Source organism: Plectropomus leopardus, chromosome 3 (assembly GCF_008729295.1).
Source record: "Plectropomus leopardus isolate mb chromosome 3, YSFRI_Pleo_2.0, whole genome shotgun sequence".
In the NCBI taxonomy this organism is placed as follows: domain Eukaryota; kingdom Metazoa; phylum Chordata; class Actinopteri; order Perciformes; family Serranidae; genus Plectropomus; species Plectropomus leopardus.
In genome coordinates this window covers 25,276,800-25,420,978 of record NC_056465.1, presented here as the reverse complement: position 1 = coordinate 25,420,978, position 144,179 = coordinate 25,276,800, and the positions used below count along the sequence as shown (strand labels likewise).

Genomic DNA, 144,179 nt, shown 5'->3' with positions numbered 1-144,179 from the left:
GGCGTGTGTTTGGCACGCTATTTTATGCTGTTTTAAGTGTTTTTTTCAGCTGTTGTTTTTGGGACATGCCATATTTTGACATTTTTTGCCTTACTATAGCCTTGCCTTTTTGGTCATTTTTTCAACATGCTTTTTATGTGTTGTTTTTGGCCGTTTTTGCAACATTCTATGCTATGCGTGTCTCTGGCACGCTATTTTTGCTGTTTTGAGGTGTTTTCAGCTGTTTTTGGGACATGTCATATTTTGACATTTTTGCCTTACTATAGCCTTGCTTTTTTGGTCATTTTTTCAACATGCTATTATTTTATGGTGTTTTTGGACGTTTTTTGCAACATTCTATGCTATGGCGTGTGTCTCTTGGCACGCTATTTTATGCTGTTTTGAGGTGTTTTCAGCTGTTTTTGGGACATGCCATATTTTGACATTTTTGCCTTACTATAGCCTTGCCTTTTTGGTCATTTTTTCAACATGCATTTTATGGTGTTTTTGGACGTTTTTTTGCAACATTCTATGCTATGGCGTGTCTTGGCACGCTATTTTTTATATGCTGTTTAAGGTGTTTTCAGCTGTTTTTGGGACATGTCATATTTTGACATTTTTGCCTTACTATAGCCTTGCCTTTTTGGTCATTTTTTTCAACATGCATTATTTTATGGTTTTTTTGGCCGTTTTTGCAACATTCTATGCTATGGCGTGTCTTGGCACGCTATTTTATGCTGTTTTTGAGTTTTTTCAGCTGTTTTTGGGACATGTCATATTTTGACATTTTTGCCTTACTATAGCCTTGCCTTTTTGGTCATTTTTTCAACATGCATTATTTTTTGGTGTTTTTGGACGTTTTTGCAACATTCTATGCTATGGGTGTGTCTTGGCGCACGCTATTTTATGCTGTTTTTGAGGTGTTTTTCAGCTGTTTTTGGGACATGTCATATTTTGACATTTTTTGCCTTACTATAGCCTTGCCTTTTTTTTTGGTCATTTTTTCAACATGCTTTTTTTTGTGGTTTTTTGGCCGTTTTTGCAACATTCTATGCTATGGCGTGTTCTTTCACGCTATTTTATGCTGTTTTGAGTGTGTTTTCAGCTGTTTTTGGGGGACATGCCATATTTTGACATTTTTGCCTTACTATAGCCTTGCCTTTTTGGTCATTTTTTCAACATGCATTTTTTTGGTTTTTTTGGCCGTTTTTTTGCAACATTCTATGCTATGGCGTGTTTTTGGCACGCTATTTTATGCTGTTTTGAGTGTGTTTTCAGCTGTTTTTGGGACATGCCATATTTTGACATTTTTGCCTTACTATAGCCTTGCCTTTTTGGTCATTTTTTCAACATGCATTTTTTTTGTGGTTTTTGGCCGTTTTTTTTTGCAACATTCTATGCTATGGCGTGTCTTGGCACGCTATTTTATGCTGTTTTGAGGTGTTTTTCAGCTGTTTTTTTGGGACATGCCATATTTTGACATTTTTGCCTTACTATAGCCTTGCCTTTTTGGTCATTTTTTTTCAACATGCATTATTATGTGTTTTTTGGACGTTTTTGCAACATTGTAGCTATATGGCGTGTCTTGGCACGCTATTTTATGCTGTTTTGAGGTGTTTTTTCAGCTGTTTTTGGGACATGCCATTTTTTGACATTTTTGCCTTACTATAGCCTTGCCTTTTTGGTCATTTTTTTTCAACATGCATTTTTATGGTGTTTTTGGCCGTTTTTTTGCAACATTTCTATGCTATGGCGTGTCTGGCACGCTATTTTATGCTGTTTTGAGGTGTTTTCAGCTGTTTTTTGGGACATGCCATATTTTGACATTTTTGCCTTACTATAGCCTTGCCTTTTGGTCATTTTTTCAACATGCATTTTATGTGTGTTTTTGGCCGTTTTTTTGCAACATTGTATGCTATGCTATGGCGCATGTCTTGGCACGCTATTTTATGCTGTTTTGAAGTGTTTTCAGCTGTTTTTGGGACATGCCACATATTTTTGACATTTTTTTTGCCTTACTATAGCCTTGCCTTTTTGGTCATTTTTTCAACATGCTTTTTTATGGTGTTTTTGACGTTTTTTTTTGCAACATTTCTATGCTATGGCGTTATTGTTGCTTGCACGCTATTTTATGCTGTTTTGAGGTGTTTTCAGCTGTTTTTGGGACATGTCATATTTTGACATTTTTTGCCTTACTATAGCCTTGCCTTTTTGGTCATTTTTTCAACATGCATTATTTTTGGTGTTTTTGGCCGTTTTTTGCAACATTTCTATGCTATGGCGTGTGTCTTGGCACGCTATTTTATGCTGTTTTGAGGTGTTTTCAGCTGTTTTTGGGACATGCCATATTTTGACATTTTTGCCTTACTATAGCCTTGCCTTTTTGGTCATTTTTTCAACATTTTTTTATGTGTGTTTTTGGGCCGTTTTTGCAAATTCTATGCTATGGCGTGTCTCTTGGCACGCTATTTTATGCTGTTTTTGAGGTGTTTTCAGCTGTTTTTGGGACATGCCATATTTTTGACATTTTTGCCTTACTATAGCCTTGCCTTTTTGGTCATTTTTTTTACAACATGCTTTTTTTGTGTGTTTTTGGCCGTTTTTGCAACATTGTATGCTATGGCGTGTCTTGGCACGCTATTTTATGCTGTTTTTGAGGTGTTTTCAGCTGTTTTTTGGGACATGCCATATTTTGACATTTTTTGCCTTACTATAGCCTTGCCTTTTTGGTCATTTTTTTCAACATGCATTTTATGGTGTTTTTGGACGTTTTTGCAAAACATTCTATGCTATATGTGTTCTTGGCACGCTATTTTATGCTGTTTTGAGGTGTTTTCAGCTGTTTTTGGGACATGCCATATTTTGACATTTTTGCCTTACTATAGCCTTGCCTTTTTGGTCATTTTTTTCAACATGCATTTTTTATGGTGTTTTTGGCCGTTTTTTTGCAACATTTCTATGCTATGGCGTGTCTTGGCACGCTATTTTATGCTGTTTTGAGGTGTTTTCAGCTGTTTTTGGGACATGCCATATTTTGACATTTTTGCCTTACTATAGCCTTTGCCTTTTTGGTCATTTTTTTTCAACAACATGCATTTTTTGGTGTTTTTTGGCCGTTTTTGCAACATTCTATGCTATGGCGTGTCTTGGCACGCTATTTTATGCTGTTTTGAAGGTGTTTTCAGCTGTTTTTTGGGACATGTGCCATATTTTGACATTTTTGCCTTACTATAGCCTTGCCTTTTTTGGTCATTTTTTCAACATGCATTTTTGGTGTTTTTGGCCGTTTTTTTTGCAACATTTCTATGCTATGGCGTGTCTCTTGGCGCACGCTATTTTATGCTGTTTTAAGGTGTTTTTCAGCTGTTTTTTTGGGACATGTCATATTTTGACATTTTTGCCTTACTATAGCCTTGCCTTTTTGGTCATTTTTTCAACATGCTTTATTTTATGGTGTTTTTGGCCGTTTTTGCAACATTGTATGCTATATGTGTCTTGGCACGCTATTTTATGCTGTTTTAAGGTGTTTTCAGCTGTTTTTGGGACATGCCATATTTTGACATTTTTGCCTTACTATAGCCTTGCCTTTTTGGTCATTTTTTTCAACATGCTTTTTTATGGTGTTTTTGGACGTTTTTTGCAACATTGTATGCTATGCGTGTCTTGGCACGCTATTTATGCTGTTTTGAGTGTTTTTCAGCTGTTTTTGGGACATGCCATATTTTGACATTTTTGCCATACTATAGCCTTGCCTTTTTGGTCATTTTTTCAACATGCATTTTTTATGGTGTTTTTTGGCCGTTTTTTTTGTTTTTGCAACATTTCTATGCTATGGCGTGTCTTGGCACGCTATTTTATGCTGTTTTGAGGTGTTTTCAGCTGTTTTTGGGACATGTCATATTTTGACATTTTTGCCTTACTATAGCCTTGCCTTTTTGGTCATTTTTTTCAACATGCATTATTTTGGTGTTTTTGGACGTTTTTGCAAAACCTTCTATGCTATGGCGTGTCTCTTGGCACGCTATTTTATGCTGTTTGAAGTGTTTTCAGCTGTTTTTGGGACATGCCATATTTTGACATTTTTTTTAGCCTTACTATAGCCTTGCCTTTTTTTTGGTCATTTTTTCAACATGCTTTATTATGGTGTTTTTGGCCGTTTTTTTTGCAAATTTTTCTATGCTATGGCGTGTCTTTGGCACGCTATTTTATGCTGTTTTAAGGTGTTTTCAGCTGTTTTTGGGACATGCCATATTTTGACATTTTTGCCTTACTATAGCCTTGCCTTTTTGGTCATTTTTTCAACATGCTTTTTTTATGTGTTTTTTTGGCGTTTTTGCAACATTCTATGCTGCTATGGCGTGTCTTGGCACGCTATTTATGCTGTTTTAAGGTGTTTTCAGAGGTGTTTTTTTTTGGGACATGTCATATTTTGACATTTTTGCCTTACTATAGCCTTGCCTTTTTGGTCATTTTTTCAACATGCTTTTTATGGTGTTTTTGGGCCGTTTTTGCAACATTCTATGCTATGGCGTGTCTTGGCACGCTATTTTATGCTGTTTTGAGGTGTTTTCAGCTGTTTTTGGGACATGCCATATTTTGACATTTTTTGCCTTACTATAGCCTTGCCTTTTTTTTTGGTCATTTTTTCAACATGCTTTTTTATGGTGTTTTTTTTTGTTTTTTGCAACATTTCTATGCTATGGCGTGTCTTGGCACGCTATTTTATGCTGTTTTGAGGTGTTTTCAGCTGTTTTTGGGACATGTCATATTTTGACATTTTTGCCATACTATAGCCTTGCCTTTTTGGTCATTTTTTCAACATTTTTTTTGGTGTTTTTGGGCCGTTTTTGCAAATTCATATGCTATGCTATGGCGTGTCTTGGCACGCTATTTTATGCTGTTTTAAGGTGTTTTCAGCTGTTTTTTGGGACATGCCATATTTTGACATTTTTGCCTTACTATAGCCTTGCCTTTTTGGTCATTTTTTCAACATGCTTTTTATGTGGTTTTTGGCCGTTTTTTGCAACATTTCTATGCTATGGCGTGTCTTGGCACGCTATTTTATGCTGTTTTTAAGGTGTTTTCAGCTGTTTTTGGGACATGTCATATTTTGACATTTTTGCCTTACTATAGCCTTGCCTTTTTGGTCATCATTTTTTCAACATGCTTTTTTTATGGTGTTTTTGGGCCGTTTTTGCAACATTGTATGCTATGGCGTGTCTTGGCACGCTATTTTATGCTGTTTTAAGTGTTTTTCAGCTGTTTTTGGGACATGTCATATTTTGACATTTTTGCCTTACTATAGCCTTGCTTTTTGGTCATTTTTTCAACATGCATTATTTTTGTGTTTTTTTGGACGTTTTTGCAACATTTCTATGCTATGGTGTGTCTTGGCACGCTATTTTATGCTGTTTTGAGGTGTGTTTTCAGCTGTTTTTGGGACATGTGCCATATTTTGACATTTTTGCCTTACTATAGCCTTGCCTTTTTGGTCATTTTTTCAACATGCTATTTTATGGTTTTTTTGCCGTTTTTGCAACATTCTATGCTATGGCGTGTTTTGGCACGCTATTTTATGCTGTTTTAAGGTGTTTTCAGCTGTTTTTTGGGACATGTCATATTTTGACATTTTTGCCTTACTATAGCCTTGCCTTTTTGGTCATTTTTTCAACATGCATTTTTGGTGTTTTTGGCCACGTTTTTGCAACATTCTATGCTATGGCGTGTCTCTTGGCACGCTATTTTATGCTGTTTTGAGTGTTTTCAGCTGTTTTTTTTGGGACATGCCATATTTTGACATTTTTGCCTTACTATAGCCTTGCCTTTTTGGTCATTTTTTCAACATGCATTTTTATGGTGTTTTTTGCCGTTTTTGCAAACATTCTATGCTATGGCGTGTCTTGGCACGCTATTTTATGCTGTTTTAAGGTGTTTTCAGCTGTTTTTGGGACATGCCATATTTTGACATTTTTGCCTTACTATAGCCTTGCCTTTTTGGTCATTTTTTCAACATGCATTTTTATGGTGTTTTTGGCCGTTTTTGCAACATTCTATGCTATGGCGTGTCTTGGCACGCTATTTTATGCTGTTTTAAGGTGTTTTCAGCTGTTTTTGGGACATGCCATATTTTGACATTTTTGCCTTACTATAGCCTTGCCTTTTGGTCATTTTTTCAACATGCATTATTTTGTGTGTTTTTGGCGTTTTTTGCAACATTCTTCAATGCTATGGCGTGTCTTTGGCACGCTATTTTATGCTGTTTTGAGTGTGTTTTCAGCTGTTTTTTTTGGGACATGCCATATTTTGACATTTTTGCCTTACTATAGCCTTGCCTTTTTGGTCATTTTTTTTCAACATGCTTTTTTTGTGTTTTTGCCACGTTTTTGCAAAATTCTATGCTATGGCGTGTCTTGCACACTATTTTATGCTGTTTTGAGGTGTTTTCAGCTGTTTTTTGGGACATGCCATATTTTGACATTTTTTGCCTTACTATAGCCTTGCTTTTTTTTTGGTCATTTTTTCAACATGCATTATTTTGTGGTTTTTTGGACGTTTTTTGCAAAATTTGTATGCTATGGTGTCTTGGCACGCTATGGCTATTTTATGCTGTTTTGAGGTGTTTTCAGCTGTTTTTTTGGGACATGCCATATTTTGACATTTTTTGCCTTACTATAGCCTTGCCTTTTTGGTCATTTTTTCAACATGCATTTTTTGGTGTTTTTTGGCATTTTTGCACCGTTCTTTGCTATGCTATGGCGTGTCTTGGCACGCTATTTTATGCTGTTTCAAAAAGGTGTTTTCAGCTGTTTTTGGGACATGCCATATTTTGACATTTTTTTGCCTTACTATAGCCTTGCTTTTTGGTCATTTTTTCAACATGCTATTATTATTGTGTTTTTGGACGTTTTTGCAACATTCTATGCTATGGCGTGTCTTTGGCACGCTATTTTATGCTGTTTAAGGTGTTTTCAGCTGTTTTTGGGACATGTCATATTTTGACATTTTTGCCTTACTATAGCCTTGCCTTTTTGGTCATTTTTTCAACATGCTATTATTATGTGTTTTTGGACGTTTTTGCACCGTTTTTGCAACATTGTATGCTAGCGTCTTGGCACGCTATTTTATGCTGTTTTGAGGTGTTTTCAGCTGTTTTTGGGACATGCCATATTTTGACATTTTTGCCTTACTATAGCCTTGCCTTTTTGGTCATTCATTTTTTCAACATGCTTTTTTATTATGTGTTTTTTGCGTTTTTGCAACATTGTATGCTATGGCGTGTCTTGGCACGTATTTTATGCTGTTTCAAAAAGGTGTTTTTCAGCTGTTTTTTGGACATGCCATATTTTTGACATTTTTTGCCTTACTATAGCCTTGCCTTTTTGGTCATTTTTTCAACATGCTTATTTTGGGTTTTTGGTGTTTTTTTTTTGCAACATTGCTATGCTATGGCGTGTCTTGGCACGCTATTTTATGCTGTTTTAAGGTGTTTTCAGCTGTTTTTGGGACATGCCATATTTTGACATTTTCAGCCATACTATAGCCTTGCCTTTTTTGGTCATTTTTTCAACATGCTTTTTTATGGTGTTTTGGACGTTTTTGAACATTGTATGCTATATGCTATGTCTTGGCACGCTATTTTATGCTGTTTTAAGGTGTTTTTAGCTGTTTTTGGGACGTGCCATATTTTTGACATTTTTGCCTTACTATAGCCTTGCCTTTTTGGTCATTTTTTCAACATGCATTCATTATTTTGTGTTTTGCAAAAACGTTTTTGCAACATTGTCTATGCTATGGCTGTGTTGGCACGCTACCAAAAATGCTGTTTTGAGTTGTTTTTAGCTGTTTTTGGGACATGCCATTTTTGACATTTTTAGCCTTACTATACTTGCTTTTCAGTCATTTTTTCAAAACATGCATAAAATAGTTTTTGGACGTTTTTGCAACATAGTATGCTATGGTGTGTCTTCCAAAAACGCTATTTCATGCTGTTTTGAGTTGAAAAGGCCTGTTTAAGGACATGCCATATTTTGACATTTTTAGCCTTAAAATAGCCTTGCCTCAAAACAGCATAAAAATTTTGCCGAGACACGCCATTAGCATGCAAAAAAATGTTTTAACTTTTCAACATGCTTTATTATGTGGTTTTTGGTCGTTTTTGCAACATTGTATGCTATGGCGTATTTTGGCACGCTATTTTATGCTGTTTTAAGGTGTTTTCAGTTGGTTTTGGGACGTGCCATTTTCTTTTACATTTTTAGCCTACAATAGAAAAACAATAGAATGTTGCAAAAATGTCCAAAAGCACCATAATAAAGCCTGTTGAAAAAATGACCGAAAGGCAAGGCTATAGTAAGGCTAAAAATGTCAAAATATGGCACGTCCCAAAAACAGCTGAAAACACCTTAAAAGATCATGAATTAGTGTGCCAAGATACGCCATAGCATGCAGTGTTGCAAAAACATCCAAAACCAGCATAATAATGCATCTCCAAAAAATGACGGAAAAGGCAAGGTTATAGTAAGGCTAAAAATGTCATAATATGGCATGTCCCCAAAACAGCTTAAATCACCTTAAAAGAGCATAAAATAGCGTACCAAGACATGCTATTGCATGCAATGTTGCAAAAACGTCCAAAAAGCACATAAAAAAGCATGTTGAAAAAATTACCGAAAAGGCAAGGCTAAAAATGTCAGAATACGGCACGTTCCAAAAACAGCTTAAATCACCTTAAAAGAACATAAAATAGCGTGCTAAGACATGGCATAGCATGCAATGTTGCAAACACTTTACAAACCACCATAATAAAACCATGTTGAAAAACTGACCAAAAAGGCAAGGCTATAGTAAGGCTAAAAATGTCAAAATATGGCACGTCCCAAAAACAGCTAAAAACAACTCAAAACAGCATGAAATAGCGTGCCAAGACAGAGCATAGCAGACAATGTTGCAAAAACGTGCAAAAAACACATAATAAAGCATGTTGAAAAAATGACCAAAAAGGCAAGGCTATAGTAAGGCTAAAAATGTCAAAATATGGCACGTCCCAAAAAAAACTGAAAACACCTTAAAACAGCATAAAACAGCGTGCCAAGATAGGCTATAGTATAGAACGTTGCAAAAACGTCCAAAAATACCATAATAATGCATGTCCAAAAATTGACGGAAAAGGCAAGGCTATAGTAAGGCTAAAAATGTCAAAATATGACAGTTCCCAAAAACAGCTTAAATCACCTTACAGGAGCATGAAATAGCGTGCCAAGATACGCCATATTATAGAATGTTGCAAAAACATCCAAAAACCACATAATAAAGCGTGTTGAAAAATTAACCAAAAAGGCAAGGCTATAGTAAGGTTAAAAATGTCAAAATATGGCATGTCCCAAAAACAGCTTAAAACAACTCAAAACAGCATTAAATAGCATGCAAGGATACGCCATAGTATAGAACGTTGCAAAAACGTCCAAAAATACCATAATAATGCATATCCAAAAAATGACGGAAAAGGCAAGGCTATAGTAAGGCTAAAAATGTCAAAATATGGCACGTCCAGAAAAACAGCTTAAAAAACCTTAAAACAGCATAAACTAGCTGGCCAAGACAGGCCATAGTATACAACGTTGCAAAAACATCCAAAAATACCATAATAATGCATTTCCAAAAAATGACGGAAAAAGGCAAGGCTAAAGTAAGGCTAAAAATGTCAAAATATGGCACATCCTAAAAACAGCTTAAATCACCTTAAAAGAGCATTAAATAGCTTGTCAAGACATGCCATAGCATGCAATGTTGCAAACACGTCCCAAACCACCATGATAAAGCATGCCCAAATAATGACTGAAAAGGCAAGGCTATAGTAAGGCTGCAAATGTCAAAATATGGCACGTCCCAAAAACAACTGAAAACACCTTAAAACAGTATAAAATACAGTGCCAAGATATGCCATAGCATACAATGTTGCAAAAACGTCCAAAATCGACATAATAAAGCATGTTGAAAAAAATGACCAAAAAGGCAAGGCTATAGTAAGGCAAAAAATGTCAAAATATGGCACGTCCCAAAAACGACTGAAAGCACCTTAAAACAGCATAAACTAGCGTGCCAAGACAGGCCATAGTATAGAACGTTGCAAAAACGTCCCAAAATACCATAATAATGCATTTCCAAAAAATAACGAAAAAGGCAAGGCTATAGTAAGGCTAAAAATTTCAAAATATGACAGTTCCCAAAAACAGCTTAAAACAACTCAAAACAGCATAAAATAGCGTGCCAAGACACACCATAGTATAGAATGTTGCAAAAACGTCCAAAAACCACAAAATAAAGCATGTTGAAAAAATGACTGAAAAGGCAAGGCTATAGTAAGGCTGAAAATGTCAAAATATGACAGTTCCCAAAAACAGCTTAAAACAACTCAAAACAGCATAAAATAGCACGCCAAGACATGCCACAGTATAGAATGTTGCAAAAACATCCAAAAATACCATACTAATGCATTTCCAAAAAATGACTGAAAAGGCAAGGCTAAAGTAAGGCTAAAAATGTGAAAACAAGACAGTTCCCCAAAACGGCTTAAATCCCCTTAAAGGAGCATAAAATAGCGTGCCAAGATACGCCATATTATAGAACGTTGCAAAAACGTCCAAAAACCACATTATAAAGCATGTTGAAAAAATTAACGAAAAGGCAAGGCTATAGTAAGGCTAAAAATGTCAAAACATAGCACGTCCCAAAAACAACTGAAAACAACTCAAAACAGCATAAAATAGCGTGCCAAGCTACACGATAGCAGACAATGTTGCAAAAACGTCCAAAAAACCACATAATAAAGCATCTTGAAAAAATGACCAAAAAGGCAAGGCTATAGTAAGGCTAAAAACGTCCAAATATGGCACGTCCCAAAAACAACTGAAAACACCTTAAAAACAGCATAAAATAGCGTGCCAAGACACACCATAGCATACAATGTTGCAAAAACGTCCAAAAATACCATAATAATGCATGTCCAAAAAAATGACCAAAAAGGCAAGGCTACAGTAAGGCTAAAAATGTCAAGATATGGAATGTCCCAAAAAATGGCTTAAAAACAACTTAAAACAGCATGAAATAGCGTGCCAAGCTACGCCATAGCAGACAATGTTGCAAAAACGTCCAAAAAACCACATATAAAGCATGTTGAAAAAATGACCAAAAAGGCAAGGCTATAGTAAGGCTAAAAATGTCAAAATATGGCACGTCCCAAAAACAACTGAACTGAAAACAACTTAAAACAGCATGAAATAGCGTGCCAAGCTACACCATAGCATACAATGTTGCACAAAACTCAAAAAAACACCAGAATAAAACATCCAAAAAATGACCGAAAAGGCAAGGCTATAGTAAGGCTGCAAATGTCAAAATATGGCATGTCCCAAAAATAACTGAAAACACCTTAAAACAGCATAAAATAGCGTGCCAAGATACGCCATAGCATACAATGTTGCAAAAACATCCAAAAGCCACAAAATAAAGCATGTTGAAAAAATGACCAAAAAGGCAAGGCTATAGTAAGGCTAAAAATGTCAAAATATGGCATGTCCCAAAAACAGCTTAAATCACCTTAAAAGAGCATAAAATAGTGTGCCAAGACATGCCATAGCAGACAATGTTGCAAAAACATACAAAAACCACATAATAAAGAATGTTGAAAAAATGACCAAAAAGGCAAGGCTATAGTAAGGCTAAAAATGTCAAAATATGACAGTTCCCAAAAACAGCTTAAATCACCTTACAGGAGCATAAAATAGCGTGCCATATTATAGAATGTTGCAAAAACGTCCAAAAACCACATAATAAAGCGTGTTGAAAAAATTAACGAAAAGGCAAGGCTATAGTAAGGCTAAAAATGGCAAAATATGGCACGTCCCAAAAACAGCTTAAAACAACTCAAAACAGCATTAAATAGCATGCAAGGATACGCCATAGTATAGAATGTTGCAAAAACGTCCAAAAATACCATAATAATACATATCCAAAAAATGACGGAAAAGGCAAGGCTATAGTAAGGCTAAAAATGTCAAAATATGGCATGTCCCAAAAACAGCTTAAATCACCTTAAAAGAGCATAAAATAGTGTGCCAAGACATGCCATAGCAGACAATGTTGCAAAAACATACAAAAACCACATAATAAAGAATGTTGAAAAAATGACCAAAAAGGCAAGGCTATAGTAAGGCTAAAAATGTCAAAATATGACAGTTCCCAAAAACAGCTTAAAACAACTCAAAACAGCATAAAATAGCGTGCCAAGATACGCCATAGTATAGAACGTTGCAAAAACGTCCAAAAACCACATAATAAAGCATGTTGAAAAAATGACCAAAAAGGCAAGGCTATAGTAAGGCTAAAAATTTCAAAATATGGCATGTCCCAAAAACAGCTAAAAACAACTCAAAACAGCATTAAATAGCGTGCCAAGACACACCATAGCATACAATGTTGCAAACACGTCCCAAACCACCATGATAAAGCATGCCCAAATAATGACTGAAAAGGCAAGGCTATAGTAAGGCTAAAAATGTCAAAATATGACAGTTCCAAAAAACAGCTTAAATCACCTTAAAAGAGCATAAAATAGCATGCAGAGACACGCCATAGTATAGAATGTTGCAAAAACATCCAAAACCCCCCATAATAATGCATGTTGAAAAAACTGACCGAAAAGGCAAGGCTATAGTAAGGCTAAATGTGAAAATATGACACACCCCATAGCAGCTGAAAACCACATAAAATAACAAATGACTGAAAAGGCAAGGATATGGTAAGGCTAAAAATGTCAAAATATGAAATGTACCAAAAACACCTGAAAAACACCCCAAAAAAAGCATAACATAAAGTGCCCAGACACCCAATAGCAAAAAATGTTGAAAAACAAAAACACAATTATATATAGGATGTTGAAAAAATGAGATGAAATGCCATTCCATAGTATGGCAAATAATGTACAAAAATGTACAAAAAAAACAGCCAAAAAACACATAAAACCACCTAAAATAACATGCTGAGACATGACATAGTATAGCATGTTGGGAAAAAAGGCCAAAAACACCATAATATAGCATATTGAAAAAAACGACTGAAAACGTCATGCCATCACATGGCTAAAAATGTCAAAATATAACCTGTCCAAAAAACAGCTGAAAACTACATGAAATAGCATGTCAAGACACGTCATAGTCTCGAATGTCAAAAAAAAAAAATACCAAAAACATCCTCGTAAAATACTTGATTTCAGATGTCAAAGCAAAACAGAGCCGTATCTGATACAGTAAAATCTTTACTTCACCAGCAACCAAAAACTAATAAATTACGTAATTTCTATTTCACATTCATTCAAAGTGCAAGCCTTCTGTAAATCAAACCTGACACATTTTGGACAAGCTGTGTCTTGCCTAAAGTAAATCTTAAACTTTTTGCCAGGAGTGAAGTTGGCACATTAAAAAAAAAAGAGAGAAAGAGAGAGAGAGAGAGAGATGACCTTCACCTCTGATTAAGATCCTCAAACGTCTCCGTCTTCAGTATTAGCTGTCAAACAATTACAGAATAAAATGGCTTCATTTATCCACGTCCAGAACCATCTGATAAACTCTTTGTCCTTACCCTTTCCTTAATGAACAGAGTGATAATAATTTTCCAGGAACCATAGGAATAGGTTATAAAAAGTCCATCATTACTGTTTTTACTGCATCATGCTGTTAAATGAGAACCGGAGCCACTTCGAGCTCACTCACTGTCTCTGAAACTCTGCATCTTAAGGATTTAAATTTTTCCAGTTGTCAAGTCTTTTGTTCCAGATGAGGCAGACCCGTCCTTCATCATCACCAGGTATTCTCGTCCTCCCAGTTCAGATCATCTCCATCTCCCCAGCCATCTGTTTCAGTCTTTGAGAGGGAGAAAACAATTGTAAATCAAAACAGAAATCACTTTGATACAAATCTGTGAATTCAGGGAATCTTTTTTTCACACCTTACTGCCTGTTCAATCATTAGGAACACAGAACAAAGGACTTTTTAAAGACAGATTAGTGTGAGATTGCGTATCTACGATCGTAGGTATACTACACTATGACGTTTTTGGCAACACACTATATTTTTGGCGACATACTATTCCATGATGTTTCTGGGTCATATTGATGACAAACTATACTATGACATTTTTGGGGTTTTTTGAGGACTAACTATACTATGATGTTTCTGGGCCATTTTTCAAGACGTGCTATACTGTGAAGTTTTCGGGTCATTTTGGACGACACGGTTATGTTATGAAAATATTGTACATATAGCATCAATCTTAAATCATATCTATTTTTTAGGTGGCCAGAGTACATCTTGTTGCTGCCCCCTCTGGAGCACTACACTGCTAAACTTCTGTGATTCTCCAAACTGGGGCGTGCCGGCAATCATCTACTGTAAGAAATTCACTGACTGTAAATATGTGCCTCATACAACCCCACGTCACAAAATCAATACCAACTATTAAATGTATATAAATCTACAGCTCTGGATCTAATCTTTAAAGTCAGTTAAGTATTAAGTATATAAGTAAAGTATTTCATCCTACTTTAATCCTGGACATCTGATTTAAGCAAAATTCCCGAAAAATAACAGAAAAAAAAAAAAAATCACCCAACACACCATCACACACACTCACCTCAGTCAGGTTGGCAACTGCGAACTTGGCAGTGAGTGTTACAGTATCGATGGATGAGTCAGCCTGCAGGGGTTTAGGATTTTCTGAGGGGGCTGCAGACAGTCCAGCATCGCTCACACTGCTCTCGTCCAGTGGCAGCAGAGCTGAAGAGGACAGTTTGATGTCCGGCACCATGTCTGCAAAAAAATCCAGCTCTGGATCTGGCTCTTCCTTTTTCTTCACCCTAATGGTGAACTCCTCTCCCAGACCTCCTCTCCCACCGTTCTTTTGTGGCACTATAGGTTTGGGTTTGGGGTTTAACGGGCTGTGTGATTTCTCTGAGTCTCTGTCTTCTCGAGCCCAGCCATCGTCCCATGAGGAAGTGGTCTTGCTCTGGGCTGATTGCTGTAGTGTTGAGGTCAGTTTGAGGGGTTTGGAGGAACCCAGTCTCAGTGCTTCAGGAGCGTGTTTTACAGGTGAAGTGGCGCCCCCTCTTGGTGGTGTAAGTATAACCGGGTCTGATAAAGGAGCTGTGGGGGAGAGATCTGAGGTAGGTTCAGTGTCCTCAAAGTCGTCCCACGGCTCCTCTTCCATGTTCGGGTGCAAGACTGACAGTCTGCTGCTGACCGGATCTTCTCTCTCTGAGGCCTGAATGTGGATCTGGACAGACTGTCCACCTCTGTTCTCACCCTCTTCAGGGTCACTCCAGTCAGGCCAGTCTTCCACTGGACCCTCTAGTCTGTCCGCCTGCTCAGGGCTGTATGACAGTGGCTCCATCGCACTGTCTGGACGAAAGCCGTTCAAAGGTAGAGACATCTGTCTGCTAACATCTGAAACATGTCAAAAAGACAGACGGAGATTGAGACACAGGACATCAACCTGAGAATTTGTATTATTTGTATGGGTGAGTTATACCTAATTTTGCTGGCAGAGGGTAACTTCTTGGAGTCTCTTTACTACCTGGTAAGTTACCCATGTGGCCCAGGACCAGGCTTTCAGTCCCTGACGGTCTGGGGAACAAATTCAAGACTTTTGAAGGCTGGGCCATCTGCGGGTGGGAGCCTCCGACTATATGGACAGGTGAAGCTAAAGAATGAAAATATGAAGAAAGATTAGTGTTGACCAAATGTTACTTTTTTCACCAATCCACAAAGAGTTTAGCCAAACTTACAGTTTCAAATCATTATTTTATACGCCTTTATATGCCTAGTTTAAACTGATACACTTCAGAAAACCGGTTTCTTAAACTCTGCGGCCAACGAGTATTTGGCAAACACAAAAGTTGTGATGAAAGATGATCCCAATGCCCCGTGCTACTTTACGCCTTAACAGCTCATCAAATGTACTGCTGCATGAGTTCCTCCTATAGTCAGTCGTTCCAGTTTGCCCCTCCCTGTACTGGTTTTACTTGTCCTACAATCATATACTCCTGAATTCTTCTAGGCCTGAGCTCAGAATGAACACATAAACGTAAAAAGCGGCACAAGAGGAGCCTTAACACTCTAAATTTTGTCATACTTAAATCAATCTACAAAACATCCGTATAAACTTGCTCTCTGCTACAACTTAAGGATGTTTTTTTTTTACTACTGCCAACGACAAAATGTCCAAATGTGAGTTTGTGAATGTTGATTATAAAAATAATAAATCACGATAGTATGTATGCTTTCTTTGTCTGTATTTTGAATAAATTAATAACAGAAACTATTGTTTTACTGTTGTATGTCTAGTCAAAGCATTTATCTTCCGAATATGTACTGTAAACGTTTGTTACTGTATTTACTACAGCAGCAAAAGGTATATCTGCATCTACTAATAGTACTGAAACATTTCAAACCATAACCAGCCCAATCAATAAACACAGCTGTTTGAAATACAGAGGAATAGCCTCAAAAGTAAAAATAAACTTATGTCTGTTTATGTTCTTTTTCATATTTAACATTCAGGACAGGAAACACAGAGCATGTGGCTCTGACCGAGCGTGGCTCAAAAACCAAAGCTGAGTCATGAACACAACTGATAGCACGCTGTGTTTTCTGCAGAAAACACAATCTCAATCATGTTCATTTCTGAAGCAGCCATTCTAAAGGTGCACACACAAGCCTTTGCCACCTTTGTCTAAACAAACAAAACCCCCAAAACGAACCCTGCATAGATATTTAAATGTCTGTCTACACAGTTGTATATAGCTGCTTTCATTGTAACTTTCATTATTGGGTCAGTGTTACTTACTTTCAGGGGTGACCTCTGTAGACCTCGTGAAGTTGGGTGTGGTGCGTTTAAAGACCTTGGTCCTCTCTCCACCAACCACCACCTGAGCCCCCAGCAATGGCACCAACACCGCCAGACTCTGCAGCGTCATGGCAACCAGGGAATCATTGGTGTCTCTCATTCCTAACAAAACCTGCAGCCAAGAACAAAAAAAACGTTACCAGGAGAGAATTACACAACGACCGTTACATCTACCTTTAAATATAACCATAGACTACATATAAAGATGGACAACATGACAGTTCCCCCAAATCGTAACTATTCAGTCTTGATTGCCCCCTGGTGTCTGTCTGCAGCACAGGTCATAAAGCCCGCCCCTGAGTGAATAGGCCAAACTAAAACCTCACTAAATTAATTTTTCCCAAAGACGTTTTTTTGTCTCTGAAGATCGTTCTCATCACCCTGATGTTTGTTCAAGTGTTTGTTTTCATATGTTCTGTTTCAGTTAGTTATTCAACTCTACAAAAAGGCAATTTTCCACCATGATTTACAGCTGTGTGTGCCAATCCGTGCGCTCGCATTTAATGGAGCTGCTTGCGATTGGTCAGACTGGTGTTTTGGCGAGATCTCCCTCACTGCGATATCGCTACTGCGCAAACTCTGGCTCTCAATGACATCACCAGTGCAAGATGGCAGTACCGGTTTAATGGATATTTTAGCCTCAATTAAGCATAGCAGGGGTGAGTGGGGGCGTGTCGTCTATCTTTATATACAGTCTATGAATGTGACAAACACATCTTACATTGCCAGCATACTTATACATCATTACCAATATTCAGATACCAAAGCAACAGTCTGACATCCGAGCTAGATGTTAGCCGCTGCTTCCGCTCTTTATGCTAAGCTAAGCTGCTTCTGGCTTTATGTCCATAAGTAACACTCAGTCGTGAGAATGGGGCTGCATTTACTCGCAACAAAAAAAGCAAAGAAGTACAGAAGTAAATTTATCGTCAGCTCGTCACCTGAGGTAGGATCTGGTTTTTGAGTTCATCGTGGGAGAAGAACTCAGCGTAGATGTGGATGTGAGCCAGCAACACGATCCGGATGTGCTCCTCGTTGACCTTGAAGAGCCTGAGAAGCTGGGGAATCACATGTTTACGGTAAAGGGGCACAGACAGCAGGCATTCTTCATCGTTACCACCACCACCACTGGAATCTGTCCACACAGACGAGAAATTAAAAAGGGTGCATGAGCAACAATACAGTTTCACACAAAAATGACGCCTGACAACTGCACAATGCTTTTTTTTTCTCTTTAGTGGGGAATTAAAATATCTGAGTTATTATTAGCAGTAAAAGAAACAGTAAAATGCCATCATACCCTTCTTTGGCCGTAGAAGATGAGGCAGGAAGCTTTTGACAGCCATGGGTTCTGCAAAAACAAGAGAGTTGAGGAGTTTGGGCACAAGACGTGAAGCTATCAGCTCTTCAGGGAGACTCTGGACCCGGTCTAGAAGAAACCTACAAACAAAACACAACAGCATGTTAATGAGGTCCTTAGGAAAACAGGGGAAAAATATTCACAATATTTAATCAAGGAACCGCATGTAAAACACTATTTTAACTACTTATTGTACATTACACAAAAGCAATACAATTCTAAGACTATATAGGACTAAAAATCAGATAACAGTAACAAAACAATATAGGACATTTATCGGATTGTTTCGTTTTGCAAGAACAGAGTGCCCTAGCTACAAAAGATCATACTAAATTTAAAAAAGACCATTTGTAAAATCAAGACCATATTCTCACTTAAAGAATTCATTCTTTTCGTCTTCCATCTTCAAGGTCAAGCTCTTCAAAAAAGTCCTCACTTCCAGGAAGTCATTCCTATTCAAACAAAAATATGCAATGTTTGACAAAAAAAATCGTTTTCAATGTGAACTGATAAGAGCGAAAGCAAACACAACCACACTAACCTGAAGAAGTCGTGAGTCAGCAGGGAGCTGAGCGCAGGTCGAGACAAGGGGTCAGAGTTCAGCAGGCCCGCCTGCAGGGTCTTCTCCAGGCTGTCAGACAGCTCCTGTGACACTGGAAACAACAGGAGAAGATGTCAGAGAAAATAGCTGCATTAAATGATCAAATTTGATAAGATGCAACATTGAGGTTGGGGCCTTTTTTGCCTCCCAGTGTCCACAGAGATCGAGCCATTCCCCTCATAGAGACTCCGAGCCATCGCTCTACTCACCCTGGCCATTCAGGAGAGTGATGAGGGTTTCCACCATCATTCCAAAAGAGTAACAGTCCCGAGAGTGAGCATTATTATCTGGAAGCATTTTAAAGCCCTCAACCTGCCGGGAACATTTTTAATGAGAACTTGAGAAATAAAAGACGAAGTCTTCCATATTTTTTTGAATCACATCTTTTAATCTTCTTACCTGCTCTTCTGGAGGAATGCAGCTGGCCTCTCTCACATTCTGAATGCTTGCCAGAAACTGAGAAGTGGAAGCAAGAATCAAAAATGAAACATGAAACTGATCACTAAGTGAGTCTTCATGTCTGAACGAGATGCTTTTAAATATTTGAAGAGCCAAAAAGCTACATGCATAGACCGCATTTTGGATTTATTCCACCAATTATTCGATTCCTCACCTCAGGCGTTGCCTCAGAGAACTTGCAGACAGTCTCCATCCCTCCCAGTTTCCAATGACCATCCTCGCTGACAAACACAGATGATATGCAGACATTGTTGTGGCTCGATTTGCCCTGGTGGTTGATTAAGAAAAATTAGAAACAAAAGATGGAAAAAAACACAAATCATGAAAACATGGCTGCTACCAGCATAACTGTATGACTCGTTTTTTAAAACTTAACTATTGTTATTATCTTTAATATTTATATCTTTAATATTATATAATATTCTACTGTTTCTTATTAGTTATTCTTTAAAATTTGTTTCACTGTTGTTAACTTTTCTTCTATTTTTTTTCTCTGACTGTAAAGTTATTAATGATCCAGCAGGTGGGAAGCAAGAGGGTGGGTCAGAACTTGACTATGATGTATAATTTCCAAGCTGTATTTGTTTTTCTGTGACATATTTGAAAAATAAAAAAGACTTTGATCAAAAAAAACATACGTTTCTTACAGACAGATACCAAATGGCCACCAGCTACTGTAAAACATACGACACCACGATAATGATGCTTTCTGACCTCACTGCTTTTCTTTGCTTCGTTCATTAATAACTTGCATTAAGATGATTGTGCAGAAGCCACTTGTCAGTCCTCTGTGCTTCTCTTTGCTCACCCTCTCATGCAGAAACACGAGTGCCTGCAATAGGTCATAGATGCCTGAGCAGATTTCCTCTGGGGAGAGGCTGTCCAGCAGCAGCTCCAGGGGCTGAACTCGCTCCGTCACCAGGTGGATGCCACCATCCTGCACTGAGCAGGACAGGAAGCGCAGCAGACATGGGTGCCTCAAGGTCTTCAGGTGCTGCAGGATATTAAAATACCTCTTTATTTCCTACAAAAGGTTAATGAAATGCAGCTGATGGAAAAATCCATAAGTATGAATTAATTATGCAACCTGAGTGCCAGAACCACAAATAAGCAATTAGGCACACATAACTGGCAATGGAAAAAACTAAAGATATAATTTGGTGATATTGCTGTGTAATGTCATATGGATGCTAGCAAATTTGTTGATAGGTCTTATAAGTGAGCAGAAGGACTGCACAAACTATACTGCAGTCCAGTTTTCCAACAGCTGAGCTACATCATTTGAACACGATTTTATATACACATCTACACTAATCAGCCACAGCATTTAAACCACTTGCAGGTGAAGAGAATAACATTGATCATCTTGCTACAACCTTTACAAAGCTTTACCCCCCCCCCTCCTCAGGCCAGGTTGAGCTCTTTGTCATGTTCCTTAACAGTATTTGGGAAGTGGAGCACATCAAGCGGTGTCCAGGTAACTGCTAATTATATGATAAATGTTTCTCAGTTCTCCAGTCAGTGGGTTTAATGTTGTGACTTATCAGTATATAAAAGAGCTAATCTGAATTATAGTAGGGGGGCCCGTTGTGGCAGATTGAATGAACTGAAAAAGTTATTTGATTGCAATGTAATATTAAAGATATCACTGCAACAGTGTTTTTGGTGTCTTGGTGTAACTTGACGCAGGCTCGACAATGTCTGAACATTTTAACACAAAGATTAATTTAAGGTATTTAAATACCAATTCAGGATTTAATGCCTTTAAAGACTTTTTAAGGATCTGCAGGAACCCTGTAAGCCTCTACTACTACTGGCAGCCTACCTACCTAACTGACTACCTACCTTAGCAGCTTTGTTGACTTTGTCCTCGTTGTCCCGCTTGTAGACAAACACGGATGCAGGCTTTCCATCCTGGAGCATCGCAGAGTACATGGTGAGCCCAGAGGGCAGGGTCAGCAGCGGCTCCTCCAGGGTGCAGCTCCGCACCGCGCTGCTCTCCGCTCCCATGGCCGCGCTGGCTCCTGGACCTGGAGGGCGACGTGAGGGAGCACAGCGAAGTTAGACGTAAACGCAGAACATTATATGTGGCATTTCGAGCTTTTCATTCATAAAGGGCGTACATTTAATAAAGCTGACACACCGATACCTGTGTCACTGATGTGCCGCTGCTGAGTGAGAAGTTAGCTAATGTTGTTAGTCTCCTAGCTGGCTAACCTCGGTGCTACGTTAGCCAGCTCGTCATTGCTATGCGTGTCGGTGGCCCTTCCGCCTCCAAACAAACATGCTAGCCGCGACGTGGCGCACAATTAAACAAGCGATTATACGAAATCGTGAAACTGTTAGTTTCAAACGCGCGAGATAAATCACGTTTTACTTCTGAGTAAATCAAAGATGCTAACGTGGAGCGAAAGCTGCGTTGCTGTAAACCATGAATGTAGTAAACACGGACACTTCCGGTACAGGACGAAACCACACAGCAGGGGACGATGTTACTTTCAAAAATGTTAGATATTATTATTTCTCCTTATTCGTTCACAGTTTTGGAATATTGATTTTTACTATTTTAGATATTCGTATCACGAAGGCATTAAAATGTGAAATCAATCAGCTTAATTATAAATTTTGAAATCCGGTAAAACCTCCGATACCCCCTGCTCTACAAGCTAATGGTTGCAACCAAAGTGGTGTGAGATAACGCAGGTTATGTGCGCGGAAAGGTACCTGCCATATGGTCATGAAAAGAAAACATTAACTAGCCGAATCTATCTTAAAAATGTATTTGGTTTTGGAAGATTAGAGTTTGTGGTCAACAATATAACGAAGTTTGAAACCTGATTAGAAACTCTGGAATAACAGTAAAACCAACTACGAGCAGGTGACAGTTACATGGCAGGTTCCTGGACTTCGTGTGGTGGTTAAAGGGACAGTTCATGTAATTGTGCATCATTTGCTCACCATTTAAATCATTTTCCTGATTGTTTCTGGCTTGGTCTAATAAATAAAGCTAACAATATTTGTGTCATTGCGTTTTCTGTTGTTGCAGCATGATTTATCTGCTTCTGTAACTGTGCTGCATGTTAAAATATAGCCTACTTCCTTCTTTAGGGACTGTCTATTAATTATGACAGGGAAGGGGATAGCGCAAAACAGGGAAGGCTTCTCAGATGAGGGAGTTAGAGGGAGTTAGGTTTTCTTTGTTCGGTTTAGTGGATGGACATTCAACTTAACATAGTTGTATTTTGTATTAAATACAAAAAACATCTTTTCACATAAACCTTAAAAACACTTATGTGAAGTAGAGATCATGTTTCCAATAGTGTTGGTTTAATAACATATACTATTATATATACATGAATACAGACATTATGTAAAGAGAAGCACAACCAATTTCTGTATAGTTTTATCAGATTTAAACACACTTGAGCACAGAAGTCAGTTCTAAAAGTTTCAGAAACTGTTTTTTATTCCTCTTTACAAAGAAACAAACTATTGGTAACTATGGATCAGTTTTACTTCAGTAACAAACGAAAACAAGCCCTTGTCAGAGGAAGTGATGGGTTTGACCAGATGTGATATTGGGTCGTTACCCTGGTAACTAACCTGCAGCAAACACATACACACACACACACACACACTCATTCACTCTCAAGTAGTGAGAGCAGGAGACGACATGGACGAGCTCGGTAAGACAACTGTCATGTTTTTGCTGTTGATCATCCTAAAACTGATCAGCAGACAGATTTTTAGATGCAGGAGGATTATTGTTATTCTAAAACAAGTGCAAGGTGATATGATTGACAATTGATCTAGAAAATAGAAGCGAAAAGAGTTGATCGTGCATATCTTGCTACTCACACTAGGTTGCAACAAGTACATGATATTAAACTTTAAAATACAGTTCAGTGTGTAGTATTTGAAGTCACATTTTTAAAACTATTATTACTGTGTCTTGGTTTTGTTTTTGCGTCATCATTTCAATCCTGCTGTTTATTTATTTACTTTTTTTTATAAATTATGGCGCCTCTTTTAGCCAGGACTTTCTCTAAAACAGGAAATGGTAAAATAAGTAAATAAATATGGCAAAAAAAAAAAATTAAAAGAAGAAAAAATCATAGAAAAGACACCAAACCATGCAACTTATGGCTTAAAAACACATACAATATTTGATTTAATTTCATTATGTTTTGAAAATAAATCAGAGGATGTGAAGAGTTGAAGACATGCAAAGTCTTCGCCTGATCAATTTTTCAAGACAATAGTGTTAAAAGCTGAAAATGTATTCTTCTCCTGTAAGCAGCTGTGTTGTCCACTTCCACACAAAGACATTATTCATACAGCCATCTTCCCATTTCTTACATGTGGGTTAATACTGTGTGAGGGAGAGAGTTAAGTCTTGCAACATTATTATGAGTTTCACTTCTGTGACGTCATCACTTCCTGAGGAAGCTAACTTGCATGAAGCAACCGCAAACTGATCCACCACCACGTTTTTATCTGTGCATCAAGGTGCATTCTGTGTCTTGCTTTTACAGGAAATATTTATCACAGATTTACATCTTCTGGTTTAACAGATAACACCGAATATATGCCTGTAATGTATTTATGTTTGTACCTGTGGGTAGAAGATTTATGGCCTGTATGCTGTTGCAGATTTGCTGTTGGAGGAGCTGGCCCTGAACCCAGGGGGTTCAGAGAGAGTAGAGGAGAACAGGAGCACTGATCCAGCTGCAGGAGAGGTGAAGACAAAGCAACAAAAATTACAAACTTACACTGCACCATGACAGTCTTAACTATCTTTTTTTTTCAGGTTCATTCGAACTTGAAATTTATTGTCAACGTCTGCAAATAGGAACTTCACATGATCAATTAACTTGTAATCTTGGTACTTCAATCACATAAACTCCAGTATATTTTGGTTGTGTACATGTCCACAGGGGCCACGTGCACTATATGCTGGACTTCACAAAAAAGGAAAAGGCCCAGCCAGTTCAAATGTGTACAGGTGAAGCACACGCATGAACATTTTATTGACCCCTGATTCACAGTATAATTTTGTAAGCTGTGTAAAGAAACAGGAAATTACTTGAAAATCATTGCACAGTATGTTAAAGTTATACTATTTTTTATTGCTATTATGAAAAGCACACGAATGCACACAACAAACAGTACTGACCTTATAATTGTTTACTTTAAACTGAATTTAGCATGTTCTTTCAGACTTTTAGACTAGACTCTCCTCCTAAAAAATGGAAAATTTCATCAGATCACAAGCATTCCTCAATTTCTGTATGACTTCTGTGTAGATTTGCATTATTAGTACTGTCTTCTATTCTCCTATAGTTTGTAACTCCACATACATTGATGTAAAACATCATCTAGGACCTCAGATTGTGTTCAGAGACACTGTTTTCTCTCACTAACATTTGGGTAGTGAGTTAGATTTAATTGAGTTATGTTGAGAATTTGATATATTATGCGTTCTAATTTGCTCCCCTCTCTCTCTTTCTGGGTTTTAGTGATCTGCCAGCTCCTGTGGCAGCTTCCCCGACCCCCGATTCACCCACTAAAGAGCTGGATGCTATCTTGCAGGATATGATGGGTTTGGGACAAGGGGTCAGTACTGTGTCTGTAAGAGCAGGTCTCAGAATTATTGAAATTTGTAATTAGATATCAGTTTTGGCAAATTATAGAGCTATAACACACACACACACACACACACACACACACACACACACACACACACACACACACACACACACTAACTTTCTGCTAATTTTTGGCCCATGTCTTGTTAGGTTGCTCATTACTTTCCATGTTTAGGAAAGAAGTCATACAAATTTAAGGGGTTAAGAACTTTCCAACACATGAGTGAAATTAACCAGCTTTACCAACAGAGGGCAGCATTGTACTAATGTCCAAACTGCACAACCTCAAGGAGTGGAGTATCAGTTTAGCAGCATCGATAAGTACGGATTTAAAAAAAAAAAAAAACCTTTTTCAAAAAGGCAACATGGCTAAAATCATTAGATATTTGTGCTTTTGGTATTATTATTCAGGATCCAGTGTCTTCAACGACCCCACCGCCTCTTACACAAAAGAAGTCTGTGAAAAAAAAAACGGAGGGCGGGCAACAGGAGAACAGCAGCACATCAGGTTCGGATGCAAAGGCCTCGACCACAAGCAGGAAAACAGATACTATCGACGACCTACTCGGAGGGCTGAGCTCTGACTTGGAGAAGATTGGCGTACGCACCACAGCGAAGGGCCACTGTGCTTCCTGCAACAAGTGTATTGTGGGAAAGGTACAATAACTCCAATAATGAAATGGGCAAGCATTGAAATCTAGATACAAAATTATACATATGAGAAATTCAAACAAGTTAAGGGGGGGTTTAAAAAAATATGATGAACCTTTCAATTTGTTCCTTTTGTAGCTGATCACAGCATTGGGTGAAGTGTGGCACCCTGAACACTTTGTGTGTGTGGCGTGTAAAATGGAGTTGAGCAACACAACCTTCTTTGAGAGAGACGGACGGCCGTACTGTGAAAAAGATTACCATCAGCTCTTCTCTCCTCGCTGTGCCTACTGCAAAGGGCCCATCATGGAGGTGAGAAAACGAAATACTTTTTAATGTGTGTTGATTATGTAAAACAGATCATTTTTCTAAATGTTCAGAACTTTTAGCACACACTTGAATGCTGCCCTTCCCTTTGTTGGGGGATCTGCTCTCTAATTTTCTGTATATTAGAAACGGTTTGTTATTTATGAGAGGTGAGGGTGTGGGGAAAAACTGGGAGGCACTTTTAATGAGTTTTAAGCATAAGGGAGGGACTTATTCTTTATTATTTAGCTTAGGGGAGGGACATGCAACATAAAATGGTCATATTTTTTATGTTTTAAATACCCTCATACTCTTCAACTTCAGGATTTCATTTACTAATTTTTGAATTTTGATCACGACAGGACATGTTTGTAAAATCTAATAACGGCTGCCATGCCAAGTTATTGATATTATTTGGCCACCACTATCACTGTTGCGTATTTTACAGTTTATTTGGTAAACAGCTGATGTTATGTATGCACATGTTAATGCTAATTTAAAGGAGGATTTGTATTTCGCGAAAAATGTTAGCTGTTTGTTCCGGTCATAACTCCCTCCATGCTGTCGGTTTGTTGTATTGGCTCCATACTTGTAATTTTATTGTGAATATGCAGCCTGTTCTCATACCAAAGTTGGCAAATATTGCCACTTTGTCATCAGACATCAAAACCAAAAGCCACCTTACGTGCTGGCATGATCTACCGCCAAGCTGGATCAGTGTGTGACGCAGCCAAATGGGACCTTTTGCGGTGTTACAATACACTGCCGGTCGATCAGACAGAAACCAGCACGGCAGTATTATACGCAGGCAGGCGTTGGGCCGTAACATGGCCACATGGCACCTGTAGTGGCATTATGACATGCCGCTGGATGGTGTCAGGTTGGAATGCTGCCTGTAACAACGTAAGGGGCTGGAGGGTCCCTATATGGTGCGTGGAAGGGGTGGTAGATGGGTCCAACAAACCATGGACTTTCACCCAAGAGCCTGCTTCCCTTGAGAATGCAGAGGCAAACCATGAGGTTTTCTTAAACTCAACCATGTGCTTTTGTTGGCTAAACTGAATCCTGTGCTTTTGTTGGTATCCCAGCATTGGTTGCTGCATCCCAGAACATCAAGAGCAGACTCAGTAAGATACCTAGAACTATGTAGATGTGGAAGTCCACTGACAAAGCGGTAGTATTTGATGATTTGAGATGTGTGAGATGAGATGTGTTGGAATATACAAAAATATGGTTATTTGTTGGTGAAGGGGATGGTCATGCATTTTCCTCCAGTCACTCAGAGAGGCTCAAGGAAAAATATTTGCAGCTCCAGGTTCATGATATAAAACAAGTCACACCACAGCCACCCTCCTCCTCTGATAAATAAAGTACAGTCCTTTGCATCCATTAGTTAAACAATAATCTTTTTTAAAGTGGATGATGACATTCAGTAGCATGTAGTTCATTTTTCTAGACGTATCCCACATGTCATCTTAATAAATAAGACATAAAACCATATTGGGATTCTGCAGTCTGGGCTTATGCTGCAGACCAAAGTCATTAATCAGGAACTAATGCAGCTTCTCCAGTGATTCACTTTATGTGGTTCACAATCCACATTTTTGTGCTTCCTCACATATGAACATCCGAGATGATACAAACCTTACAAATCCTTAAAGGAAGTAAAAGCATGATGTAATATTTCTGTCTGGCTGATTTACTAGCACATTCTGACAGCTTTGGACCAGACCTGGCACCCTGACCACTTCTTCTGTACACACTGCGGAGGCCTGTTTGGACCTGACGGTGAGAAGCTTGTGCATTAATCTATCATTACTGGAAACCACAACTCCAAAAAAAAAGTCTGAAATTATCTAATGTATTATCATTCAAAATACATTTTATGTATTTGTCACAGGTTTCCTCGAAAAGGATGGGAAGCCGTATTGCAACAAGGACTTTTACCACCTCTTTGCTCCCAAGTGCACAGGCTGTGGGGAGCCAGTGAGGGAGAACTACCTGACTGCAGCCAATGGCACCTGGCATCCAGAGTGCTTCGTCTGCGCAGTGAGCCTCTTACCTCAGACCACACACGCAGCTCTGGCTCACATACAAGCCTGGGAATAAATGAGAAAGATACCCACAAATTTGCTTTATTTGCAACATTTTGACCACAAGGCTGATGAAAACCGTATGCCTGATGAATACGTTGCGGTTGAAATGATGCAAATAAATCAAGGAAACCATATTCCTCAGTGTGGGTATCTTTTACATTCACTTCAAACCTACTTCTGTATGCAGCATCTGGTCAAAAACGGTTCAGTGTGCAGATTTACGTCTGCTTTGCTCGGCTGTGAGCAATTGTTAAACGTAAAATGCTCTCAGTAGAGATGCTCTGACATGAGGTAGCAACTTTTCATATTTTATGGCCCCTAAAGAAAATCGTTTATGACTGAAAATACACTGTTCATGAACCTGAAATTAAAAAAAATCGCTGTCAAAACCCACCACTCAAAATAACACCAATGCATTTAAATTTAAAAACATCACATAAAACACAGAGTACATCCAACAATGACTACCTCACCCAATCATTACTGCAGTTATATCGTCACCATCACAACCAGCATCTCGCCATGAGCACAGAACCAAAACATTGTTTTACACGGAGCAGTTATTATCAGCAAGGTCAAAGTTTTACCTGGCCCTCACTAACCATCTAACTCTCGTGGTCAGAAGGTCAAACTCTCCATCAAGAGGATGAAGTGGACACTCAAAAATTGTCCGAGCCTTTTTAATCAACCTCCTGCTGAAAATAAATGAGGTAGTTCATAAAATTAAGCACCTTTGATCTTTGTGGCCACTCTCAAAATGCAGAGCTACGGCCTGTTTGGTCAACACTGGAGAGATTTTCATACCATGAAAATTTACTAGAAAACCATACAACTACAAAATGTTCTAAAATCATTAACTATATCTATAGTTTTAGCTACATAAAGGTTTAACATATAGTTGTCTGAACTTTCTCACAGTTAGCTACATTGTGACCTGTTGAACACAGGTGTCACTGAAGTCAACATTAGATTGTTCCACTAAAGCGTTTCTGTGCCAAGGCTCTGGAGTTGTGCTTTCTGGCACATCTAAATGGAACAGAGCCATTGTTAATTCGGAGTTACACCTGTGCTTTTATTGCTATGACAAGTCAAAATGTCTGCCAGGATAAACCATATGCAACGTCCTCCTGCACAGATCCATTTAGGTTATGTTGTAAGAGATGGATAATTCCCAACAAGTTGTGTCTTCCATGATTGTAATGGATGACATGGAGGCTACAAACTAGCCAATGTCAATGTTATAACAGTTTTTCGTCATGTTAGAGGCTCTTGGCTGACATGATATTCCCTCATCAGCCTCAGCTGCACTTTGTTTATTGCTAATTATTACATGTTTTCATGCTAACATGCTAAATTTAATTGAGGCTCTGAGAGGCAAGTGAAAAAAATTCTGGCGGTTAATTTTTGTAAGTCTGATCTAAACTGTTTTCACTTCTGTGTTTATAACTTAAGAACAGGTGGGGGGAAATGTTCTGGCAGGATAATCTGTCCAGGTTATTTAAATTACATTATATCTGTGAAACAGGTGGGAAAAACATTTTGCTAAAGTTTACCGCTGCCTAATGTTCTCAACAGGACTGAAAAGCATTCAGGTTTTCTTCCCAGAAGTGTGTTAGCAAATTGTGACATTGTGACATTACTGTCATGTCCTTCTTTTTTGGCTAGACACACAGAGAGTGCATAGAGAAATGAAAACTCACCCAAAAGAAACATGAATAAGTCCTATTTAGAACATGGGGTAGTGGTGCAAGTCAGCCTCTTGTGGCCGAAATTAGTATAACAGCAACGTACATGCACAAAAAAAAAATCCTGACCAAAAATAAAATAAAAATCAAACAATTACAAATTATGAATAATGTCTTATTTTTATTTATTATTATTTTTATTTTTTAAGAAGTTAGAACAATATCCCCAATATTCCACCTATTTCTTAATTCATATATATAGGAAAGAAAACAATTAACATTTTTTCTCATTTTTCATTTAGGCCTCTGTAAAACCAAAATAGTGAACTTTGTAAACATTATAAGTGCTAAACATCAACAAGCATTATCATTGTAATCATGTTATCTGATGTAAGCCTTCATTTCAAGTACAGCCTCATGGAGCTGCAAGCATTGCTGTAGACTCTCAGTCATGTTATTAGATTGTTAACAGAGCTGTAACCCTGTTTAAGCTTTCTCTCCATAACATATTAAAGGTAGCATATCGTCACATTAAATCTACATTTTGCAGAGGTTAAGTTATAATTGCGTGGCAATACAACTGTGAGCAGTCTAATTTATATGAAATTACAAAGTTTCCTTCGTTAGTCAGCCAAGGAAACTCTGACATTCAAAATTTCAGAGTCAGCTGCCAAACAGCAGCCACTGAATGCATGAAGCCATTAAATTCATGTTATCACTTTTATGACATCCATATTCCCCTTTCTACTCATATGTTTAAATGAGCAGACACTGACAGCTTTTAGCCAGCTTTCAAATATCTAACATGAGCATGTCCTTGATCACACCATGAGGGAAACAGTCCGTTTGCACCTAAATAGTTGAAAAATAAACAGTTGTATTTCATTACCTACTATTTTTTTTCATTTTCATGTAGCACATCTAACCTTTTTTTCTGTGTTTGTCTTCCCTTCCCCTTTTCACATAACTTTCCCTCTCCTCTGCTCTTCTCTGCAGGACTGCCTGAAGCCCTTCACTGATGGCTGTTTCATGGAGTTGGACGGTCGACCCCTCTGCGCACAGCACTTCCACACCCGGCAGGGCACTCTGTGCGGTGGCTGCTGTGAGCCCATCACAGGCCGCTGCATTTCTGCAATGGATCGCAAGTTTCACCCAGAGCACTTTGTGTGCGCCTTCTGTCTGCGTCAGCTCAGCCAAGGCATCTTCAAGGAGCAGAAAGGGAAGCCGTACTGCTCGGCTTGCTTTGACAAACTCTTTGTCTGAGACATATAGTACATGAGATACTAATGATGCATTGCTGTCACCACTGCTGGCAACGATTTAATATAAGGAGCATGAGGGCGCATTTAGGGCGAGTGAGAGGGGTGGTGGATGGGTCTAACGGTGTTTCCCGACTGAATTTAATCATTTCATCATCACTTTTTTTTTTTTTTTTTTACACCTTACTATGTGCATCCTTATTTGCCTCCTTCACCTAATCCTAACAATCCGTGCCTGCTTGTGCATTTGTTGACGTTCCAGCATGGGTTGCCACGCGCTTGTGTTCTTTAAACATAACAACATGATGCGTCATCACACCATGTGCATTTGTTAACATCATGGTCGCTGCATCCTGGAATGTAAAGAGCAGACTTCGAGAGATACCAAGATATATAATATGCAGAAAGGGAACTCCACTGCAAAGTGGCAATATGTGATGACTCAGGATGAGAATGTGTTGTATGAGTATATTTTTGCATAGGTATAGCGCAATAAAAGTTCATTTTTTCAGTACTTTTTGGCTTACCGAGGTACCTAACATTTTAATGAATTACAAATGTGACGTAAGTTATTATTAGATTATGTAAAAAAATATAAAAATCAAGGGAAAAATGCTCACATTGTAATATAATTAATGACATGGTTGTAAAACACAAGGAAAATACCTATTTCCCATGATAAAAACACAGACGAAACGTTTTACAAATGTGAACTTTGGATGGTTCTAAAAGGTGTGTTGCTGACACTTGGGCTAAATTATATGGGATTTCATACATCATGATCACATAAAATGTATAAATGGGGAAAGAAAAACACAGAAGTGCAGTTTTGATCCGTGGTTTCCATTAAGCGATCCTCAGTTAGCCATAAGACTTGGCAGAGTGGAGATCCTCTCTGAAAGTACGGAGCAGTTTGTCAAGGGGCATGTCTATGTGGCCTGATAGCTTGTATTGGCAGTGACTGGCATGGAATCGGCGTGCCAACCTGAGTTTCCTCTTACTCTGACTTACCATTTGGCCCCTGGCATGCATCGGATTCAAACAACCTCTTCATTCTCCACACAGGCTCCTTTATAGACGCCTATGGAAGATTAATGACTGAGGAAAGGTGAACAAAGGTGGTTTCAGATGGAGCTCCTTCGCATCGCTGCATCTCCTCAGCAACTCACTTTAACTATTGAGGGATGGATCTGCCACAAAGGTTTTTAGCATCAATTTGTTTTATGGTGATGCACCTTGCATGTCTGAGCCAATTTATTTTGTTGCTGAACATTTTTTCCCTCTCTCCCACTGATAACTAATACTTCTGATGATACGTCAAGCTGAGACATTTGCAGCACAGTAAGGGTGGAGTAGGAAATGTTTTAGCTATTTAAATGTGAGATTTTGTCGTCAGATCTGCACAATCAAATTATAAAAGTTATTTGCACTTTTTTTTTTTGGGGGGGGGGGGCACTATTCTGCCATATACTGTAGTAAAGGTCTAGACACACCAAACCAACATCAAAGAACTAGCGTGAAAAAAAAGCTGACTGTTGTGTCACCACACATGGTCTGTGTCAAAAAGTTGCACATGAACATACCGCAAAGACTGCGACTGACGACCGTCCAGCACGTATGATCTGCTCCTGTGTGAGAGGAAAAAAACTCTCCTTACCAGCAGACAGAGGTCATCTGTAAACCTCAACCAAAAGGGCAAACCGGAAGACTGTCATGATGCCAATAAGCCAGTAAACACATAAACAACACAACCTGATGTTCAAACACTGCACCACTGAACAATAACACAAACCACCAAGAAACATTTCAGAGCTCAACAGCTCAAGAAATATAATCCCACCATACATAACAGGTTTGTTTCTCCCTCTTGACCTTAGCCTTTTGTTTACCATTCTCACTTCCATTTAACTTCTTAATGGCCAATCAGAGTGATTACCTTTACTATCATTTATAAGATGAGATTCAACGCTCATGCTGAATTGGGGGAAAGAAGCCAACAAGGGTTAATGAGGGCCAATGCGATGCTGAACATACCACAGTGACGGATGCCCATCAACAGAGCAAAACGGCTAACCGTCTGCCTTGAATCTGCTACTGAAGCAGAGGCATGTACTCAGCTAAAAACAAAAATATATTAACCCCTGCATGACGTACACGCTCCCGTTTTGCTGGTCTTATAGTGAGTTAGTACCTGTTGCAACTTCTGCTGCCTCAGATGAACCTCATTTAATGAGCCTCCCATTACCCCAAAATTCCTTCAAGTCCCGAAGTCGCACTTTAAAGTTATATTCAGTGTGTGACTTTTGACCCCAGATCAGACAGACACCTCAGCAGATTGGCTTGATTCTTTAAAAGACACAGGAAGAAGGCAACCAGCAGCATAACAGGATATGGCCCAAAAATTAGCAAGAAATTTGTTAAAAATGTTACAAGAAAATTTACTGAAAATAAGAAAAAAAGAAAAAGAAAAGAAAGAAAAATAAAAATAAAAGTAAAATTGGAAAAAAAAGAAAATGTCCCCAAGAAAGAGCTAAAACGTTAAATAGGCCTACTTTTTTCTGTATCATAATTTTAATTATAAAATTAAGATAATTTTACATATAGTTTTCTGGATAATTTCCTTGTCACTTTTTACTTTTTTTAGCCAAGTTGCTTATTATGTTCTTTCCCATGTTTTTCAAAGAAATCAAACCAATTTTCTTAGGTTTCGGATGTTTAAATGCTAATGAAAGACATCTGAATGCAGCACAAGAAAGCTCATGCCAATACAGGTGTTAAATCACTGTATATTGAAAAGCACAGATATAACTTTTAAAATAATAAAAGTAACCAAAATGGGCTTCATATTCTCAGCGTTCGAGAGAGGTGAAAAGAGTGAGACTTCTTGCTAACGTCAAACTGTGTCTGATCAAACGTTTTCTTATCTTCAGATGAACACTGGCTACTTTTTGTCGGACGCTGCAGGCAGTTTTCCTCAGCTTTTCCTCAAGTCACTTAGACTTGCTGCGTGAAGTTAGTGTGCTAGTGGGAGCGGAGGCGGGCATTAATCATGCTGTCATCACTGTCAGACCAGGCCTCTCACAGTCTCTACAGAGTACGGACTTTGCATCATGGAAGGAGTGTGAACGTATCGTGTTCAGTCAAAATCCAAGATCGTTAAGTGTTTAATGATCTGAAGGCCTCGTTCCCAGATTCTACTGAACTCTACAGACATACTGTAAAGCTAAATGTTAAATACGTTTTAACATGCATGAGAGATTTGCATTTTGTGTTATTAGATACAAGAGGAAGTGAACTTTCCAGCATGAACCATATGTAGAATAACATCTACTTGGATCTGATATGAGACGTTTGAACTTGGATGGATTCAAGTCAACTTAACACGTGCCGACCAGGAAAAGACTTAACATGACCACAAAGAGACACAAAAAGACCATTATGTGATGCAAAGGAATTAAAAAGAAATAAAAAATAACTTCGGCAAAACAACCACAAAGAGACCCAAATGACCAAAGGGGGCACAGAATTACCTTGAATAAACACATTACAACCTTGGTAAGTCACAAAATTACCCGAATAAGACACAGATTTGACCAGAAAAGTCACAAAACTAACTCAGACATTACTGAGAAATTATCTCAATAATTAACAACCGCCCCACAAAGAAACCCAAACAGCTACACAAAATGATGACAAAGAGACACAAAATTACCCCAAAGATTCAAAATTACCTCAACAGGACACAAAATTACTACACAGACACGGAGTGACAAAAGGACTCAATAATTACCTCCAAGAAACACAATATTATTACTATAAGACACAAAATTACCCCAATAGGACACAAAATAACCCCATAGAAACACAAAATTACCTCAAAGAGACACAAACACCTTTAAAAAAGACATGAAACAACTATAAGGAGACACAAAACCACAAAATGATACATAATAACTACAAAGAGATGCAAAACCATCATAAATTCTGTGTCTTGCTTCTGTGTAGAAGAAGTGGTTGGGCCCTTTGCATATATGTGCTCAGAATAATCTTATAATCTGTCCATTCCTTAGTGACAAATTTGTAATTTTCACATCTTTACATGACTTGAGCGGTGATTGTGTTCATCCTTGTATTTAAAAAATGTTTCTTTCTGCACTGTCACAACTGCATGCTGCTGAATGTACTCATTTTATCAGTGGCAGGGCTTTTTTGAAGCTTGCTTTGCTCCATCTAAAAGCTGAAAACTAGCAGTTATCTTAAATTTAGATTGGCGGAAAAACCTCAGACGCACATGTGAACACTCACCCTAGCTGACGAGCGTATTCACTTTAATACAGACAACACCAAAGGCTCTGCAAAGTCTTGAGAGGAAAACAAAAATATGATGCAGGGAAAGAAGCTCTGGCACTCAGAAAAAATATGAGTGTTATCGTATGGCTGAGTGAATGGGGAGGAAAAGGGCTCTCTGGCACGTAGTAAAAATGAGAAAACATGAAATGTGAGCGGGGGTCTTTTTTAAAAGGGTGGCGAATAAAGGGCCGTCTGTGGAAAGCAGAGAGAGTGTAACTCAGGTGACATTTACTGCAGTGAAACAGAGTACGAACGGTCTGGGAGCGCACTGGGCCATGAGATGGCAGCTAGAGCCCGATGGGGGAGGGAAAGGGAGTGAGGCATATATTGGGACTTAATGGATACTGGTGATGAGGGAGGCAGGGTGAGGAGGGCAGGGGTTGAAGAGTGTAGTTGCAAGAGTTACCCCTGCGTGAGACTGAAACTCAACACTTACCTCTTCTCCTGTAAAATGGTCGTGTCCCCTTGGCCACCCCTGATGGGGACGGTGGAGCTGCCTGTCCAGACCGATTCTGCTCCGCTGCGGGTCACGCCAGGCTGGCGCTGCCCTCCCCTGTAAACCAAGCAGTTCACTTCAGCTTTGAACCCATAACTGTCGGACAGGTCTTAGGTACAGACTCACTCATTAATCAGTGCATTTGCTTGTATAGACATCTATGGAAACGCCAGCTGGAGACAAATCAGTGCTGACGATGTGAAATCACAGCTCTGGTAGGTGCAGTAAAACATGAATGGATCAGATTACTGTAACGCCACTATGAGGCATGTCCACATCTGTACTGATGAACTTAACAGGGCACTGCATTTATTAGGATGTGAACAGATACATTATTCTGAACTGAACACTGTGCTCTAATGGGTAACAAACGGATGATTTGACACAATTTCTTAAAGAAAAAAAGAAAGAAAAGACTGTACTCATCATTTTTACAGCTTCATCACTATGCAGTGATGACTGCATTGGAGTCACAGAAATAAGCCACGGCTTTTGTTGGAAAATCATCAGGTAATTTAAGGACACCTATTTGTTGCCAGTACAAAAATATTCCCTCAGTATAAAGTTTTTTTAATCTGTTCCACAAGAACATCACAGTTCCTTGACCAAAACAAATATGGCACCCAGATTAGTAATGCCAGTCATGCATAGATGACAGGACAGGAAAACCTAATGTTATTCTGATTTAGAACTGTTCACGCATTTTCCCAAGACAGTCACCCCCGCTGCCTTGTTTTCGTCATTGTATTGGATCGCACCTTATTTGCACCTTACTGCTTGCTAGCAGTACCTTATTCTTATATAGTTTTTATTGCATACTTGTGTCTGCATTTCTTCAACTTTGTTCTGCAATCTCTGTACAGCAATTTCCCTCAGGATAAATAAAGTTTTATCTTATCTTGTCTTAACATCGAGTCATTTTTAGCAGCCTAAATCCTTTGCAATGTAATATTTCTGAAGTGGTTTGTTAACAAGTACAACCAGAAATAAATACCGTAGCTATAGCTCCTTTACAGTTAGCTGAACTGACGATATGGCCTCTTTGCCACTGCACTCCCGCTAATGCCCGCTAACATCTTGTATTTAAAGGGAAAGGTTTCAATCACCATTCACTTCACTGTCATGTGACTCTGCAGTTGTCACAGGGATTTATTGACTCCAACATCAATCCAAATTTACTCAGCACTGAGTCTGAAAGACAGATTGAAGAAGTAATAGACATACCCATATTTTCACTGACCTACATGCTGCTTTCCACTGTTTACTAATCTGTTTTCCAGCCTGTCCGTGACATTGAACATGACACACCAGTTAAAAACTCCAAAAGGCACGCTCATCTGCAGCAGGGCTGTGTACATAGCTCTTGTCTACTAGCAATGGAAAAGGGGTCATTGCCTAGTTTTAGCGGGTATTCCCCCATTTAAAAATCCTGCACACAGATGCTAGTATGGGTGGAGAGGGGTATATTAGTGTTAATATTTGTATTTGAATTTTGTTTAATAAGTAATAATGATTTTGCAGTGATTTTGTTAACATTTTCCACACGTGGAAAATATTATTACTGTCCACAATTCACTGATATCTCCAAGCATTAATCACAATAGGAGGCTGACATAAACAGTTTTTTGGTTGCACGGAATTGCGGTCTAAACAATATGTCATAAACTCGGCGTCAACATCTGTCATTTCCGGTAGCCATCTCTGATTGTGTTGTGATTCTTTTGAGGATAATGAAAATCTTTAAAAGCATGGTGAGCTCATTGTCATGACCGCATTTAACAGCTGTTAGTGTTTCAGTTTTCAGTGGAAAATATGCGTAAAATGATTAATTCTAACTCGTGAGCAGAATGTTTTAGTTACTTCATTACATTTAGAGAAACTGTCATTCCCTCCCATCCTGAAGCTGAACAGCAGTCAACTGGCAGAAGCGAGACCAGAGGGTTACTGCAACTTCAATGACCAGAAAAATCAAAACATTATGCGAAGAGCGAAAGTCATCTGAGCTGGAACGAGCTGGTGTATCCATCGTTATTGGACAAACAAGCACATGCAAATCTCAGAGCTCCACAAAGGTGAGCTGCTGAGCCTACAGAGCCTGTTCAGAGGGCAAAGTCTTCAGTGAAATAGAGTGTGACTGTGTGAGAGTTCAAATGAATGTGTTTTTAACAGCAAAGGAAAAGTGACAACTTCAACACCTCAGTAATTACTTCCACACAGAGAGAAGTCGAGCTGCAGCACTGCTCCACTTTCGGGTGTGTTTATTTTGGCGTTCTGCTGATGCTGGGTGCAGGTATCACACCTGATTCATGACTGGCTCCTCTGTCCAAGAGGAACTTCTTGTTGTCTTTGGCCGAACACTGAGTACTCCTTACTATCTCACACTCTCTCACACACCAGCAAGCATATGAATGTGCACACCAGCCCAGTCTCCAGAAGAAGTGTTGGCATTATACGTTTCTGTAAACTGCAAATATGTTAAATTTGCACTTTTATATGTATCAGATCAAGATTTCTAAAGTTACATAATATACTATATATCATTATATACTAAGCCGACTTTGTCAAGAAGGTGGAGGGGATGGTGGATGGTGGATGGCGTGTCACCTAGGTAAGATGCAGATGCCTGCAGACCACAGTTTGAAACAAACAACACTGGCACTTTTTGGACGACTTTGTGGCATTTTCACTGGCATTTGAGCCACTTAACCTGTGTGTTTGTTCATGACACATTGTAACATTTCCCAGCAGTGTTTGAGCCACAAACTTGGGTGTTTTTCAGAAACCCATCCCTGCTTTTCCAATGGTGTTTGAGCCACCAAACTGTGATGTTTAAGGCCAGAACATGATATTTTCTGAACCATAACCAAACATTTTCATGTTCCTTAACCACATATTCACCACAGCATTATTAAGAAACATAAGGTTTCACTGTATCCACTACAAAATAATGATATGGGTGATGAGGTGTTTGTGGCACCAAACTTTGGGTTTTTTAGCTGCACATGGCCGTGTTTCTCAGCAGCATTTGTGGCATTTCCCAACATTATTTGAGCCAACCAAGCCAGGTGTTTGTTACCGACACACTACGAACATTTCCCAGCTGCATTTGAGAAACCAAACCTGGATGTTTTTCACCAGCTGTCCCTGCTTTTCCAGCAGTTTTTGTGCCACCAAACTTGGGTGATTTAAGCCTAAACAGAATATTTTTCTGACAATAACCAAGTATTTTTTATTTTTCTAAACTTAACCGCACCTTCACCAAAGCATTGTTGAGAAACGTTAAGTTCCAATATATCTACTACAAAAAAATTACATGGATGATGACGAGTTTGTGGCACCAAACCCTAGCTGCACATCATTGTGTTTCCGGGGGCAACTGAGTCACCAAACATAAGTAATTTTCACTGCGTTGTCGCTGCATTACCTGGAGGCATTTGAGCCACAGGGTGTTTTTGAGAGACTCATCACAGCGTTTCCCAGCAGCGTTTAAAGTCACCAAACCTGGATGTTTTTCACTGACCTGTCTTTGCTTTTCCAGCAGCTTTGTGCCACCAAAGTTAGGCATTTTGAACCAAAACACTATCTTTTTTAAACCCTAACTAAGTATTTTTTAATGTTAAACTAAACTAAACCTAAACTTAACCATACCTTTACGGCGGCATTGTTGAGAAACGTTAAGTTTTAGCATGTCCACTAAAAAATAATGTACAAATGTAACATATCCATGGTCTGCAGAAACATTTTTTCTGGAGATTGGGTTGTGCGTGCGTGCGCACACACACACACACACACACACACACACACACACACACACACACACACACACACACACACACACACACACACACACACAAAAAAACCCAACAAACTTGTGAATTCTATTTGTGGATTTTCTATTCATGATCTCTCGTGTTTGGTCAACACAATCGCATGCACAGACATGCACAAACACAAAAACAAGTTAATACAAATAGTTTCAGCTTACTCATCCATGCAAACACATCTCCAAGCACACAAATCAGTTCAAACACATGCATGCTATCTGTGGTGTTTGTCAACAGTATCACGCACAGACACAGATGTGAAACACATGCACACACATAAACATATAAATGCTATTTATGAGTTTGGTCTCTGTCTCTCTTGTCGTCTCTCTCACACACACACATACATGCACAGCCAAGAAACCTATGCTCTTCTTGGGTTTGGTTGACACAAAGCATATCTGTGTAAGCATCACTGCTATCTCTGTATGCTTGCTGATCCCTAACCAAGTGAACTCGAGGTCTTCAGTTTTATGGGTTAAATGGAGTCAGCTCCCAAGGGAGACGCTATGGGAGGTTCTCAAAACGACTTCAAAACACTTCATCTCCAATTCCTCCACTGCATGTCTTTGTCTCATCTCCCTCACATCTCCTGCCAAGTCTCTCAGTTGGACCTCCGTGCTAAACACGGAAAAACAAGGAGAAAGAGAGCATGGCGCATTTTATCTGGATCGTAATAACGGCGCAGACCAAACTGGCTGGGGTTATGAGGAAGATTTATAAGACAGTAAGCTCCTTCTGTGTGCTAGCCTTTAGTGTCAAGAAGATAGATGGTTTCATTACGCTGCTTCATTGTGTCCATGTGTGGGTACAGTGTGCCAGAGCGGTATTCATGCGATCGATGGAGCTCTTTGAGAAAATTAAACCCTTCATGTGATTGTTAGAGCATGTTTTGAATGGTGGGCGAGCCTGTAATGACTTGGCCGAGCTCCTGGAGATAACAGGACACTGGTTTCCAAAAGGTTCAGACCAGGTTTTCTCAGGGGTTAAAACTGGGTTATGGAGGGGAATTCAATGCTGGGATGGAGGTTGCTGCATTGTTTGTGCGGCAGAAGCTTGGCTCAGCGTAGGTGGCAGGGCTGAGGCTTCGACCAGGGGTCAGACAGTGAGCAGTGGCTCTGGGACTGGGCCAACTGGGAATATGGCTCTGATCCAAATCCACCGCCTCTGTAGCAGCCACAGCATGGATCATTATAAGATTTGTTTTAAAGAGTGATGGTTAACCGCAATATGGCCCTTTTGCCTGAGAGCTGAATGGCCTCCTGGGTTTAGACAAGCTCGTGGAGGTTTGTTGAGGTCTGGGAAGCCCTGCGAGGAGCAGATCAGGGCTGGCGGGTTGATAAATCACAGACACTGCAGGGGGAGCCCACAAGGCCAGCCTCTAGTCAAACCTACAACAGACCTGCTGTAGCAAACAGTAGGAAACTTTGTGTAGAACCACACACCCTCAGACCGTAACATACACACACATACAGAGGCCTATAATTGCATCGTAATGGGTTTAATGGCGAAACACACTTATGCACAGACACAAACGTCACCCTGGCAACTCCAATTGGGTTTTACAGTAATTTCATTAGCAGGTGTCCATTTTCCAACACCTCAGCTCTGGTGTGTGTGACAGAACATCCATTAAAAACTAGGCTTTGAGGATTCAGGTTCTCAGCGCTGAAGGACACATTAGCAGCTCGCTCCAAACCTGCGAGTCTGAGGAGACATTTTTCTAATCACTAATTCCACAGTACTTTCTGTGACACCCTGTTCCCACTAAACCCATTAAGATGCAATCATAAGCCCTTGTCTGAGTCCAAGGCTCGTCCGCAGCTATGCGATGATAGAGCTGGAGTTACTTCTTTGCATAAAAATGATTTAGTGCGCAGTAATTCAAACCGCCGTGTTGCTTTCATCATAAAGATGACTTCTTGATCTTTATAATCCCGCAACTGTCATTCCCGTTCCATTCATCTGTGAAGGCAGCGAAGTCTTTTCACAGAAAGTTCTCGCTGAGGATATACTTAAATCTAATATTTAATATTGAAAACTCCCTTCCCTTAAAATTGGCTTTTACTTCCAGTGGACTCGGTCAATGACATCTGATCCAATTTTGGCTAAATTAGGCTTGAAAAAGGGTATTTCCTTTTCCTTTGTGACATTATTTAGAACATTTGAAACAAAAATAGGGCTGTACCCCTTAATTAGACATATTTTCATCTGCTTGTTGAAATTACATGTAGTGGCGCAATTGGCACGCACGCACGCACACGCACACACACACACACACACACACACACACACACACAGATTATTCATTAATTAAAAAAAAGGAAGCAACCTTAGAAGTATAAGGTTCTGTCTGTGTTCTGAGCAGTTTTTAGACGTTGACCTTCAGAGTTTACCATTCTAATAAGCAAAAATGATATGAACCTTTTGTTTTCTGAGTTGTTTTTCTGAGTTTAAAAATGCTCACAAATAACTCACAAAACATCTCACATAATGTCAGTAAGCTGGCAAAGAGTATGAATATATCAATAATTCTGAGTTGACGAATATATACTTTTTTCATATATACTTTTTAAAAATTTTTCTTTAATCTATTTGCTGTTAAAAAAAATACCACTGTGCAGAAGAAGTCATTTTGGTTGGCCTCATCAGCTGGGGAGAGCAGTGTAAACCAAAGTGTCAGTTGGACAGTTTTCTCTGTCAAAAAAAATCAGGAATTTGCCAGGAAGTCCACAGGTGAAAATGTTTAACAACAAGTTTTGATTTGCAGAGGACGTGAATTTTTTTTCTCATTAAAATATGGTAACTCCAGTGGCTCAGTGGATAAAGCAGGTTCCCCATGTGTGGAGGCTGAGTCCTTCTTGCAGCGGCCGCAGGTTTATCCCCCCTCTCTTCCCATTTCACGCTTACCTGTCCTATGCAATAAAGGCATAAAAAGCCCCAAAATAATCTTAAAACAAATATATATATATATATATATGGTAACTCTAAATAAATGCATATCTACGCAAAGAGGGACATACTAAAATGTTATATGTTGTCCCTGCAATCCCCTATAAAAAAACAGTAAAGTTTACAAGTTCACAAGATCGAGTTTGACACCAGTGTACATGAGAGGATGATGCACCAACACCAGCTCTTGTTTACTGAAAATCTAAAAATGGAGCTCTATTTCATGATAACCAACTGTAGCAATTTTATGACAGGATCCTTCCATTATGTTTAACTTTTTCCTTGACAGCAGCACAAGCACAGACAGAAACCTTGTGATTTTTAACACCACATTTGACTCCCCCTTTACACCAGAAACTTTCTCCATCTATCTCTATAGCTCTCTCTCTCTCTCTCTCTCTCTCTCCGTCTCACACACACTATTGTCACATAGCAACCGACAAAGCCAAGACAAACAGGAACTCTGGGATCATTCAGTCATTTTAATCAACATCTTCTTCACTTTCCTTCCCCGAATGATGTCTGGCTTTGAAAATGTTTCCACTAAACAGTTGAGTCTCCGTCAGGGCTTACGGCGGGATTAGAGCTCAAATTACTGACTCTGTGGCTCATTTACTCTCTGAATCCACAGTCCTCAAAACAAAAGTTGCATGTGGACATGTCCAGTGATATGATAATAGCATGAAATGAGAAACACATTTCAAGAGAGAGACTCTTTCCAGCACCGCGGAGAGGCTTTTATGTGCACCGTTTGATGTAGCAAAACATAGAGGATGTGAAAGGCAGGAGCAGAGACAAAAGTAAAGATGTTCAGTGCATTCGAATGAACATCAGTGAGAGAAAAAGAAGCAACAGTTTAACGTACAGTAGTAGAAACTAATGAAATCCATGAGAAAACTGGGTAAAATAGTTGGCAGAAGCATAGCACTAATAATAATTATAAAAGTAAGCCAACTGGTTGTCATAAGTTACACCATTAGCATTTTATGAGGCTGAACTGAGAATAGAATAATAAAACAAATGTCAAATGAATATAATTTGGATTGTGAAATGATTAATGATAGCGATTATATATTTTTTTCCTTTGAGTGACCTACTTACTGTTAATCCAAATTAATTTTCCCTGTGTACAATGTCTTAAACCTACAATATCATTTTCTCTCAACAGCCATCTCTGATCCAGTTCTTTCTGAGGAAATTGTTCCGTGATTATTGCTTTAAAAAGGAAAAATAATACAAAGAAACGAGCAATACTGCCACATTATGGTAAGTGAAATTTTACTGAAGTTGCAATATTTGTTCAACACAGTTATGAGGCTCTAACCACTGACTGCACAAAACGCTTCTCATTTTGGTCACTGCTGTTGCAAAATCTTTTGTTTTGGATCGCTCTGTTTGCAGTCGAAGTGGTTTGCTGAAGCCCGCATCACCCAGCTATTGTTATCTCCATATTCTGTCTGCAAAACCGCATGCTTGAAAACACGCCATCCCATTTATGATTTTCTGAGACATTATCACTGTAAGATAGCTAAAACACTGCTGGCTGACCGCAGTTATGATCTGCAGCCACAACATCCAAACACAATGTTTCACAAGCTCACTAAAGAAATGCGAGCATTAAGATATTAGGATATGCCGCGGTGATCAGGAGCAGAGTGATCCAGGACTTTCATATACACAGCAATGCATTCATGTGGTACTTTGTCATGAAATAAAGGCCCTGACTACACGTATATTTTGTAAACAGATATTTTCCTCTACATTTTGGCCTCTTGTCCATACACACATGGAGTTTTAGGTCAATAAAAGATGAAGATTTTTCAAAACTCCTCAATTCGCGCATGCTAATTGTTGCTCTGTATAATGAGCATGACGGACGGATGAAGGAAGTCCACCTGAAATGACTGTTTTAGATCATCAGGCATAGTCACATGGTGGGACAATGTTGAGAATGGGATTGCTGATGAGGAATAAAAGACTTTTGCATGTCCAGGTTGTATCTTTGAGCGAGCTCCTTTCGTCCATATTGTAAAGGGGATTCAACAGTAATGAGATCCTCAGTGGGTGTTTTGAAAAAGGTAACATTAGCCTGTACACTATACTACATGTGTTAGGGGAAACTGCTATAGACTTTTAACACATGCGAGTGTTTGTAGTAACTTTTGTGTTCTGGTGTGGACGCATGTATTTTGCAAAACAAGGGTCATGTGGACAGAACTTTTTTTCAACAGATGGGGAAAAAAATTTGCTTTCAAAATATATCTTTATACGTGTAGATAATGCCAAAACCTTTGACGTCATCAAGTGCAGGACTTACTGCTTGCAGCAAAAGTGTTAAAAAAAGACCACAACTGCTACATAACAGTTGGTCGTGTGTGAATGAAAATAAAGCACTGACAGTAAAACATTATATCCAGTGTGGGTTAAATCAGACTGAACAACAGTCATTGGCTTATGTGAGACATTTTTGATATTTAACTCAAAATAACAAATTTTGAACATCATGGTGGCACAAAAATATACGTCAAAAGATCAATGTCAGTCCTCTGGGGACTATGAATGTCTGTACAAACTTCATGGCAATCAATCCACTAGTTGTTGAAATATTTCAGTCTGACCAAATAACATAACGCCTTGCTGCTGTAGGACTGAATCATGTATGAATGGCTGGTATGAAATTCAGTTTACATAAATCTAATGATGTAGGGATCGGAGAGAGCAGGGGTGAGGGGACGGAAAGGCAAGGAAAAATGGCAGCAAGTTGTAGGGAAGGGAGAGAAAGAGAAACTTACGAGGGACAAAAATTCGAGCGGCACTTTACAAGAACAGTAGATTCTGTATCCTGTGTGCTCAAATTACTTTGTAAATGCTGCTCTGTCAACTTCATTTGAGACCAAACGATATCAAAACAGAACACAGTTATCTCTGGGCGTGTGCCGCGTGCTGAGTGAGTGGCCGATACATTGGCTTGGATGTGACTTTCAATCATGGTGCCGTGCCACGACCCAGTAGACTGCGCTAGGCTCAGCTCTGGCTCATAAATCAACCGACTGTCTCCGAGTCGGCTGCAGAGTTCTGAACTCCCCAGAGTGTACCGTCTGATTTAACCCTCTGCAGTCAGACCGGGTTGCTCTCATCAGGTCTCTAAAAAGTGGTCAGCAGGGTCACGGCTAGAGTCTCTCTTTGTAATACACCTCATGTCTGTGCATGACTGGTGTTAGTCAGCAGGTAAAGTTTGGAAGAAAGCAAGGGAGCCGAAGTTAAAAATGTAGTACTATTTTGCTTTTACTAGACATGTTTTTTTAGAAAGTGATTTCATTATTTTTCACAAAAGATTAAAAAAGTTGTGAAGGATATTTAATAAACTAATTAACTGATAACAGATCATTCAATACAAATGAGAGAGCTACAGACCAAAGGCTTTTAAGTTCATATACTGCAAAATTAACTTAATTAAGACTAGTAGGTCTGATATTAATGCAATGACTGGAATTTGCCAAAAAATGCCAATATAAATGTGTGAAATTTATCATATGTCTCAAGGGCCAGCAATCTTTTATCAGAATTGAGCATTAAAAACTGTAGCAAAGTAGCAGGATTGTGTCAATTTTTTCGGTCCACATTAAGCATTTTATCTCAATCTTCAGTGTAGGGGAAGCTACTTTGAAAGTATAGCTTTGCAAGCTACCAAATACTTCACACTGGAGGACACTGAATTACAGCAAAAATACCTTGGGTGGGAAGAATTCTAGTTTGGTTAATTAAAGCTATTTAGAAACTGTAGTTCAGACTAAAAAAAAAAGAGGAAGAAAGAAAAAAGTAAAAATAAAAAAAAAAATTAAAAAAAGGTTACAATGTACATCTATGTGATCCAGAATTATAACAAAATATAGTACAAAAAAGTCACATGCAAGGAAAATAAACAGACAAAAACAAACAAAACTATGCAATTTAGTTTAATGGACCCTTTTAAACAAAATGCCCTAGTATTCGTAGGAGAGTGCATGAAATGTCAGTTTTGGTTTTGTATACAGTGTCCATTAGTCAGAGCACTGCCTCCCAGCAACTAAAGTCACCAAGCAAGATTACTCATATAGCCAAGTAACTGCAAAAACAGCATAACATTCGTTAATAAACAGCAATGATAAATACTTAACACTAATTGACACTTGATATTTTCAAGTTTGCTATAAGAGTTCATTTCGGGGAAATTCATGACTCAATAAGATGATAATGTTCTGGGAACCTATCAAAGACGATGATTATCTGCCTGATGCAGTGAAGTAGTTAATACCAAGTTAAGTCATATTAAGCGGTTAATGATATCATTGTATGTATACACTCATGGCAGAGCAACACACACACACACACACACACACACACACACACACACACACACACACACACACACACACAGAGAGAGCACGCACACACCACACACACATATTGTGGCAGCCCAAACAGAGCTCCAGGCAAGAGCATAAATAAATCTAGAAATGAAAGGAGAGTTGGTGTATTTTCTTTTCTCAGTCTCTTACAGTAGATTACAGTATAAACCTCGACACATGTTCAGGATCAGCTGAAGAGGCAGAAAATTACCTCTCTAGACCTTTCATGTGCGGACTGTTTGTATATTTCTCTGCGAGTGTGAGTTTGTGTGTTTAGTCATGAAGGTCATGCTGTTTAATGCGTTTCAGTTCTTTGTCTGTGTATTACAGTTCATTAATGTGTGTCTCCTGACCTGCTATGCATGTGTTTGTGTGTATTTTGTCATAGAAGCCATGCTGTTTGACATGTTTTAACTGCACGTACACGTATGGATCTGTGTTTAGATCAGCGTGTGTGTGTGTGTATCAGTGTAGCGTGGTAGCACAGCCTGCTTCTTGACAGGCTCCGGGCCTGTTGACAGCTCCTCTGCTCCCTGTCAAGCACCAGAACAGCTCTATGTGTGAGTGAAGAGTAGCTGTAGGAACGATGCCCAGAGTGCAGAGAGAAGTCTGGAGTGTGTGAATGTGTGTGTGTGTGTACCTGTGCCGCTGTCTATGCGTGCCTGTGTGTTTATCTGACTCCACAGCCAGGTTGTTATTATGGAGACAGATCTTGAGAGCTCCTGCCGCCTCCTCCTCTGCCCTCTTTCTACAAACCATTAATTCTAGACACTTGAAATATGCTCTTTAAAGCAATAAATTATGTCTGCGCTGTATCAATGAAGAGTCATCAATCAAACCTAATCGTCTTTCTCTCTGGCATCCCTGCGTCTCTTCACATCAATTGCTTTCCATCACCACTTTTTTTTCTCTTTTGTGTTTCTAGTTTTTTAATTTCCCTCTCCTCCCTGCTCCCTATCTCTCTCTCTCTCTCTCTCTCTCTCTCTCTCCTCCCTTCATGTCTCATATTTAGATGACTGTGTATCCACGCTGACACATGAACTCAAGTCTTCGGGTTTGGGGGAACAGACCAGCCAAGTGTTACAGAACCGCGCATTGATGTTGAAAATAAACAGAGCCGAAAACCAAAAGGAGATGTGGGGGGAAAAAGACAGAAAAAGAGACTCAGAAAAGAGCGGATGATGGAGAGGAAGCATGAAATGTCATATTGTGTTACCAAAACAACATTACACACGGTGGAAAAAAAAGGGGCTTTCACATTATTCATCCCGTCTCTCCCATGGCGTTACACGGGTTCTGACCTCACCGACGAAGTCCAGAAGAATAAATCACCAGAGATCGAAGAGCTTGTGAAGACATCATATGGTTCTCTCTGACAGGGCAGCTGAGTCAAGATGTTTGTCCTCCTGTGCTAATTTTTAAAGTATTCCCGTTTTACCTACAGGAGTTTTGCAAGTCACAAGTAAGTCTCAAGTCTTGGCATTCAAGTCCCAAGTAAATATGGCAAGTCCAGAGTCAGGTGCAAAGTAGGGTTGCAAGAGTTTTAGATTTTTACAGTGTGATTATCATATCAGAAAATATTACAGGGCATCACGTTATTACACAATTACTCTTACCATTATCAGTTACAACGACCCTTAAGGCATGAAAACAGAAGGCTTTTTTTTTTTTTGTTTGAACGGAAACTTCCATTTTTAAAAATAGAAGTATGTATAAAAAGTTTGACAGGAGAAAAGGAAACATGCAGGAAAGATTTTCCAACTGGTTGCCTTTTTTTAAAAAAATAGATCCGGTATGATCTATTTTAACTGTCAATTTTCACACCACAGTATACCTTGAAACTGGAATACCGCTATAACCCTTTGCCTCAAGTTAAGACTGACAAGTTCTAAGTAAAGTCTAAAATCCTAACATGTGGCCTTGAGTCCTAAACAAGTCATAACGTGCTCTTCACCCAATGTAATGCCATTTTAACAACAGAATAATATTATGTTAAACTTTCAAAAACCATGAATGCTTTTAAAAATTTGTATTTATTTGTTACAAGTTTGTTACAAAGTTATTTAGCTGTTGAGCTAATGTTAAAATTAGCTCACTATGTTAATATTAGCCTCATCTTACAACTCTGTGCAACTTCAAATGTCAAATGAAGTTGAAAGTTGTGCATCTTGGTCTCTATTTTCACAATGTACATTTTGGATGCCGGATTGGATGAGTTTTTTGTTCGAAGACCAAATTCTCGTATGATTTTTTTCTAACTGCAACTTTCCTAACTTTTTCGTAAAATCGATTCTTTGTGGTTCTCCTCTGCAACTTGATTGTATGCTGTCCGACTGGTTCAAACAGAACTGATGTGATGAATAAAATGCTGACTTACTGGAAAGGAACAGTGTTATTATAGGCGATTCAGGAAATAAGAGGGAAATAAACAGATTCCTGGCACAGGTTTTAAATGATACACATACTTCTTAAGCTTGTCTTTGGAGTCAAAATTAAGTGTTTTCCATATACGAGCTTAAATCTAAGTGAAGACACAAGTTTTTGGTGTTTAAGTCCAAGTGGAGTTGCAAGTTGTATTTTTTTGTCAAGTCGAGTCTAAAGTCATCAAAATTGTGACTAAAGTCCTAGTCTAGGACTCGAGTCCTCACCTCTGGACGCCAGTATACAGGTGAGGCATTTGGAGGGTTTTTATACTTCCACAGTTGTGTTATAGCCACATGTCCCTCCAAAATAGCCACCGATTTAATTTCATAGAGAGTGGCCGCTGTGTGCTACATACACGCTGTGTGGTATTCTGGACACCTGGCTTCACAGATGTGGGTAAACAAAGCTGAAGACAGACTATGACTAAGACTACCCACTCAAACATAATCCTATCCAACACAGGCCACAGCAGCCAGGATACAATACCATCACAGACAGATATGTGCTAGACATACACCAAATAAACCATGGATAAATGTAGGATAAACACGGTTAGCGTTTCACTGCCACCAAACTGAACTCTCTACATCCGAGCAGACGGAGGCTGCACTGACTCAGACGCAGGGCAAGACTTTGCTTTCTCTGCTCAGTCCTGGAAACTCGCATTACAAAAGCAAGGAAGAGCACCGTGTATGAAAACAATGTGGGCAGACAGTGGTTAAAGCAATGCTTCCCCATCTCTGTTGTTCTTTATGCATGATATCCTTGCACAGAGGTGAGCTTTGATGCAAAGAGTTTACTATACATGCAGCATAAAAGCTCCGTGAACAATGAGATAATCTTCAAAGAACCTTATTAGAGCAGATGACCATCTTCAAAAAAAGGTCAAGTCCAAATCCAGATTTTTCTCGACTTAAAGAAGAGCTCATCTGATCCTTTAGCCTGGGATTCATGTGTGGTTCCTGCACACCAGCGTGGACCAGAGGCTTTGATTTAATGGTATCATAACACATGCTGTTTATACTGTGTTTCTAGTCACAGTAAAAGGCCTTATTTGGAGCTGGCAGCCTCTGTTGAACCCCTGCTTGGACAAACCGCAAACAGGACATTAACAATGAACACCAAGAGTATTATATGGACCAACAATAACTATATATATATTGTATTTCCATAATATTATGGTATGAATACATCTATTGTCCAGTGCTGAGATTTGCAGCGGCGTCACTGTGATTGTTGAAATGACAAGAGGGGAAACATCATTATTCCTCCATATCTTAGTCTTTCCTCTTTCGAGCAGCCAAAAGGTAGATCTGCTTAAGAGCAGGAGGGGTCTTTTCACTCCTCCACCTCTCCTGCTTTGGCTCTCAGGGGTAAATGGGGCAGAATGAGAGGGAAGATAGCAGGGGGGTTCCCGATGTGGATAATACATTTACTAACAATACCAATGATCAGTGGGAGAGAACACAATGCATCATGGGGTGACTGTGCCAGCACAGCCTTTGATGTGAAAGCATTAGAAGCTCTGGAAAACAAATATAACACATGGCTCTCTGTGAGGGGAGTCGGTAGGTATGTGTGTGTTTGTGCACAAAGAGCCAAAATAAACACTATGATGAAAACTGTTGCTTGTCTAAAATCTCAGCACAGACAATGCCAGGAGTATGTTTGTGACTAACAAAGCAGACCTCCTGTACCTTTAAAAGGAAAGTCATCTACAGGTGGCTGACATATCAAAGGATGGATACCGCTCTCATGTCTGTTCATTAAATATGACGCCATAGTCGATGTTCAGTTGGTTTAGCTCAGCACAAAAACGTGGGGAAACAGTAAGCTTGACTCTGTCCAAAGCTTACAAAAATCTAACTGCCAGACCATCAAAAGCTCACGTACTAACATGTTATATTTTGTTTGTTTATTCTGTACAAGAAACACGGTGTGAAAATGAGGCAGACCAGCTGTTTCCTTGATTCCACTCTATGTGCAAATCTAAACCCAGCTGCCCCCCAATATTGTTAGACACTGATTGATATTTGGTTTTAATTAGGTTGTGGGATAACCAAAATTCAATGTCAGGTTATTTTCTAACGCCAACGCCTATTGATGCAGAATAATGACGACAACTGACGTTGATATTTTTGATGGTTTCCTCATGCCATCTTCATCTTTCTATAGAATAATGACATTTAGTTTTGAGGTTTGGAGAACAAAACCCAACCCCATGAAAAAAACATTGTAATATTGAAGACCTCACAACTTGAAATTCTTATGCTGTTAGATATTTAAAATATCGTCGTATCGTAAGAGCCCAAAGTCTTTCTGACATAATATTGACATCTGGCAGCAGCTGGGAGCTATCTGTTATATTCCCTTTGTATAAACACTGTTAAATTAATTGCATTATGCAAATATACATTCAGTTGTCGAGGAAATTCTATTTTTTACATGAACTGATGCTTGCATACATGCGCCGCTCACTACTTCAAGAAACAATGGGACTGTTATCCGATGTGGCAGTCACACAGAGTTATAATTGCTGTAACGGTTAACAGTTACGTTGTGTAAGCATGGAGGAACTGCTGAGCACAGGCCCATGGGCCCAAATTGTCAAGGCACTGTGGCCTGCACATACAAAATGTCACTCAAATTAAAACATACTGACCAAATAGAGATTCAAAATAACCACAAAGAAACATAAAATGACTGGAGAAAACCAAAAGACCAGAGAGACACAAAATTACAACAAAGAAAATGCTGCAAAGCGACACAAAGGGACTCACAACAGGAAAGAAAAGGGGGAAAACAGCAACAAAGAGATGCAAAGCAACAACAAAATAACCACAAAGAGACACAAAAATAACCACAAAGAGACACAAAATTACCACAAAGACATGCATAACGACTATAAAGTAATGCAAAAAACAATAAATAGAAGCTAATTAGCTATATGTATGCCTCAATAGGTAGGAGAGGTGGTGAGGCTTTCTGCATGTCTGTGCTGATGGGGATATAATGTAATTAAAATGAAAATGTTCAACAACAAGACCTACTGCTTCTTTTGATTTGTTGTACATGAAAGTCTTAGTGCTGCTGCTACAGAGATAAAGCTGTGCTCACTGGCTTGTTGCCATTTTAAATGCTGTAAATGTCACCTTTTAACATAATAAAGTGCCTCATCATCCCTACTGTACATAAACCGCCACTTATCTGATCAAACTGAATTATTTTCACCACAGACTGTATGTTATAACCTATGCAGCTCTGATTCATGTTCGTCTTTCCTTACATCACCCCGAAACAATGACAATAAAAAGAAAAAATATTGAGACATCGCTTCCCGAAAACAACCCTGACCATGACCCCTGTCACTTTATCTCCTCCTCTCATCTCTCCCCTCCTGCTTTTGCTCATTCTGGATGATGAAGATAGACAGATAGCCATCCAGTGCATGTGTTGACACGCTACAAGGGGGGATGTCACTGCAGGGACCATGGAGAAAACAACTTAATACAGACCTGCTGTCACTAAACACCATCTAAATCACTTCTTCTGCAAACACTGAGTAAAAGCCTCAGAAGCCAGACTTTGGCTGATTTAGTCTCTTTACCTGTTCTTATGTATGACTGCATTTAAACAGATGCCTCTGACATTCTCTGACATATTCCACCCCTTACATTAACCTCCTCCTTCTCTACCATCTCCTTTTCCCGGGATGTCCGGAAAGGGAAACCACAATAACATTTTACCAGAGACTCAGTCAATATTATTCCTCGACATCTTCAAAGCGAGACAGAGGATATTGGAGCCGGAGCAAGAGACGGCTGGAGATAGTGAGGGAGGTTATGTGTCTGCAGTCCAGCTGAGAGCCAAAAGACAGAGACGGAGTTCAGTGTGGCCTTCGCAGTCAGTTTGAAGTATGGCTGCCTAAAGCTATGAGCCACTCCTTCATATTCATCATACTCACATTTTCTTTGAAGCACTATCTCTCCGCCCTCAGGTTAACCATCTCTCTCATGTCTTCACCTTTGTCCACACTGATTTTAATTCTTGCTCACACCACTAGGGGTCCCTGTGTACACAACAAACAAAAGCACACAGCCTCAGTTACTACTATCTCTGTTCACAGTTCCTCTTCATGTGGTGGTAATAGAAGTAGCACCTCTATCATTACACACCAATAGACAAGTAATGATGCTGAGGCAGCGAGTAAATGTTGGGGTTTTGTGGCTGGACTTCTGCACAACATCACACAGACAGGCAGCCGTGGAGCCACAAGGACAAGTAGACACAGGATCCTTAGAGCTGCGGGGCCACAAACATTAACAAGGTCTCTTCACTCTCTTTTTTTCCCATCTGTCCATACGGGGTGCCACAGTCTGCACACATTCAAGAAAGTCGATGAAAGCTGTGCAAAGCATCAGTACTGGTGAGTTCAGTTGTAGGTACACTTCAGTGTTTTGAAAATACCTTTCGAACAAAATTTCTTTCTCTCAGCCTCTCTGTATAACGCCTCCCCAGATGTGCGTTCTGTAAGCGAGCGTTTCTGTGGTCTGCTAACAGAACATTAACTTTAAAGTCTTCTTTCGTCCCCGGCTATATGTGCGCTATGCTGTAAGCGCTGGCCCCCGTCCAGGAATCTCCTGCAGCCAGCCGCTCATAAGCCCTCTCCTAACCGGCCAAGAATGTGGAAAAGCTCCTTCAAAGAGAAGCCCACTGCAAGGTGTGGTTAACGCAAGTACCTGAGTCCACAGGTGGTCATATTAGAGCAGATGAAACCGCTAACTGAAATCCCACACCTGTCTCAGAGCGAGGAGAAGAAACAGAGTAGTGAGGATAAAAAGATTTGATTAGATCAGCATGGTTCTGGTGTGTTATTCCTGTTATATGCATCTTAAAACATCTGCGTTTGAGTGCAGATGTGTAAAAACAAAAGAAATATTGACTCTTCAGCCTTTCAGATTCTCAAAGCTTGATGAATGGCGCCCAATAAAAGAAGTCGAAGGGTCAAAGGGCACAAATGTCACAGTTTTACAATGTGAAGCTGTGTTAAAAGACAAGCTGATCAAAGACACTCGGCAGAAACACCCAGTCCGCCTCATCTGAACGGAAAATACAATGAGCGTACAGGGACGGTCGGCTGCTAACAAAGCCGCCCAGAAACACAAGTGAGCGCGGAGTGGTGAGAAGAGGAGTGGAGAACATGGTCGAGGACAAAGAGCTGCTTGTCCGAGGTCTGTCTGCCATCGGGCTGCAAGGAGGGGCCCGGTGCCACTTGTTTGAGGGGTCTCCATGATAAATTTCCCACTACTTGACTCTGTCACACTGTCTGCCACTTGGACAATAACTGAGGTCATAGCTGAGTAGTCGAGCGTTGACATCGCGGACCTGCACAGAGAGGGGGCCACTTTCTCTCAACACGAGCGTTTATTTCAGATCCGCCCGCTCCTCATCATGACTAATACATCTTAAGAAGAGCGCTGGACTGAAAAATAAATAAAACACTTCTCACAGTTGTCTCTACTTGGGCTTATTTATTTGTGGCCATTAATCATGCATATAAGGTCTGAATCTCTCGGCCGCAGCAAGGCCCTCATACAAAATATTCTGCAGGGCTGTCAAACAGAGAAGGACGGAGATAAATTTAATCCTCCTGAAGAGGAAGCACATGACACAAGTGAAATATTTCTCATTTACATCTTGACTCTTATGACTCTGTTGAAAAGCAAACTAAACAAACCTCTGGGTTGCCAGAACTGTGTATGCCACCTGACCTCCAGGCGGGTTTTTTTGAGTGGGAGTTTTATTTAAAGGTCCAGTGTGTTGGATTTCAGGGGATATTTTGGCAGAAATTGAATATAAGTATGTTTCCTTTAGAGTATAATCACCTGAATAAGAATAGTTTTCTTTACTTCAGAATGAGCTGCTTATAGGGAGCAGATCCTCTTCCACAGAGATCACCATGTAGCATTGACATGTTTCTACAGTAGCCCAGAACAGACAAACCATTCACCGGTTCCAGACAGGGATATCTGCGTTTTCACATTGCCCAATGTTGTTAGCAGGCCCTCTGCAACGTTTCATTTTTAACGCGAAACTTTTTTATTCTGTATTTTTACAAGTTTAAATCAACTGGTACGTTTGTTTCAGAAAGAAAGAAACCTCTGACAATAATTTAACTCCTTGGTGAATTCAACACTGCTACTCTTATGTAAAGAGCTACACAGGCTCAGTTATACTGTACATTTTGAGGAAATATCACACAAATGTCACAGCACAGTGGTGAGACTTATGCAAGAATATAATAAACATAAAAAGAATAGACATCAGGCTTTCTATGTGCGGATTAAAATCTGTGAGGTGAGGCTGAAAGCTGTAGAAAAAGGTAGGAGGTGGACTTGAGTAGCCTATAACTTTTTTTAGTCTAACTATAAAGACACAATTTTAAAGAGTTTAACAATTAATATCACAAACACTGTAGTTACTGAATAGGAAACTAAGAAAAATATGATACAGGGTCATAAATAATAAGCAACCATATCACTACTTCGCGTTATAGTCAAGCATACCATGAAATGCAACCTTATAGTGATGCCATAGAAAAACGACCACGCTGAATAAAACAACTCCCAAACTCAGACTAGAGGACGCTGAAAGAGCATTCATTCAACATTTTCCACTTTTTTCGGGTCTGTCTTTTGGGGCTTTACTCACGCAAACCTGTCATCCCTCTCTGAACCTGCGCTCCCTCCTCTTAAAAGAAGCAGGAGTGTGTGTGTGTGTGTGTGTGTGTTGGGCTAGGGTAAGGGGGGTATTCAAGTCGTCCCACCTCCCTCTCTCCCAGTCAAGACGCTCCAAACTTTCGGAGCGCACCGCGGAAACTCTCCAAAGAGTTTTCAGCTCGTGCTTCAGGACTGCACCGGGTGAAAGGAGACAGAAAAAAAGTTTCAGACAAACTAAACTGAGCCGCGGAGAGCGTCGGGAATGGCGAAGGGGCGGAATGGTCCTCCAGCCGCGCAGCACATGTGAGCCAAGAGGCCACCGGTAACGTTTTTAAAAAAAAAAAAAAAAAATCCAAAGGAGACGGCAGTGAAAAGAGAGCACACGGGAGAGACATCTAGGAGAGAGCCGACTGTCCGGACAGTCCCCTGTCACCTCGACACGATGGTCTGTCTGCCGGGATTCAGCTGGGTGTTCCTGAGCGCTCTCCTGCACACTGTGGCACCCTGGGGCGCACACCGACCGGACAGACCGAGGCAGTGCGACGCACCGAAGTCGGTGAGTCGCGTTGGGGAACTTGATCAAGTCAAGGACACACAATTTCTCCCGACACAGACGCGTGACACATAAGATTTGATCAACAGCGTTATACCGCTTACAGGGTGATACCGTTAAGATGCGCACACTTGTTGTCAACATCCAAGTGAACTAGATGGATATTGTTTTTGATTGGGGGGGGGCTTTATATAGTTTATCATTTATCATAATTCTGCTCTATAATGAGGCCAAAGGTTACGACCTCTCAAACTTTTTAATACCTTCTACTGAGAATTGATAAAGTGATGTGCAGTCAGATGAATGAAAGAAAAAATAAAAGATATTACTGATAATAACATTAAATGTAATGAGAAAAATAAAAAATATAATAATAGGTTTTCAGGGTTTTTTTTTTTTTTTTCATTATTAATTGAAGGTCAACGCTATGTCTTATCCTCAGACACGGGGAGTTGGGGTAGGCCTATTTCTAATCCGGTCCACAATAACTTCCAAGAAGAGATCCGGGCCTTAGAAATAGTTGCCAAGAGAAATTGTTAAAGCTCGCCAACTTCGTGGCTGTTTATGTGACAAACGCAAGTGGGGAACACCCACGGTTGACTTGACTTCATTTGGAAAAGTTTCACTGACCTTTAAAGGCGTCGTCGTGTTTCAGCGCAACGCACGGCCTATTAAAACACTTATCGGGCCATATTGGTAAAATTACGGATGTGGCTTGAACTCTCACTGTGAGGAACTGCAGCAGCAGTGCGCAGCAGCCAGCCAAACTCCAGCTCACTTAGTGCGTCTGTCTGTCCGTCTGCCTCCCACCGTGATGCATCCTCGACACAAAGGGGAAAAAGTTAATTAAAATCATAAAGTCATCACATGCAACATGTTTCCCCCCGGAAAAAAAAGTCAGCAATTTTTTAAAAAATACATGACACTTGTGCGCATGGCTGTGCGGATATCATTAGGGAGCCATTTAGAGATCACAAGCTTTTGTTTCATTAGTGCGCAATATCCCATAGGCGGATAATGGATCTGTTGTCAGAGATCAGTGAAGACTTCGTGCTCCTTCGCTTCATGTGATTTGTAATGCGTCAGTACAGTGGGCTCTGTTTTCTGTTAAGAGTAATTACCCCCATAAAAAGGAGCCCTGCGCGTCAAGGCTCTCCAGAAAAGTCCACGCAGCTTTAGCAGAGGGGATCTCGCTTCTCCTCAGGACACGACCACACTTTCCACGTCGAGAGAGTCTTCATTTATGGAGGGAGGCCTAAGCGCACACGTGCAAGTTAACAAAATGCTACTCATGCACATATAAACTTTAAGTTTCCGTGTCTCAGAAATATGTCGGATAATGCACTAATGCATCTAATGCCGTCCAACGCTTTCCCGTCAGCGTGCAGTGTCGGCTGCACCCTGCCAACGTGAAAATTGAGTTAGAAACAAACTGTTTAAACATCTCGGTGCATCTACAGAGAAGAAACGCGGCTCTTAAATCACACATAGCACTTTCGATTTATTTTCTAGAGAGAGAGATTGCGCCAGAAATTACTGCATGTTCAGTGGAGTTAATTAGGATGATAACAGAACATCCCACAAGACGACTTCACTGGCGTTTTGGCAGAAACGTTTTATTTGACAAAGGCAGCGCTGGCAGCGCGCAGCATAATTGGAACACAGCTGAAGGGAAATCTTGATTAAATTTAAGAAGTAAACATTTTCTAAGAATAACTTTATTTTACTGTAATGGGTTTCATCCCTCAAATGCCTGATTACACTGTGTCTCAGAAGCCAGAAGTTTGATATTGTTTATAGAAGTTAATTTTTTTTCATATTTGAATAATGCCAACATCAAAGTCGTGACACATGGGCAGCACATTTGCAGAGCACTTAACAAGAAACATATTTTAAATACGCTCATTTAGAATGGCTGTGATTATTTCATATCCATTGTGACATTGTTTTGTATAAAGATAACCGCACTAGACAAACACTTCCTGTAATATAAACCATATAGCGGACAAAAACAGTGCCGTACTTAAGGCTGTCAGCACCAACATCTCCCCGCCTGGTGTAAAAAAGTTCACAAACAAAAGTATCACAGTGGGGTCAGAATGGAGAGCAGGTTTCTTTCAGCTTTTGGCTTTTATGAGCTCCAGTGCAGTATATTTGCACTGTAGCCTTCAAAATGCTTCCCAGGCCGAATGAGGCTTTGGCAACTGAGGTATGCACCTCAACAATACACGGGGGTCTGTTTACAGCCTCGGAGGCCCCTCTATAAACCCCCTGCCCGCACCACAGCGGCAAGCCCTCGCAGCACAGCCCAGAGCTGACTAGACTTCCCCTGCCGTCATCTCAAAATGGTATTTCAATCTTTAACTTGTTGACCCGAGCCCATGAGCCAGTAAACCACAACAGAGGAAAAATGTGTCAGCTATAGTTGAATCGCTCTAAGATGATGGTTCTGGTATTTTTGTTTCCTTTTGCTCTCAAAATCTTCATCTCCCTCTCTTCTTTCCTTTTTCTGCCTCTTCCACAGCAAAGCGACATGAACTCTTTCCTGTGGAGAGTAAAGCGTGCGCCTCCTCACCCACCTTCTTACTTATTCGGTACCATCCACGTGCCCTACACTCGAGTCTGGGACTTTATCCCCGAAAGGTCCAAGCAGGCTTTTCACAACAGCCGCAACGTGTTTTTTGAGCTGGACCTCACAGACCCGCTGACCATCTCCAAGCTGACCAGCTGCCAGCTGCTGCCCCACGGGGAGAACCTGCAGACGCTGCTACCTCGAGACTTATACCGCCGTCTCAAACGCCACCTGGACTACGTCAAACACATGATGCCTTACTGGATGACCGCTGACCAGCGTGGCCGAGGCCTGTACGCTGACTACCTGTTCAACGCCATTGCAGGGAACTGGGAGAGGAAAAGACCAGTGTGGGTGATGCTGATGGTGAACTCTTTGACGGAGTGGGACGTTCGGTCCAGGGGGACGCCTGTGCTGGACCTGTTCTTGGCTCAAGAGGCAGAGAGGATGGGGAAGACGACAGGGGCGGTGGAGCGGGTGGAGGAACAGTGTCACCCTCTCAACGGGCTCAACTTCTCTCAGGTAAGAGGAGGTTATTTTCTCCTTTCTGCATTTGATTCCCTGTGTGTGCACAGTTGGAATAGCTGGGGAAATTGCAAGAACAAGCCTAGAGGGGGCATGAGTAGATGTAAGATTCTGTATAGGCTTGGGTGGTATTTGTTTTTTCATACCTTCCTGGAATTTCACTGGGATACACGGTATATGACAGTACCAGTGCACCGCTTTGAATTGGATTTTTTCCACATTACATGCACGGCTTTTAATATAATTATATTGACTCCATGCCTCCTTTTATCACAGTTTCAATGTCTCTATCCATCACAGACATGAGGAAATACAAATTTATCTACTTTACTCAACCTTTCCTTTTTTTTTCCCCCAAAAAAAACCCCTGACAACATTTCTGTCGACAGTATCCCGTCAGTTGCTGAAACAAGGCATTTTACTGTGAAACGTGCAGGACCATATTGTTATCAATGCAGTGGCTGCATACAGTAGTTATAACAGTAGGCGGCTCTTTAGTAGTGCTGCAACAACAAACGCTGCCAATGTGAACACACACTGCTCACACATGCAGTGTGGCCATAATCTCCAAGGCATGTGATGCGCACTGCATGCAAAACATCCTCAATACAGCCTCTCCAGTATGAAGTTAATAGAAAGATGAGGGTCCATATTTTTGTTGGTATTTTAAATCACACCGTATCGTCATACTGTGATATCGCCCATGCCTAATTCCGTACCACTCCTCTTACAGTAAAGTGGCGCTTCAGACAAGTTAGCTCTAGAAACCACAGTACAAAATTTTGGATGTTGCAACGTCTCCGTGACAAGCATCAGAGAAATTGGGAGAGGACAATATAAGGTGGAAAAAAAGTGATTAAAACCTTTCTGCTGGAGACAGCTTTACGGTTATGGATGTCCATCCACCTCACTAAACAAACACTCAACAGCTGAATCTGCAGAGAGGGTGTCAGGCTGAGCGATGCACATGCAGAACAGATTAGAGAAGGTGAGAAGAGCAGAGAGCTCTCTCTTTCATTAATGCAGACTGACTGTCTGGCCCTCTGTGGTATTGCAGGGCTGGTGCTGTAATCGGAGACTGGGAGATGAACGAAATAACCTAATTACTTGATGAGCAAAACATGGGGAGTGTATCCATCTTTAATATCTGGTGTGATGATAGAGACATTAAGGGAACATGCTTCTATTTAAAGAATTAGTCATTTGGAGGTCACCTAAGTTGGAGGCTGGAGACCATTTTTCAAACTGTGGGAGGTCCCACAAAAATCTGTGATGAGTCTCGACAGCACGCAGAGGATGCTCGGTTCTAATTTATGCTCAGATGCAACCTTTGATCTACATTAAGGAGGGAAAAACATCTCAGTATTTATGCAGAACTCACAACCAGGCACATGTGCTGTGCATGCACGGCACACCACACACGAAGTCGCGCATGCAAAGCTCTATACATGCACATTGGCAGTGCCTAAGCCTCCATGTGACAGGTCGGAGGGCTACGGGGCTAATTTGAGAGGCAGTGGACTCCCAGCCTCTCCCCTTTCATCAGCACCTCCTAACTACGCTGTCAAAGTCCCACTGCATGCCCTGCACATGCCTGGAAGCTTTACTGCCCCTAGAAATAAGCTCTGCAAGGCTCACCGTGCCTCTCAGCAATAAAAAGGAGACGTGCTAATGCCGTTAGGAGGGTTTTGCAATCTGCATAGTCTGTTATGTCCTGTAGACGTGTTGTTTTTCTGTTATCTTAAAGGGATTCATGCCTCCTTTTATCCATCTGTAAAGCAGTCCAACAGTCCCTAACACAGATCTGTATTTAGTGTGGCACTGCTCGGCAGTTGCCCCTAAAAACAACACTGTTTTAAATTTCATCCTAACAGCATTGAGTAGCAGGGGAGTGTCCAACTTTAGAAAGCTGTGTTTACGTTTCCTGAGAACTTCTATTGCACTGTAATAAGCATAAGCTATTGGTCTTCAGGGAAAAGAGCAAGCACTGAATTTACAGTGGATGATAACATTTTTACAAGACAGGTGTTCAAATTCAGATAAGAGTTTTATTGCCATGGAAATCCAGTCAAAATTTGATCATGGATAACTTGAATTTCACCCCACTAGAGTGAAGGCGGCGTTGGACTCCCGAGCTTCCAACTCCCTCCGTTTCCAGATATGCATGAGAACAATTCAGAGCTGAACTGAAACTGACATGGAAACCATTATTCTCAATTATAATAATTTGTGATTTAATCTGAACACTATGGTTGATTGATTCCCTCTACGCTCGACTGTAACAAGGATGAGGTCAGAAGAATGGGTAGAGAGTTGAAGAGAGAATGCGTGGGTGGGAGACAGAAGGAAGAGAAGTAAGACTCGGAGAGAGAAAGGCAGAGATAGAGACCGACTGGGGAATAAGAAGAAGTGCAAAAAGCAGCGGCGGGGTTGAACATGTAGGGATGTGCATCGTCTCACCGCTAACACTAATCTGAAACATGAGCGATGCTTAAAGGGAGTTGGGAAAGATTCCAAACCCTGACGGGCCACATATTATTTGTTCCCAATAAAAGCAGTTGCTTACAATATCCTGTAACTTTGAGCTCACCAAGAGGCTCTTAGAAAGGTGAAAGCTGGTGATTCATCATCTGTAACAATGTCGGTTTCTCATCGGCACCTGGTCCCAGTGGTGCCAGTGCAGTGAGACAAGCCACAAGGTAGACGGGTGGTCTTAAGCCACTGGTCTGATTTTACTGAGGTACCTGTGACCTCATTCTCTCCTGGATGGGAGGAGGCGGAGCTGGTGTTTCAATGCTCTTCAGTTTGTAGTGGTGATGTTGGTGGCAGCGTGGGAGTGTCGGAGAGACGTTAAGTGTGCCAGAGCCCACTTTAGACCATTGTGGTCTAACAAGAGCTCTGTCTGTCTGAGACCTCTCTATGGTCTCTTTAGATCACAGAGAGGTGTGGATGTCTCTGTGAGAGGCAGTTTAGAGCTTGTGGAAACAAAGGCGGGTTACGGTGCATGGTTTTTCTCCAGTTCTTTGGAGGCCAATGTAGGCTGACAGCTGGGCGGGCTGGCCAGTACCAATGTCTTTGTGAATGCTTTGAGCAGCGAGTGGGAACGGCTGGCCAGAGCTTAGTCTGCTCTGAGGATGCACAGCTCCAAGTGGTGACTCCTGCACAGCCTCTTCCCTCAAGAGCGGATCAGTGAGTTACCATCATGACTCATCAGGTAATAATTAATCAGACGATTCAAGGTGCTTTTGTATCTAATGAAACTGAGCAGGTTCGTAAGTCTCAGCATCAAAAGGTCTCATGTATTTATGCTGCACAGCACCAAACCACAATGGCTTATTTACACCTAGATACTTTTTGGAGTTAAGATGTGGAGCACAAACGGTTCTGGCGTGGCTCCAGCCTGTGGGCCTCTCTCACTCCCACCAAATAAACACCCATATTTATTTTCCCTGGGTCGCATTGCAGCCGAGGCCACTGGCCCATGTCGGAGAGAAATTACATCATATCAGTGGCGCCTGTCTCCTGGGCAGGGGTCAAAGGTCACAGTGGGAGGTGGTAGCGGAGCCGCGGAGCAGCAGAGCGGTAAGGAGACTGGCAGTCTGCTGGGGTCAGTCTGGGCATTGCTGAGCAGGCAGGCAGCGCCCGGTCTCATAGAGTACCTGGCCCAACCCCTGACCAGGCTGAGGCTGGTTAATAACACTGCTAAAACCATAGGCATAGATTCTGGAGGCAACACAGGGACATAAATATTGTGTATTTGGCCCTCCCAATAAATTCATAAAAGTTATTCTTAGAAAAGAGGACTTTACTTTGACAAAATAAAATAGATTTGCAAATTGATGATAAAAGTTGTAAATTAGTGCACCAGAATGCAGAAGATTAACCTTTTGAAACCTGGAAAAATTGGCTTAATTTCTTAAAAAGATAAATTTAAAAAAAGGCAACTAGCAACCTAAGGAAAAAAAGGTAATGACTTGAAAAAAACTGCTGAAGAAATTAGAAATATTCTGAAAAATAATTTTAAACATATAATCATGTCAATCAGACAATGACAATCATTTGCGGGATATTTCTTGCCAAGTTGCTCATTGCATTTTTTTTCCAATTTGCTCAGGATTCAAAGGTTTACATACTCGTGAAATATGTTTTAGGTAAGGTTATGTAGGTTAAGATTAACTAAGCAATATAGGTTAAGTGTTTGACGTGCAAAAAAATTCTGGTGGAGGACCCCTAAACCCCTCAATTCATATGTGTCCCCCCCAATAATGAAACAAAAGCTACGCCGGCAAAAAAGTGTGAGCTGAGGGAACAAGCATAATATTTTGACAATGCTAACACATTTAAAAAGCGGTTAGCAGCAGTTTGCAGCTAACTCAAAGAAGAAGAATAACAACCGAAAATTGGGGAGACAATGAGGTCCAAAGGCTCCTTATCCCACAAGCAGAGAACAGCATCAACCGCAATATAACTATAAGGTTGGTAAGTTGTTGTTGCCATGTTAACGCAAAATGTCTGAAGAGGAGCATGTAGCTCAAAATGTCACTGGTTTTGTGAGTATCTCACAAAAAAAATCTCACTGAAAAAAACTGTAAAGGAAGCTGAAGCGTACAGACCTTCCTCTGTTCAATGTTGCCATATTAAGTCATTGTGATGCGTATATTATGTCACCATGCCAGTGACGCTGTTGTGTTACACATCATGCCTCTTTTGCCTCTGGAATGCCAGCATGCTATCTAAAATCACACACAGGGGTGGTGTTATGCCAGGACTGATTGTTTCTGCATAAAAAAAAAGGCAGCATAATGAATGTTCTTTGCCCTGGCAGTATTTCAGGGTCTCTGGGTTAAAAAGGGCCACGGAGAAGGAGGAAGAGATGGCGGACTGTCTGCACACCCCAGTTTTGTCGCTTCAGAGAAAGAGAGGGCAGCAGGTTAAGGTTTTAAGGGATGGGCGGGTGGTAGGTGACAGACTCCAGTTTCCTCTCAGCAGGAGGGCGTCCTCTGTTTACAGCTTCAGTGACAGCCTGACATGTCTATTTCAATCAGTTAACCTCCTGTGTCGTCCCTTCTCTAGCGGGGGCGGCAGGCTGAGGCGTTGTGTTGTGCTGACGCTGCAGCTCCACACATGCTGCGGTTACAGTGGGGCACTTTCAGGCCTGGAGATGTGGCTAAACTATCACAACAATGTATTCCTTCATGGTAAAATAATACGACATTTAGTTTTTCCAATATATGCATGAAAATCTATAGTGAAAAGTGCACAGCGCTGGGAGAGCAACCACTAAATTTACACACAGTGGTCATAAAGTGAAAGTTTTGTCTGTCTGGACCAGAGAAATTCCCTTCAACTGTGTTTAGACCCGCGCGGTCTGTGTTTCCCATAAGCCCTTATTACTTTATATGATATTCAATTTGATTTGTATTTGTGTTTGGTTTTCCAATTCAGATTGGCCCTCATAAAGTATATGGCCCTAGGATACAAATGAGTGATTTGATTATTTTAAAACAGTAAAAGTAAAATACAGCACATATCCAGAAGGAATGCCTTACTGTGTTGGGATCCAGAGGTTTCTGGCTGTACATGGCGGCTATTTTGATGAGCATTTATGGTAAGCGGTGAATGTAATATTGTGAGCTCAGGGTAGTGAATGTCTCCTGGCCGGGCAGGGGTTGCTAAGAGTAACAGTGGGACTAAAATCAAAATAAGAATCTCATGCGTCGTATCAAATCATGCAGAATACTTTGCATTGTGTTCTTTGGACAGTGTTCACCTAAACAGGACATCTTTAAAGAGAGGAACTGAGTAACATCCAACCTTACCCATATCCAAATATTTACATTCCGTGACGGGTGTGCGAGTTTGAAGCGATGTGTTGGCCACAGAGTCTGACTGATGGAAAAAGCGATTCTTTGTCTGCTCTTCTTTTCTTTGACCTCCTGGCTCCTTTTGGATCCCTCCCTCTCGCTCCCTATCATTCTCCCTGACATGTCCCGAGGCTCTGCGTGTCCCGTTGCTAACCTATTGCTCATCTGAACACACGGCAAGTGGAAAAAGAGGTGGAGATGGAGAAAGGGGAGGAGGAGATTACCTTTAAAGTGTGCTGGCGACATGTATCCCCTCTTTAAGCGTGACATCTGAGGGTGTTTCACATCTAAGCTATAATTACCTGCGCAAATATGTGGAAAACTGCGAGGCAACACGTATCAGGCCGATCATCTGGTGCTGTCGGCAGGCAGACGGCAGTCCCACTGTTGCACTAATGACTTAATAGGCCCCTTAATGACCAAATAGCCCGCTGCCATCCAGAAGCACTTAGACAATTATGTGCTGGCCAGAACACTGCAGGCTGACGGCGAGGCGGAGGGAGGCAGAGAGGCTGGATATGGACGCTGTGAAAACAGGGGCAGCGGAATGAATCAAAATTTCTTTTTTCTGGATTCATATTTTGTGAGCAAAAAATGTGAGAAAAATACTGTTAAAGCTGTGATTGAGTTTGAAAGCAGGAAATGGTGCAGTGCAGAGACAAGAAATGTTCCACTTAAACAAAGCGCAACAATTTTGGATTTTTCCTTAACCCTTTGAAGCCCGGATCGACATCAGTTTTCTTTTGCTGCATTCAGATGCCTTTTAAATGCATTTAAACACCTTATATGTGAACAAATTGTTTTTTCTGTCAAAATCATGGGGGAAAAGGTAATTAGCAATTTGGCAAAAAATGCCCCCGCAAAATTTGCAAGAAATTTGTAAAGGGTGAAAAAAAAGAGATGAGTAGCGAGGGATCTCTTAAAAATTATATTAAAAAAGAGAGAGAGAGAGAACTATATTCATTACTATTGTAATTAAATATTTAAAATAATGTTAAAGGAAAAATACAAACACACATACATGTACAGTATATATATATATATAGAGAGAGAATTATTATTATTTATTATTTTTCCTCTTTTTTTCTAATTTTTTTTCTGGTCATTTTTTACTGTTTTCTTTCTCATTTGGATTATTTCATCTTAAATCGGTACAGTCTTCGTTATTTTTGAATTAAAAAAAGCCAATTTGTTTGAGTTTTTAGGGGTTAACTAGGGTATTCGAGTCAACACGGCCATCATGACTCTTGATAGATGCTCCATTCACTCATTTAAGTGAAGTTGAAGGTGCTAAGTTGAGCAACTGAAGTAAAACATGCAGGGAAAGTAGTTTTTTTCTTTCACTCTGAAGAATTCTTCCGTGAACTATTAACTTCGCTGTAATCTCTGCGCTCCTCTATAAACCCGCTGCTTCCAGTGAATCCAACCGAGGTCACATCCCTCCTCACTCTGAGTACTGTACCTAAGAGACCTGCAGTAATGACTCCACCACATTGTCACTGAGCTGAGTGCCTCTGAGGTAGTGAGTTAAGCGTGGCAGGTCGGAACGCTCTTCCATACTTTAGCGTTCAATGTGCCAAATCCTTCCCTCCTTCCCTCGCCCACATTCTCCCTTCGGTGGAGAGAATGAGCGTTCCTTTTCTGCTTAAACGGCCTCACGTCACACTGTGGATCCATCTTCACTCCACATTCATCTTCCCTTCACATTAGGGCCGAAGCTGTAACGCCTACTCAAGCACACACACACACACACACACACACACACACACACACACACACACACACACACACACACACACACACACACACACACACACTTACTGCGCCCTGTTTCTGTATAATTATTTTGTCATCCCAACAGTGGGAACTGCAGTGAATGATGATTGAGAGTATTGTCCTGCAGGCAGGTTGTCTCAGAGACACACACATTATATTTCTGTGTTACATATTTGCTCATCACAACAAGGGAAACTGCAGTAAATTGTACAGAGCTGGAGGTTGTTTTCTGTGGGAAGGGCAGGTAGTTTCCAGGACGGCTGAGGTTAATCTCAGGTTGTCTGGGCCAGGGGCTGATTGATCACAGACAGGAATGTGACTGACTGATTTCCTCAGAGACCCACGCTTGGCCCCTCTGGAATGTTGTTGTCTTTTGGGACGTTGTTGTTCTATAGCCTTTGTTTAACCAGGTTAGCCTCGCTAAAACCAGGGATCATTGCATGTATCTGTGATGTGATGCGCACCTCTTAAGATTGTGCTTCTCTCTAGGTCCTACCACTAAATATTACATTCTTCTCTGATTGTTTTTATCCAATTTTAATTTTAGATGCAGCTTAAAATAAAATAAATTAACTTTTTTGTCCACCTGCCACTCAGACTTGTGGATTCCAAAATCTACCAGCCACTTAATATATTACCATCGTTTTTGTGGCTGCTGAGTCAGGCTGTTCTCACAAACTGCTCATACGAAAAGCACCAAAATCTTGAACATGTTCCACGGATTTTGCAAGCCTGCAATCACGTCACCAGTGTGCCTATGGGAGTAAACAAAGAAGCAGTCCCAAGCGATCTTGTAAGGAGGCAGGTTGGGGTGATGGATGGTTCACAAAAGTCCGGACTAGTGCTGCATTCAAATGGAACTAATGAGCTCATAGTTACGAAATGGGAAGCCGTGTAGATGATATGCTTGGCATTCAAGTGGTTAAGTTGTGAGCACCGCTGCCAGGCAACGACAATCTGGACGCCACATCTAGAGACATCTAGAGGCCACCAAGGCTAGCAGTTTAGTAAGGTAGCCAGTGGGTCACATAATGCAGGAAATGGAAAGGCAGAGTGTCAGAGGAAGCAGATGAAGCTATTGGGAGTATCAACAAAAAAAAGTCCCTTTTTTTTTACACCCCTCAAACTGCCCGACCTCCTGCCTCTGCAGATGTTTTTGGCTATAGACTGTCACACTATGTCCTCGTTTGCTCCCAACAGACAACAGCCAAAATTCATTTGAATTTAAACACATGGTGCTTTTTGGCATTTGCTGAAATGTCTGAAGCTGTCATTTTTCTTTGAAGGACAGTCTGAGGCCACACATTCACGGGAATTTATGAGAATGGGGTTTAGCCCTCTTTCTTTCTAAAAATAAATCCCATCCATACACATAATAAAAAAATCCCCATCCAACTGAAAATACAAAAACACAATCGAAGTGCTGTCAAAAGCAGGCCAAACCAAAAGCCGACAATGTAAGCATAACCCATAAGCTACACAAATAGATGAAAATCAAAATGTTGGCCAATCAGAGGCCTGAAAAAAAAAGCTATTCGTGGAAGGTCAGGCTGTGTATTGGCAATAATCTGGCAATATAATATGAATCAAAAAATGGATTACGATTCAGTATATTGCAATATACTGCAATACTGTAAGCAAGGCGATGTATTGTTTTTTTAAATTTTATTTCAAGTATACAGTTGTCATAGTATAAAGAACACATTAACAAATGCATGAAAAAAGTTATTAGTGTGATCAGCACTTGTATTTATTACAGTCCCTGTGACATCCGACAGCATCACTCTACTTTTTTGAGCAGTTTTAGCAAAGGAATTAGCATTTACCTATATCAGTAAAAAAAATAATTAAAAAAGTGCTAGCAAAATTCTTAAATAAATAAGAAAAAAGTATAAACAGGTAAAAATCAATACAGTGTTTTTGATCATTCAGTATCACAAAACATAGTAATATAATACTCAAGTCTATTGATATTTTCTAACACACCGACCAGAAGGGTACCGGGAGCAGTGACCTCCTTAGCGTATTCTGATGCTTCTGTTCCTCAATATGATGGAAAATTAACTTTACATTTATCTGTAAACTTATAAAAAAGGCCTGTTAGCAACATTAGAGCAAGCACTATTTGGTCACGTCTGCCATTGCACAAAATGACCAATGTTCATTTGTGACACCTCACAAGGAGATAATGCTGCACACTTTGATGTCACAAGCTAAAAATTCAGTTTTCCCTGTCTACACATCAACACTGTGTTTCTAAGTTACCAAAAATCCATGTGTTTGCATGTGAACAAAAGGCCAAAATGGATAGAAAAAGTGCTATCTTCGAATACCCCGGTGTACATGTGGCCAGGGCCTTCCAAACATGTACTGCTATGATTGTTTATGAGTGTGAAATCCTGAGTTCTTCTTCCTCAGGAGTGCAGTAGCGAAAATTTTTAAGGCATAAACAGACACAGACAATTGGTGCTAAATGGGACAAAGTCGTGTGAGTACCGTGAACTGATTTCTACCCACACCATCAATCTTGAAAATCACTAAGGAACCAAATCAAAATGCTCAATGGCCATAAAAATACAGTATATCTGCGCTAACAGACTGAAAGAGTGAAAGAGCAGCACCAGACAAGTAACCTAACGGTGTGGCGTATCAGTATCGGCCAGCGTGGGCGAACATGGAAAAAGATCGCCATGACGCCATGGCATGCAACTTTCCATGTCGGACGCTCGGTGGTCCGAGATGAACTCAGCGTCTCAGCCTGCCTGTGACATCAGCCACACATACTGCCACACCTCTAACACACACACACACACACACACACATTGACCAACAGTCATAAATAAGTGCCACAAGAGAACAACTGCATGTATGTGTGTGTGTGTTGTTTGAGTCAGGCTTGTCGGGGATTAGGTAGCATTAGCAGCGCCCTCTAACTGAACCCGCATTTAATGTGACCCATGCGTCTTCTCTGCCCCCCTCGCCTTGTCCCCATTTTATACAACTCAGCGGAGCACTTCAGCTCTGCTTACACCTCTCACCTTTCTGTACCCGCCCTCTTAAAAAAACCTACATTTTCACGCTCATTTTCACTTTCACAGCATTTACCTTGTACTTGCATTCACCTGCAAGTCAAATAATTATGTTTCAGTTCTGCTTTTTAATGTTTATTTATCCAGTCAGACTTGTGCAGAACATATACGTCATTTTCTTGGCTAATACCGTGTGTCACACGTTCACACAGAGGTGGTGCATATTCACACTTGGAAAAACACTTAAACTTCGTGGTGTCATTCAAAAAGTGCTGATCTGGGTCACACCTAGGTCATTCAGGATAACGATAATGGGATCAATCAATCGTTTAACTTGAACCCTGCAAATGTCAAACGGGGGGAGCTGAGAGGAACAATAAGCACTGGCAGTGCTTTAAAGGCACGGTCTGCAATACTGTTCTCCCATGATCCGTATTCCCAGCAATCATAAAGGCTTCAACCACTGACATTATTGGCCCAAAGTAAAGTTTCATAAACCTCTCTGAAAGGCCATGAAACAGGTGAGCCGGAGTAACATTACATTTTGTCTGTCAAGAAGCAGTCGATATTCCTGTTTGGCCTTGTAAACTAATGATTTCTTACATGTTCAGAAATATAGCCAGTGGTGGGAGAAAGTAATGCTCAGATCTTTTATTTAAAGGAGGAGTGTGTAGGATTTAGTGGCATCTCACGGTGAGTGTTCACCGCTCAGGAGGTTTTTTCCCGGAGACAAATATCCAGAAGAATCTTTCTCTCCAAAACAAATGGATCGGTTGATCAAAGCCTGCGTAAACACTGAATAAAGCAGTTTCACGTTACATTTCAGTTGTTCTCTGACGCTGTTTGGCTTTTTGCAGACGGGCTGCTAGCCAGCACCTGCTAATGTGTGCTCACCTTTTTTCCCTGATAACTTAAGATCCAGACATTCAGCGAGTTTCTAACAGGAGCCGAATTATCCGCAGAGGTCTCCTCCTCTCAAAAACACACAGACATGGTGATTTTCCACGTTAAAAGTCAGTTGCTTGGCTCGTCTTGGAGGGGCTGCTAACAACAGTGGCTGACATCAAAATGCTTCCTATAAACAGCTCGTTCTAAGGTAATAAAAACAAAATAATCCTTATTTTTGGGTGAAAATACACTACTAATACACTTAATACACTAAATAAAACATACTTACTATATTATATTCCATTTCTGCAAATGTATCCCCCTACACACTGGACCTTTAAGTAAAGGCAGAAATAGTGCGAAAGGTGTTTAGATACTCTGCTACAAATTAATAAATGAATAAAAAATACTTCAGTAAATGAAAAAAAGTTTTACATGAAACATACTCAAAGCAGCAAAGATGAAAAAAGGCTTCACTTTAACTTTAACATGTATCTGGGAGCACATAAATCCTGTTACATCTATCTGGGTAGAGTGACGCCCATTACACACCTCTCAATCGAAGGAGGCAGACGGACAAACCAGCAGGCAGCTGGGGAAAGCAAGAAAGGACAGCAGGTAGGGAGACGAAGAGGCAGGAGACAGGCTCCAGCGCCATTAACGAGACTTCAGACACAGATGTTCTAGTACCAGCACAAACAGTTTTGCAGGGATCGATTACTGCGCAGATAAGTGAAAACACAAACACAGAACCTCACAGGTCAAAGCGAACTGAGTCACCAAGCTGAAAAATGTTACCGTCTGTACGTGCTTTCGTCCTCCCGTTGCAGACTCAGCCGGCCAAGTTCCTCCCTGTAACAGAGCAGAAGGATCTATCAATTGACTGAAACACATAGAAATGAATGTGGATGCACATTATTGTTATGCATTTGCATGTATGTTCCTGCAGTATTCGTTAAACCCTGCAGTCCCTGGTCAATAGTTTGCCCTTAGTAGCTTATGGGATTTCAAGCATTTGTGCATTCAGGCCTCTGTTTCACCTTTCAAATTAGGACTTCCCTGAGCCAGATTGACGGAGAGAGAGCCAGTTGCCCTTGTCCTTGCCCTCTGGACGACCCCATCCTTTTGGCTGAAGCCCCAGTCGCCCCCTCCCCAACCCCCCTCTGCACTGCTGTTGAACATGACTTTGTCAGTTCCTTGAAACGACACAGGCCTGAGTCAATTAGTTTCTGAAAATTTGGTCTTAACAACATAAGCGGTTTAGTGAATACGGATGAGTGCATGGAGATTCTTTTGTGTATTTTTTACACTTCATGGTGAGTTGACTATCTCAAGTTAGTGACTAAAAGTACACTTATATCCAAATACTTTACTGAACTCTTTGGCACTCGTCTAATGTGAAAACTCAAATCAATCTGCCACAAAAAAGGAATAAAAATTAATGATGAATTTGGCTGCCCTGCCGTTGACATGTGACCTGGTCAATCCCTAGCACGAGAGAAAGGACCAAAAGAAAAAAGAAACATAAAAAGGGATTATGAGAAAGAGAAGTGGAGGAACAGGGACAAGCATGGAGCGGGGAGGAGTGCAGTAACCCCCACGCCACTCAGGCAAGACGAGAAAAAGAGGAGAGGGAAATAAAATGGTTCAATTTGGTGGTACTGGGAGAGAGCAAAAGCAACAATAACAGAGGAAACCTTTCACTTTCTCCACTCAACAGTTTCCTCTTTGCCAAATGAAAAAAGACAACAATGAAAAAACACAAAAGATGCTGCTGTGAAGTTTCTCTCTCTCTTTCTCTCTCTCTCTCTCTCTCTCTTCTTTTGGTTTGGACTTTTTTCTTTCTTGCATCACGGGCAATTTCACCTGTCACTCAGCAGCGCAGTTTTTCCAACACAGTTCTTCTACCTTTCCCAAGGCGTACGCTCTCTTGGCATCCACTGCAACAGTTTAAATATAATATCCAACATATGGCAGAGTTTATGGAACGTAAATGAGATGAGAAATCAAATTTACTTAGAGAGTCGTGGTGGGACCGTGGTCTCTGAGGGGTGCCGTTGTTTAGGGAGAGCCTAAATGATGGGCAGCTGTAATTACAGCCACAAACTGAGTGGGAGAGCTGGAGATGGAGGGGATGAGTGAGGGAGCCAGGAGGAGAGGGAGAACGGGGGAGAAAAGAGGGTTGAGATGGGGAGAAGTTCAGAAAAGAGGGGCTCTCAGTGGGTGGCTCTTAGCTCGTTTTTCTTCTTGGTTCCCTCTTGTGGGTGTGCATCATGTGACGATGTGTAATTGGCCTGTGGTCACACCAGAGTTGTGCAAACAGATTAGCAGGGAAACATGTCAGCCTGAAGGAGGTGAATGTGTGTGTTGTGTGAATTACAGATGTGGGACTGTGTGGGAAACAGTTTGATGGAGTAAAACCTTTATTAATGGTGAACAGGTGGGGCAGTCGAGTTTGTCGCAGACAAATTTGTTGTCGTGCGCACGCGGGGAACGTCTACCACTCAAGTCTCTCTGCGCAGTTACACATGGATATTGAACATATTCATCCATACTCGGATTTTCAACGCTTCATTTGCATTTGCTAAATTAAATTATGTTTGCACTTCACTCACATATTCCTGAGGTTTAGTGTGGTTTTAGGACACTTGAGGATACAAATCTTGGTTTCTGCCATTAAGCCTGGCTAAGCTGCAGCACTGAACACACTGTTCATTGTGTGATCTGGTATTTCCAATACCTCTCATGGTGTGTTTGTAGCTCACACACACACACAACACACCAACCTAAACCTTTTTTTCCTATAACTAGGGGTACTGATGGTTTTAAAGCAATAGTTTGACAGCTTAGGAAATACACTCATTCACTTTTAAAGTATTTCATTGCTAAAAAAAAAAAGTCTTTTCATAAAACTGGGCTGTCCGTGCAGTAGACAGAAGCAAATACTTTTGAAATTAGTACTAAATGACCACAGAAAACAAGGACTGTGGCATTCACTTTTGCTCATGAAAAACTATTTCTCACAGAATGCACTGTGCTACAGCAGACCTAGAGACGCTCCCGCTGGCGGGTGGCGCAAAAAGAGCTTGGCTGTTTTGACACAGGAAACAATATGGCAGCTAGCTGGTAGGGATCAATCTCTAACTGCAGTGGAAAACCGTAACAGAATCTTGGTTCATATTTGATCAGCATTACTTAGTTTTACCGTTGGATTTTAGGCTTTGTTTTAGCAATACAGGAAACAGTATGGCATTTACGTCATGTTTACCAATACTCACATTTAAACCAAAAAGTGCTATAAAATATGTTTCTGAAGACATTTCAGGCAAGAAGCGGGCAATATAATAACAGAATTTTGGTTTATATTTAACCATTGAGTGTCAGTCTGCACTCTTTTTGTCCGTGGTGGCAGGCATACGAACATGTGGAAGTACAATCTGTAGTTTGAGCAAAAGAACAAGACTCCAGCAAAATTCTTAATTCAACCTTTGATTTGAGCTGAGACATGAGCAGAGAGATTTGGGCACTGGTAAGATGGAGGGAGGTTTACTGCAGTTCATTTACACAAACTACCCACATTGTGCGGTTCTAAGGGTCCTGGGATTCCCAAAGGAATTCTTTGAGGTATTCAGTGAATAGAGGGGAAAGAAACTGTCCGTTAAACTAACAGTGGTCTTCTGAGCTAAAGTCAACTCTGGGAACAGACAGATATGTGAGTTTAACTTGGCAGAAGAAAGTCGGTGTGTAAGCAGACACAGTTATTGGTTTCTGATGCCCCTGTCAGCTCTGTGCCAGACCACCTGCCTTCGGCTAGTAACAGCATCCCATAATATACCACCCAATGTGAATGGCAACCATATTGTGCCCTGAAATACTCCAACCCCTTCATGCCTGTCTTTCATTGTTAAAAAAAAGTCATTTTCAGGCTTTCAGTTTGGGCCACATTTGAGATACTTTCTAGTACAAGCTATAAAGATTTACAGTTTCTTAATAGTGAAAGTTTTTTTGGTACCACTTCTTTCAAATAACACTAAAATATGCCTGAATGGCCCTGATAAAATCATTACCGATCCTAAAGCGCATATTTTTAGATTCAGTGTGACTTACACTTTTCGAAGATATTGTTATCGCCAAAGTCCATCGAGTAAATATCCAGAAATCCACTTAAAAATGGACTGACACTATCAGAGCAATCCAGAGATACATGTGTGTACATCCACACTTCACATTATTATGCATTTTTACAATTTTTACAGTTTTTTAAAAAAATATTATTTATTGATTAACTATGAACTTTTTTCCATTTATATATTCCTTTACTCCACTGAACTCCTCAGCATATTTTTATTCTATTTTTATTTTTATTTATTACTCATCTATTTATGTGTCTACATGTTACTCTATGTTATATACTGTAGCAACGCTCACAGCTCCCATCATGCCTAGTGCTGGACAAAGACATTTGTAGGTTGCTGTTTTATTTTCTAAAATACAAACTGCACTTTTTGTGAATGTGTGAGTAATGTGCCTGTTCATAACATTGTGTTTCATGTTGGATGCTGCAATTTTTGTTTTAGTTTGTAGTTTAGGCCATCAGTGAGTTGGCGGAAGCCTTTCATGACTCTAGATTTATTTCCCTGTTGTTTTCTGAACTGATTATCTCTTGTGTTGATTATCAGTAAATGTTTGACATTACGCAGAATACCTTCCAGTTTCTAGTTCTGCAGAATTTCCCACAGTATGATTACAGGGCAAGCTAAACCAAACAAATTGCCCCCGGTGGGATTAATAAAGTTGTCTAAATCTAAATCTGCTTACATTGCAAACAGGAGCTAATTTGGCAAATTTTTAATTGTGCCAAAATGGAAACGTATACAGGCAAAACAGGGATGAGTCCATGGCAACATTATAGGCTACATAACACAATAAATGGTCCAAATGTCTCAATTTTGTCTGAGCAAGGGCCCACAGTACACTTAAAAAGATTACAGTCTTTCTGTTAGAAAGATGATCCAAATGATAAACTGAACAAAATGTTTCTATTTTCAAACACGTGTGGTCCCAAAGTGAGTCAAGTTTGCAAATGACTTTTTAAGAGGGCACTTTTCCACTGGTTTTGTCTGGCTGCATCCTCGGAGTTCACAGTGGAATTTGGTTTTTGCCAAACATGGCATCCATCCCTGTTGTTCCACACTTTATCTTGATGGAGTGCCCGCCAGCGGTGAAAAGAGTTTCCTTGCCACTGGTCTCTAACGGATGTAACCCTCAGCGTCTTATGTCACGCTGCAACTTTACAGTATCTGATAATACGAAAAATATGGACTGAGCGCTGCGTGAGCCAAGCAATGTTCTGCATTGGCTTGAACAAATCCCGTGTTTTTGATAGATTTTTCTGCTGTTGATTCTCTCAGGTAGTAGTGTCAACGCCTCAGGCGTCCGGCAGAAGCCTGACGGACAGACGGTGCAGGCGTGCGTGCCACTGTTGACAGCCAAAAGCTAGATCTTTGTGAAAAGCTCACAGAGAGCGAGTGAGTATTGGAATGGAAACACAAGTCTATTTTATCAGCTTGCCAAAATACGAGGGGGAGAGTGCATGAGAGACGCAGAGAAAGAGAGACGGAGAGAGAGGCCAGGCCCCCTCAAAGCCTCTGTAGTCAGCTCTGGTGACGGCCAACCCAAGCACATGAGAGCAGTGTGAATGGCTTTTTAATGCCTGCTAACAGCCGGGGTATTTAGTGGGATGGGAGGATGGATGAAGGGATACGGCAAAGGATGAGAGGGATGGAGAGAGGATGAGAGTGACGACAATGTTTGGACACGAGGTCCCAGCTGACCACCGCTGCATCGTGGCTGCCCTCACTGTATTCTCTCCTGCTGCCGGACCCGAGTGCAGTCTGGGTATCATGCTGTTAGCAATCACTGTTTTCTAAAGCTGTGGTCTTTTCTCTGACTCCAACCTCATTTATCTTGGTCTTGTCTCAGTATTTTTCTTGAGGTCTTGTTATTTTGCCTGAGACTGACACAAATGAAGTCTCAATTATGTGGAAATCACAGGCGTAATTGCCTTTATTGCTCCGCTGTCTATAGATGAATGTCCAGCTGGCTACTGATTACACGCTCCCTCAAATTGGATTTATATGCTGTTGAGAAATTCCGTCCAATACAAGTATGATACAAAGTCCAGTTTACTATCAATAACAATCCTGACAAATTTGCACCCCGTTGTGGCAGTGGTCAGAAGGAAGGCACTGGCTTGTCTTCAAAATGACTTGGAGCTGACTTTTGTTTGGTCTTGGCCTTGACAAAGTTGATTATGACTGCAGCGCTGATTTACATTTTCCTACAGCTGCCTCGAGACAAAAGCCGCTCAGCACAATAGCGCTGTCTGAAACTCAATACGCCTGAAAATGTGTCTGTACGTTAGAGGAAGGCGTAGGAGTAAAATTATCACAAATTACTCTCATTGTTTTGTCATTTAACCAATTTCTGGAGAATTTGGTACATATGGTATGACTGTTTATTGTGTGAGCATCAGTGATTATTCAAAAGACTAATGGCAATGGTGTGTGTGTGTGTGTGTGTGTGTGTGTTTCTGTCCACTGGGAAAACAGCATATTTTCACATCTAACTCAGTGACTTAAGGGTTTCTTTCAACCAAACCAGTATTCTTTGCTCAGAATAATATCAGTTCAATCAGATTTGGCTGTTCGATATGAATATTCGACCATTCATTCCTTTTTTTTTTAATATAGAGTTTGTGAGTTTTAACAGAGATCATCAGGATGTTCAGTGTGAAAGTGACGTTCTCGTTATATAGTATTCAAGATAACTATGATAAAATTGGATTGTAAATGTGCAACAACATTTTTCGTTGACACTAGATATCAAATAAAAGCCAGAGACTGTATGGTATTATGTTGCTATGAGCTGAAAGTTCACCACTTTTACGCAGAAGAACGTTATTTTGGAGGCTGTACAGGAACAACCTCCACCAGGAATCTATCTCTGTGTCTGCAGCTGCCTGTGCTGGATAATAGCATGAAAGCTAGAAGCACTCACTCTGCAGTTAAATCTGGGGACCGAAACATTTCCTCAAGTTCACTGCACACTGACTGACCAAAACAAACTTCGGCTGCTCGACTTGAAGGCTTCTTAGTCGATTGAGGGGTCTCCAACTGATAAATCGAAACCCCCGACTTTCAGGGATAGCACTAAAAATGAGCGTATGAATTCCTATGTTATGGCCATAAACATGTTTTGTGAGGTTACAATGACTTTTGACCACCAAATCTGTTTTTCTTTAAGTCCAAGTGGACATTTGCGCCAAATCTGAGTAAATCCCTTCAAGGTGTTCTTGAGATATTGCGTTAACAAGAACAGGATGGACGGACAACCCGAAAACATAATGCCCTCAGCCAGGACTGTCTCCGGCATGGAGGCTTTAAAAAATGGCATGCTTCACAAATAGTACAGTACATCATTTGTGTGTTGGATCACTCCCTGCATGTAATGGATTAGTTTTGCGCTGCAATGCCAAGGAAGCAAGTTAAGCCAAATAAAGGCAGTCTATTGCTGCTGTTGAAAAAGCAAACTTGCATGTCCAAAAGGTTTCAATAAATGAGTACTTATGCTATGACTGAACAACAGAAGATTTTGTAAATCACTTCATTGGCCTTGGGGTCATAAAACTCAGCATATGTAATGAATAGCTATGTATTGTATCATTCCAAATGTGTAAAAAAAGAAAGCCACAGAAAGCCAGAATCCATTTTTATCATGTTTATCAGAGGAGGAATACTGATGTAAGAAACTGGTCAGGTCATATAAACCGCAAAAACTTCACTATCTTACCTCAACCCGGCTGCTGTTTACACAAAGCGGCCCCTGACTCAAACAAAAGCTGGAAGGCTCCCTGGAAACTCTGGGAAGAGAAGATGAGAATGATGAGGAGGGGAAAGAAAGAGAAAGAAATCACAGGAGGTGGTGAAAGAGGAGAAAGAAAACAAACCAAGAAATTAAAAAGTGCTTTTTCACTTTGAGGTTTACATTTCATGTGAAACACAGTCGTGTAGCTTCTTTTCAACGCAGACTGACTTTGAGATTGAGATGTCTGATAAACTTTTAAATTCGCTTAAGTTTGGTATATTTGCAAATACACATGTATAGAAAAGACAGAAAAAGAAAATTAAAATTCTTAACACTGTACAGGAGAGGTTAAAAGCCAAAAATGGCTTATGGAGATACCTCCCCTATCAAATAACTATATTCTTTCGTAAAAAAAAAAAAAGATAAAAAGGAAAGATTGCATAATATCAAAATTTCAAGACTAAGCCATAATACAAAGTTCATAAATGTACAAATGACACAAATGAGTCAATGAAGTGCTTTTAGTCTTTGCAAATTAGAGTCCTTTTTAGATGTAGTTTTAAATAACGATAATGTCAATACTGATTGCAGTAATGGAAGTAGGTTGTTCCAAAGAGATGGTCCTCTGTATTTCAATAAACATCGATGAAGAGAAGTCCGACAATACGGAAGATACGTGAATGTCTTCATTTGAGTTTCTCTTTGTGTGTCTAATTATACCTTTATGTGTATCTCTCAAAGACATTTCTATTTAATTGTTGTTGAAGTAGTTACTTCCTCCGATACTTGTGTATGGTAGGGAGTACTGTCTGGTTAATATGAACCGCTGGCAAGCTTGGCAAGAAAATTCTGACTAATTTATCATGTATACAAATATCATTCCTTCCCTTTAATCCTAAAATGACTGCCCGAAAGCCCAAAGCCCCTAAACCATTAAACCCTGTGGCATCAAATATGGCATTTAAGCTGCTCCTCGTCACACCTCACCCCAACCACAGACAGAGTATTTGTCAAAACCATCAGCAGGTTCTTCTGTGAAGCAAAGAAAAAAGAACTCCGAAAGTGTGAAGTCTGGTTTAAGTCTGCAAGATGTTCCAGGAATTCCATCCGTCTTCACTCGGGCTAACCTGGCATGGTGCAGACTGCCGAGACGGGAGTTTTTTGGTTGGGAGGGCGCCAAGTTTTAGAGAAATTTTCGGGGCATGTCTGCTGAAATGGTGGAAGTTCCCCTTCACTTTAAGCAATTTTCTCGCTTTTCTTTAAAAACAAAAAAGCTTTTCTTGGATTGGTTGCAGTCGTCAGCGCACCAGTGATTGTGGATGAAATCATTTTGAAAGATGTCTGGTTTGGGTTCAGCTTTTCTGGGGCAGCACTGCCCACCCAGGAGGACCTGCTGATCTGGCTCTTGTAAAAAGCGACTCTATACCACTTTCGCTCCGGGAGAAACACAAATAAATTCCTTTTAATCAGCCGTGGGTTCTTCGGGGCCTCATTTGGAGTGAATGTAACTGAAACTTAAGGTAAAGTTATTCATAAGCTAAATGTGCTTTGGTAAGCTTGATTTCTTTCCCCACACAGGCGACCTTTGATATACCCGAGGGTGATCACGCAGCAGTTTAGACGAAGACACGATTATACGAGGTGGCGTGAAGGTGGCCTTGCAAACTCTGTGAGTTATAAAAAACATGCAGGCCAGGAGATACTTCAACAAATGATTAAATAAAAAAAATCTCTGATGTCATGAGCGGTGCTGTCTGTCTTCTTCCCGTCTTGTTCGCTGCTCTGTGGAATGCTGAGGGGGAAAAGGTCCTGAGTTTAGCTCCTCTGAAAGGGGATCCAAACCGCGTGCTAACGAGAATGCCAAGCTTAACAGGGACTGACAGCTCATCGCACTGAGAACTGCTGTGTGTAAATGTGTGTGTGAGGGTTTGGGTGGGGGGGTTGGTGTCGGAGCGTGCCAAATATCTGTGTGCATTTATTATGAGAAGGCAAACATCCCCGGTGAGGCTTAATAACTCACTTATTTTTTCACACGCACTGCATGCAGGAATGCACCCGCACCAGCACACGTGAGTGTTAAATTGCACACAATCGGGCTGACACGCTGTTCGCACGCATCAATCAGTCAGCAATAATAATCTAAAGGATGCGTCTCCCCACCTAACTTCATCGTGGTTCTAACCACCAGCTCTCTCCGCTCCGTCTATTTGAGCTCAGATGAAAAGCAGATGGGTCAGAGGGGAGCGAAAGAGAGACAGGAAGAGAGACATGAAGAGGAGTAAAATGGGTGTAAAGTCAGATGAAGGCTAAGAGGTCACATCGAGACTGGAGAGACGTGAAAGTGCTTAAGAGAAATAGCCCAGGGAGAGAGAGACGGAGAAGGCAAAGAGGTCAGAGAGAAAGAGAAAGTGAGAGGCCGACAGAGAGCGAGAGGGAGATAAAGGCAGCTGAGGGGTCAGGCTGGGAGCGAGGGAACAGTCAGCCATTTTCACATGAAAGGAATCCAACCAATCCCCTCAATGATAAACATGTGTCTGTGTCGCCCATCCCAGGACTCTGCTCTATTTCTGTGCGTCTGCGTTGTTCACCGTTACAGACACTCTGACACGACACCTCGTCCACCATTGTGGCAACAGCAGGAGAAACGTACCGCATGAGTGTTAAGTGACAAAAGCCATCACACCCTCGAAACAACACTAGAGCCAGACAGCAAAGCATTTCATCTCCTCTCCTCTCTGCTCCTCGTTTCTCCTTTAGTCCTGTCCTCACCTCCCTCCAACTTACTGTTCACTTTGACCCACAGGGAGTGGATAAAATGACAGAGAAACACCTAGAGATAGGAGCCTTGAAGTAACTAACGCTGTGTCCGAAATCACATACAATATGTGTATAATGCTCAACAACAGCAGGCCTATGTACTTTTACAGACACACTGAGATGTAAAAAAAAGGAGGGGTGACTGGTTGCTCTGTAGACTACAATCAAATGTAGCTCGCAAACTTTTATCAGGTGCTCTTGGAAAACGGGATCAAACAGGAGGGAAATCTAGGTACTAGGAAAGTGTTAAAAACGTGAAACACAAGGAGGAATTACATTAAAAAGCCTTTACTGCAGTGGCTAAATCATTAAAAAAGTCAACATGTTTTGACCACTACTGATCTTCGTCAGGACTTATTAACGTATTCATTATGGATATGGCCTATAGAGCGAAAGGGAGTGATCACGTAACCCAAATGATGAAATGACAGAATAAATCACAAACCACAAAACAAAGAGAGAGAACATAAAATCAGATAAACCCCCACAAAACAATATGTATATTTGTATATATATCCATAAAACACATAGACTGTGAATAAAAAAGAGACAAATCAGACAGGAAACATGTGAAATCAATGTCCTCATTAAGGCCAGGATACCTTAAAGCATCCAGCTGATGGATCCAAAAGGCCTCCCTTTGATTAACAGTACTGAGCTCTCCACTGATTACTCTCAGCGCAGCATTCATTTTTTGGACCTCACTATTTTTAAGGGCACTGAGGGCCAGTTGCATACCACTCCTTTTAGGAAAAGTACTGCACTTAACACCATCCTCAGAGTAGACTCTTACCACCCTCAGCTTCTTTAAAACAACATCCCATATGGTTTCAACGTCTCAGATGTATTTGTGTCACTGAGACAGATTTGTTGAACAGGCTGAGGCTATGTCCAATAGCTTTTTAAAATGAGTGAATCCTCATCAACTTTTCTTCATCATAAATTCTGTTATGACTAAACCCCAGCACATACTGTATGTCTGTTTGTTTGGCACACTGAGGTTAACTTTTGGGACTGTTTATTTTGACTTATTGAATAAATTTGCACCTGCATAGATGACTTGGCCTCTTCAGAGCTTTCTTATTTGGCTCATGCTGCTTTCAAAACTCAGAGTCCACACGAGCCAAAATCAAAATAACATAAGTCTGGATTTCCAGACTTCTTTTATAGCACAAATTCTACTGACATTCAACCTAATGTGACACACATTTGTAGGAGTGTTTGCTGTTGAGATCAACAGAATTTAGAGTTAAATGTCTTTTTTCTCGAGTTTTGACATTATTTTGTCCTCCCTCTCATTTCCTCTACACCTTTCTCCTCTCCTCATCAGTCCCCTTCACCTCCTCCTCTCCTCTCCTTCAGGGATCTCTGCAGTAAAAAGTTGAGGTGCCCTCACTGCACCCTCTCGCCCCCAGAGACGGAGGTTGAGAGACGGGCCTCTGTGGCTCTCTGTTGACTCAACCAACTTCTTGGAGAGTTGCCATGGCCACTGTCAGCCTGGCCTGAAATGAACCAGGTGGGGGTGGGGGTGCAGACAGAGAGAGCAGGGGGTCAGTGAGGCAGAGGAAATGAGGTGGAGAGAAAGGGATGGTGACCTGAGTCAAAGAGAAGAAAGAGGAGAGAGTTTTGTTTTGGTGGAGTAAACATTCTTGAGCTTGTTCCTGTTGTTCAAAAGGTAATGTCCCTGCTTTTCAAACATTGGTTTGTGTTTGTGGATTTTTTTTAATCCTTAGGGTCGATCATGTGTTTGTTTGTGTATGCATGTTTATACCAGTGTGTGTTTAATTGTGTGTTACTTCCTTTATGGTATTTTCACAACAATGGCTGTGGTGGACGGGGTATTTATTTGTGGGAGCTGCAGAGTACAATCATTCTCCTCTATTCTTCTCCAGTAACCCTGAACTGTGTAAGGCATCAGTCAGTGAGCCCCTCTGTGTGTGTGTGGAGCCATTGAAACCACGGCTACTCACCCGTAACCACACACTGCCGACTGGGTCACTGGCACACACTCATGCATGCAGGAGAACACATAAACACTTACACACACACACACACACACACACACACACACACACACACACACACACACACACACACACACACACACACACACACACACACACACACACACACATTGTGGCACTGCTTGATGTGGCTCCATTTCAACTCAACCAACTTTGACAGATATTGTTTTCAGTGACCCTCCGGTCGATAAAATCATGCACACACTCAGTAGTGGGATGTAACTAAGTACATTTACTCAAGTATTTTATCATTATACAAATTTGAGGTACTTTAGGGTTGTTGTTTTTTTTTTTTTTTACAGTTTTAACTTTTTGGGGGTGTTTTGTTTGTTTGTTTGAGATTTTTCTTCATTTGGTACTTTAACTTTTATTTACTTTGTAACAGAGTATTTTTACAATTTGGTATTGGTACTTTTACTTAAGTAAAGAATATGAATACTTCTTCCACTGCTGCACACAACTACATTCTCATTTTGAGTAACACACTGGAGCTTCAACCTCGACTTCAGCTCTTAATTACTGTCACAGCTGATGTGTAGCTGGTACTAAACCAACAGTGATCTAGTAAAATCCCAGTGTTAATTAATATAGGCTTTGGCCCAGCAGGGAGTGTGGTGAGATGGAAACTGAGAGCTTGGCGTGGAAAAAAAAAGCTTGTATGTTTAGACAATACCACCAGTGATGCACATATAAATCAACAGGGGTGTGGTGACGTAATGTTAATGCACCAAGATTAGGCTCAGTTTGGTGTAACACAGGTCATTTTTTATAGCTCTCAGAACATAGAAGGCACATCATCTCCTGCAATAAACAGCTCTGGAAACTCACAGCAGCTTTGATAGAAATAGTTTCCTCTGTGGTGAAACCTGGACAATTAAGCTGAGATGTGTGTGTGTGTGTGTGTGTGTGCATACATGTGTATGTGGGACTTTGAGAATGTGTTCATTTGTGTGTCTGTGGCTCCAGAGCCAGTTCAGGCAGACAGTTGGCCTCAAGTCTCAGGCCGTGATTAAGAGCAAGATAACGCAAAGGTTGGACCAGGGTCACAGAGACGGTGTGTGTGTGTGTGCGTGTGTGTGTGTGTGTGTGTGTGTGTGTGCATATGGCCACTGTCCTCACATGAAGTGAGTTGTGGCTGCACATGTTAGGTCATTTCCATCCAAACAACTGCTCAGTGTCTGTGCACCATCACACTGGCCTCCGAAAGGAACTACACTTCGAGTTCTTAATTAGTGTTTTCCTACAACACAAAACCAGCTCCAGTTTTCCAACTCAGATTTGGAACATCGCCTGTCCACATGTAGAATAAATGTAACAGTAAAGGTTTGTTTCAAAGATGAAAGGCAGAAACTAAAAGGCAGAGTCATTTAAAATGGCAAAATTTCATGGTGGATTGAAGTCATTTCAGTGGAATTACCAAAATTAATGGATTCGCTCATAGGAAAAGTAAATCCATGCAAATGTTTTGCACCGATTTAATATTTGTAAAATCCAACCAGTGAATTTGTGCAATTGACCAATGGCAAGCCATCTTGACAGTGCTGACCATGGATGTACTCCTGTATTAAGAGAACTGGGTACAGCATTAGAGGCAGGGCCAGTTTCATTCTTACAAAAGTTGCTCAGTGACGCATGAAGCTACTAAAAAGCTCAAGTGCCGTGTATAAAATTACCCAGCTGATCGGCACTGCCTCCATGGCATCCATACAGAGCAGGCACACAAGAGACTCATGCTGCTTGAGCTGGCTACTTACAGTTTAGCACTCTGCTAACCTAAATGGGGATAAATGATTCAATTGTGTGGCTCTTCTTTTAGACCTTCCAAAAGTTTTTAGACTGAGAGTGAACCAAGTCATTTCGGCATGTGATGCTCAAAAAATGCTTACCCTGATTCACAGAACTCTCTTTCGCTATGTAGCCGAGTTCATTGGAGAAAAATCTTTTTAAGCCACAGAGCATCATGTGACAGATGTAATTCCACTGTCTGGCCTTTACGAAACTTGGTTTGAATGGCCACTGCACTTTGAAGGGGCTCTGATGCTGACCTTTGAGGGGATGGAGAGACCAAAATGGAGAAGGTAATCAGAGAATATTGCACCATTCACTGTAATTCAACCTCCTATGTCAGAGTATTAACTGTTCAACAAAAAAGAAACTGTTTGCAGACAAGAGTTGACGGTACAGGTAAGCCTTTTGAATAAACAGCCACGTTATTGTTCCATTACTGACAAAGCTAATCTAACAAGAGTTTGCTAACTTAGAGCTTCACTATTATGTCATCTATAAATAAATGATTTTCATAAGGAAAGAGGCAGATAAAAAAAAAAAAACACACCCTACCACACAATAAGCTAACCATATACTATTCTGATATCTTCTTTATAGCTTTCCATAGACCTATTACAGTAAATGACACTAATAGCTGTTTCTCCGAAGGGTTTTATTCCTTGCCTTCCAGTAAAGACAAACTACAGAAGTTGTAATCTTGCTTATCTAGTGCTCCTCCCGTCTGCTCCAGCATTCCTCTCCATCCGTGTGGCCTGTTTGATGATTTGCGGCCCATTTAAAGCCACAATCCTGTGATCTGTTGGTCGGGGTGACCACAAACCCTCAGCATGGCTGACCAAGTCTGCCCTTGAGCCGCTGTGGGTTGCACACACACACACACACACACACACACCAACAGAAGCATACTTATACACAGACAGATGTACGTGCCCACATATGTACAACTTACACTTACTGAACACGCACATGCACACACTAAAACAGTGAATTATGGGTCTTTCCCACAGGCTGATCCCTGCTGTCAGAAGCCTGTGCTGAGCTGTGGTCCAAACCCAATGTTTTCCTTAATAGAGGGTATGGGTGCTAAAACTATTAGAGGCAGCAATCATAGTCTTAATCATATTGGATTTCTTCATACCAAGCACTTTCCCTAGGAGGCTACAGGGCTGAAAGCTCTGGGTGGTTGTAGGTTGAATATATGTGGAAGTGTTGCAAACAAGCCAGTAACATAAAGTATAGTTTCACTTCAGCAATATACACAGGGTTCCCACACATTCCCATGAACTACATTTCCAAACCTTTCCATGGCTTTTTAAGGACTTATGATGAAAAAAATCTGTATTCAAATAGAATTTCAGCTAGCGGGCATAGATGAAGGGGGAGACGGAGCATAGGGCGAAAATGAAGAAACCTAAGTGGCGGTAAACAAGGCCTTGTCACACAGACAAGGCTGTTCTCATAAATCATGTTTCCCCCAACAAAAGGGTTAGGGCTATGTGTAATGCGGCAAAATGTGTACATATCCCACCCAATCATGAGCCAGTAATTTGTGCATAACACACTTATTTTACTTATTTTTAAGGCTGCAAAGATTTGACCAGTGCGCTGATGGAAGTAAAGAAGGTCCCGAGCAGACTGGGGCAGCTGCATGTTTCGAACCATGTGAACTTTGAGTCATTTACATGTACATCCTCACCATGTTTCTTTTAACTTTAACTAACCACTGTCACTTTTAAGTTAAGGATTTAACATCATTTGTGGGGTGCTAATTCGTAGGATATCATACAAACTGTTCTATGAGGTTACGTTGCACAGACACACAAGAGCAACGGTCTGTCGACAGCTACAGAAAGTAAAATTATCACTATGTTACATTACGAAGAAGGTTATCTATCAAAAGATTACTATAGTAATTTTATTATAAGCTGCAAAATTCCATGATATTTCCAAAACTTTCAATTATTGTTACTAAATTCACGACTTTCCCAGGCCTAGAAAATGTGACTGTGAAATTACATTACCTTTCCAGGTTTTCCATGACCATGGGAACCATGTCTACATCTATTTGTAGATAATTCTGAGTAATGTAGTGCTGTTTTTTAAGCTGTGGTTCAGTTGTTGGGTTCCAGACATGAAGAGGCTTCAGGTCAGACTTAAAGCATGCAGTAACAGCACCAGAGTCCTGATAACAAAGACAATTCAGAGATAAAGTAGGAGCCAAGAATGTGACAAGAGCAAAATAAAGCTGGTCATAGAAATATGCGTCACCGATTCATGAAGGAATATATTCATGTGTGCACCAGACAGGGTGTAATTTAACTCCTCTGCGTAAGAATGATCACATTAGCTCCTGTTGGATGGTGCATGCAGACACACACATTATGCAGGTGGTGGCCACGCAAACAAGCAAACAGTGGAATGAGCTCAATCACTTTCATCAGGATCCTTCTTCATCTGCTCCCATTATCAGACTTTCTCGACCTCTTTCTTTCTCACACACACACATATTCACACAAAAATGAATCAAGGTTGTAAATAAATTAAGGAGATTGTAAAAACATTCTCTAAGAGTTGGCGTAGGCTCAAATCAACAGAGCTGAGCGCCGAAACTGCAGATTTATGAAATAATGAGAGTCTTATGAGGGCAGTTAAATGCCCCGTCTCTGATGTGACGGCCAACGCGGCTCCCAGTCAAGGCCAGCATGAGGAAGAGCTACTAATCTATGGCCAGTGTTCCTGTAACCCCTCCACCACATGCCGTCGAGAAACTGCTTTCAACCTCCAAACCACTGGCAGCACAGAGGAGTTATTTCCCATATCCTATCACTGGGCTCTCCCTCCGCCTTCACCGCCTCCCACTCGCTGCTTCTGTGAGTTTTCCTGTCTGTTTGTTTGTCTGTTTTGCTCTGTCTCCATGTTGGCTTTGCTGCCTCTTTCTCTGGCCTTGCTCCTTCTCACACACAGGCACACAACTCTATTTTCTCTGTCTGTCACACACAAACGTACACAAATCGTTGTTTTCTCCAATTCTCCTTCCTCCAACATTGATTAGTTGCTCTGATGATGCAGGCAGAATCATTTACGGGCTGCTCGTAAAAATGATTAATTCCTCCTCAGTTCGGTGTTCGGCACAGGTCCGATGTCTGCTTCAGCTGTCAGTATGAGCAGGTTTTCTTAATTAATTGCAGCCTGGTGAGGCCAAAAGTTATGAACCACAGTAATTAAGAGAAGCATGCTGAAAGCCTCTTGGCTGATGTCCTGAGACCATAAATCTCATTTTTTCACTAAGTTGTCATTTCCAGTGCATCCATGGTTTGTTTTTTTTCTTGTTTTTGTTGTCTTCTGAATTGGATGGCAAATTCGTAATATGACAATATTCTATGTCTAATTTGATCTTACTTAAAATAATCTTGGAAACCAACTGGCTTGAAAAAGTAAAGTAAATACAACTATGCATCTTTCTTTATTTTAAACTTCATATATAATTGTTAAGTTTTAGTTGTGTGGAGTTGTTGAATCTTAAAAATGACAAGTGAAATTACCTTTCTGTTAGCAATTTAAGTAAACCAAGTTAATCTGACTTAACTTGATCATGACAAGAACATTTTTTGCCGATAATTAATTACGGAGATCTGTGTAAAATGCAAATATGACTGACTACTTTGCAACCAGCAGATTACAGATACATAGCACAATAAACTTGGTTTACTAAAGTTGCTTAATTTGAGAAAGATATATTTAATTAAACTAATTAAGAATAACTGTTACATTTACTTATGTTGATTTTCTTAAAAATAAAATCAACTTGCCAGATTTTACAGTGCAAAATGAAGCATTTTCCGATTTAGACATATGAGACATGACAATATCATTTGAGTTTTAGCAGCATTCTTTGGCCACGTATACAGCACATTCAGAATATGCATCTCTTCTGGGTGTTTTTACCGCAGTTTGTTACACATGGTCTCTTGCCTGTCAGCTCTGTGTGCTGTTGTCATGGATGTGTTGAACACAGAACAACAGTTTGCAAGGGTGTGGGGTAGAGATGCATGTCCAAAAGAAAAGCCCAGTTTATGGTCAGAAGGAGACACACACCTATCAACAGATATTTGATATGTGCAAATATTGCAGTGTGAACTTTTCAAGAAGGTGGTTGAAGGAAAAAAAGAGGGAGGCTGTGTTCACACAGTCCAAAAAGTCAGCCACCAGTGGAAAACTGTGAAAATCCTACTTTGATGCATTGCAATGGCACAACCAGCTCCAGCCGTTCCGCTTTTCCAAATTTTTGAGGTGATGAACAACATGTTAGGCCACGTTGATCAGAGTATGAACGGTTGCATGTAAACAGGAATATCAGTGGAATATACACTTCATTAGCCATGTTAACAGCTTAGTATGAATATAGTCTTTTTCTGGGAATAAGGGCTTAAAATAATATTTTGTGAACGTAAACAATTAATGCTGCATTTTGAAGGCAATCCGTATGCACGCCATGGGCATGTAAACACCACCTCGATATTCCTAATTTTCAATGCACTCCTGCCTTTTTTCTTCAGCTGTCATATTGCATTTCTCCTTATTTTTCCTTCTTAGTCACCAGCTGAGCTTTCACTTTTCTGTGAAGGTTGCTGGCTGCCATTTAAAGGCCTCAGTGAGGATGGCTGAGTTTTGTGTGAGCGTGTGATATCGCTCCATATAATCAGTCCAAGTACTGTGGAAGTGGATTAAGAAGTGTTCAAGTGTACTAAGATTTCTACACTCAGTCCAGGACATGAAATCTGGTAGACTCACTGTTAGTCTTCTCTTCATCTGCTTTTCATTCATACAGAATAGAGAATGAAACAGAGGAGAGCGAAAGATTGAGAAAGAGAGGAGGAAGGAGTTTGCATCACATCTGTAATGAAACCAGGGCAGCACAGAAAGGTCGTCTCATATGGTGTATACGTGTGTGTCAAATACTGGGTTTGTTTACAAAGCACCAGAGGTGTCAATCAAGTCACATGACTTAGACTTGACAAAATCACAAAAAAAAAAAAAAAAAAAACCTTGCCACCGCAGGTGCCGCTCCATTATGATTGGAAATCTGCCCAATCAGTTTGAACTGTTTCACCTGTACACTGAATTTTCTTTCATAGGTGAAATTTAGTCTGAAACCTGAGAGGCAGTAACGTGCCTGAGTAGTGCCTGACAAATTTTAAATCAATTGATACAGCTTAAAAAGTTTGTTAACACAGACGTATAATCTTATTTTTTGGCAGTTTAAGTTGCTGGCACTTTAAACTTGCTATTCTACTATTTACTTTTGGAGGAACAATTTTGTTAAAAAAAAAAGTATAAAAGTGTTACGTATATTACATTTGTGGGGTGTCACTCTGTTGTGTTGTGGTTGGTGGGTCCATTTATCTTGGTGATTGGTAAATTAAAGCTACTCTGATGCATATGCCCACAGCAGCACTCATACTTCATGCCACCCCTGCATAAGTCAGTGCCCCACTTGGGTTACCCCTGTAAAAAAAAAAAAAAAAAAGTCTGGACACACTATTGCTTGTTAAATTGCTTTCTGTTACCCAGCCCAGATCTAATAAGACACCTTCTATGCTTAATATTTTCTCTATTTAACACATAAAGAAATAGAAAATAAGTAACCTAAGGATGCATTTATGACCACCACCCACAACTAGCTTAAGCACCTTGACGGCACGCAGCACTCTGCAGGATTCACACACCCTCACTCTCTGAACAAAACCCAGCTGGCTCCTGAGTGCGGGCTTAACAGCTAGCCAGATAAGGAGACAGCATGCAGAAAAAATACAACTTAGGACTTACTGGATGGTACGTTTCTCTTCTTTTGGCGGAGGCTACAGAATATTTCCTGGACTGGTCTCTCTACTGAATGCATAAAGACAAAAAAACACAAAGACGCACACAAAAAAATGACTTTGTATGGCATGGCAGGAGGTTAATCTCCCTCTCATTACGGTAAGAAAAGATGCAGCCAATAAACATTTTCCAACACTAAAAATACTTTTTATATCTGTCAAACACATCAGAAGTCTCTCTGGTGGTCCCACAGTTGTTAAGTGTTGGCAAACCTCGGTAGGCAATATTTGGGAGGGTTGTTTACATTTGTTGTGTGTTTCTTTCCACGCTTCATCTAAAGCAGCTTGTTTTCATCTGGGAGATGATTTGGACTCTGCTTCCTCACGGATGTGCTGACAGCATGACCCTCACTCATTGTGATCCCCCCACCCTGAAAACTTTTATTCAACACTCGCTCAAACATGTATCCTGCTTGTTCACAGTCTCCGTCGCTGTGTATACGTTACGATCTTTGCTCTGCCTCTCTCTGTTTTCCTGCAGGCTCAATATGCTTGCATGAAATTGAACATCTCTCCCGCTGATTTGCCGTGAAATGGTGTGCTTGTGTGGGATTACACCGCGTTAGCTTCAGCATCGAGTCTAATAGATCCGTGACTGAAGGAGAGGAGAGGAAGTCTGGTCCACTTAGTCCTCCTCCTTTTGCTGCTCCACTCTATTAGACAGTCAGAGCACTGTGCAATTTGGACAAACTCCGGAGTGAAGACAGACACATGTGGAAATACAAGCACAGTATCCACATGCATGCACATACACACACAAAGTATAAGTGTGTGTGTGAACTGGAACACAGGAAGGAGGAAGGACATGAAAGCTAAATAAACAGAGATCAGTGACAGTGGTGGAAGGAGAGCCGCCATCAAATGAAAGAAAAGAGAGAACGAGGGACGGGTGGGAGAGGGATGAAGGGCTTGTTGCTGAACTGTATAATCTAGAGATTTGTCACTGAGAGCGTATAACCTGGGTGGGGAAAGGGAAGAAGGCTGGTGATTGAGGGGTTTGAGAATTGATGGAAGATGAAGAGTTAGTTTTGGAGGGATGGGGACAGAGCTGAGGATGGAGGGGCTTTGGGAGGATGAAGAAGAGAGAAGGTGGAGGACAAAACTGCCCAGCTGTGCTCCAGACCTGTTAGACAGAGGAGGAGGAGGAGGAGGAGGAGGAGGAGGAGGAGGAGGAGGAGGTGTGGGGCAAGAGGTCTGCTCCCTCCTCCCCTTCTCTCTACCTCTCCTGGTTAACTGTAAACATCTGGCCTTTTTGTCTTTTTACGTATTTTTACGTTACACCCCCCCCACTGTGTCCATTTTTTCCTCTTTCTCCCTCTTTTCTTCTCATGCTTTATCCCATCTTTCACACTTAATTTATTTTCTCCTTCTCTGCCATTTACCTTCCACCCCTCTATTGAAATGCACATGCACAACATGCAGATGTTAACCCATACATAAAACCTCTAAATCATATCCCTTTGAAATAAAAAATGCTATTTTTTATAGCTATGGTCCGCTGTATTACACTCTATGCTACAAAAGTGTCCACTGCACTGCAGGGGAAATCCAATCTGCCTGTCAAACAGTGCAAACAAGAACAATTCAGTCTTGGATGCTTGCTGAGGTGCACACAGAAACTCACGAAGGAAAATATCAGTTTGACATCATTCGAACATCATGACAGTGATGTGTGATGCGTGCTCGACTTGCAGGCACGCACACAAACCTCTGCAAGGATTCCTGGCTTTAACAGAAATGAATTCAGTCACCTGGACCCGCTCCTACAAACAGTTTAGACAATCCCTGTTTCTCAATCTGGATCCGGTTTTTCCTCCATTACACAATTTATGTTCATGCAGCATATTATGTGCCGCTCTCATGTTTCAGCCGGACCTCAGATGTGGACTTTGCAAAGGACAAATCATTCTTTGGGAATTATTCTGTCTAAAGCCATTAGTCCAACCAAAGCAGGCAGGGGGAGATAAGAGAGAGTGGTTGGACCCTGGTTAGGGGCCGGGGAGGCATGTTTTAAACATACACGGCTGTTTCTGCCTGTTTCTTTCTCATGCAGCGGAGAAGACCCCGCTCATCTGGTTTGGATAGCATCACACATCATAATAAGAGCTGGATAAATCCAATGGAATTCAATGAGTTTTTTCCTTGAAAAAAAAAAGCAGACTGTAAAATGTGTTAGGATTAGTGGAGGCCATTATGTTAGAGGTGGACTGCGGGCTTTGAGGGAGATAAGGTTAGAGTGACCTGATCGAGTGCAGATATAGCAAGTGCTTTAATCTTCTTTTCCTTAAAACAGCTGAAGAACTCTGATGGATCTAATGGTGGGTGAGATCATTTCATTTGCCTCATATGCAGTTTATTTATTTCAGTGATCCTATGAAATAAAGCGAATCACCCTATTAAGAGCGATGGAAATGACGGTTTTTTCTTCAGTTTTCTGTGATTCACGAGGGATAATATTACCAACTCTAACAGCTAAAGTACTGGCTGTACTTTTAACATGTCATAAAAGTTGCAATAATTTGCAGTTTTTTTTAAAAAGAACGTTTAATTAAATTGACTTTTTTGCAACTTTCTGGCAGTGCTACAACTTGTAAAATTCTTTTTAAGTCACATATTGCCCCTTTGCAGTGGACTTCTGTGCCGTCGTATTGCACTCTAGGTATCATTCTGCATTTGCTCTTTGCATTCCAGGATGCCGCGATGTCAACACAAACAAATAGTGGGATTACGCTGCACGTGGTTATGTTTAAACAACAACAGTACATGGAAACCGACACCAAGACGTCAACAAACGCACATGCCAAAGATGGTTTAGTTTAGGCAACAAAGTCAAGGATTGTTAGGATTATGGGAAGGAGGCACATGGTAAGGTGTAGAAAAAAAACATCAAATTCAGATGGGAAGTGAACAACGGGTCCTGCATGAAAGTCAGAGGTTTGTTGGATCCGTTACCGGCAGCGCTTCCAAAAGCACTGTCAGAGCGGCGTTATTTTACGAGTTTGGATTGAGAACGGGCTGACACTAGCATTGATTTAGATCTCAATCACAATATACCCCTTGCGCCTACCACTGAGCACATTTTGTACATTCATGTTTAGGGTATCCTGATTGCTGTTGGGATAGAGGGGTAGCGTGAGGTGTTTGGGCTACATGGCCCTCCAAATGAGGGTCTTTCAGAGGCACACTCATAATCAAGTGTGATGAGAAGTCATTGGCAATACAGCTGCACAAGCAACAAAAGAAAGCCTTTACTGAATTTTTTTCATTATTGAAAAATTACGATGCCCCTTGTATTAGTTAAATGTCATTTTAATCTATTACAGTCTTTTTTTTATAACGAGCAAAACAAAAGAAATTGCTAGTGATGGGATAATTTTTTGTTGGCTAACTTCATTGTTGTGGATACACTGTCATTGCTGATTTGTGTATGACAGATGCGCATTTTGACATATTTCCACAGCACCTCTTACATCAGTGCAGACTGGCAGGGTATGAATAAGAGCACAGGCTGCTAAGGTTAGCCTACAGTACAGAGTAATGGCCTTTAATGAAGCTGTTTTCTTTTTTACTCAGTTACTTGTTTGATCGATTGATGGAATCAAACTTAAAGTTGTTAACACACTGCAAGCTTCTATCTTTCTATCAGATACGGCAAATGTCATTTTGATAATACCATAACCGCCATAGATAATTAGCATCTGTTAATATTAACACTATTTATGATGTATCAGGTCCTCAGAGTTGAGTTTTTGGCCACTTGATGAATTTAAGTCCAATATTGACTTTCTTTTAGCTCTGTTTTGGTCTCCACAAGCTGCTCAGAGAAACATCTGGCTATTTAGCTCAACTGTGCTCACCAGTTAGTTGCTAACCTTGTCTGTCTGCTGTTTTGGGCTAAGCTTTTACCTTGAAAACTGCCTGATGAGGCTTGAAGCAAAGCTAATAACTGGTGAGGCTGAACCCAAACATTAGATTGTTATAGGCTGTAAAAGACACAATGAGCTAAAAGACGCCAAAACACTCCATACAGCAGAGGGGAACTGTAGAGTTGGAGATAATTCATGGTGGGTTTGTCATGAGTGATGTCATTCAAAGCACACAGTCATTTTGATCTGTTGTTTATATAAAAATACTGATTAGTGCAGCTATTATTTATCATTATTTACTTGGGTGGAATCTTTCCCATTCTCCCTCTGTCGCCTTTACCAACTTTAACCCCCGTAATGTTCAGCTGTGTTGTCCTCATGTATTTACACACAGACTTATTCTTGTTAAACAGCTCCGGGCCCCTTGATGTTGAAAGAAAACAAAAATTAGCACAATTTCCTTCCATAATTTTCCACCACTCTTTCACACCCTCTGCTTGTGGGCATTCACAGTGAGGGACCAGCTGCGAGCTTTTTCAGTCTGGATCAAGTGATACTTTATTATTTTCTCTGTTTTCGGGGAGGCAGGAAAGCTGGGATGACTGGCGCAGCAGCAGTGCTGCCAAGTCAAACAGCGGGGTTTATTTGTGGACAAGTGTAGGGGTGACACCCAGCCCCCCATTCACTGGAAACTCTTATTAAGAGGAGGGACAGGAGGCTCCAGGGCAGGGATACTCAACTTGCCTTAGTTTTGGGCCACTTCTACAATATGACAGGAGGCCATGGGCCGGACACAGCAGCCTTATATATGTTTCTAATACTTTAGGAGACTTCTTGGATTAAAGGACATCTCTAGGATTTTAGGGCATTTCTTGGATTTTAGGGTATTTCTCAGATTTCAGGACATTTCTGGGATTTCAGGCCATTTCAAGAGATTTAGAAAATTTCTAGGATTTTAGAACAGTTTTAAGGTTTTATGACATTTCTTGGATAGCAGGACATCTCTAGGATTTTAGGAGGTGTCTAGGATTTTAGGACATTTCTAGGATTTTAGGGCATTTCTCCAATTTTAGGATGTTTTGGGGATTTCAGGACATTTCTAGGATTTTAGGACACTTCTAGGGTTTCATGACATTTCAAGAGTTTTTGGACATTTCTAAGATTTAGGACATTATGGTCTTAGCTAGGACCTCTGTTGGAGATGCAGAGATCCTCCATTGGCAATTTTTTTTATAAACTCTAAGAGCTCTAAAGCTCTTTTTTGATGCTGCCCTGTGCACTCTGTACTCTTTTGTACTGTATAAGTACAAAAACAATTCCCGGTGTGAATCACTTTATTTTTATTGCGAATTAGAAAATGGTTGGGGTGCCACCCAGTACCCTATCAGGGGCCAGATTTGGCCAATGGTTTGTAAGTTGAGTATCACTGCTCTAGGGACTGGAGGGATGTATACAGTATGTGTTTTTGTATAGATGCCTAAAGGTCTGGTTATATTGGAGAGAAGAGGACAAACAAGCAAAGAAGAGCAAGCAGAGAGAGAACAGTAGAGGAGGTGGAGAAATGAACTGAGTCAGAGGAAGGAAGGGCAAGAAAAGACAAGGAGGGGGTGGATGTTTAGCAGATTTTTACCATTCCAAACTAAGAGAGGGATATCACCCATCATTAGACCCTCACCCCCTGCCTCAGAGAGGAAATAAGACAGGATGGAAGGAAGAAGGAGGGGGAAGAATAGGGGGCTTTCTGTGGAAGCTGGGAGCAGCAGGCCCCTGCCACTGGGATTGTCCCTCTGGTAATCCCTGGATTTCCTAGGCTGAGACAGGAGGTAGACCAGGCAGGGCGAGAGACTTAGTGGGACAGAGACAGAGAGAGAATGAGAGAAGAGAAAGGAAGTGGGAAGAGAAAGAAAAGCAGAGACAAAAGAGAAAATATTGGCGCTGTCTGAGTGGAGGAGACCTGAAATGTCTCCTCTTTCATTTTCTGCAGAATAGGATTTGTATACACATTGTAAAATCTGACAAGTTGATCTGACATAAAATAATATTGGAAACTGATTGCTTAGAAAAAGTAAAGTAAATATGACTGTTTATCTTAATTTATGTTTACTTTATACTAAATAGTAAGTTTACTTCAAAGTTAGCTGTATCAACTTAATTCTGTGAAGTTGCTGCAACTTAAAAATGGCAAATATAATTACCTTGTTCTCTCTAAGTTTTGGCAACTACAAAAAACCAAGTTGGTCTGGCTTGATTTGATTGTTACTGAGGGGATTTTGCCAATGATGAAGTCAGGAAATCTACTAGTTCTGTTTTGTTAAAATGTTCAAGAAAATCTATATAAGATTGACTAGTTTGCAACCAGCAGAATATAGATATATAGCATGGTAAACTTGGTTTACTGAAGTTGCTAAAACTTATAGAGACTGATTTATCTAAACCTGTCATATTTAAGTTGCAACAACTTCACAAAATTAAGTAAATATAACTTGCTTTGAAGTAAACTTAACAATTATAAAGTAAGCATACAATTAAGATTAATAGTTATATTTACTTACTCACAATAGATTTTTCAAAAGTAAAATCAACTTGTCATATTTAACAGTGCAGGTATTGCTCAAAAAGTAACGTGATGTGTATAATTATTAGCGTATGTGCTAATGGGTGGTTGTATATGTGTTTGTGAGTGTGCATGCATCATGGGTATTAACGGGGATAAAGATTTGGAAGAAATCGAGGCTCTGGCTTGTCGTAGCTCAAGCCAGATGTGACGAGTTGAAAGTGCTGCTTACCTTCAAATAAGCAAACGATACACGCAGAAAGGCGCCGGAGGGCCATAAAACAATTTTGGCAATGCTTTGACGTTGGAGGTCGCGTTTGAGGCATTTTTAATGCTCGAATGTTGCCTTTAAAGCCCTCGACAGGTTACATGATTCCCTTGGAGAGAAATAAGAAAGAACAGGACCTTGTTGATAAAACTGTAGGAGACAACAGGGAAGCTATCATGTGAGACTGTCCAGACGACTTTGATGTGGTCTTGTGTGACACCATCTTTCCACTCTAATGTATTCAAGGTGCCTTTCAGAGCTAGCATGGGCTAAAAGGTCAGACAACAGCAGGCTTTTAAAATCCCCCCACCACTGCTACATGCATATTGGAGCATGAAGTCATACTGAGATAGCACAGGTTAAAAGAAAATGGACACAAGGCTGTTTTTTTATGGAGTCTCTTATGGTTCTCCACTGTGGCCATGAAAGGGAAAGTACACTCTCACAAATTTGGTCTCCACCCTTTTTTGGGGCTGCTCTGTGGGGAACAGGGATGAGCTATCGCACGTCTCCTATTCTTGGGTTGCCCTGGATATTATTTCAACTCCCTACCTCCTTCCCTTCAGTCACCCCAGGGTGCTGCGAACCCAATCCCCTCTTGCCGTCTGAAGCCAGAGCCCAAGAGAGGAAGCTGGCTCGGCCCAGAGGAACCCAGCAGTGCGTGTCCTGGGTCAGGGGTCTAGCTCTTCTCTTTCTCAGGCGATGGAACATAAGCGGCTCTCAGGGAGACGAGAGCGGTCGAGGGGAACGCGCCACCCTCAAACTGTTTGTACTGTTTTCTTTATCAAGGGGCTGATTAAATGACCAGACGTAAAGACAGAGAAAGAGCTGCATTACCACTCTGCTTGGATGGTGTGTATTCAAAGGTACTACAGAATACTGCTGGGCTTTCTGTCACAGAGATAATGTTGCTGTTTGTCCCTCCTCCTTTGGCTCCACAAGTGCTTGTTTTTAAATGAACAAAAAACACCAAATAGTAGAACTTTACTTGTTCCATATTGTTGAATGTTTGAAAAGGAAAGCAATGGTTCCCAACATGAGGCTCAGGACCATTCACTGTGTGCACAACTATTGCAGTAAAATAGTCCATCTGATTTCCCACAGAGGCAGCTGATGTGACAATCTAGGCCCCGATCATTCAGAGTGCAATAAAAGGCAAGGCACACTTCCTTTTTTATTCCTGCCCCAGTCAGACAGATTTTTTCATAACTCACCTATTTACGTTTTATTGAGGGCAAAAGTCACACCCGGTTCTATTGAGGACCCGGTTCTGCTTTTTTCAAAACCTGAAAATTGATAACGGTTTGAGCTTATTGATACTGCTATTGAGTCCCATGGGTCCCATAACGCAACATTACATCTCAAGTTAAGTCATATCATTTAAATCCAATCACTGGTCTGCATACACTGATCGTCCAATAAAGTTTTGTTATGCAATTAAACAGCAGCCAACCAATCCAAGAAGAAGTCCAATATTTGATGCAGTCTATGGTGGCTACATGAGACCCTCAGAAAAAAAGGAGAAATCACATGGAGAACCACCAGCTGTTCCAGGACCTTTGCTTGAGTGATGACCTGTTAAAGGCTTATTTTAGGATGAGTCAGGGACAGTTTGACAATCTGCTGTCAATCATCAAGCCTATTTACCGTTGATAAAATGACAGAAGTTAGTCAAGACTAATTTTGTCTTATATGTTTTGCAGCTTGCCTCGGATAACAGTGAAAGTGAGCTAAAGTTGGCTTAACAAAAAATCATGTCCACTACCAATTGTTGTCATTGTCACCACAGAGGGGCCATCTCTCAATTCATCAGACTGGACAATTGGGGAAAAAAACGCCACTGAGGTTGCGTGCTTCTCCACTCTGAGTTAAAGTTTTTTAACTTGAGGCATTCAGGAGGCTTCAGCGAAAAAACAGACGTGCATAGAGCGGAAAAATGCCAGATGATCAGCAATGCGAGAGCAGCCAGCAAAAGGCTTCACTCTAACTGAAAACCATTACAAAAAGCCACCCCAGGATACTTAAACATCTGATCAGGAGATAAAGTAGCGGTAATTTTTTATGTCATGACGTTATACTTAACACCTGAGAGGACAGAAATTAAGCGAGCAAAACACGGAGGAGAAAAGAGATGAACAGATATAGTGAGAGAAGTAGCTTAGCAGAGAGAAGGAGATGTGAAGGAACAAACTCTCAGATCTCTTGCCGGACGCTGGCACACACCACCCTGCTTTCATGCACCTGACTGCCTCGTTATAGCCGGTGCCAATGCCAGGGTTACACCCATACACATGTGTATACCACCTAACCCAAACTCTCCACTGCGCAAACGGAGAAGAATCACCTCCATCTGTACAACACATGCTCCGCGCATAGAGAACAAGGCTTTATTTGTCTTATACCGTTCTTTCACACTTTCAACTCTCTCCGGCATTTGTTCTCTGCTCTCCGTCTTCCTCCTGCTGTCACTCCTCCCTGCCTTTGTTCTTTCTTTCTTCTTTCTCAGTCAATTTGCAGGATGGTGAAATAGTGTCTCATTGTTTTAGACATCTAAGAGAGATGAAGTGAGTAATGGATTGAGAAATTAAAAGGGTGGCTTGGGGAAAGCGGACATGAGGGAGGGATAAAAGATTAAAGCAGACAGGATTGATGCAGTGATATATCTTTGAATTTACGGCTGTTAATGATGTGTGCTTTTCATTTGCTTTTACCAACTCCTACAGCCATAAAGTAAAAAACAATCCTGAGTATTATATTTTCTCCTCTTTGCCAGAGTTCAACGTTTGGCCTCCACGGTTTGACACTTCCTTCTGTTGTATCGCAGCCCGAAGCCCTTTAGCACTATCCATCACTCACATTCTCCGATTCAGATTTAAGGAGGTATAATAGGGGAGTGATGTAGTCGACAAGAGTGAGCTCCCTCAGTTCCAGCTCCTTGTCATCGGCACCTACTCATGCTTCAGACCCGTAAAACCCTCAAACAAGCTAACACTATTGCTAGCAAACAGCCAGGATTTAACGCACTTCAAGGTCAATTGCTGCAATGCACACACATGTTGATAAATGACATTTTCTGAAACATGAAAGATCTCTTTGATTTGTTTTTTTTTTGTGTGTGTTTTTTTTAAATGTTGCTCCCACTCCTGCCCTACCCCTTTTTTTCTGATTTCTTTCCAACGCTCGCTAATGAATTTTTGGAGTGCTGCGCTCAGACCATCCGTGTGCTCTGCTCCTTCCAGCTTTGTACTTATAAAGCTTTCGTTTAATTACAATGGGAGTTTCTCACGCATGTATTAGATGAGAAAAAGGAGAGAGAGAAGAGAGACCTGCAGTAGTAAACTGTGTGGTGAGCAGAGTCAATGTTCGTTACTTTGAAAAGGCCTGGCTGTAAAAGAGCCAGTCTGTCAAAGTGAGTGGGCCACTTCAGCATGAGAACACCCACTCTGTCAGCCAACACGTGCGTGCATGCACACACACATATTCACACATTATACATGCAAGCACACACACACACAAACAGAGAATGTTTGCATTTTTCCTCTCTCCCCCTCAGCCTCTCCCGCAGTGATTGACGTGCTCTTTCATTCAGCCCAGCACAAACTCAGGCGCCATGGTTACAGCTGCAGAGATGTTCTTTCCCCCGGAGACGGACAATATTGAAATAACAACTCCCTTAACAACACAACCAACCACACACACACACACACACACACACACACACACACACACACACACACACACACACACACACACACACACACACACACACACACACACACACACCACTCCACTCTTACCGTGTATCCTCCTCAGCACCTCCTGTCTGTCGTGTCTGGTGCAGTTTGCCGTGTTAAGGGAAACTACCGGAGCTGGCAGCGTTACAAACTGCCTGGCAGGTGTGTTTGCTCTGCCAGCTCCGGCCCCTGACTCTAGCCAGGGCCCGCTCTGCTGTTTCTCTTGGAAAAACCTTTGAGACGTGGCAGAGCGCCCTGTGGGTCAAGGACTTGGGGCAGTGGCAACTTACTGGCACAAAATCAGCATCTGCAGAAGCAGAATTAGCTACTGCTAGTTAGCCACAAGGCAGAGGCCTCCCTGGACCTGGCATCACACCTCAGCGTGACCTTTAGTTTAGAGCTATAAAATAATCTTACATGAGATGGAAATAGAAAGTGAAATGAGGTATAGTGTCATAACTCAAGCAGCAGGGGGGCTTCTGGGTTTTGGAAGTCTGGTGCTGAGATATGAGCTGAGAAAAGCATGAAAGTAATTTTTTCAGGGCTGAAATGGGTACAGGTTTGACCGAGATTATGCACCTCTGGCTGGGCGACACGGCGGCGCTGAGCGCAGCAGAAAATATGCTCGATGAAACATGTCAAAAAGAATAAATAAGATCAGACTCTTGGAGTCCGTGGTTGTAGAGTGGGAGGAAGGGCTCGGGGATCCGGCGCTGGCAGAGACGAGAAGAGGATGGGCACATCTCTTCTGAAGTGGAAGTGGAGAAAGAGAGACAAGAAAGCAGGATAACGAGAGCGTTATATGTGCCGTTAGCTCATCACTTGTCTCTTTGCATTATGGAAAAAAGTACACGAAAGCAAAAAGGAACCCACAAGACTGGTTAGCAAACACAATGACCTCAGAGAGACGGAGAGAGGGAGTCACAAGGTTGAGCTTAGAGCTTGGATGTGATTATCCCAGCGTAGGGGTTACCTGGAGTTGAAACATTCAATATGCACGATATGGGCATTTATGATTGCGAAAGCATAAGTTAATTGCACGAATTACGACCCAGACTTTTGACATCGGGCTCAATCAGTTGTGCAGCTGTATCGGCCCTAAGCTGCTCCACAAATCATGTGGGCCTGGATGCTGACGTTCTCCCTGTAGTATTTTCCGAAGCTCTATTCAGGTTTCTGGGTAATTAGGATCATAGACCTGGATCAGTTTGGTGGTGTTTGAAGATATGATGAGCTGAGTCTAATCAAGTCCACTGTAACTGTCTTATAGGTGCAATGTAAAGCTATGTAAAAATCTGCTTCACAAAGACAAAACTGCTGTAACACACCTCTGGTTCCTGTAAGGGAGCTTAACAATGATTGACAACTCAGTCCCACTTGCCAGACCAGTCAGAGGTGGCGTGGGATTGCAGAGGGCGGGAGCAGCTAGGTTAACCCCTGGTGTCTAGGACAGCTGTGGAGTTGTTGGGCTGGCTGGCGGCTGCACGCTATAAATTCTCTCTAAAGAGGGTTTACTTTTGATTTTAATGGCTGCTGTAAATTTACGGCACCCTGGCCTGGTGAAAAGAAAGAAGGGTTATTTTTAAAGGGTCTCTCTCTCTCCTCAGCTCTCCCTTTCCTACCCTGTTTTCTCCCTCCTTCACAAGAAAGTCAGTGGATTTTTGCCATGTCTCTTGCGGTCTGCTTTTACCTGTAGTCAGCCTGTATGGAAAGTGTATGAAAATATCCTGAAAGAAATGAAAACGCTGCAAAACAACTTAGATTTCGCCGACACTCAGGAATAACAGCTTCATTGTATATTAAGGTCACATTATATTTTAAAAGAGGAACACTGGCCACGCTTGCACAATTTCTCCCCCTTCGTGGCAAATTCCTGTCGAGCACAGAGCGGAGAAAACTGAGTTTGTGGATGCAGAAAGTAACAGCGCCCTTCCTGTCTTTCCGTGTCTCTCTCCCTGCAGGTGCTGTTTGCTTTGAACCAGACGCTGCTGCAGCACGAGGGCGTCCGAGCAGGCAGCCTGCAGGGCTCCTACACCACTGAGGACCTCATTACCCACTATAACTGTGGAGACCTCAGCTCCATCATCTTCAACCATGACACCTCACAGGTTGGTCTACTCCTTCTGATTTTAGATTACCTATCACCTGCAAAAAATGATTCCTTAAAGAGTCATTCCTAAATCCAAATATGTTCCCTATTTACAAAACTGTGATAACTTGCAGCTTCATTAAATGTCCTGTATGTGAAATTCAGAGCATTAGCAGCAAACCCCTATTTGCTAGGTAAAGATATAGTGGAGTAACGGCAAAATGAGACAAAGTCGAGCTACCTGTGTGTGTGTTGTAATCCAAGTTTCTCTGGGATTTGTTGTGGTAAGCCAGTCCACCCACATGTGCATGTTAGTGCATGTGCGTATACCATTGACTAGCTCATCTGTGCAGTTCATACGGCAGTTACTGCTGATATCAGCATAGCGACAGTGCAGAAGCTGGCGCCCACTCTCTGATCCTCCTCCCGGTTTAACACTATCAGCTCAGTCAGCACTGTTGCAGTTGTTTATAACTGTTTATGGAGTGAGCAGTGTTCACCAATGGCTCAGCCACCTCCATGATGAGAACCGTATCCGGTCGATGCTCTGAGTATGCGTAAATAAAGATTGACTCTTTAAAAGACTCAATCACAAGAGTTGGCTTTAAAACGGGCAATATAAAAGCCATAAAAGGAGAATGAACCGCCTGCCAAGCATAACACAAAAGATCTGATGCCATTATTTTATTTTGCCAAACATCCCAAATTTTTCATATTATCTCCCATATTTTCCCCATTACAAAGTTTTACATAATCCAACAACAATCTGCAGGCAAGGTCTTGCTGCCTTTATGCTCCCAACAAGCTGTTTCTTTAGATTACATAAAGTTATGACTAAAACGCATTACATATTAAGTTCATTTTAGGCTTGGATCAGGCTGCACGATATCAGACAGACACCAGCCAGATAGACACGGGCTGTCAGGAGCAAAACAAGAGCAATCGCCATCATACGCATCATAAATCATTCACTTCCATGTCTACTTTTGCAGGTGCTGGTAAACAATAATCTTCACACACACATAAAAAACTGCACACTGTTATCTAATTGTATACTAACATTTGTTGCTGAAATGATGGATAGGTGGTTTTTATTTGTACATGAAACCTTCTCGTGTCCATGTTGATTTCAAGAAAAACCTGGAGCTAAAAACATGTGTGCTGATAGAGGTTTTTTTGGTTCTTTTGTGTCAGGAACAAAAACACTGCTTTATTCTGTGTAATGTGCCATACTCAAGTGGCAACCTCTGAGGCTAAAAAATGAAACCAGTGCACAAGTGCCAAAAATTGCAGCTCATCACTGGGCTGCTTAAGGCCAGCTCCATAGACCCCCATGTTAAAATGCCAAACTTTAAGAAGAAATAAACATGTTTACAGCCTGGTACAAAAAGCATTTTGGTCCCAATAGCTACTGACAATACTTTCAACAGCTGTTTGAGGGGTGATTTTTTATGTTTTACTTTTTTTTTTTTTTTTTTTTACAACTTAGCCCTCTACATTTTATTAAGTTACACATAATTAAGGGTGGCAGGCTGTCTGTGTTGTTGCTACATTGTCTCAGTCAGATCCACCTTTTGCTCCTTAACAACTCCAACCTCTCGTTTAAACATTTTCACTGCTGACTACAAAAAAACACGATGGCAACAGCCAATATGCCTAACTCAAGGCTTTAAAACAGGCTTTAAAACAGTCCACAAACCAATTAGTCATGTAATGGTAACTACATCTATTATTTATACAATCTATGCTCATACTGTTGTAATAGACAAGCGATGTGCCTGATCTGTCCTCTAAGGCCCAATTTGATAACTTCTATGGAGCACAGAACGCCCTACAGATTGGTCAGGGTCCAACTGGTAGACTGCCAAGTCTTTTGGCCGAGTCACAGCAAGAATTTATGACTCAGTGATAACTCAATCTGACTCAATGACCATCTCAAAAAATCTTAACACCTCTGGTATGAAATAAAATTCTACTTTCCGTTTTGTATTCACTTTACAGGGCCAACCAGGGCAGAGTTTTTGTCTGCCAAGAATATAGTTATAGGAGTGGAAATTAATCTTTGTAACTTTTTTTTGCTTTGTTTTGTTGGGCAAAAGGTTGGTCAAATTTCTGATATAATAAAATAGTCACACACATTTCCAGCTACTTGCAGCTTAAGTCCAAAAACATCTGTAATGGCATTCAAAAACCCAAATCTGTCAGACCCTCGATTTGAGTTGGCAGCCCTCTCATACCCACTTCTCTGCCATTAGGCTATCGTCACCTCAAACTTTTAGGCTTGCACATCAATTCCGCAAAACTGCACATTGCCATCTTAATCCCTCTCAGCCTCAAGTTACTTGATAGTCTGGCACTTTAATAGCTCTGGACTCTGCCGTAAACACGCCATCTGACCTCCTCTAACTTTGTGTTTCCTAACATAGCCTCTGCTCCTTCAGCGATGGCCTCTTCATCGGTCTTCACACCCAGCTCTGCTAGCTGTCAAAAGGCCATTCAATATATAGCACACACACATGCACGGCGCGGTAGCTCTCGCTCACCCTTGAATGCAGATGTACTCGAAAGCTCTCCTCATAAGTCAATTATGGCGTGTCAAGCTCTCTCACTGATCCTCAAGTCTCATTAAACCTAACACACCATGTAACCTCAACTCACCGCTCAACTGCAGAGATTCCACATTATTTACACTAGAGACACACAAAATGAGAGAAAGCATGCAGACGCATCTCACTAGGCCTCTCTTGTTAAGCGCTGAGAAAAGACACACATCTCCCTTTTTTCCCCTCCTATTGTCTGTCCATCTCTGTCTCTGTGGGAGCCATGAAGAGCTTGTTAGCCACAGCTTCACCTGCAGTCGCGGCTACAGTCGTCTCCTGCATGAGCGCTTTAAATCATACCACTTCACCCCTGCTCCGTCATAATAACATGTATTAACAGTCGCCAGCACATGCTAGAGCAATCAGACGCCTGACTGTGCTGCCTTCCTCTGCAGCCTGGTGATCTATAGCAGGTTTGTGTGACCTTCCAGGACCATAAAAGAGCAGGTGTTTTATGATAGATTGGACCTAATACAGAGGCTCCTGACACCCCTGATGCTCTCCCGGCTCAGTTTTCTTCATATTAGAAAGAGGCTGATGATGGGCCTCAGAGCATAGCATAGCGGTGCGGTGCAGGACGGGGTAATGCTTTTCAGCACTCAGCTGGTCCCAGATCCATCACAATTATAAAGTCAAAGACAGACAGACTCATCGAGAGAGATAAGAAAGAACAGGGACATAAGCAAAAGGCAGACGATTTAGATTTTTTTAAAAAATGCAAAAGTATTCGCACAGCTTGCTTAGGGACTTCTGGAAATTTGTAATAATTGCGAAGAGATCATCTGTGATCTTTCCACGCAAATCTGCCATGTCCATAATTTCTGAAGAAAAAGATTCCACCACAAATTACCTTTTTTCCCTGTGCCTCCTTTTGCCCCTTCCCCTGGTAGAAAGCATACGTTTAGGACAGCGAAAGAATGACCCGCTCTATTATGCCTCATTCTGCCTCTGATTGGCTCACCCTTTCCCTAATCAATCTCACTCCTCTTGCATAAACCTAACCAATCCAACCAACAAAGGCAATGAGAACTGGCCAATCAGGGAGACTAGGGTGGGTTATTTCTTTGCTATCAATGCAAATCCGCTTCCCAGTAGACAATTATCAAAGCTGTGTTGGAAATTATGCATGATTTTTGGGTGCAGGAGACTCATCTCACTACACATCATGGACAACCATTCGCAGAAAGAGCAAGCTCAAATCAATCAGATGAGCAAAATCGAGAAAGATTATGAAATGGTTGACACGTGACAATCTGTGGCAGAATCAACTCTGTTTAACCAACATTTTAACAAATAAAATAAAATAAAAGATGTTAACACTGTACTTCAGTGCTAGTGGTGTGGTGTAGAGTGGAGTTACAAATGACTGTGTGCATCATATTTAGGGGACAGTATCGATAAATGTAATATCGTGTGCAAATGTACTGCAGTAAACACAGATGTGGGAGATATGGGTAATTTCTAAATCACCATGTCCCTTGGTAATATCAGTCACTCGCAAAAATGACAAAAGACAAGTTAAGAAGCCACTACAAAGAATTTAATTGTTATTTCAATACAAAAATGTTGCCATTGAATAGTTCACTTTAAAATTGCTGTAGATAGACCAAGATAAAAAGTCGACATGATGAAGCTGTCCAGATCTTATCTCTACATTATTCTTCTATTCATCTTGATCTGATGTTTGCAAAGGAGCGGATTTTGTTCCCTCAACTACTTGTTCTGTGCCACAATGTTGTGATGAAAATTTGGTGCTTCTATGGTTTGACGCTGGGAGAAAAGAAAGGAGAGGTAAAGAAGGGAGAGTATAAGAAAAGAGAATATAAGAGAAAAAAGCCAAATCATAAAGGAAGGAAGAATAAATGGAGAGTAAATTGCTGGCAGGACAGACGGAGCGAGTGAGTGCAGAGCGAAACCAGTAGTGAGGAAGGGAGGAAATATCTCGCTGTCACTCCACATTTCCTGTGCAGGTTGGGATACAGAGCAGCTAATGGGCTTTTCTTGTGATAAGTTATCTGCATTTACCGCTACACTCCCACCTTGACCCCGCTCCGACCGGACACTTTTTTCCCTGTCATGAAACACTCACACTATCTCCCACTCATCAAAGCAATGATGAAGCACTCCTTTTCCACCTCTCTCTCTTTAACTCATTCATCCAGCTCCGCCTCATTTTACTTATGAATCAGGAAGCTCTGTCGATCCAGATGAGCCTGGGTCACTGACCCTGAAAAATCACAGGCAGACAATACAAGGCTTCAGGCCACAGATACCTGTGGGAATTTCTATCCTGCTGGTTTTCTTTCCTCATTTAGTGACTAACGGTGGGAAAATAAGTGAGTAATGTGGCTTATGTCACACAAACCATTTGGATTTGAACAGGTCTTGAAATTAACCACAAACCTGCCAAATGTGAATAAAAATCACTGTGGCAGATAACATCATGTTACCTGCCACAGTTAATCATTATGGTCACAGAATTCCAGAGGAATTACATACATGGTTTTATCTTTGTAAATTGCAGAGGCTCATCCTATAGAAAATGTAAAATCCAATTCCCCCAAACTTGTGAGAAATTCAAAGATAAATGTAGTAGATAGATGTAGTTCTCTTTTTTTTTTTGGAAACCTAACAAAGCAGACAACAAGGCTGTCCCATATTCCCTGACAAAATGTCACCTTCCAGCATCCTGGGCCATCTGTGTGGAGTTTGCTGACAGCTGACGCACAGGGATACCTAAAACGTCATAGGTTGAGACGGAAGGTCACTGATCGAGCGTCACCGTGTGACGAGTTCGGATTGAGACCGTGTTGGAAAAGTGAAGCTAATGCAGAAGTGCCTTACACCTGCATTTTTTTCGAACGGCCAGCCAGAGGGGACTCCACTGGTTGCAAAAAGACGTCCGATTGTAGGCTAAAAGAAAATAACCCAACTTCTCACTTGATTTATTACCTCATTAAACTTTTTCCTAATGAGTTTATGGTCTCAGTTGCCAGCGTCAAGTCTTCTTTAATACAGCATGATGTTCATTTTGTAAATTATAGTCCCATTTAGAGTAAAACAGATGATAAAGCAGGGTACGCTTCAGGACTTGGTTACTTGTGATTGACAATACCAGAAGCTAACACAACGACCTGTCAACCAGGATAGAGGTGTAGCAATTTGTATTCTCCCCAGCTCAACCCTCTCATCCAAATATAGTCCCTTCTGGCTAAAATCAAAACAAACAAGCAAAAAAAAAAAAAAAAGATGGCACCAGCCAAAATGCCAAAATTGAGACTTCCAAACGGTAGTCCATAAACCAGTGGGTGATGGAAAAAAGGCTATGGTCAAAACCTGATGCCCACATAACCCACGATGCGAATCAATCGCCAAGAGTTGTGTCAGAAGTGTGGGTGTTTTATGCTCGCCTTAAGCAGAGATAAATGGGCTACAGCAGTTCAGTAAACTTCAGACTTTCAGTCTTTAGCCCCAGTGCTGAGTCAAGTATTCAGTAATTCTCCCCAAGACCTGTAAACTGACTTTGAAGTGTAAAATTGGTGGAGTTCCCCTTTAATGCTCATCACAAATGACAGAAATAAATATCTGATGAAGGTGTGAATAGGAACCTTTCAACCATTATGTGAAACAGACTGTGGGAGCGCGGTCGAGGGAGTGAGAGAAAATGTGTCAGAAACAGATTTTGGATGGATGCTGGAGAGCAGCACCTTGTTCACATGTGGTATAATAAATCCCCCCATGTATTCAGTATTCAGACACCACACGTTGACACACACACAACCGCACACACACACACTGATTTATGCACCGTTCACAGCTGTTCCACTGTTGTGTCAAATTGTAACTCAGTTTTAGACAGCAACTGTTATGTATGCATGTGTTCTTGTCACACTCAAATACAATTCCAGATTTAACACATCTGCATATGTGCACTTAAATGCACAATTGAGACTCAAGTACACGCTGCAACACAAAAACCTTTTTTTTTCTGACCCCTCCATCTTTTCAATTTTTTCTGTCTTGGACTGAAGGTAGCCTCACGTGTACGCCTGACTGTACAAGAGAGCCCAGTGAAGGAAGATGGCCAAAGTTAGGACAGAAACAGAGATCTAACAGAAATATTAGTACCAGGGGAGGAGGACTGCTCAGAGGTCAGTTTGGAGGATAGAAAATACAGAGTAAAAGGCAGTGAAGCCTACTGCACCCTTACCTGATTTTCAATAAAACTAGTGACAAAAAAAAAGAAAAAATTGGATATGAATTTAAACATGTAATGGGTCAAAGTGTACATCTGAATTAAGTGCTAGATGTAATATCAAAATCACTGTAAATATCAAGGCCAAATTCTATTGTAATCTTGTAAATGCTTCTAAAGGTAGCATGGATCATAACTATGACACTTCTATCCTCAGGTTGGTCAATACTGACTCTGAAATAGCTATGTTGTACATATTTGGTAGAACTTTTTGAAATATCTTTGTCATATTTTTATTGTTATTTTTCCATTTTATATTTGTGTCCTTGAGTGTTGCAGTACTTTGTTTTCTGTTTATTCCTCTTAATATGTTTATTGTATGTTTTATGTCTGCACCAAAAAGCAATTTCTTGTAGGTAACAACCTACTTGGCTATAAATTAATCCTTTCTCATTCTGATTCTCTGATAAAAAGTAGAAGTACTGCCTCGCACTCGTAAGCCTCTGCTTACCACTCAAGATGCACTCACAGTTTACATCCATGTTTGTAAAAACATGGTCACACATGTATCCCCCAAATGCACAGAGGATCTATACAATCTGCAAAACACAGTGACCGTTGACTTCCAAAATCTTATCAGTTCATTCCTGAAATTAAGTTCCTGAAATTGCCAGATTTGAGAAAACAAATCCCTCAAGGTGTTCTTGAGATATTGCGTTGATGAGAATGACACGGATGGGCAACACGAGAACATAAGACCTCCAACTGCAGCTATTGCCAGCAGGGATGCATAAAAACAAAAAAAAAAAGGTCAAAAAAGTCATTTTCACACAGAAAAGAATTCCGGCACCATAATAGTAAAAACAGTCCTAGGTCAAAAAAAGACAGCAAATAGCATCCCAGGAAGAAGGAACAGACCAAATGAAACGTACTTTGGTGTACTGGGATTTCACCTATCAGTAATATTTCATTTTTTATTGCATATATATCAAAAATAAGAGCCAGAAAAAGTCAAATACAGGTACAGTGATACCCTGACAGGAAGTGAAAGAACTAAAGAAAGAGAAATGCAGACTGTGTGTGTTTAGGTGTGTCTCTGTGTTGGACAGCTGAGACCCCGATGCCAAACCCCAGCTACCCCACCACAGACCCTCGCTCATCCTCACAGATTAACAGCCTGTTGAATCCACTGATGCAGCCAAGAGTGGAGTGTAGCCAGCATGGTCTGTCTCTGGCTGCCTGGCTCTTAATAAATCACACAGCAATTAAACACACGTTCACACACTCATACTGGTGGATACACTCACTCATGCACACAAGCACAAGCCCAACGTGCACCAACACATATGTAAACACATTAGTGTTCCCAGTGACATACAAAAATGTGCTACAACAGCCTGCACACACACACACACTCACGGTGTTGACACTTTTCTCTCCTCCCTCTCTCGCCTCCATTCATTGATGCTGTCTCATTTAGAAACCAGCCTGAGCGCTGCATTGGTCATTTTCTGTCAAGCTGTCATGTCACGAACGCTCCTGGTTGCCAGTTCTCACACTCACACAGGCACGCACATTTGCTAGGTTGTCACCAACACCGTCCTCTTCTTTCACTCCGTCTCATTTTCTATCCCTCTCAATTTCTTTAACACCAGTTCTTTCTTTATTGTGTTTGATGTGTGCTTCAAATGATTCATGAGCTTTTTATTCTGCTCTGGATTTTCATCATGAATGTTCTTTAACTCAAATTTTCTTCTTTCTCTCAGCTGCCTCACTTCATCAACAGCTCCCTGCCAGCTCATGACCGCATGACGGCCCTGCAGATCGACAGCTACTTCCGCCAGGAGCTCATCTACAAACGCAATGAGCGAATGGCTCGCCGTGTATCCGCCTTGCTGCAGAGAAATCCCAACCAGACGTACTTTTTTGCATTTGGTGCAGGTAAGAGAAGATCAGATATATCATGGCGGATGTTTAGGGTGAGGTACAGGATTATAGGCCACAGTGGCTAGCCTTTGCCCTGCTGATTATAGGATGTCTCCCTAAACAGCCAAACAATATAAGACTCCATCTCCAACCTGAATCTCTATTTTGCATTAAATGAGGTCTCTCCAAATACATTCTCATTGGAGCTGAGAGTGTGTGTTTGCATGTAATTGTGAAGTGAAAGAGAGATCAGGTTTGCTTTGGTTTGGAACACTGAATCTGTCAGCACTAATGTGTGTTTATGGTGAATAATTTGCTCTCTTTCGTGTTTGAAAGCAAAGCTGGAGAAAAAGCAGGACAATAATAGTGTACAATGGTTCCCAGATCTCTGGCATGAAAAACTGGGTGTCTATACACACACACACACACACACACACACACACACACACACACACACACACGCACACACACACACACACACACACACACACACAGAAGTCTCAATTACAGCCAGCTCCCACCTCAGAAATGAAGAAACCATGAGCTGTTTGTTTCAATTAGCATTCCTGGCTAATGTTGCTAATGTTTCCTGAATGGTGTAGTGTGACCTGAGGGGAGTGTGCGCTTGTGTGTGTGTCTGTGTGTGTACACATGTAAGTGTTTGCCCACAAAAGCAGGTGGTGGGTGGGTGTCTGTTTACTGTATGACTGTGTGTCTGTGCTTGTGCATCTGAAAATGGGTGGTGCCGCCTTTAGGGTGTGCATGTGTGTGTGTGTTTGTGTGCATGTGTGTGTGTGCCACAGTGTATGATTAATGTTAAATGCCTAGGTCCTCCCTCTGAGCAGTTTTTTTGCTCCCTGTGCTCTTTGTGCTGTTTGGATAAGGCTGCTGTTGCACCATCCAGCTGCTCTCTCTCTGTGTCCACTGTAAGTTAAGACTGCGATAAAGGAATGAATTTGTGTAATACTACTTAAATAAGTGTTTTTCTGAAGTGTGCATAGATGAAGCAATAAGGGCTGATGATAATCCTCTCATGTTACACACTGTGTTTTTGAAACAATCAAAATCATGTGAACCTCAGAAAGTCCACAAACTCAGTCCAGCTCCTACGGCTAAAAAGTTGAAGTGGAGAGTCATATTTCCTTTTACAAGTTGTTAACAACTCTGCATTGTTTAATACATGCACAAGGATGAGTCGGATATGACAGCATTTTTCTGCGGCCACAGGCTGGGAGACCATTTTTTTGGCTTTTGTTGAAAGCAAGCTGAAATTACTGAGTGTTACTTTAGAGATCAAAGAGGTGTTATGTTATTGTCATATGTTATACTTGATTATTTGCAGGATAGCATCTGTATGATTTGTATACTATTAAGGAAAAGTTAAAGCTTTGATGCAGCACTGTACTATTGTGTAAGAGTTCAGTTCAAGCAAGTGAGCAGACACGCCAAACTGAGCTTGTGAATGGGAGTTACATAATTAAAAAAATGACTAAATCCCCTCAGATAAAGATGGTAAAATAACAATTTTTCCAAGTGTGAAAAGTCTAAGTGCTTTAGGCCCTGTCTACACATATACAGATCGTTTTTAAACTTTTTTTCCTCTCCATTAAAAAAATGAATTCTGTCCAAACAACCTTTGTTTTACAAACTACCTCCCTCCACACAAGAACACAAAAATGACCCCAAATGCTTGCCGCTGTTTGCTGTCTTAGGCAGTCTAAATCATCTTACAGGTAGAAAAGGGTACAGGCTTGCTTTACCTTTTTCAAAACACCTACATGAGATCTCATCACCATTTATTCCTGTTTGCTGTAAGGACAAAGAAGCTCTATCAAACATACACGCAGTGTACTGGACGTGCTAAAGTTTTACCTTTGATTCCTCATCAGCAACATTCCCACTCTGGAACGTGTCCCACCATCTTCCGGTCTGACCAGGTCCGATCCAAAACCGCTGTTTCTGACAGATTTCAAACTGCAGACGCTAAGGTGAAGCAAAACCATCGGATGCAGCCGATGCCTCCATTTGTCTGTAAAGTGAGCAGTAATACAAAGTTTAGTGAAAAGTAGTCATTAGATGAAGCAGCGCTAACAAAACTTTAGCACAGTTTCCCATTGTTGTTTTTTTTTAGTGTATCTTCATTAAAGCAACAACGGGTGTGTGCAAATTGAGGAAATCATGTTGTTTCCCAAAAGCTCTATTTGACTTCTCCACTTGGGCAGACAGAAACCAGAGTTTTAAATATCTGCACCTTAGAGGGATTTTTTTAAATATCAGTTTTAGTGACATAACAGTTAACATTTTAACAAGAAGCCATAACATCTATTTTATGTATAGAGAGAGCCTAAGTCTAAAAAGGCACTTAAGTATAAATTCCCATTGGTTGTTTTACTGGGCATTTCCTGGATATGAATATGTATATCTGTTTAAATGTGTAGAAGGGCAGTGCTGAGAAAAAGAACGGTGTTCAGCCAAGAAATCCTATGTGGATAAATAAGTGACTGTGTATGTGCCTGAGTCTCACACGTTGTCAGCTTACATTAAACAGACTACCAGCAGTTCCTTGTAAGCATTTCAACTTGGAAAAGATAGCGATATGATGGTATGTTACAGTGTTCAGACCAATCTACAATAAACTGAAATTTTACATGTGCATCACTCACACATTTTTCCGAATAAAGCAGGCATATTTGACCGTTAAAAATCTGCTCTGTTGCAGCCTCATGTTTTCCAAGAGGTTGCCAGTCAGTACGGCGGCTACGTAGTAGCTTTCCACTGTGTCCTCCAAAGCTGGCCTGCTGGAGGTGAACATGTGTGTGGGGTCACCAACAGGCTGCAGCGTTGTGTGAGAGAGAACTGACAGCTAGTGTGAAGTGATAAGAACCATTACAGTTGTAGCCTGCTCTGTACACACACACGCACACACACATGATCACACTGGGTTCATACTTAAACTTGCATTTAGTACTTGTGCGCATATATCTGTAATTTGCATACTTTATAGCGTACATACAAGCACACACATACGCACAGAGTAAGCACAGCACACTCAGAAAAGGCCTCGGGAAAGCAGAGGCAATGAGGGCCAGATTTACGTACATGAAAGAGCACGGGAAAAATCCGTGCAGCACGTTCATTCAATTTTGCACTCACAATCTGCATGTTACAGGCTAATTACGCAACTAGTTACTGGGGCTGCCCTCTAGGTTCATTTAAGGAGAACACTGAAGCTAAAAAAGGAAATCAAAACCTGGTAATAAAAAAATACATTTCGATTACAATATGTTTAGAGCATTTCAAAACATTTACCAAGACTGCGATTAAACTATTACTGAAATACTGATCAAATGATAATGATTTTTAGAGGTTTGGAAAGTTGTGGCAATGGAAGTCATAAACATACTTTATAAAAGGAAACTAGATGAAATAATTGAAAAAAAGGCTTTCAAAACCATGTAGGCTACTCACTGTGATGTCTTGAGTGCTTTCACCAATGCCACGTGAAGTTCAAATTTTATGACCACACAGTTAAAACCTGTCACTAATTCACTGCAGATCTCGAATACAGGTTATTAAAACGAAATCTTTTTCACCACAACGTTTACTTAATATACCAGCACAAATGTGTTCCTGCTCTTACAGTGAATCCAGCTGCACATCTGTCTACCACACTCATCGCGTCTCCCACCAGTAGTTTCTAACCTCCTGAAAATGCACATCCAAAAGAAGTGCACCCAAGCAGCAATCAAAGGGGGGCCATGGCCCTCACTGTACAATTGCTGGCCCCCAACTAGCAAAATAATTGGAGGTTGATATCACTGTATTTAAGAGGCTGTGGCGCACTCATTTTTTAAGCTAGCACAAAGGCAGTGCTACTTTTTCAAACTAGACAACTTATGGCATCTATTTGTTGCAACCATTCTAGCATAGATGTTCGAGAAGGGGCGTAAAAACACCCCAAATTTAGGACAAATTTTGGCGAGGGAACAACTGGCATGGCCATTCTCAAAGGGATCCCTTGAACTCTCACCTCAAGATATCTGAATGAAAACAGGTTTTATAGTTAGCCAGCAGTCTCCCCTAAACTTAAAAGGGCTTGTTCCCAGTAAATGTTTTGTAATTAACTATCACCTTCAAATTAAAGCTGTGCATTTGGGTTTTTTCTCTTTAAGGAAAAGGGCAGCAGGCTTTTTGAAGAATAATGCATCGCCTAACATATGACCGTATATATAAAGATGGACGACATGACGATGATTCTCAACGGCATAACCAAAACATCCCCACATGATTGACAGTTGTATGTCCCAATCAGAGTGCTCGCCATCAATGGCACTACTTGCAATTGGTGTATGAGTGTGAACTCGATGCCATGGAGATCGCTACCGCGCAGATGCTGGCTCCAAATGATGTTGTCAGTTATCATCCACGATAATGCCACTATAATCTTTAATATGATAAGAAATATTAGTGTCGTAATAATAGCAATATTTCAATTCGTTGACATAATGGCGTCATTCCAGTACGCATGGCAAAAACAAGGGTGGCTGAAAGCTAAAGGAGCAGTGGCCTGAGCATCCTGAATGTTTTATGAACAGTGTGGACTTTTAAGACTCTTTTGGTGACTTACCACTCACAATAAAGTATCAGAGGCTCTAAGCAGCACAGCGGCAGCACTAAATTGTTTTCACTGGCCCCATCTTGCCACCCCTATGAAAAATTTCTGGGGGCGCCATTGGTTGGCTCAGCTGACACACTTTTCTCTAGATATACCAAAAACAGGATGCAAAAAGGCTCAATAAATCAAGCTTAATAAAGTCTCTCCCATGCTCTAATCACAAAGCCTCCTTTCTCGCATCTCTTATTTCTGTCTTTAGGACGCTGACTCATGTCTTTACGGTCCTGTAACTGTCCCTGTTGGTCCCAGTATCCCAGCGGCTGTAACCAGCCATGAAATTTTATCATCCAATGATGCCAGGACGTATTAAGTGACAGCCTGGACTCCCAGAAATCTGACTTTGCACTTCATGATTTTAAGAAGTAGTTCTGGAAGTGGTCAGCTTGCTTTGTGAAAGGCTTATAGTCTGATTACAATCTAACCACAATGCATATTTAGAGTGATGAAGAGAAAGAAAGAGAGTAGGAGGTGTGAGGGTTAAGATTGTCCAGACATATTTTAAAATAAATACAGCCCTGGGAGATGTAGAACAGCTATTTTTTAAAGCCAAATGTGGGCGTACAATAATGTGATCACATAAAATCCAATCTTTATGGACAGATCTCAAAAATCACATTAACATGACGTGAGTATATGCAGGCAGCAGGCGCAGTACATGGCCTATTCTTGTGGATTATACAATGGAATAGTCTTAGCTTGTGATGATCCTGTGCGCTTTGTCTGACAGAACAGTAATTTCTCTATTTGTGTCTATATATGCTGTTTTTGTGTTTATCGGGTTGCGTCTCTGTCGAACAACAGATTAATATTAATTGCCCCTCTAGCTGCCTTTCCTCTGGACCCCTCACTTTCAGCCTGAACCTTGTCCAGAGCGCAGAAGGAAAACAGGACTGTCGGGAAAGAGCCGGGGCAGCGCTCAGGTCAAGGCCCTCTAGAGTTACCGATGTCGTAGTCCGGTCCAGGAGTTTTTTCACAGGGTAATTAAACTATACGACGTGTGTATAAAGTGGTTCAGGCAGGAAATCCATCTCTGCTCAGCTCACCACCTTGCTTCCCAGCCTCCCCCTCTTCCTCTCGCTGTACTGTACACCTACACCTTCCTGTAGCATAAGTACTTTTATGTTCAAAATGTATGCTTTTGTACTTGCTAAAGCACTTTCTCTTTTTCCTCCATCCTGCACACATCTGCATGCACACACATGTTGTAACAGACATTCTTTATTTTCTTCACTTTCGCCAACAGGTTATTAATACAAATTACAGACGGGAAAGAGCTCCAGCAGGCATAATTGAATTACCCCAGGTAGTATAAAAGAGACTGACTGAGCAGTATTACTCCCTCACCAGAGCTCACTGTTGGGCCAAGATTTTATATCGATGGTCCACAGAAGCAACTCAGTCAACTGGACTCTCCCGGTCTCACATGTTACAGTCATATTTCAGTCAGCGATGCAGAAAATATGAATAGTTGAATTCTTAAGCAGTGAGCGTACATTAAGCCTACAATACATCAGCAAAACTCCGCTATTCAGTATTTTTTATTGCCATTGGATCAAATGACGACCTTTCATTTTAAAGACATCACTTGCAGTTATGAACCTTATTACTTAACCCTACAGCTGTACAACTATTTAAAGTAAATTGGTTTATAGTTTTAAGTCACAAAAGTTTCTTCAGCAATAGCCACTGTGCGCTACTAGCCTAGGAACAAACAAGAAATAGTAATTTGCTTGTTAAGAAAGCTAGCAGGATTTATCTAATTGAAAACAGAGCTTAAACTGTTATTGACTGAATATTGGACTGTCAGTGATATTTGTTGAGTTGCCAAAACCATTACATCAAATGATATTTCTTCTGCATCTGCTGCATGGAAACGGCTTGTTAACATGTTAGCCAGAACAACATCGTAAGGTGAAAATAAAATTACCGCTAAAAAAGCTCATTTGCATCCTTGCTGAGATGTGATGTCTGAATAATTGGATGAATAATTTCCCCATTGAGAAAATTCATGTGAATGCCCCCCTCAAATCAGAAAACAACGATTCAGAAGGTCAGATAAAATTTCGGTAGGCTATATGTCCTGCTAGGTTGACGTCATATTGCGCAGAAACATGGCGCATAAAAAGTAAATGTTGGGTTGATGGCAAGGAACTTTTTATTAATTCACATATTGCATATACATTTTTTTGCTCACACTCTGTTTTTATTCTGGATGAGCAGGTTTACGCTGAACTTGGGTTGACTTTAAATCAGATGTTGATGTTTAGTAATGTTTAGTAAGCCTGACAGTAATTTAGATTGATCAGAAGTTGCTATATTTATTATATTTAGAAAATTATTTATAGAACAATCTCAAAGTGGACTTTCAGATCATTTTTCATTGCAAGTTTATCACATAACCAAATTAGGATTTTCCTTAGGGATATAGGGATATTTACAAATTTTATTCATACTTGTAAAAAGTGCATTATCTGTAGCGGATAGTCGTTTTATTTAAGTATAAGACTCCACCCTAGTTGTAATCATTAGCTGCTTCCCACCTGGAGTGACCTACATAGTTAAAAAAGTTATTTATTACTATTAATCCTGATAACAAGTCAGGTTAAGCAATAATACTGGAAAAAGCTATAATTTAAATGCTCCGAGCAATAAAATACAATCTTCTTTGTAGTGTCTGGGTTGTTTCCACATTACCTCCTAAAGCTGCTGAACACGCCAAAGTTGGACGAACGACTTCCCAACTCGGGAAATTGTGCAAACCGAGGAGCGTGAGAATGCACCATTAGATGAGAACACTGATACCACTGTCATAGCTGTCTATTAGATATTAATAGCAGCCTAAAGTCTGGAGATGGGGGGAAATGTCAAAGTGTCTGTCTCCTCACAGTCTCTCATCCTTTTCCTTTACACCACTGTGGTAACTGCTGTTCGCTATCAGTATTATGTAATGGGGACCAAAGGCACCCACCGTAGCATGACGTTAGCGGCCTTAGTGAGGCCAAGTGAGCGCATCACTGTTTCCCCTGTGGACAGAGTGACACAGCAGCACCAGATGATAGCAGTAAAGGGAAAGCATGCTCGCAGACAAGCTTTACACACATTGGACACTTGTTCTGTTGCTATTGTAAACAGATACAAGCCTCAATGAAATTTTTCCATCACTCACTCAGCAAAATATGCATTCTCAGTGGCCCTTTCCCTCTATCACACGCAAACAACAAACGCACACTCGTCATTTTTGAGCACATGCAGAGTTATCATTTGTGCTGAAGAGTGGATGAGCGCTGCGAGGGTACGCAGTGTGTTGTTGGAGTTCTGTGGTGGTGTGCTTCAGCAGGTTTTCATTTGCCAGTTTTCTGGCTGCCGCTGCCCGGCTTTATTGAAAACATCCCATGGAATTTCCTGACGCTGCCACGGCCTAGACACCACTTCATACGCACTTACACACACACTTGCACGTGTGTATGTTTGCGACACAAAGTCAGATGATCTGCAGAGATATTTATCGCCCAAAAGAGTAGTTACAATCAAAAATACACATGTAGCATTGTTTGTTTTGAAGTCTCAGCCACTTTGGGCCTGTGTGCTAAAAGCTGATTTTTGTGCGTATGTTCTGCTGCACAGGCCCATAATAGCCCATTGTGCAGGCAGAGCGGTCCCATGTGTTTTGCAGTCGCTTGTGGTGTTGTGGTGTTGAAGTGATGACTGAGGGAGAGAGCCTGCTTGGCGTGCATGTCACTTTGTCTCCGTGGCTCTTCCTCTCTTAGTGCATATCTGCTTTTCTCAGCCCTTTTTCTCATTTGTATGCTGCCTGCGCTCCAGCTTGTCTTAAGCTCTAATTCCATCTTTCTACCTGTCTCCCTGTCTTGCCAGTCAGTTTGTCTGTCTTGAGCTGGATATTTTTCTGGTCCATCTGCTGTCTCGTCTTTATTAAACTGACGCCACTCTTGACTGCGCCGTCTCTTCTGCTTCATGCTGGCTTAACCTCTGCAGGAACATTTTATGGAGTGACAGAGATGCCACATGTGTGCGTCATGCGTTGTCTTCTGCTCAGTGGAGAAGACGAATAGAGAGGGAGGGATGGAGAGATAATATTAGCGCTTTTCTACTGACAGTTTGGACTTGGCACTCATCTAAATGTATTTTCAAATGGAGTGCGGTTTGGCCTAGAACCCACTGTTGTTTGCTGCGTGGTGATAGTGTATGTCTATATGTGTCTTTGGTCTAACATAGAGCTACTTCTGTCTGTCCTCAACGTCCACTGTGAAATTGTTCCTCCCAGCAGTAATACACCCGTCTCATCTAATCTAAGTCTAAGTAAGTGTTTTTTAAGTCCCTCTTATCCACAAGAATTTAAACCTTATATTCATATTCATTCATGAATGTTCTGTGTCATACACAAAAGATAATTTTAAGTCCAAGTAATTAAAATGAAAACATAGCCCAGAAATATGCTATATGCCTTTTTTTCTTGTCTGGCTTCAGCTTCCACAGTGCATTTACAAACAGTGTACACTTTAAATTATCCTGCCAAATGTTGTACATGCCTATACAGTCATTTTTTTATTACAGTAAATTACAGTAAAAATTAAAGAACTTTTTAAAATCATTTTCGCAAATACATTTAGAATGGCAATAACAGTGATTTGTTGTGCATATGTATTTGAAATTAACTTGAAAAATAAATGAAGGTGAACATTATTGTCTTTTTTTAAATGATGTGCAAAGAAACATATTCACTTTGCCATCTTTTGAATGCCTAAAGCAAATACAGTACAGTATATGCATCTAAACTGAACCACTTGGGTTGTTAATATAATGTAGTGCATCATCTACAAACACATTGTGCTGTTTTTACACATGTAATGTAATTCTACACAGGATTGATGGTTACTGTTCATGAACACATTCGCCACTGAATGAGGAAGTATATATATATATATATATATATATATATATATATATATGAAAATCTTCCATAGTATATCTTTTAACGGTCATTTAGTAGTATTTGATACAATTCATTTTACCCTTTTCCTTAATGATTTTGCTGCATAGATGAGATTTTCTCTCTGATAAAACTGTACGTCCCTTGAAAATGGTAGCAATCTCTTTCATGCATTCTCACTTTTTGCAAAATATTCAGAAAATATTTAAATAAATCCAATTTGTTTTTCCCAATGTCAGCAAAGTTGATTTGCGGTGGAAGCACACATAACGTGGGCAGCAACAAAATTAGTTCTATTGTGGTACCCCAGTAAATTTATGTCATCTTGTAAATGTTCAGGAATGTAACTGCGTGAAAACATCTTATGGTAACACTGCTTGGACTCCTACATCTAATGAAATCAACACAGCTCATTAACTTGTTCAAATATTACATCATTCATTAATCAGCAACCGAAAGAATATCTCATAGCCTTGTTAGAGCCAATAAGCTTAATGCTACATTTCACAAACACATTGCTGCTTGAGTCTTGCTTGCTTTAACCTTTTTTCACATTGTCTTACATGCATACAGCAAAAGAACAACAATTACAAAGCTCAGTTCCTGCAATCTATAACACTGATATGCTGGTTTTCCTTTTTGGTAATTGCATACACCTGGGACACCAGGTGTATGCAAACCCTGATTAAATGGTATAAATGAAAACCAGCCAGTCTCTGGTCCTGAGAAACAGCTTAAGGTTGTTTTTTTTTCCAGGGCAGACAGCAGTGCACACTCAAAACACACATTCACGTTTGCACACAAGCATGCACATACATACTGTGAGCTACATACACAATTACATGCCTACACACTCACTTTTATCTCTGAGCTCATGCCTGCTGGGCAGCATATCTGTGTAATGTATGCCAGCAACACACACACACACACACACACACACACACACACACACACACACACACACACACACACACACACACACACCAAGTCATTGACACATGCACTAAAATATGCCCTCCTTTAAACGCATAAACAAGATGATATGTATGTAAGCATTTGTATTCTGTAATGAAAGGAAATCTACTGGCTCACATGAAAACTTAATATGCCTCCTTCTAAACTGCAGCTTGAACTGAAGGGTGGAGGAGAGGAAATGAACCGATAGAGCAAGACTGAGATGAGAGAGATAAAGACCGCCATGAGACAGAGCTCTGTTAAGATACCAAGACTTCTTCCATCACGTGTGAGTGTGTCTTTCTCCACTATTGGCCAGCTGCTCCCTATACGCTCGTCCAAGGAGGGAGAGATGGTAAAGACCGCAGCTGACGGGAACAAAAACAAACAATGGGGGTAATTTCCACTAAACTTTGTTAGCTGCACTCAGCTCACCTCCCTTCCTCTCTGCATTTCTTTGTGCTTTTGTATTCCTGCTCCACTTTCTCTCTCTCCCTGCACCCTTCTGTTTTCCCTCACTTTCTCCACTTTCTCTCTGCCCACCATGAGAGATTTGCAGACTGCAGCAGCCAGCTCACACAGTCTAAATATTTAAACGTGGGGAATCACTTTAAAGCTTCTAACACTGAACCACTGAGCCCGCCCTCCAGCCTTTCTGACATGGACCGGTGTCAGGCCCACCGCATGCAGCAGTCAGCCTCTGGATCCGATCCCCCCCAACTCTCTTGATCTTCATATTTGACCAGAACGTCAACTATAACTTGGACTTGAGCACCACCGTCAACAGCTGTCACCTCAGTATGGTGCAAGGAGACAGACAGACGTCGTGCCGCATGCATAGGAAGTGAAGTCATTATGGAGATGAGGAATGAGTGAGATGTGGGAGGGTGAGGAGGGAGACTCCAGATTGTCATTATTCCCCCAAAGCCGAGCTGAGAGGTGGAATTTACCATCCTGCCTTGTTAGATTTACACATTAAGTGAAAGCGGCGCTCCGTTTTCGAGGCAATGGTTCAAGTATTTCTGAAGAGCTGTGGGCAGTGTTTTCTCCGGCTCAGCTCTGTTAATCCAAAGGCCGCTGTGTGATTTATAGAGGGATCCCAGTATTGTAAAACTGGAAATGGAAATGCACAGCAAGGCGCAGGGATGCTGGGCCTATTAAAATCTTTGTTGCATTACTCATATGTTGTTCTAGGAGAGAATTTGCGGTGCTACGCAGGATAAGTCAGTGAGAGAGACTCTGACCAAAATTCAGATACACAAATACACATGTGCACCCGCTGTTACAAGTAGACAACAACAATGGTTAACCAATTTAACAGGTGAGAGGAATTTAAAGAAAAGCACAAATAATTTAATGGAATCATAAAACCTGTAGATGCTTCTGTACAAGGCATGACGAGTCAATTAACTGTTTCATGACCACCAGCTCTCAACTCAGTTAATCTCTGTAAAATACCCAGATATTTGCATAAGTCTGCAGAATCAGTAGGCAACAGGACAAGATTTTGGAATGAGAAACATTCTGGTTTCTGTCTATAGTCTGAGTAGTAGTGACCGATCGTGTTTGGGCAGACTTTGGATTTCTTTGGGGAGAGCAGAACATGCAGAAAGCATTGGCCAAAATGCAATCTCAAAGCCAATTGGCTATCATCGGATTATAATTTAGCTTTTAATTAGCTTTTCAACAACAATGTTGTAAAAAATGGTGTAAAATTTTCTTAATGAGGGTCCCAACTCTTTTCTTAGCCCCATCACACTTAATTATAGTCACTAGTCCTGTGAAGCTTTTTGTTCTCTCATGGCACATATGCATTTAACAATGTCAATAGTAGCAGATTCACAACTCAGAATGTGCAGTATGTTTTAAAACAATGGGTCTTCAGTTTCACACAGAAATACACAACAGCAGACCCCGTATTTCCAACTGACTGTTGCTGGGGTTTAAGCTTCCAAAACAGGTAAAAGGGGAGGAAAGAGATGTTATTATCACTTTAAACTCATTATAGAAGCATTTTCTATCCCACAGGATGGCTATTTTAGTCCTGAACAGGTATTGTTTTAATGTAACCTGTAACCCCACCTAACAATGTAGACTTGCCCCTTTCTTTTACTAATTTTGGTAAACTAATACTAGTTGGTAGAGTTTTTAGTTTTGGAAGGGCAATTAGAGCAACTCAACCTCACTCCCAACTCATCTTAAAGCAACGCTTGGACGGTGGCCCTGTGGTGGTGTCCTGTCACACACCAACACGACAGGGCACCCTTTAATGGCAGTATGAGATGAACTGGGCAGTGACGCTTTGGTGCTTCGTGCAAACGAGACAGTCTGCATAGGGCAGGTGGGAGAGAAGGTGAATGGGTCAAACAAACCTTGGACATTCACCCGGGAGCCTGCTGTTTCTGTCATGTGTGACACCAAAAGTCAATCAAGTTATTTCAGTAACGTGCTAGTTTGTGTAGTATACTATGCTAGAAACGTATGTCACGTAAGGTATGTAACGTATGCCAGGTAATGTCAAATTACATTAGTAACAAACTTCATGAAGACAAAATATGACTTGTCAGCAACACTACATACATTTCTAGGATTACCTCAAGACCATGGCCCCCTTTAATACATGTCAAGTTACATTATGATTATATCAAATGATTACATTTTGGAGTAATGTACTAAAACAAACAATGTTGGTGGATGTTGTCATGTTTTGTTCTTTTTTGTTGTATGTCCATCTTTTAGAGATGTAAAGTTAGTTTTTTGTAGATCTAACCACGTGCTTTAGTTGCCTAAACCTACAAAAGTAAACCTAAAAACTTATATTTTTTAACCTATGTTCTAAATTTATTTTGAAAAGAGACTGTATAGCTTGAATGAGCAGAGGCTGTGCATTTCATATGAAAATTAAAATTTATTTTGTAAAGACAAAATGCATTAATGAGCATACATTGACCCTGAGCATACAAAACTAATGCAGGAGGCATAGCTAGCACGTCATATTTTCATGTTTAAGGCCACTGACCAAGTATTGGTATTTGACAAGCAAGGAGTGAGGATGTATTGCAACCCAAAGCAGGATTTTATAGTGAGATACAGTTGCTAAGTTATGATTGGACAGTCTCAGTTTAGGGGCTGGATTTAGCAAACGGGTCACATTAAAAACTAAAGGAGATTTCAGACTGACACGGTAGGCAGCATTCTCCACCACCAAAACACCAAATTATGGCCTATTTTATTAACGATTGGTGTTCGATGCTCCAGTAGATTTCAGAGAATTGATGCAAAGGAGCACTGACGCAATTTTAGTGGCTCACGGTGGTCCAACACCTTACATGTTAGTTTTTCCTTCAATTCGTCACCCATTTGACACCTACACACACATAGAGATGAGAGGAATTTTCCCCATCACCTCAGCCTGCGCACACACACACTGGCACGCATTTCCAAACAAATCTAAAGAGGAACACACCCCTGTCAACTATAAAGTAAATTTTAGTTTTCCTCTCTCTTCACTGTATTCTCTCTCTCTCTCTCTCTCTCTTTTCCATCATATTCTCATCACTCTTTCATCTGTTGTTCAAACGGCTGGAGGGCACCAGCTTGTGTTTGTTTGGACCTTAATGTAGCAACAGCACCCAGCATGCATTCTGGCTGGTGGAGGATGTACGTCAGTGCAATCCTCGCCCTCTGGTCACACTCTCCATCAATCCTCCTCCACGTCCTCCATTCACTCCCTAAAGCCATTCTCCAAATCTGTCCATTCTGCCCATAACATATTCACTCAATCCACTAGAAAAATGCCCATCTCTGCTGTCCTCCTTCATGTTTTCCCTCTTGGTTTTCTTACTGTTTGTGCTCTGATTGCAATTTTCATAGGAGGTGGTCTGCTTGCAAGCCATGTGGGATGTTTTTTTACCGCAAGCGCACATCAGTTGATCCATTGTTTACACAGTGTAATTGCAAACACATTTGTTTGTGCAAAAAATGAAAAATAACATTATTCTCTTCATGTGAGTTTTCTTCCTTTTTTTGGACCAGTCTCCAATGCTTAAGTGGCTCTGTGTTTCCATTCTTCTCCTGCACTACTACCAACTTGTCTGTGCACCAGAGGGACGTAGAAAGGAAAGGATGAGTAGACATAAAGGGAGGCATGGTAATGGAGAGAGGGAGAAGAGGCTAGAGAGATAGAAGGAGTGCAGGCTGCGTGTGAGTAAAGAGGTGCTGACATGGCTGGAGTCGAACCCAGTTGGCAAACAGAGGGAGAGACATGCTGCAACACCTCCTTTTGCAACAAACACTAATGCCTTTATACACAAATGTGCATGGAGAGAGACCAAAAGGAAAAACTGACAGACAGAAAGTCAAACAGAGGATGAGAGACAGAGCTGCGGTGACAACCAGACGAGCACGGACGCTTTAAAAAGACATGATTAAGTCTGGAAAGCCAGACAGATAAAGAGATAGGCCAGAGACAAGAGGTGGCTTCAGTAAACACAGACAGACGGGGAGAAGTGGAGTACATTAAGTCGCTACTGTAAGTGGAAATCAGGACGGAAAGGTTATTAAACAGAGAAGTAACTGGGTCATTAACTCTGCTCTCAGGAGTCACAGGAGGGGAAACACCCTGTAAGGTAGTGCACACACTGCAAAAAGTCATGGTTGCTCCTGAAGCTTTTTTTTTTTTGAGCAAAGAAAATATTTAAAACATATCTGCTTTATTAGAGCGATGACAGCCAAGCGGCAAGAAAGACCGGAGGGTGATATGTGAAAGTGGTTGTAAGTGGTCTGAAGCCACATTACCACAAGTTATGTTGCTTCTGTGTCAAAGTAAACCAAAGATCTCTCTGCAGATTAAACACGGTGATGTACATGCTGATAAAGACTGAACCTTGTTTCTAATTCTAAACTACATATCAAGTAAGTTTTGAATATAGTTAATGAACAATAACAGGTAAGTATAGTCGAAAAAGCCAGTACTTAAAGGAACAGTTCACCCCAAATTCAAAAATATATATTATACATAGTTTCCTCTTACCTTTATCTAAATTGTTTTGGTGTGAGTGTTGGATATGTCGGCCATAGAAATGTCTGCCTTCTCTCCAATAAAATGGAAGTAAATTGCACTCAGAAATCACGCCAGAAATTGTGTGTGTGTGTTTTCAACACCGTACTATGTGCCTCTTTTGCCTAAACCTAACCATCTGTGACTTTGGTGCGTAATCCCCACTGTTGTGACAGTCCACGCTGTTGTGTGAACATAGGGACCGTGCTGCTTCATTCATTTGTTGACATCACCATAGCAGCATCCAGGAGTGTAAACAGTTAACACAAAACCAGGGGGCCAGGGGCATCAATTATCTCACCTGGTAGAGCGGGCGCCCCATATACAGAGGATGTGTCTTCGCTGCGGGCATGGATTCGATTCTGGCCTGCAGCCCTTTGCTGCATGTCATCCCTCTCTCTCCCCCTTTCACGCCTCCAGCTGTCCTATCACAATAAAGGCAAAAAGCAAAGAAAAAATAATCTTTAAAAAACACTCTAGACTAATAAATAACACTACATAAGAGGAAAACATGCATTTTTGATTTGGAAGTAAACTGTCTCCTTGAAGATATGTTGTTCTTCTGAACGACTGTCAGAGCATCAAAGCATCCTGAGTCCAGCCTGTTAAACTCAGACAACAGACTCTCTTTGATTAATTTTAGGGAAAGATTGTGGTCTTTATTAAACATTAATGAGTAAGTTAACACATCTTGTCTCATGCTTCAAGTCCCTTTTTACTTTTTCAGCATTTAATCAAAACCGTAATCTCTCCCTAACTGTCACCAGGGGCTCTGAGCGAGTGCCTGAACATAACCAAAAAAACATTAATCATGGAAATAGAGGAACTGCTCACAGCTGCAAGATATTAAAACAATATGCTCGTGGTGATACAGCATGAGGAAAAAATAAATATTATATATTTGGAATAACATTTTGCCCTCTCGTTAAGTTTGATCGGCAGAGGCCTTTCAAAGTCATGTGGTCACTGTATAATTAAAGTATGTTAGTGGAAAACAGAAAAATACAGTACATTTAGCAAATACTAGTACATACATGTTTGTATCAAATATCCCTTTGTTCATGATGATTTCTAACGGTTTTACATGAACTACTGTATCTGTCATAGGCATAGATTTTTTGTTGTTTTTTTTGGGGGGGGCACAGGGGACATGGTCCTCTCAATATTTAGAACGTGCATTTGTGTAAGCCAAAAAAATCATGAAAGTAGCAGAGGATGTTGATTTTGTTCACATGGAGTTAAAATATTTTAACTTTTTGCCGTCCTGCGTGATGAAATTTACAAACAGATTTTACACGGCTCCCTCACACAAGGAGAAAATGAGGGTGATCTGGGCAATTTCTCGAAAAAATTACATAATGAACATGTAATCATTTTATTTCATATCATTTCTATATAATCTATTACATTCTTTGTCACTAATTCAACATCACCATTGCAACACATTCACATGCATGCTTTATTTTAATGTTCTGCCATTCCGATGGACTATTTGTTCTTTATTCTCACACCATCCAAACGTTTTGTCCACGACATACTTTCTACTCTCTGCCTGGTTCCATGTAAACGTGACATTAGACATGAGCTCAGAGTAACAACGACTCTGGTGAAGTCGGTGGCAGCAGTACAAGACCTCCAAAAGCAATAGTTGCAATTGCCACGGAAACAGAAAGAAGAGGACGCCGCTATGAAATGTTGAAGCAGGAATTACCAAACTGATACACAAAAGAAATAAATGGTGCATAAAAATTCACCAGAATGCCAGAAATGAAGTGTTAGATCAGTCAAAATTTCTTGGTGGAACATCCCCAGACCTTCCACATTATATGTCCCCTAAAATGCTAAAACAAAACCTGCACCTTTGGTTTCTGTCTTTCTTTTGATTTAAGTGCATGATGTCCTGTGTCCTAGAGGACTATGAAATGCCTTTTGGACATCAGGGGCCTCCTTGTGACAAAACTCTAAGGAAATTCTTAGAATAATGTCGTTTTCTGAGAATTTATTTCCTCTAACAGTTAAGACTAGGTCCTGGATGAGATAAAATTATTCACAAAGCATCTTAGAGCCCTTAAAAGAGCTCCTGCGGTGAAAAACTGCAGGAGTAGGGAGGAGGACTATTGAGTTTCTTAAGCAGAGGAGCAAATAGCAGAAAAACAAAGAGGTAGCAGAAATTTTCATATTCAAAGAGTAGCGCTATAAGTAACTTAAGTAAGAGTTTCATACACAGCAGCAGTGGCATGTTTTACAGTGTACTACCAGTGCAATGCAAGAGCAAAGCAATTAGGAGTCAGCTGACCTCTCATTACGTCTTGCCTAATGGAGCTGTTTGTCGGGCCCGCTCCCTGCCTCAGAAGCACCATGCTGTTTACTGTCTGGATACTCCAAAAACAAACACACTCGCTCAGCCCCTCCCACACACACACGCACGCACACACACATTCATCTGTATGGAAAGAGCTATTATCTCTGTACCCAGTCACTCACCCACACACAGGGATGAACCACAAAAACACGCAGAGACAAACAATACACATGCCACTGTTGTAAGATGAAAAGCTTGTGAATAAGCCTTTTCCAAAATTTTGAGGAACTCGAATAAACACTTTTGTTTTTGTTTGACAAATTGTGCCCACTCATGGGGAACTGTGCAATCCCTCAATTTAAGTTCAAACATCGAGTAACCAACATTTGAGAAGTGGTGGTTTTCAACCTGAGAATGACAGTTTGCTTGTGTGTGTGAGGAGGCATGTGTGTGTAAGAGTATGTTTGTAGCCGTTTGTAGTTTATCCGTGTCTTTTTTTAGCCCTGTGTTGCAGTCAAAAGTGTTTGCATTGCTGGCCTGTTTGTTTGTGGATACAGTCGGTTGTTTAAGGAGTGGGTGCGTGTTTATAGAATCCTGAAAACAACAAACTGGAGGGGAAACGCAGCAGATTGAATGCTTTTAGAATGTCAGATTTACAGCAGGTGTATCTCAGAAATGAAAAACATGTGGTTCACTGCAGGCTGCGAAGGAAAACTACAATTTAAGTCGTACAAACAAACAAACAAACACACACACACACACACACACACACACACAGTGCTCAGTCTGAGTGTGTTCTGCATGACAGCAGAGCAGAGGAAATCAAGTCAGCACATCAAACAGTCAGCTTGACCTCACACCCAGCTGAACACACAGGAGGTGTTCTTCTCTGCCCCCGGCCTGCAGAAATTAATGAAATAGCTGCCTGACACAGATATGAGGGTGGTTGAATCTGTCAGCGTGTGGTCACTGAATGAGCTGACTTTGGCCCCCAGAGTCTTGTCAGGAGAAAAGGATGAAAGAAAGAGAGAGAAGAATGTAAGAGAGGAGAGAAGAGTCATTATTGGTAGTAATTAAATAGGTATTTGTGCAGAGGTACTTTCTGAGTGTGTATATTTTAGCATTTTCACATATATCATTAGTGTTATAGGCTATGACTTACTGTATATGTTATGTTATAAAATAAATCAACCACAGAGTAAAGCTTGACTAGGCTAATTTGCACAGGAATGAAGCACTTATGATGCGCTTTGTCCTCAGTCTTTTTTACTGTTGACCCTCTGACCTCTGAATTTTATTTTAGGTTTTAGACCCTTAGGGTTTTCTAGGTTTGCGTTTTTTTTATCTGTTGTTTTTATTGTCTTGTGTTATTCTTTTTACCGTGAGCCGTTTGGCCATTCAATGTCCTTTGGGATTAATAAAGTTAATCTAATCTTATCTAATCTATTATAGGCTATGGTTTACTGTATATGTTATGGTATAAGATAAATCAACCACAGAGTAAAGCTTCTGCAATTTCTCCACAAGCATGACGTCACAAACAAGACACTTATAAAATGCCAGATATGGTATTTTTATAGTAAAACAAGACACAGAGCAGACATGCTAGTGGCTCTGTGAGGCTGCACTCAAGCTAAAGGCTAATGTCAGCATGTTAAGATGCTAATAATGGAAATGCCAACATGCGGATGATAATCAGATATAATGTTTGCCATGACCACCATCATGTGTTATATGCTAACATTTGTAATTAGCATCAGACTGTATGTAAAGATGGACGGCATGACAGCGCCCCAAAAGTGAAACTGAAGAAATGTCCATCCCGCTCTGGTGGCTGGCTGTAGTACAGAGGTCATAACCATGGGCCCTTTGCAGTATTGCAGTGGAAAAGCATTTTCCCCATTGACCACCATTTTAAAAGAGATGTTTGTAAACTGTTTACACGACACCTATAACTGAAATCAAGGTGAGTTATGATTCTATCTTTCATAAAATTTTGATTTTTGATCCTTGGAGGTCTTTTTTATCAATGGCTCAGCTCTTGACTGGTTTGGATGGCAGGAACTTTATAGCCCAGCTCCAGTTCCCGTTTGCTACTGTGCAGACTCTGACACCATTTGACCTCACCAGTGCAACATGGTAGCCATATCCATAATATTTTGGCTTCATTTTCAAACAGTGAGGGTTATTGGGGACATGTCGTCCACCTTTCATACACTCATACAGCTGAGCTGAATGAGAATGTCTTGAGTTTTGAAGGTATTTGGTAAAAAACCTAAGTGTCGTACAAACTGAAAATTCGGCCGGTTGATGGCCCTTGAAGTGGGGGGGGGCACCACATTTTTATGGAAACCCATGAGGTTATCTGTTCCATTGAAGGGACTGAGTTTGAACTCTGTTTTCTGCATTTCATTGCATTGATAAGATCACTTGTAGCTGTAATTATCTTATATTTCAGTTTAAGTACCAAAACCTTACAAAAAGGTCTTGGAAAAAACAAGGATAAGAAAAACACACTTGTGAGGCTATTAAGTCTGCACAAGTATAGCAAAACAAGAACACACACGCAAGCACACACATACACCTTTACCCAGACAAAAACTCACACTCTCCCCTCTGTGTAATCCCATCTGATCTCGCCGACACTCTGTTGTTAGAAGCCTCCTCTCACTCCGCAGCCTATCCCAGCGCTGCCTTTGAACTCGGCTGCCAAGAAAGTGTAACACCGCGTGCCTCTTTCTTTGACTCTCAGGAATGATCAGGAACATTATAATGATAAAATTGGCAGGGGGGTGAGGAGCTGAGTGGGAGCAGAAGGCCCTGACAAAAAAAAAAAAAAAAAAAAGCGAGCGAGAGGCTTGAATATTGTCAACGTGTTGTTAATAAGCTGCAGGAGAGAGCTGAGGTGTGTGAGTGTGCGAATTCCTGCGTGTGTGCAAATTTTTGCATGTGCTCAAATATGAATTCCTCTGTTAGTGTGTGTATGTGTGTGTGTAGAGGGGGTGATGTCAAGCTACATTACAGCTTATTGCTGGGTTGAGTGACACACAGGATTATCGGCTGATGGGAGAAATAAAAAAAAAAGAAAGAAAAGCTTTTATCAGCGTGGGGCTGGGGCCCGCATGTTTGATGTTAGTCTGAAGGAATCGCATACAAGGTGAAGGACAGAGGGGTGGAGAGGACACTGGAAGTAAAGTGTTGACATCATTACAGAGCAACAAGTGGGCCTAGTCGATGAAGAGATGAAGTTTCTGTTGTCTCACAGATCCTTCACAATGCTGCTTCTTGCTTCTATTGACAGCAGCACTGCATCTCCCATAATGCATGACAATCCCTAAACCGTGGCTGGATAAAGTTGTCTTTGGTTGGGGAGCTCTACTGAATGTTGTGCATACGTATGTCAATCCAATGTCTGATGTTTAAAGATATACTTAAGTTTTATGTATGTTCAGAAATATTCTTAGGTTGCTCTTATTAGCATTAAAATGTTTATTTTTCCTCTTACCTGCAGTGCCATTTATCAAGCAGAGTGTTGGAGATATCAACCGTAGAGATGCTCGCCTGCTCTCAAATATAATGGAACTAGATGGCACTTGGCTTATCCTGCTCAAAGACCCAAAAAAAAAGATATTAAAAACTCAACAGCAATTTCTTTTCCAAAATTTACCAAACCAAAAGTTACCCAAGATAATCCACAGACCTTGTTGTAAGCACTTTCATGTATTTATTTCTATAGAACTACATCCACAAACCGTATCACTTCACAGAAGGAAGCGAGCATTGCCAGTTAGCCCACCTAAGCTTGCAGCTCAAGTTACAGCTCAGCCGAGGAGGATGCTATTAATGTTTACATCTCATGCTATCATGAGCGTGAGCCTCTCATCTATGAGTAGATGCACGCTTTCTTCCGCACTGTGGTACAGTTAGCAGGCATAGTTTGGTAGAAAAAAAATAGTTCCTTCATTAAACTGGTCTGTGGATTATCTTTAGTAATCGGGTCATGATTTCTGAAAAGAGACACTGCTGTTGAGTTCAAATGCATTTTGACACTTTGAGCACCACAAGCTGAGTGCCATCTAATCCTAATATATTTGTGAGAAGGAAGACATCTCCAGGGCTTATATACCCAACACTCTGCAGCTCACACCAAAACAATCTGGATTGATAACATAGAACCACAGCTAAGAGGAAAATTATGTAATTTTGATTTGGAGGTAAACTGTCCCTTTAAGTTGCTGTTCTCAGCATCAAAATGTTTTTTTCCAGGTTATATTTAGACATACAGACCAAAGGCATGCTCAGCAAAAAACTGTCTTTAACTCTGAATCGCTTGTCTTATATTAATCGTGACATTTGGCCTTTTTGTCTACTGCTAGGTCACTTCCTGGGTAACCACAGTGTGCTGGACATCCTGAGGCAGGAGGGCTATGAGATTGTCCACATGCCACCTGATCATCAAGAGCCAGTCACAGAGTGAGTAAGCAGAGAAATGGGAACAGAGAACAGATGACAGAGCATGTCATTTGATTTAAGTGCCACGGTTACAAAGAAACAAACAAAAAACTGTTGTCAAAAAACAGAAAAAGCAAAAGACTGCTTGGGTTACTAATATATACATGTGTATATGTGTGTGTGTGTGTGTGTGTGTGTGTGTGTGTGTGTGTATATATATATATATATATATATATATATATTATATATACATATATATATTTTATGAGAAAATGACTGATTACTGATATTGGTTGACATAACTATATCTGACATGGTTGATAATACAGTAGAAAAGATGTGTTATTTTTGTTTTGCGCAGTAATCAGACGCAGGTTAAAGTTGACTTCTTGACAAGATGATGAATGGAAAAAGACAAAGAGTTTGTGCTAGCATCACACCAATAATGTAATGGTAATATGGACTGTGAAACAAAGCATTTGTGCACATTTAGTTTTTGGCAGGCGCGCAGATACATGTGGACATCCATCAACAGAGCCCATCAAAAAGAGAGTGAAACTCAGCCAGTCCGCATCCGTCTTATTCTCTCCAGAGTCGAGCTATTTAACCTCAGTAGATTTATTGAAGTGCAAAGCAGATATGGTCCAAATTGTGCTCTGTAACAAATAAAGCTAAGCTATGCAAGAATCCTTTGATACCTCATCAACTCCCTCACCTTCCTCCCTCCCTCCCTCCCTCCCTCCCTCTCCCCAGCCTGCCAAAGGCGAGCTGCCAGCGGTGGTTCTGCCTGTTCTCAGCAGCCACTGCTGGTACAACTGGTAAACACACACGTGTGCATGTGTACGCAGGGTGAGTGGAGAGATGCACAGTGCCAAGGAGCAGGGTTGTACACACACTTAAACTCACACAGAGGCTTGGCGTCCTGCAGCAGTTCCCACACAAAAACTTCCACAATCCCTCTTAATATCTCAGTGTGTGTGTGAGTGTGTGTGTGCCCATTCCTGGCACAGAGCAGCTCCCCTCTCACCTTAGGGGGTTGATCCATGGGCCCATAAAATAGGAACAAAAGCCACTTGAATCAGGCTGATAATGGAAACAACAAGGGGCATCCCTTTAAAAACAATAAATCCATCCATCCTTCCATCCATCCACCTAACCAGCCATCCGGGGCTTTTTACAAACTGCTCTCTGCACACTGCAGCTGTAAACTCTCTATCTCCCTGTTTGCAAAGTTGTGGGCTTCAACCAGTGGTTCTGGTTTGAAAGCTGACAAGTGGACTGACTTACTGTGGTCACAAAACACTTACGTACGTTTGCACACACACGACCACATGACCACACACTTACACGTGTGCACATACACTTTGAGCTCCCTGATACAAGGTGACATGACGGGCGAGGAAAAACACCACGAGATGGTTGAATGAGAGGTGTTTATGACAGCCTCAGACCTGGAGTGTTACGGACCGATTGGCCAAAGGTCTTACAGAGCGATTATATGACTGACAGACAGACTGGAGGTGGGTTTGGCTCCACAGTAGCTTGACCGCAGGCCTGGAGCTATCATCACCCTGACCGAGGGGGGTTTTCATGTCTGTAAAAGTAGAAGTGCAGACCATCAGATTTATGATCACCGGAGGAACAAAATGAGTGCGGTAATTATGAGTGAGCAGAGGACATCATGGCTAAGATTCATTCTACGATCCATCATATCACTCACATTCAACAATGTGAAATTGTAATATCAAATTTAACACGAGCATAGGAAATGCTGTACTCTCTACTGCTGTGTAACTCCCTTAAAGTTGGAATATGTAGGATTTCGAGGTATCTAGGGGTGAGATTTGCAAAACTGCAACCAGCTGAAACTTCTCCCATGCAAGCATTAACTCCCGGTTAGGATTCCTTCAGTGTTCATGTTCAAGAGGTTTTTACCAGGAGCGAAGTAATCCACAGAGGTTTCTTCCTCCCCAAAACAAATGGACCAAGTGATAAAATGAAGGTAAAAACACTGAATAAAGCAGTTTCACATTACATATCAGTGTTTCTCTGACACTATTTTCACATGACGTAGATGGGCAACTGGCCCAGCACCTGCTAATATATCTTTACCTTTTTTCTCTGATAACTTGAAGATCCAAATGTTCAGGAGGTTTCTTACTGTGAACAGAGTTATCCACAGAGGTTTCTTCCTCTCCAAAACAAACAGATCAAGTGATTTAAACTGGTAAAAACACTGAATAAAGCAGTTTCACATTAAAAATTTGTGTTTTTCCAAAGCTGCTCATTGCAGAGAGGGGGCTGCTAACTATGCTGGCAGATGTCGAAAAACGAATGGCCCTATCAAGAGCCAGTGTTTGGTTTGTCTGTTCTGGGCAACTGTAGAAACAAGGCGGTGCAACATGGCACACTCTGCGGATGCCCTGTGTAGATATAAATGGCTAATTTAAGGGAACGAAAACATGACATTCTTATTTTTCAGGTGATTATACACCAGAGAAAACATACTTAGTATATTATATTCTATTTCTGCCAATATATCCCCCGAAATCCTGCACACTGGACCTTTAAATGATGAGTACAGTTGGCTCTTTTTGATGTCCCACCGTCAAACACAAAATCACATGCGAGCCATATTGTCAGGAAAAGTACAAGAGGGGAGAAAGTATGAGTAATGGGAGGACGAAAGAGGAGCATGGCAGAAGTTTTCGAGGAAAGGCCGACGATTCTGGGTGGTCTGCTTTGGGCAGATGTCAGTTTTGATGTTACAGTGCGGCCATAAGAGTTACAACTTCCTCTAATGTGCCTGCTGGGTATTAATGCCGCTCAGCGCAGTGTTTATGGGGCAAGACGTAGCGTCCATGTCTTTGATTGAAGTCAAGAGATGTAAGTGGGAAGCAATGGAGTGGTCAGAAACCCACAAATAATAACATTTAAAAAGTTATACAGCCTCATTCTGTAGTTTCAATTACAATCATCTCAGGCACATTTTTCCATCTGTAGGTCAAACGTTTCAGTGATGCCTTTGAATACACACGATTCATACAGTGAAAAAAAAAATCCTGAGTGAGATTTTATGAGTTTAAACTGACTCCATATCTGTTTTTTCTTTCTCCAGGAGCAAACCAGCTGAAGAAGCCCGCAGTGTGGTCCAGCGAGGAGAGCACCGACAGCAGCACGACGTCTCCAGACAGCTGGCCAACTACTCCACCAGAGATGGAGGTGGAGCTGGAAGACCCCAGAGAACATGCCCGGCCTTGGAGACGAGGAGCTGCCTCACATTCTGCTCCCGACAGCCTGAGTCAGCTGGAGGAATTCGGACGGCACAAGCGGCCATCGCAAAGCTCACCGCGGCCACGGGAGGCCCCGCCTCTTCAGTGACCTGTGGGTTCGCATCGGAGATAGGTGAGATATCCATGATGATCTGTTTCCTGTAGTGACTTTAAGGTCTTTAAAATATATGAGCTTTATAAAGTAACTTATATGGACAGTTTGGATTTTCTGAATTGATCTTTATGGTATCGGCAAAATGAGGGTGTTACATCGCTCTCTTCAAAGCCAGACTCCACTGAGAAAAATATGTTGCCCTTAAACTAGGGACTAAGAAGAAAAATCTGGACCAGACCAGTTGGATCACTGTGTTGGAGCATTTGTGTAACAAGTGACAAACATATTTGAGCTAAAGCCTGATTTCTTGTGTCCTCTTTACTTCAGCACCACTCCATATTTACGCCTAACGTGAGGATAATCAACGGCTATGTGACAGTGGAGCCTCCGCTGACCCATCAAGAGCAGCACAGCACGGGATGGAGATCTCCGCCGCAGAGCGACATCCCAGCCCAGCCTCCTCCACTCCACCCGCCCAATCCCAGCTCAGCCCAGCCGGCTCGGTCCACAGCACACTCACACTGTCTTGTATTTTAGCCTGGCTATTATCACACATGCTGTTCACCTCCTGACCACAAGACAGCGTTATCTCACAGACAAACAGAGACTACTGCTTCCGTACCAGAGCAGTGGAATGCACCAGATAAACAAGGAATGACCATCAGCACATGCAGAAAAAAGACGAGGAACAAATACTGCTGTCAGCCTCCACCTACAGGGAGGATCATCTTCAACCAGCTGAAGTCTTCACAAGATGTCTCAAAATGTGTGGAATAAGCTCTCAGCCACGAAACAAGCAACAAGTGGAACTGTGTTAGAGTCTTCAAACCTCGTGAAAGAATTACGGTAGAATAAGAAACACATAGCACAATGAAGACCTGTAATTTTGAAGAGTTTGTGTGTGGTGGAACTTTCTACCTAATGAAATCTGTACTACTGTGTAGAAAAAAATAAGACATTAATACTGAGAGTAGGACATACTAATAGCAGTTGTAACTCCGTGATAAATGAGTTGAATGCAGGAGGGTGGAGCACTCAGTTGCCACTTTTTTTGTAAATTGTGCATTTTTGTTCATAAAAGAAATATTGTATATTACTATATTATTTCTGGAAGAAAAGAGTATATTTTTTCTTGTTTTTTTTGAGGATACAAAAAATAAACTTTGAAAATGAATGAAGTGTTTCTTTTATTTATTTATTTTTTTCAGTGGACATAGGATTTCGACCAGGACATTCATGGCCAAATGTAGGAGGCAAAATAGAATCCAATTAAGGCCACAAAGAGAAACACCAATGTGCTTAATTTATTGGAAATATTGATTAATCACAAATAATTTAAATATAATGTAGTAATGTGTGATATGTAAACCACAAATGTCACTTTATGAAGCTTAAGATGTGTCATACAATTGTTTAACACTTTAAAAACTTCCCTTTGGGAACAATTTTTATGGGTAATGAATACTTAAAACGTTATAGGTGTTCAGCAAATATGGATAATAAAAAACTTTGGAATTTCCTTTTAGATAAAACGAAAAAACTAGCATTGGAACAAATTAACTGGGTGTATGTTATTAACTCAAAAATGTGTGTTCATAATTAATGTTAAATAAGGTATTTAACTGCCATATTTACGCCATGTTTTTATGTTTGATTTTGTCACCTCATAAAGATGAGGTTTTCAGTTTCACATTATTTTACAAGAATTTTGAGTGTTATGTACTGTTATTACCATTATTATGATGGAAACATGTTTTTAAGTTGATCACTATTAAAAATTAAAATTTTCCACATTATTTAAAAGGAATTTAAAAAGTGCTATACACTTAATTACCATAATTATGAACACAGTTGAATCCTCAGAAAAATTATGTTTATTGCAGCTATTTTTTTTTCACAATATTTTAAAGGAATTTTTAAGTGTTAACATGCTAATCTAGCTTTTACATCTGAATGGACTGTAAATAGGATAAACATAGAAAAAAAAAAAAACATTATTTTAAAACTGTCAGTCAAACAACTCGTGAATACAGTAAATACCCATAAAATATATACCTAAAAAACGTAAAGCTAGCTTTGAAGTAAACAGCAGTCTTTAGTTGAACATGAAATGCAGAAAGCAGTCTATGTGCAACAGGTTGAGCTCAAATCTGCCACCTGCTGGCTAAAATGTAATAAAAACACTCGCTTTGAGACCTCATCCATGAATAGTACTAGAGTTGAAATCAAAGTACCAGTCAGGGTACTACACAAAATCAAAAAAACATCAGAACCTCAGAGGAAAAGGTTACGACAAAATGCCAACGGTACAAATTCATTCAGTTCACCCTAAATCAACCATCCCAAAACCTGCAATACAGTTTATTTCTGATTTAGGATCTGCTTTTCTGAAACTTTTTTTCTGAAAAGTATGCTACTATTGTTTACTGTCTTTTATAAGATATTTTATTCTCTAATGTTCTAGATTTACTAATAATATATATCTTTTCGATTTGTTAGTTGCTTCTAGCGATTCTGGGTGGCTTCGTTTTTCAAACATGATTTCTTCCTGTGGATTTGAAAAATGGCGTGTGGAGGATGCGGACATGTTAAAGTCAGAGGGCTGCAGCTTTTTCCATGTCAGGTTAACGACAAGTGCACGGGATTTAAGGAGATTAAGATTGATGTCACATAAAACTAAAGCATGGTGACAGTTTCTTACTTACAGCGGTTAATATCAGTCACAAAACAAATGGCAATAATGTTCTGCTTTCATGCATTTCAGGTGACTTTATTATTCAATAAGAGCTCTCAAACCAATACTGAAAGTGTCAAAGGGGCACTACAAACGTACTGCTGCTACACTCTTTCAAGAATTCTGTGCTTTGATAAACAATTCAACAGTTCAGGTCAAAAACAAGAGATGAAGGCGTACTGAGGGCTGAGGGCAGTGATTGTTTAATTGTATATTAACTGTCAGTGAAATGTAGAGGGCTTTGCTGAATTGATCTGGTTCCAGTTATCTGCAGAGACAAACAGTTTTTTTCTTTGATGAATAATCTTAGTCTGATAACCCCAAATGAGGGTGTGTACACGCTCAATTGACATACTGCATGTCATGGTCGGGTTCATTTCAGAAGAAGCATTAATATTACCCTCCAGAATTTTAGTTAAAGGCACCAAAGGATGATTCAGAAACATTTTGCCTGATGCTTTTTCATTTCATCACTTTTTTACTCTTCGAGTAAAAAGATGATGATATATTTCTTTAAAGAATTAACCTTATTATGACGACATAAAAGCTCAAATGTGACTACTAAAATCCACAATAAGCCTACAAGTTTGAGAAGTACAGGAGAGAAGCAGCCCATGTTGAAGTCTGAAGAAAAAAATTTTAAACAGGGACTAAGAAAGCATAAGATGAGCGCTCAGCGGTTACAAGATCAGGCAGATTCCTTTGTGCTTAACCCCACGTTGCTTTCAGCTGAACTTATTTAAAGGTTAAAAGCAGAAAATTCTGGTTGTACACCACAGATTACTCGGTTAAGCAAAAATTATTTAACTTTTAAATATAAATTAAAATGCTAAAAATTGTGTTGATTTCTGCAGTTAGCACTTTTACCACTATGTGGTGCTAGAGTCATCAATAACCTCAGGTGAGCCTCACACAAACAGCCGCTGTCAAACAGCTGGGACAGGGCTCTGGGTGCAGCGACTGAGGACTGAAGACAAGCAGAGACAGACGAAGGCTTTGCTTTTTGGTACTATATCTTATTTGAAAAAGTTCAGAATTGAACCCAGAAATGCCTACACAAAAATTGTCCGTTGCTAACAACACTGATAATAATATTTCATTGCACATTTGAGATAAGCCAATGGAACACTGGACGTCCTTTCTGAATTTCAATCTGGTCAACGTAGCTTTTATTATAGTGTTTTTATTGTATTTTAAAATCAGTGCAAAAACTATAGCACAGAAGTTACAATTATATTTTTTTTTATATTTTCTGATTTCCCAATTTCATTGAATGGAAAATTATCTGAAAAAATATTATATATTTTTTTATTAACCAAACATATATTACAATGTTTATCACATTATTGTGACAATTTAAATTGTGTTAAAATGTTTATAGTGGTGTTTATTGTATTTTTGCGATTTATTCAATTAACATCAATTAACGTTTCTGAGAGATTCAGAACAAACAAAATTGTATTTATGTTTGTGCAATAACTCAATTAAAACTGAAAGAACATTATGGTTTTGTTTTACTGACACTTTTATGATATGGGATAAACGCAGTTTTAAAATGTGTTATAACTATTTAAATTTCTCAGGAAAAAACCCAAAAAAAACGTTGCCTTGTGGTAGGATTAGGGTTAAATCAAAAATCATTTGCCTGACTCCAGTGTGGCTTTGGCATGAATTAATCAAGCAGTTTCAAAAATACAATATTTAAAAATTAAAAGATCCATTCAATGTATTCAAAATGTAGCAGGAGAAATGAATTCAGTTCAACCCATAATTAAAACTATTTTGTAGATTAAACTAATTTAATTGGACACTTATTTATGTGACAATATTATATCAGTACATAAGTGAAAATAAACCAACTTCCTTAGTTAAACATAGATCTGAAGTGCAATTAATTTTGTTTCAGCTTTAAACTTGTTAAGATGGGACCAAACCTTTAAGATGTTTATTAAATGCTCTTATCAATATTAATTCAACTGTAATAAATATATACAGAGCAACAATTTTTGTTTCAAATTTAAACTTTAACTTATCTTTTAAGAGAGACATCACCTATCAAAGGAGCCTCCTCTTAAATGGTCGGAATAAAGAAAAAGGTGGTGAAGAGCAAGTTTTTTCGAACAAAATCAGCTTTTTGCCTTAAGCCAAGACATAGGACAATATTTGCCTTAGCTAGAATACCATTTTCCTGGACTTTGGGGTGTGTTTGAAGGTGTGGGGGCCTTGACAGGGCGCTCTGAGGGCTGACCCTCACTTCTCTGCCGGGGACACGCCGCCAGCGCATATTAAATACAGAATACAGTGGAAAATCAATTTTGAGCATACTCATTAAAAATGCCCTCGCCTTATATTGATTTCCCATTTCCTTCCATTCAACCTGTTAAGGCCTAGCTGTGGTCCCTGAGGACTTTCCACCCCCCCCCCACCCCACCCACCCCACCCACGCTCCCCTCCATCCTTCCTTTGCCCTGTTGCTCTCCCCCGGTGGTAATTACTTGCACAAGTCGTTTTTTGCCCTTTGATTTGCACCGTTTCACAAATGAAGGTTAAGTTTGTTTAACCGTGCTGGATTTGCCAGTCATGTTAAAGCATATAATGTGGCAGGTCCTTGGTTTCTCCACACACCTCCACCACCCCCTGGCCTGCCCCCCCCCCTCCACCTCCTTCCCTGTTTGGCCTGGCCTCTTGGGGCGAAGGAGGGG

The 144,179-nt window shown here is 40.7% G+C and overlaps 3 protein-coding genes across 5 annotated transcripts; 2 read left to right on the top strand and 1 right to left on the bottom strand.

Annotated features, from left to right (window-relative positions):
• Positions 1-13,281: 13,281 nt before the first annotated feature.
• Positions 13,282-21,796, bottom strand: scyl3 (SCY1-like, kinase-like 3). Of its 3 annotated transcripts, none has more exons than XM_042484202.1 (14): positions 21,479-21,796; positions 21,201-21,385; positions 20,164-20,349; positions 19,510-19,623; positions 19,296-19,352; positions 19,106-19,208; positions 18,837-18,948; positions 18,670-18,747; positions 18,236-18,375; positions 17,877-18,070; positions 16,876-17,047; positions 15,559-15,729; positions 14,665-15,473; positions 13,282-13,895 (listed from the first exon to the last, which is right to left on the bottom strand). In XM_042484202.1, exons 2-14 carry the CDS (start codon positions 21,363-21,365, stop codon positions 13,833-13,835), a joined length of 2,364 nt encoding a protein of 787 aa, XP_042340136.1. In that variant the 5' UTR covers positions 21,366-21,385; positions 21,479-21,796; the 3' UTR covers positions 13,282-13,832. The 3 variants fall into 3 exon arrangements, with proteins under 3 accessions (XP_042340136.1, XP_042340135.1, XP_042340137.1); XM_042484201.1 differs by having other exon boundaries at positions 21,505-21,796; XM_042484203.1 differs by having other exon boundaries at positions 15,604-15,729; positions 21,505-21,796.
• A 1,174-nt stretch (positions 21,797-22,970) lies between these two features.
• Positions 22,971-31,514, top strand: lpxn (leupaxin). The gene is made up of 9 exons (XM_042482760.1): positions 22,971-23,041; positions 24,009-24,094; positions 24,293-24,360; positions 24,875-24,971; positions 25,415-25,660; positions 25,793-25,966; positions 27,667-27,748; positions 27,861-28,009; positions 30,738-31,514. The coding sequence occupies exons 1-9, from the start codon at positions 23,029-23,031 to the stop codon at positions 31,002-31,004; spliced, it is 1,182 nt and encodes a 393-aa protein (XP_042338694.1). The 5' UTR covers positions 22,971-23,028; the 3' UTR covers positions 31,005-31,514.
• Positions 31,515-56,296: 24,782 nt separating this feature from the next.
• Positions 56,297-139,343, top strand: trabd2b (TraB domain containing 2B). Its single transcript, XM_042484051.1, is given in 13 exon segments — positions 56,297-56,709; positions 59,231-59,800; positions 104,118-104,264; positions 112,807-112,981; positions 135,281-135,377; positions 138,475-138,487; positions 138,489-138,593; positions 138,595-138,640; positions 138,643-138,692; positions 138,694-138,761; positions 139,071-139,083; positions 139,086-139,154; positions 139,157-139,343. Coding segments are annotated over 13 exon segments (1,626 nt in total). The 5' UTR covers positions 56,297-56,595; the 3' UTR covers positions 139,316-139,343.
• Positions 139,344-144,179: the final 4,836 nt, after the last annotated feature.

What these genes read in the sequence shown, in the direction of transcription:
- scyl3 (XM_042484202.1), bottom strand. Translation starts at nt 21,365, where the DNA reads ATGGGAGCGGAGAGCAGCGCGGTGCGGAGCTGCACCCTGGAGGAGCCG. An exon ending in AAGTCAACAAAGCTGCTAAG is followed by an intron (nt 20,350 to 21,200) that starts GTAGGTAGTCAG and finishes AATATCCTGCAG; the next exon opens with CACCTGAAGACCTTGAGGCA. An exon ending in TACAGAGGTCACCCCTGAAA is followed by an intron (nt 15,730 to 16,875) that starts GTAAGTAACACT and finishes TTCATTCTTTAG; the next exon opens with CTTCACCTGTCCATATAGTC.
- lpxn (XM_042482760.1), top strand. An exon ending in GCCAGTTCAAATGTGTACAG is followed by an intron (nt 24,361 to 24,874) that starts GTGAAGCACACG and finishes TCTGGGTTTTAG; the next exon opens with TGATCTGCCAGCTCCTGTGG. An exon ending in CAGAGTGCTTCGTCTGCGCA is followed by an intron (nt 28,010 to 30,737) that starts GTGAGCCTCTTA and finishes TCTTCTCTGCAG; the next exon opens with GACTGCCTGAAGCCCTTCAC.